A 143,698-nucleotide genomic window follows, 5' to 3' on the forward strand; every position below is an offset into this window, starting at 1 on the left:
TGGAGATTGCTAGATAATATATGGTATTCTGGTGAGATAATAACCTGAAATGGAGTGAGTATTTCTCCCTGCAGCGTTTACATCAGATACTTAAGGTAGCCCTTTGTGGACAGAGAAAAGTCAGAGGTGGTTATCAACTGACTAGAGAACAGAAAACACTTGAAAAGGGGGGAAAAAAAGAGCTAGTCGTTGAAATGTTTTTATTTTCTTGAGCTTGCAAGGCTGGGAGGCTGTGGGATGAAAGGAGATGGAGGGAATAATTGGAGTTATAAAGTGTGGGCAGCAAGGTCGCTGCTGGGTGAGTTAATGAACCATATGAAAATTAAATACCTGGCCCAAAACCCTGTATGAAGATGCTCTCTCTTGTGTTTCTTCTTGCCGGACGTCAGCAGGCGCTAGAAATCGGGATGGACGGTGGCACGGGTTCCACCGTAGGTGATGCCAGGCCAACCCGCTATCATCTGATTTCTTTCTTTCAAAGTGAGCAGACTTTCTAGGCAAGGAAAATACGGCGGCTGTGGTCTGCCGGCCTTCCCTGAAGCACCGGCCGTGTGCCGCGAGGAGCTTACAGCAGGAGTTTAAGGGTCAGTGTTGTTACTGTGGGCTGGGACACAGAGGTGATATAAAATAGGGCAAAATGCCATATTGCAAGGGGTGAGGTTGTGAATTTGGGGGATGAGACAGATTTTTTGTTAAACTGAGGGCTCAGGAATGCGAATTGCAAGGAGGAGAAAGACCTTGGTGCGTTTGCTGTGTGTAACTTACATGCGATGCCGCTGGGGAAAAGGAAAATGTGACTCTAAAGCATAATAAGCAAAATACAGGTGAGGAAATATTTAAGCACCCCGCAAAATGCTGGGGAAACCTCTTTGGGAATGTGCCAGGGAGTTCTGTCTTTGCCCGAAAAAGGCTGAGTTTAAATGGCAGCGGGTGCAGCAAAGGGTCGCTGGGAAGGGCAGGGGAAAAGGGGCCTATTTTAGGTGACAAGATGAAAAATATCCGCTATGTTTGGCCAAGGAGGTTGGGAGAAGGCGTGATGCCTGTCTATAAATACAGCGGGAATGTAAACACCAGGGAGGGAAGCAAACTGATTTAACTCAAAGGGCGATGTCAGCAGAAAAACAAATCGCTCTGAACTGGGCAGGAATAAATCTGAGATCAGCGCACAGTTAGAGGATCTTGGGACGACGGGGGCTAATAGGATTGTTGGGGCTGAAAGACCTCAAAACTAATTTTGAGGCAGAGCTTGTTAAATTGATGAAAGATCTGACAGGGCTGCTTCTGCCGGCAGCAAACTGGGGGCTGAGCTGGGAAATCCCTTTTGGTGTGTGTTACCGTGAGCTCCCTGATTTGCATCCACAGTGTCCCGGTGACCCTGAGCTTATGGTGATATTAGTAGTGACTATTAATAGCGCCACGTGATTATGATTTTTAAATTTTTTTCTCCATACCTATCCCATGCTATTTGCAAAAATAAATTTGGAATATCTGAAAGTGCTTCTTTGCACCCGGCTGGATGGATATCGGGTTTAGCACGGGGGCTGCCCGGCAAGGTCCCTGCTACAAACCCAAGGGAGGGGCAGCAATGCAAAGCCACCCGTAAATGAGCTCGCACGAGTCCTGTGCTGGTGAGCAGAGCGATAGCAGAAATGCTGTTATTAGTCCCCGAGTGCTCAGCAAAGTTAATGAGCCTGTGCACGGGTTGGGTGGTTTTTACAGAGCTCGGCTCTTTTCAGCCGGGCCGGGTAGCTGAGCCGTGCCCCAGCGATGCCGGGAGGTCCCCGGGCTGGTTTTTGGTGCATGCATAGGGTGATAAAACCAGCACGACTTCAGTGGGCGAGGCAGGCAAGGACTGGAGGATTTGGTGGGGTCTGGACATCGCAAAAGTGGGGCAAGCCGTGCTGCAGGCTGCGTGGTGTCGTACCCTGGGGACGGGGGAGGCAGCGGGAGCTTGGAGGGGCTGGGATGAAGGATGCTTGTGGTAGGGGATGCCTGAGAGGAGGATGTGGGGGGGGAGTGTGGGCACAGCAAAACAGCTCGCAGCTGCTGTGTACTGTCCCTGTTACGGGAACCACGACACTGCAGTAGCGCTTTATAAAACAGCAGCCCAGAAATGGGCAAAACTGACTTTTTCCCCCCACCCCACCCCTCAGTTAGTCTGAATATTTCCTGCAAGCTGAGAGCCTCCAGACAGATGAATCCCAAAGTCCTCTTGGTGCTTTTTGGGATAGGCCCTCGCAGGGACGTTTGTGGGCTGCCAGCCACGCCTGGGATTTTGGAGAGGGTCATGCGAGGGGAGCGGGAGAGGCTTCCCTGGGGGAAAAGGGTGTTTGTTCTGCAGCAGGAACAGACCTAGGAATGATTTCCCTATTTTTTTCCCTAGGCATTTCAGTTTTGTTAATCAGACGAAGCTTTCAGATCTGTTAATTCGTTGGACTGGAATATGCTTAACCTCGTGATGAGGGTGTTTGGATAAAGCATTTAGGAGGCTGCGCTGTTTGGATACAGAGGGGTTTGCTGAAGCTTATGTGGGGTCACAGTGACCTAATTAAAATTTAAGGGAAACGCTGTTTTTGTAAATGGGCTGGGTTTCAGATAAAGGAAGAAGTTACCTGGAAAGTGCTGTCAGATGTAGGATATAGCGTTAAATGAGCATGTAAATTAGATGGCTCTCATTATAAAAGGGCAAGTTTGATGAACAGTTCCTGAGAGCTTTCCCCAGAATGATGCCTTTGACTTCTGCCGCTCATCTTATTACGGCAGGACAAGGAGGCCGGGTGGGCAGGCGGGATAATGAACTGCTGATAACGCTGTGCTTTGGAAGAGTGCGGCTTTGATGCTGGCAATAAAGAGCGATCATTTTGCCTCTGAGCTCAGCGCCAGTAAATCTGTGCATCATCACAGAGTTTAGTGCAGCTGCTCGGGAACATGGCAAAACCACCATCAGGCCCTGGGGGGCTGAGGTTCATTTGAAAGTCAAGGTCAATGTTGGTGGAAGTTTTGGGCAGGTCTCATCTCCAGTGTCCTGCTGGGGCTGGCATAGGCAGGTGAGTCTCTCCTGGGTGTATTTACGGCCAAACCCAAGGTTGCGTGGGAAGTTCCTCCCAGCACCTCCCAGAATTCTCCCCAGGAGCACCCCAGGGCTGCCACCAGCCATGGTGGAGAACAAGTCAAGAGTCATCTCCCCATACTTGGCAAAGTCCTTGGGATGAAGCAGTGCTGTTTTTTCCCTGCCTCCAATAACCTTGACTACTAAACCTCAAGCCTTAGACCTTCTCAGACTGATGATATCACTTCAGAGGCATGAGATGATTCCCCTTCAGCTTTCTACTTGCTGGAACAACCTGTGTTTCAGCTCAGCCTGTGCGTGCCGGCTGTGTGCTCTTTTCTGAACACCAACAGTTGGACGATCAGAGATGTCCATCACATCTAGAAGCAGGTTACAGTAATTTTCACATGCAGGAGATGATAGATTTTGCTGAGTAAGATGGTTTTTGTTACCAGTCCTGTAATTGAAGATGAAAAGTCTGCTTTTCATCAGCCGCGCTCCTGGCTTTGATGGTCACCTCCTTTGGTTTATCGGAGATATGCTAACAGACACAGGGAGAGCCTTGGGGGTTAATGGAGTGGACCTGTCTTTATGGGATTTGTCCTGGATCTCCCAAATGAGGCTGCAAAGGGTTTCCTGAACTCCTCTGCTCTCCTGGAAGAGGTATTAGGCTCTGAGACACATCTCCAGCCAAATGTCTCCAGGCGATGTAGATGCTCATGGTTCTCCTGGGACAAGGAGACTGATGTCCTGAGCATCTGTGAGTATATCAGACCCAAAGTATTTTCCTTTCGGACTCATATTCTTCCAGACCAGCAACGGAAAGCTGTCCCGTGCACTCTCCATGTTGATTTCCTCATCTCTTCTGCACCCTTCATCTTTAGCTGCAGGTTTTACAAGGCCAGGACTACCCCTCACATTGTGCCCGTGCACGCTTAAGCAATGAGGTCCTGGTGTTGGTTACATTCCTCAGCAGGAATTGAAATTCCCTTAAGCTGGAAACTACATGAATAAACCCTTAAATTGCAGCGGACCTTTCCCGACTGCCGACTGCAGCAGTTAGCAGCCCTGTAATTGTCACCGTAATTGTAGGGGACTCGGAAACCCTGAGCCCTGCCAGAAACATAACTTAATCTTTTCTGAGATGTTGCGTTTGGGGGCTGAGCACGGGGATTTGCTGTTCTCGTGGTGGCAGGGGACCAACCCAGAGCCCAGCACCCGTGGGGAGGCTCCGGGGGCTGCTGCTCCCGGCACGTGAGGAAGAGCCCAGGTAAGGGCAACACGTAAGCTTGTTACGGGGGCTTATTCACCAGATGGATGAGCCGCTCCCAGGTAGATCTTATTTTTCATTAATATGCCATTAGCCTTATTTGTGTGCCCAGCTCACCTCCCCAGATCTTGTTCCCGTCTGGCGGAGAGATTGTGTTTCCAGCTCAGCCTGTCCTTGGCATCGCGTTGCTGTCGCTCGTCACCTCCCCAGCCGAAAACAAGCAGCGAGGGAGCTCGGGCCGCCTGGCTATGTCCGTGCCAGCCTGCCTGGGGCTTGAGAGCAGTCCCAAATGTGTCACTGGGTCACGGTCCCAAGGCTAAGGGGAAAGGCACTGGTCCCAGTGCGAGGGCATGGCTCTGCCAGCACCTCTCCACGTGCGGGCATGAGCAGCCCCGGGTGATGTGCCATGGGCTGAGAGGGACTCTCACACAGGCTCCAGGACAAGCATCTCCTCCTCGCTTCCCCCAACAGCCAAAACTGGGAGATGACAAGCAGAGAGCATAAAACCATCATTAAAAGCGAATTAACAATGTTGCCCAGAGAGGTGGTAGATGCCCCATCCCTGGAAACAGCCAAAGTCAGGTTGGACGGGGCTCAGAGCAACCAGATCTCCTTGAAGATGTCCCTGCTCATTGCTGGGGGTTTGGACTAGACGGCCTTTAGAGGTCCCTTCCAACCCCGACGGCTCTATGATTCTATGATTTGACTGCAAGAGATGCCAAAGGTTTCTATGTCCTCTCCAGGTGCACTCTCCTAGCATTCCAAAACAACCTGGGAGCTCGGAGCTCCTGGAATGATATTTGTGAGCTTTGCAGCGGGTCGGTGTGAGGACAGGCGGGTTACACAAAACACCTCGACCTGCGGCGCGGGGAGAGTGATTCGGGGCCGGGAACCTGCTGGGTTCATCTGTAGCATCTATCAAACTCCTCTGAAAAACTGAAGCCTGGCAAAATCCCTCCTCCTGTGTCATTCTTTCTTAAATGTTTTCTGTCAGTACATTTTGTTCTCCATTTTCCTCGGTACGTACTGAAGTGGGAGATTTTATAATGATTCACAGTGTTCTGCCGAGCAGCTTCAAGCAGCAACCGGGGAGTCTGTTAAATAGGCATCCAGCCCGGAATATTTTGTACACTATCTAAATGCAGCGCTGTAATTAAAAGACATGCTTGAAATAAATGACAGAGGGCTTGGGGTTTGGGGGTTTTTTTTCCCCTCCTTTTTTTAATCCCCAAGGGAGATGGAAAGGGGGGTTGAAGTTGCACTGAGGTATCAAAAGGCACAACAAGCATATTTGAACAAATAGTATCCAACAATGCGGGCCGATGCAATTACTTTAAAATGCTAGATGTTCGGTTATCACCCAGGGAACTTTCTGTCTGATTAAAAATAATTATTGCTGGCGTTAAATCTGTTTAGAATTACTCGGCGCAATTCATCTCCTATCGCATGCCGCTACCATATGTCTGGTTTGTTGAGTGGAAAAATGTCTCTTTCGTTCGGATAAATAATGCTTTGTAAATATTTAGAGATGAATGTTCTGGATCAGTGAGCGGCTATTTTTTTTATGACGATAAATATGTGCAAATGAGCTTGGTTTTGGCGGCGGCTCAGTTTGAGACAGGCACTATATGGGGCCAGATTAATCCCTCTGTAACGGCACAGGGGCTGTGCCAAGATGACTTACCATGGGGACAGCAGAAGTGACATTTCTGCTGCCGAGCAAATGGGGTGAAAGCAACTCTTTTAAGATTTTTAAGTCTATTAAGAGCAGTATCTGCACTGCCTTCCAGCCAGTTGTGGTTGCAGGTACCTGGATGTTTGGCAAATGCCCTGAATTTCCCTCGTTCCCGCTGCCGAAGTCCCAGAAGGACCCACGGGGCACAGGGAAGGGCACAAGAGCTGGATCCCACACCATGTCCGGATCTGACCCTGCTCCACAGTGCCTGGAAGAAGGGTCTGCTCGAGGAGGGGGATGCACAAACCTCTCTGCGCGCTCCAGGCTCCAGCAAGCCTGCCTGCTGCCGTTGCAGGCTCGTGGGGCTGGACAGGATCACGGGGTGTTGCTTCTGAAACCGTGTGATGGAAAGGGAGCTGACGTTTTGCATCTTTCCCCTTTTGCACATCAAAAGTGCTGCGAAGAAACCGCTCAGCTCGGTGCCAAAGAACATATTTGCTGAACACATATAACCACCAGTACAGCTGCTCTGGCTGGGGCTTGGTGATTCATGGAAAGGGAATACAGCGAGGGCTGTCAGAGGGTGCACAGAGTATTTAAAGAAATATGGTTTTCACGTGTAATGCTTTGTCCCGAGGCTTTAAACGGGATGAAATCTCTCCCACCGGTAAGACAATGGGTTTTGTGAGGGGTGGGAGTTCAGCCAGACACATCCCTCTGCTCCTGCGACACCTCCCAAGGAGCGGGGGTCTCAAATAGCGCATCCAAAAGATGAATTTCTTTCCTTTGGGATATGCACAGGAGAGGAGATGCAAGTCCCAAGCTTGTCGGTCATCTTCACCAAGGTCCTGCCACCTCTTTGTCTCCGTCTCCTCTTTTCTTCCAGGCAAATTAAAACCGGCAGGAGATCTCAGTCCTGCCTGACTCGGGCTGACTGTCTCGGCAAATGCTCTTTGGATGTATTTGCTTTGCATTCGATTAAAACATGAAGGCAAACAACGGGCATTAATGAATTCATTCGTTTATGATGACAATACGTTTTTGAGTCCTCCAATTGATTTGCCGAGCAAGCTGATAAAAAGAGCAAAGCTTGCATTATTTACCACCCCGAGTCTAAATGTAATGTCTGAATCAACAGAGCTTGTTTGCTTTTTAAAATTCAAATGAGGACAACAATAATCTCCTTTCCAGGGGTCTGGCAGTCCCCTGTAGGAGGGGTTTTACACACCTCTCTCAAAAAGATATCACAGCTTGAGGCCAGCCTAAAGGACCTGCTGCAACTCGTATTCCCCCGAGCTTCAAGGTCTGCACTAACGCGTACAGGGGCAGACGCAGGGTCAAGTTGCGAAAACTCAAAACCAGAGCAAAAAGGCTTTTGACAGTCAGCTGAGTCACCAAGTCTGCATGGTTAATTAGACATAGTTCCTAATTAAAGTCATTATTTACCTTGGAAAGCAGGGAGACTGGGCTGCTCCAGCCCTCGTTGGGTGCAGGGCTTGGATTTGCTGTGTCTCCTGGGGATGCCGAGAAGGAGGACGGGTGGGAAACGGAGGCATGCGGCTCCTCCAGGTGCCTGGAGGGAAAGGGAAAAAAAGAAATTAAGAAATAGGAGCTGCTGGGAGGGTTGGTGTCACCTCTGGTGCTCCAGGGTTTCCTCAACACTGTCCCACGTGCAGCGGCAGCTGCGGGATGGAGGAGGATGAGCGGTGGGAGCTCGGCTGATTGTAGGCTGGATTGAAATCACCCCTGTGCAGGTTAATTAAAAAAAAAAAAATTAAAAAAAAAGGAGGGGTAAAGAAATTCCTTTTTCTCTCCGGAGTACTGGAGACCACAGGCCGTGCCTCTGCTTCTGTGCTCACTCCGGGAGCAGATGGAGCAAACCCATCCTCTGCTATCTGCTCCAAAATGCAACAGCACGTTCAAGCCTTGACCAAAGAGGCCATTACAAAAGCAAGTCGAAGCCCTGATTTAAACCAGCTTGTTTAAATATTTTCGCGCTCCCTGTGGTTAGATTCCAGGCTTTTTATTCCCTGATTACTTTAGCCTAGAAAAAAACGCAATACGTCGGAGGGTGAAAAGAAAGGCCTGATTCACTGATGAAGGCACGGCACTGCTGAACACAGGGCGCTTCAGTTTCCCCAGGAATGATTTCGGGTCTTAAAATGCCCTGTAGTAAATAAAAACAACCAAGGATCGCCGAGGAGAGGGGCAGATAATTTTGCCCGACCTAACGAGTTACAGGATGCTGCTTGGGTGAGCGGTGTTCGGGTGATGCTCCCTGGCTGCAATTAGCAATCAGCGGTGGCTGCTAGTAAACAGCCTTTTTGAATTATTTTTGTTCAGGACCCTTCCCATCTTGTTTCTCCCTCTGAAGTGGTGGCTGTGCGGGCAAGGGGGGTCTGGGTTTGTGCTGGCTCTGTGGCCAGCTCTAGCTTCACCCACAAATTATTTACAGTCATTGCTGGCTTCCCGCTGCAGCCAGCTCCTGGGGGCTTTGGGACATCTGGTGCCACGGAGATGCTCAGCGAGAAAAACCTCCCAGCAGGCTTGCCTTGATGTCCAGATCTTCTTGTCTTTTCCTGCAGCCAAGGATGTGCTGGCAGGAACCCCTTCAAAAGCCACAAAGTCTGATGTCCAGGGAAGAGAGTGGGGAGATCTCCCCCATACCCTACATCTGATAGGCACTTGTGTCCTTCTCCCCTTTTGTTGGTGACATCAGGCCTGGATGAAAGCCCATCATGACCTCTAGCATCTCTCCAGGGCCATGGATCAAACACATCCGTGTTTTTCACAGCAGATGATTTTTAGGAGGAAAGAGGCAGCTGACGGTGGTGTGCGCTCTTTCCAAAGATAAACAAGGGTGCCCCAAATAACTCCGTTCTTGCTGGCAAGGGGTATTTTTAACTAGCAACACGACACAAACATATCACAGACGGTTGGAAAAAAAAGGAACGGCTGCTTTTCTGGGAGAGGGGTTTGCTGCGTTTCATGGGGAAAGCAAGAAGCATCTTTTCTGCAGCACTCTCCCAGAGCCACGCCATTCCCAGGAGGTGCTGCCCATGGTGTTTGCATGAACGTAGTGGATGTTTTTAAATGGCTGCTATAAAACAATCAAGATTGAAAGGTCAGGCTTGGGTAAAAGCAGATCCCAGGAGCTTGCTCTTACACCCTGGCCAAGTCCTAAACCAAGAAAGAAGCGGTCAATTTGATGGTCCAGAGATACCTTGGACATCTGGATGCTCTGGCTAATGCTGTCAGAGGGCATGAAATACAGCTCTAACTCAGTGCCATGCCAAGAAATCACCTTTTTGCAATATGCCTGCCTGCAGCCTGCCTTCCCCATCATGCAGCAGAGCTGGGGATCCCCTGGGCCATGCCAAGAAATCACCTTTTTGCAATATGCCTGCCTGCAGCCTGCCTTCCCCATCATGCAGCAGAGCTGGGGATCCCCTGGACCATGCCAGGAGCGGGGCCGAGCCTGCCCATGGCAGGGAGAAGGCTCTGGCACGTCCTTTGGGGTGACCAGGGGTTTCTAGCTGTGATAAGAGCCTTCATGGCTTCGGGGTAATTTATGTACATGCCTGTCAGCTGGCTTTTCCCTTAGTAAAGAGCAGGAAATGAGCTGGGGTGAGGATGGGATGTGCAGCGTGTGTGGGAAGTTTTGGAAAGAGGCTTAGACCCCTAGGCTACCCGAGGCATTCAGAGGCTGCCAGAGATGTTATAAATTCAGGTGGAAAAGCAGGCGTATCCCCATGCAGGTACATGCACACACACGCATAGGGGAAATTAAGCCTCTCTCGTGCTTGCCAGAGTTTCATTTGGGGAGAGCAGTCAGGAAAAAGAGCAGTTATGGAGGAAAATCATGACCCGTGCTCAGACAGCAGCCCTGTGTCGGGGGAAAATCAGGGCTCCGGTCTCGCCAGTCTCTCTCTGTGTTGCCATGATGTGAGTCAGCTGCTTCCCTCCGCCTTCCCCTCCAGGATGAGTAATTCAGCCGTGATAACCTTTACCGTTCCAGGGACTGTCACAGCTTCATATTTAAAAGCAGCCTTGTGTTTTATTAGCAGAGCCCAGGATGGAGACAAAGTGTAGGTGTCTGCTGGGGGTTCAAAGGAGACCCTCCAAGAAATGCATTCTGTTCCTACAGCAGCGTCTGCATTCGGCGGGGAGGGAGCCCTGTAACTCAGCCTTGCTGAAATTGCAACAACTTCCAGTAAATCTTATTTGTGTTTTAATGTTTAAAAGCTCCAGCAGCTCCGAGAGCCCTTGCCGCAGCGTTGCAGCACCTGGAGCGAGCCTTTGCCGAGCTGATCCTTGCAGTGCCGCGGCCGTGCCTGGAAGGGGATGTCTAGCTGCAGCCTGTCCCCGGAGCAACCCGGTGGCAGCAGCAATTCGGTCAGAAAGCATGCACCAAAATGCACGTTTCTGACTCAAAACCGGTCCCTCAGTTTGCTTAGGCTGTGGAGTCTTTGCAGCACAGGTTGTTTTCTGACTCTTTTTATTTGGAGAGGTGAGTCCTGGTCTGTGAGTGGGATATTTTGTGTTTCTGGGGTGCAAATAATGACCCCAAGCACCATGGGCTGAGCCTGGTGGGTGCTGAGATTTCCCTGAGCAGGTCCTGCACTGCAGGCAAGGATAGTGAAACTTTTACAAAGCCCTCTCCCTTTTTCACTTGCACACGAAATATCTGTACCAAATAACTGATGTGCCTTAATTGCACTCAGGTTGGTGAATCAGAGAAGCAAGCAATTTATGTCAAAACGATTCCCCCCCTTGCAAATTACAATGTACTATATTGTCATTATAGGATTATGATTATGTCTAATAAGTAGGAATTTTGGGTGCTGGCAGCTTTTTAACCTTTACTGCGGTGATTTCTCTGCCTGTCCAGTGGCGAAGGCGGGTGGCAAAGTCATGTGGAAAGAGAGGGCCATGTGGCCACCTGAAAGGAGGTGGTTTTTGGAGGTCAGGATGAAAGGAGCTGTTGTACGTGCACGTCTGCTGCCCGGCATGGGAAGGGCTTGGTGGTCAGCAGGGCGCATCATGTGTCAGCTCTGAGCACAGTCGCTGCCCTTTGATTTTGGGACTGAGGGGGTTGTTTGGTCCCCTGGGGTAATGATCAGCCCATTGTTGGCCATCATGTAGACCAGAGATGCTTTGGGCTTTGAAGTCATGGGGTTTTGAAGAAATATGTGGTCATTCAAGGCAGTGCAAGACCTTCATTGTGGTCCTCTCTCTAGAAAGATGCTGGTGGTGATACAGATGGTGAACAAGCATATGCAAAAAGAGCAGGATAAGACGTTAGCCACACGTGAGCTGTTTTAAAACCACTCCTGCTCCTACCTGGCTTGCACGTGCCGGCCGTGTTGTGCCTCTCTCATATGTTATAGGTGCCATGCTGCAAGGGACTGTCCCCAAAACCGATGGGCGCACATGAGCCGTGTTGCTTGAGTGACGCCTCGGCTCCTCTTGCTGTCCACGAGCTCTCCTGGTTAGGGAGAACAATGCAGGTACTATCCGATACATTAAAATATAAAAAGCTCTTTGGGTACCTGGGCAATAGGTTGCCCAGAGCTTCTTACCTAACTCATTTCCTCCACTACCTGCAAAACAGCCCTGCGTGGGTTATTTAAACGTAAAGTTCATTTTGTGTGGGTACTGAGCAGTTTCAAAATATGAAAGCTCAAAACCAGAATGTCAAATTAAAAAAAAAAAAAGGAGTGCTTTCTGTAATCTGCTGATTTTTTCAGTGACAGTCTCAAGATTTTGGGGTGCTTGGTCTATACTTGAACAATTGCAGTTGGTAAGACTGGATTTGAAGGACTATTTTCTGTATATTAAATCTCTGGTATTCAGAGATGTGTCATTTGTATGAAAATTAAAGCCACCTTCTCCCTCAGATCTCCTGCTAATAGCGTTGTTTTAATTTGGGCTTGTTAATGGGCTGTGTAATTTAAGGACAAACCCCTGTGTTTGAAGCATTCCCAATCACTTCAAGTCACTCATCAGTGCTAAGGACTGTCCTTTGCGGAAGGAGGCGGGTGGAAAAAACCCAGGAGTCTCCAGAGCCAAACTGGATGGCTGTCTCCATCTCAAAGAAGGGCTAGGTACGTGTACGTGTGAGTGGCCAAGAAATCAGGGGTTTGTACATGCTTGTGAAGGTGCAGCATGTCTCCCTGCTGGAACAACCCTCAAAACCCAGGGTTTTGGGATAAAGAGTTGGGACAAAAGGCATCAAGTTAGTCATGTCCAGTTTGGCAGATGATGCTCCAGCTAGGATTTCTTCTCTGGAAATTTTGTCTCCTGGGCTTTTCCTCCCACTACTTCCCTGGTCTGCTGGGCTCCTTGAGAAGAAAGAAAAGGAGGAGAAGGAGGTGAAGTGCTGTCACACAGTGCTTGCTCTTCTGGGGATGTTACAGCACCCATGCCTGCTCCCTGAGCTTCCTACTACACCCTTCTCCTCTGCAGCAGGATCTCACTCTCCGTGCTGCTGTCTGGTCTCTCTCTTCCCCCACGGCTCCTGCCTCACTCTTGGGTCGTACATCTCCTACAGCTTTAATTCATCCATCTCTCACCTCTCACAAGAGCAATATGTTAAGCACATGCACATGTCTCTGCTAATTTACGGTCCAGCTTGGGAACTCCATGGCTTCTGGAAGTTACCAAGAGGTTTTGCAAGCAAAATAAATACCACCTCTTCAGGATTCGGGCTGACAGCTTTATTTTAGGCATTTTTTTCCCAAGGGAGAAATACTGAATCTACCCTTTTAATTCTTTGCTGATATGTGTTCCTTCTGAAAAATGTTGCTCAGCTGAGTCATGGGGAGAAGAAATACATCTAGTTGCAGAGTTAGTTCCCACCGCTTGGGATTTATGTCACGGACAACGTCATTCCATCAGGACATAGCTTCTGTGGGCACCTCGCCAGCAAGACGGAAGTTGCATTTATCCTGCCGTGTGCATGCAGAACAGGTACCTTTTGCGATAAATCCAGTGCCAGTGCCTCACTGGAGGATTTCATTTCTGTGGTAGGAGGAATCTCATTAACACGAACTTCAGAGGAATCCAGCGCTGCCAGCCAGAAGACAAATGCAGCAGTGCTGTCGTCATCCATCAAATGGAGAACGACCTTTGCTATCCATTAGGATGAAATGAAAAGCTTTGGGCTTTAACTTTGTTAAAATGCACATGACTGTCTTTTTAGATCTTGGAGTCGGCGCATTGCTGAGATTAATCAAATTGTGCATTTTGCTAGTGCTTAAACAGTATTGTTATATAATTCAATCTCTGCGTGATTTCAAGGCAGCAGGCAGAAGAATTACACTGAGCCCAGCTGCAAAACCATCCTGCTGTGGTCAAGGACTGAGGAGGCAGAAGGGGTTTGGAGCCAAGTGCCAACCTAATGTTTTTAAATCGCATCGCTTGGATTCAAGTTACTTTTGTTCAGAATTAAATATGTGTGTCTATAAAGCTGTGTGTGTATGCTTGGGAGAGAGCACGTCTGGAAAATCCTCTTTCTACCAGCTATTTGAGCAAGAGGCCTCAGGACCTGGGTCCCTCCTCTTTGCTCACACCTTGTCTCCAACAGTCATCTATCAACACAAATTTGGCTGTTCCCTAGGAGAAGGAATTGGCTAGATGACCGTGTCCAATGTGTTGCAGTCAATGGCTCAGTGTCCAATTAGAGATCACTTGGTGGCGTTGCTCAAGGGACAGTACTGGGACCAGTGCTGGTCAATATCTTTATTGATGACATAGAGAGTGGGATTGAGTGTATCCTCAGCAAGTTTGTGGATGATACCAAGCTGACTGGTGCAGCTGATACACTTGAGGCTTAAGGACTGGGCCCCCCCAAATCTCATGAAGTTCAACAAGACCAAGTGCAAGGTCCTGCGCATGGGTTGGGGCAATCCCAAGCACAACTACAGGCTGGGTGGAGAATGGATTGAGAGCAGCCCTGAGGAGAAGGACTTGGGGGTGTCGGTGGATGAAAAGCTCAACATGACCCAGCAACGTGCACTCGCAGCCCAGAAAGCCAACCATGTCCTGGGCTGCATCAAAAGCAGCGTGACCAGCAGGTCGAGGGAGGGGATTCTGCCCCTCTGCTCTGTTCTTGTGAGATCCCCCCTGCAGTACTGCGTCCAGCTCTGGGGGGCCCCAGTACAGGAGAGACATGGAGCTGTTGGAGCAGGTCCAGAAGAGGGCCACAGAAATGGTCAGAGGGCTGGAACAACTCTCTTATGAGGACAGGCTGAGAGACTTGGGATTGTTTAGCCTGGAGAAGAGAAGGCTCTGGGAAGACCTTATTGAGGACTTTCTATACATAAAGAGGGCTTATAAGAAAGGTGGAGAGAAACTTTTTACGAAGGCCTGTACTGATAGGACTGGGGTAGTGGTTTTAAACTAAAAGAGGTTAAACTCAGGTTAGATAAAAGGAGGAAATTTTTTATGACCAGGGTGGTGAGATACTGGAACAGGTTGCCTATAGAAGTTGTGGATGCCCCGTCACTGGAAGTGTTGAAGGTCAGGTTGCTTTGAACAACCTGATCTAGTGAAAGATGTCCCTGCCTATGGCAGGGGGGTTGGAACTAGATGATCTTTAAAGGTCCCTTCCTACACAAACTTTTCTATGATTCTAAAACCTCATAAATCCTCCTGAGTTCCTTGGTCACCATCGCATGTAGCCTGCACCCAACAGCTTCTTGTGTGTGTCTGGCAGCACTTCCCCTCCCTTTCTCCCCACAAGCTCTCCCCTGCTTTCTTCTGGTCACAGTGAAGCCCACCTCCACCCTGGTGGTTGTGTGGGCTAATAATTTGGGACCATCTGTGGCCTGGACAACTCTTGGTGTTCTCACACCAAAGATGGATCTGTTTTTCTGCATAACCCCTCCAGTATGTCTATTTTCCTGGCAATTCATGGGGTGAGGACACTTATGCCAAGCAATGCAGGCAAGGCAGTAAGATGGTGTCTGAAACCTTCTTGTCTTCAGCCAGGAGCTGCACCCAACTCTGCATCCCTGGGTTTTCAGCCATTGCTGCTCCCCAGGAAGTCGGTTCCTGCCATACAGCCAAGTCCCATTCCCAGCTGACCTGAGCAAAAGCAGAACAGGCTTGGAGCAACGAAAACAAACCCAAAAAGTCCATGCAGATGTGCGAATTAGGTCTAGTGATATCACTTTGAGGTCTCAGCTTACAGGCTTCTCCATGTGGTGGAATTGAAAAACTACAATTGGGTCTCTAGTTAGAAAAAGTGCCTTATTTATAGGTTGTAACCCAACCTGTATTTATATCAGTGTAGGTCTATGCAGATGCTTTATGTAAACCTAAAAAGATCTTCCCCCCCGCTTAATGTATCTGCTTATTTGCAAACATAAATTAAATCTAGTTTAGAGCATATGATGTAACAGGGTCTTCTACTGAAATAACGGCAAGTTTTGTGTCCCAGCTGGTGTAACTCAGCTTGCAGGTAAGACCATAATACTTTTGCAAATAGACAAGCCCAGAAGCAAACATATATATATATGCTTGTAGCTTTAATGCAAAAAGCAAGAAAAAGCAATGAGTGCTAGAGCCTTGTAAATCAACTGAGCGTCATCGGCTGGTGTGACAATAGCTAGACAAAGAGCGGCCGATACCTCAGTGGAAATCAATCCGTTAATAGACAGGTTTCCTTGTCTCTTCCTAGAGTTAATGCAGGTCTCTGCAAGAGAGAGGATCTAAAACAATCAGCTGGGAATACATCCTTGTTTGAGAAGGGTCTTTGGGAAGTGTCTCTTTATCTAAAGTTATGCGGACTTTGAGTCTGCCGGTGACATCAATGCAAATCACCTCTAAATTGGACCTGATCCTGGATTTTTGTTATACCAAATATCACAGATATCAGTATAGAGGATGTGGCATTTATTTCTGGGTGCTTGTAATAAGAAAGTTTGCATCACTCAGTTACAAATCCATATGTAAAAGTCATTCCCAGTGTGGATCATGAATACCTGGAGGAGCTGCGTGGCACCGGATCCACATCTTGCTCAGGCCTGGGTCTCCCCTGGGAATGTCTCTGAGAAACTGAGCGAGGAGCGAGTGACTAAATATTGACTCAGAAAAAACAAAGATCCCATTTAGATGTAAATGGAAAAGGTGGAGGGGGTGGAGAAGGAGGAAGGAAACAGAAATACACAGAATAAGAGTCTCCAAGCAGAATTATCTCGTTGCAGAATCCGTTTTCCAGACTTCCCTTGGTGAGTTATCGGCAACACTCCACATATTTGTGCAGCCGAATAGCTGCGAGGCACAAGTACATTCTCCAGTAGCAAATAATTCCCTTTCCTGATAACATCTTCAGCAGGGCTTGGCTGCAACGTGCCAGCGCAACGGCTCGGATTTTGCTCTGAAGGTGGCGGGGGGGACCCGGCGTGTTGTTTGTCAGGCAGCTCAAATTCAAAGCAAAAGCAATATTTGCTCCTGGGAGGGAAGGCTTTCAAAGGCACTGAAGTTTTTCCCATGGGAGACAGGCACGTCGGTGGCTGGGGGACCTTTAGGCACCTGCCTTCACCCGTTCTACACAGTCTGCATTCAAACAGTGAAGATGATAACCAGGAGGTGATGGGGAGCGTTTCGGTTCTTAGCAGGACGGTGCCTGGGTACCAGCTCCAGACACAGCAAAGGTTTGGGTGTGGAGAGGGCTGGGGAAGAGACACAGGACAGGAAAATACATTTTTTTCATCTTGCTTCCTTGCGGTGCTGTGGATTTGGGCTGCTCATAGGGTCCTCTAACAATACCAGCATTTGGACCTCAGATGTGTCAGGTGTTGGTGCTGCCAGAGCCAGGTCTGGACACTGGCCTTTCCCACCAAGGCCAGCGTCACCCAGCTCACCTCAACCAGGCTTTTCCACCCTCTCCATTGCTTGCTTTGATTATCTGCAAGCAGACTGTAGCCTTACTGACAATTAAACGATCGCAGTCCATTGCAGATCTGAGCATGGACATTGGTGCTGTGCTGCTTCTGAGTTAGAGCAATGGGAAGGTCTATCGGGGAAACCCTGCGAATTTAATGGAGTAGCTTCTTCTTTGCCAATAACACAAGATGCACCTTGGTGTGAAGTGTCAACACTTCAGCATTTGCAAAGCAGGGTCTGTCAGACCTCTCTGCGTGAACGCTAATTGCTTATATGTGCTGAGGCTGCGCAGCCCAACAGACAGACCCAGACGACTCTGGCCCTGGCCCAGCTCCTTTGTGACCATCCTGTTTTTGAAAGACACGTTGTCCATCGGTGCTACCCATCTGCCTTACTTTGGTCGAGGAGTTGTCACCCCCGGGTCTGAAAGTGTGCGGCTCCGGGAAAGGCTACAGCAAGTTGGAGTAGATCAGATCTGGAAAGGGGGAGTTCAGTCGTCTCCCTGGCCAGCAGGATGAGTATTCAGGATGTGTGAAATTAGGTTGAAACAGTGTAATATCCATTGGTTCAGCTTTTTGTTTGTCTTCTGTTGGTGTCACTAACAGTAACTGGCCAAGACAAAGTGGAGTACTTGGAGAGGACAGTAGCTGTGCTTTCAAGGTCAATGGTTTTTCTGAGCTCCAGCGGAATAATAAAACACGAAGGAGCAAAAGTCAAATCTCTGCTACAAAGCCCCGAGCCCATGTCACAAAATCATGCCACTAGCAGGGGTTCCTCTGCTGCCGCTCGCATCAGTCCAAGCGTTTGCCTCAAGGCATCAAACCTTGCAGGGCCATGCTTGCCCACGTTGGCTTGGCTGCAGATGTGAGGGGTTACATGTGTCCTACCCTCGCTAAGCAGAAACGCCCCTTTTTTTCTCTTTTTTATTTTTTCACTTGCTGGGAAAATTGGGGCAAGTGCAAGAGTCTGTCATCTAGGTGCATGGGATTCAGCTGCTGCTCCGCACTGGATGCACCAACACAAGCAAAATCGGTGCAAGAGCTCAGCCAAGGGACTCCGCTCCGTCAGGGCTCCCAGCGAGCGCTGTTTATTCCTGCCTTGAATCTTCCTGCAGATGAAGAGCACGTTATCCTTGGAGACACAACCCAGAGCTGTGCTTGCAAATTGAAAGCTTGAGCCCCGCACGCTTGCTGGGAAGCGGCACATTGACGGTGAACGCTCGCAGCACGCTGTGCTTCACAGGGGCACATCTGCAGGGGCTTTGCTGCTTGCAAGGGTCTCTTGCTCCACAGCGGGGGAAAATGTGATTTTCCTCTGTTCGGTTTTTTTTTTTCTTTTTTTTTTTGTGGAAGGCTTTACAGGCTGGGATTTGGAAACTTTCCCAGTTTTTGCAAATAAAACTGTGAGTCTGTCTGTGGAGCATTGGAAGAGGAATCTCAGGAACGTGGGAGCGTTCTCCCCAGAGCCGCTCTGGAGTTTCTCCTCTTGCTGCCTTGAAATACTCCTAAGGCGGTGGTGGTTCTGCACATCTCCATGTACTGGAAACAAAGGAAAAGTGGGACTCTTTTGCTTGAAACAGGAAAAAAAAAAAAAAAAAAAAGCAGGATTAGGTCCTGCAATTACAGAACAAAAAGAAGGAAATATCAGGCTCATATTGTGCACAGTGAGTGTAGGACAAAATTAATACCAGCAGCAGTCCCTGCTTCAGTCCCTGCAGTTTGTAAAAGATCTCAGTGCATCCTTGCATCCTGTTTTTCATGTCGCCACACAATGGAGGCTGTCTATCGGGGCAGCTAACCAGCTTCCTAGCTCTAATGGGACTTGAGCAAGCCAAGAGATATTCAAGGAGCTGAGATAAAAGGCTATAGCTGTCTCCCAGGCTGTATATGTTAAAACAAGAGACGTCCCTTTCTTGTTATTCCCCATCTACATGAAGGATATGGTGACTAATCGTAAAATTTTACAGAACAAAAGCTTATGTGCATTGTATTCGCTATTTTGTGAGTTAGGAGTTGCAGCCAGTTCAGGAATGTGGTGAACCCCGAAAAGAAGAAGTTTTACCTTTTTAACCAAGGACTAGAGCCACGCAGTACCACTGTCGGGATCATCTATTTCCTCCAGGCTGCCGCCTTAAAAATGTCAAGAAGTTAAAGGGATTTGAGTAAAAATAGAAAACGACATCCTGGAAGACGGGGGAAGGCTTCGTGTCCGGTGGGGAGCCAGGGAAGGCAGGAAGGCACCAGGCAAAGCCCAGCACTGGCGGGGAGCCTGGTTCACATGGGGACCTGTTGGCTGGGATGGGAGGAGGACAAAGAAACCCTGTGGAAAGTCAAAAATCCTCTCTGGACCTTTTTGTGGGGGAAACATGCTGTTATTTCTGCTTGTTCTTGCTACTCTGGCACACACATGGGGCCAAAATGAGATGGGTACCAGGGCTCAGGCCGGCTCTCGGGGCTGGTGGGACGGCGGTGGGGAGCGAAGCACCTTCTGCTTCCCACGGCAGCGCGAGCGTGCACGGCAAACCCCGGGATTCATTGCACGGGGGCCATCTCGGCAAACAGGAGCTCTTGAAATTTCCTTTCAAGTAGCAGTGGACGGGCAATGCCGGCGACCCCGGGATGGAGATGTGAGGACATGGAGAGCTGAGCGGTGGCGTTTTTCCAGGGCTCGGTACTGAAATATCGTCTCGGTATAATTGAGTGAAGAAGACTCAGCCTGTCCTCTAACAGCAAATTAAACACAACTTTGTGGGTTTGGTGGTTTGCTGCCAAGTGCCAATACAGCTCCGTATTAATAGTTTATGACAGGATTATTCTCCCTGTTTTTGGCAGGAAGGAGTTCTTTGGCCTTAATCCTGTTTGTGGCTAAGAAACCCAGCACATCCCCCCGTATTTACCAGCAGCGTAATTCTTCACTCCCAAATATCGCTTAAATCTCAGATTTTCAGAGATGAGCAGAGTAGAGTGACCTTGCATCAATCCAAAAACACCGCTGGGCGATGGAGAGAGGTGAGGACCCATCATACACGTCCCAGCTGCTGAGCTCAGGCTTCCCCATGACCATGGATTCCCCTGTGTGACCGTGGGCACCCATCCTCCCCCCCCCAAAAAAAAATATAAGCTGTCAGGTTGTTAAATCAAGGGCTCTTTAAAAATTTTTTTATACCTGTGGTGAGCTCAGCATTTAAATAGCTGAAAAAAAAGACAAAAAAAAGAAAAAAAAAGAAAAAAGAAAAAAAAGAAAAAAATTATAAGGCTGGAAACAGAAAAGCAAAAGGGATTTGAAGTGGTAGGTTTAGGAGGGCAAAGTACTCAGCACAGAACCAGGTCAAAACCTCTGAGGGGCATCTGGATGAAGGCTCCCACAGCATTAATCCTTTTTAAAAATCACACACTCCAGCCAGGGACCTCAGTGGTCACAGAGAATATATTTAAATGAAAATCTCCAAATTACACATGTAAAGTAGTTTCCTGGGCAGCCCAGCATCCCACCCTTCCCTGCGCTTGCAGCGATGAGGAACCGGCCAGAGAAGCTTCAAGGGCTCAATTTTGGGACAAGCTGAGCTGCCAGCGCTAGCAGCTGAGCTCCACTGAAGTTGTGAACCGGCAGCATCGCTGCAAAGAAAAGCAGAGTTTTTCTCCAAGAAGGGATTTTCAAAATTTGTCCCTAATTGTCAAAGTTTTGACTGAGTATGTCAGAATTTGCTGGTTTCTGTGTGGGCAGCAGGGCTGGGCTGGCACTGGAGGCTTTTGGACCGGCCAACACTGGGGCTGGGGGGGCAGAAAACAAAGATACGTGTGTGCAAACCACCCAAACCTCCAGGAAAAATGAGGACAGCCTTGAATTTTTATAAGGAGGTCAGCACAGCCATCGCTTTGTGCTTCCCACAGACCTGCGGACAATGTCCCTTCTCACTGTTACACATTTGCAAAGAGGAGGAGGGGAAAATACATGTCAAACTTTGTCTCCTTCGGCCTGGCCGTGCCAGCCATGCCCTGTGCTCACAGAGGAGGTGATGGGGTGGCCAGGGTGGAGGTGACACCCCGCAGCGCCGAGCTCCTGTCGGTGCATCCATCAGTGCTGCACGGAGCCGATGTGAAATTTGGGAGGCAGAAGTGTTTATCTCGACTTTGTGCTGGAAAGTGAGTGGAGTAACCAGGAGTCAAAGCATGGAATAATTAACTACAGGGGAAAAAACCCAGAAGCCCGAAGCCTCCAAGACGCTTAAGTCTGCTTTAAAGATCTCACGTGACATGAAACAGAGACATCCGCACTTTTTCTGTGTTCCCTTATCTCACCAAAAACACAGAGGAGCATTTACCCACATGTACGCAAACATTTCTGAGAGGATCCAGGCAGAGACACACTAAAATATTTAAATGTAGGACCACGCTCAGTCAATGACCTTTGCATAATTAGAAACTCTTTCTCTTTCTGATCATGGAAATGACCCGTGGCTTCTGCCTTTGTTTTGCTTGCTATAGTCTCCATATGCTCCATTTGCATCCATCGTCTACGCGTTTCAAATGTAAAGATTTATAAGCAGCGATGGCAGGGTTGGGGGTCCCAGGTGGTGGGTTTGCAGGTCACCGAGGTTTTGGCTGCCGCAGATGGGACAAGCAGAGGGTTTAGCTGTGCAGGGCCTCACTAATGAGTTGCAAGTTGGGCCAGTTCTTGAAGGAGGAGGCTTCCTATGGCTCTGTTCCCATCTGTTCCCAAAAATCAGGCTAACAAAACACAAAATACCTCCCCGCTCTCACACAGGGCTGTCACAGCCTGTTCTTCCTCATAAAGATGTCAGCGTGTTCCTACCGTTGGCTTCATCACGTGCCTGGAAATCAGTGGGTTTAACAGCCCGCGGAGAAGACAGTGGTACGTGTCTCTGTTTCTCAGAGCAGGTTTGGGATGTTCGTCACTCAATCAGGTTAGTAGGGGGCCACGGGGCCACCTTGCATGGCTTTCACCCTTTGGAGAACTGGAGTCGTAAGACCCTGTTCTTCACCTATTAAGTCAATGAGATTTCACCACCAGCTCTATGGTTCCTTACAACCCAGATGCGGATTTATAAGGTTGTTTTTGCTTTCCCGGATGCTTTGATTTGACTAAAACATCTAAACCAAGGAGTCGTCCATTCCAGAAGGCAGATGGAGATTTTTATTAGCAAGTGGTTTCCTGTTCTTTCTATTCCTTCAATACCGTATTTTCTGTTGCTGTAGTTGGATGGATGCTATATATATATGATCACTAACACTTAGCAATGAATTCGTGTTGATTTTCTTTCAGCTCAAAGGCTTTTTTCATTCATCTTCTGTCTCTTAATGGCAACAGCAGGTATATGTGTGCTCTTTTTGTACAAAAAAAAGTCTCACAATCTTTTCATAGCTTCTTCTAGTGTTTCCATACAAAATCTTCCCTAATTTAACATAACTAGTAAATCTCAGCAACACATAACAGTGCCTTTTCCCTGTCTGAAAGGCAATGAGCTCTCAACCTCTCCCAAGATAACTCGGATCCTTTGTTAAGGAAAGGCATTATCTGATGAGGTACGAGGCATCTTCATCTCCTAACGATTCCAGCGAAAGCCAGTAGCAATCAGGGGGCTACCAGAATTGCATTTCTCAGCCATTACCTTCTTCCTGTGCAATACAGTTTCAGCCATCCATCTGTTAAAGAGCCCATAATAATGACAACTCGACCAGCGTCTGGGCTGATCCTAACAATCGTGAGCCTTTCAGTTTACAAAGCTAACGATTTACTAATTACCCATAGTGAGCAGGCCTAGGAGAAGTGACCATCTATACCCATCAACACAGCAAAAGCTCCCACAACCGGGATGAAGGCAGTGCTCGGGGTTTCGGGAGCTGCAGTTGCCCGTTGACTTACCAGGATGTCACAGGACGTTTTTCCTTCTGCTGCATCTTCCTGACATCTGTGCCCGGCCGGTGGTCAGGTTTGGGTGGGTGTTTGGTGGTTTGGGGTTTTTTCCTTTCTTTTTTTTTCTTTTTTTCCTTTTTTTTTTTTTTTGTTTTGTTTTGTTTTTTTTTGTTTTTTTTTGTTTTTTTTTTTTCATGCTCAGATTTCAAGGTTTTGGGGTCAACAAGAGCCTTTTTTCTGAGTTTATCCATCGCCTGGCTGAAGGCAGCCTGGAAGCCTGCCAGGAGCACCTGGCAATGCACTTAGTAAATTATAGTAATGAAACAAATGTCAAATGCTAGGAGGTAGTTATGACTTTACTGATGTATATACTTTGAAGGCCAAATGCTGCTTTTAACATATTCAGATATGACCCAGCCCTCTTTACTCTAACAAGATAGAGAGGAGCAAACTGATTAACTGCTAGGTCTTACTGCCAGTGAAATCTGAACTCCCAAGTCGTTATTAACCGCAGATCCTATAGTTCTCAGCAAAACGGTGGGTTTCTTCTCTTCTAAAATCATATGCACACATCAGTGTTGCAAAGATTGCAACAGGCAGTGCTGAGGAGTTTGGGGAGACGAGGTGATGGGCCCCCACGGGCTCAGCGCTTTTGGCCGCGGAGCTGAATCCTGCTTGGGAACAGCACGGGCTGGATGGTGCTGGAGATGTGGAGGATGCTGCTGTAACCCGCTGATTATCTGCTGGCTGAATGGGAGCCAGGGGACCGTCTCTCGTTTCTAATGTGCAATAATTTCTAAAATGCATTTCATTCTCTGTCGTGGCAATATGTGAAAATGGTGTTTAATTTTAAGTGGCTTTGTGGGTGTTCACGCTTTGCCGGTGGGTGAAATACCTTGGCGTCTGCAAATTGGGAAAGTTTTGGGTCTGAGGTTCATGGTGCTGACATAGCGAAGCTCCCATCATCCCTGCGCTCCTCGAGCATCCCTCGAAAAGCAGATCCCTTGGTTAATAAAAATTGGTGGTGTGATACCAGCAGCTAGATGAGGCTTCCAGCACACGCAGGGATCAGCACAATTAGCTGACGAGCCCTCGCAAACAGGAGCCTTTCACAGCCGGGCTGGTGTGGTGTAAACCAGAGCCAGGCTGAGACAACACACCCGAGCTTTGCCAGAGCTTCAGCACTTGAAAAGCAGAGCTCTTCTCCTACCTTCTATCCTGCAATGATTCGGGTCTTCTCATCACGTTCAATGGGGGAAGCCTTGGTTGATTTATGAGATGGCTGAATATCTCTTTGTGGATGTAGACCCAGCCATCTGCTCTCGAAGCTGCTCTCCGGGGAGCATCATTGCCAGGGATGGTTCCCCATAGTAGGATAATGTGGTCCAAGCCTGGGGAACCGATCTCACCAGCTTTGTCTGCTGGGATGAAGGTCAGAGTAACAGAATTTCCCCTAAATTAGCTATAAATACATTACAGGGAAACTGTCGCCATCGTCTACCTCCCACCACTTGTTAGTGTTAACTTTCCAATGGAGACAAAATTTAAAAAGAAAAATGGGCAACATACAGGAGAGTGAAAGTCCATTCCCAGAGGAGCAACTGGGGCAGGAGAGACCATCCTACAAGGAGGGATGGGGTGATTTGAGGGGGGGCTCAGCTCTGGGCTGCAGATCCTCGGCAGGGGTTGGAGCTGTGGACAGACCCGGCTCCTCCTGGGGAGGGGAGAAGAAAGGCAACACTGAGATTTGGTTTGCCAGTGCTTCTGATTTGGGCAGACACATACAAAAGGTGTTTATTCCCCCTTAGCTATCACGGTCCTTCAGGAAAGAAGCTGCAAGGAGAGTGCACAGTGCCGGTGCTCCAGGGAAGATGGGTGAGCTATGGGGCACAGGGCAGAGCGCTGGCTCTGCCCCGGAGGAAAAGGGGCCTGGACCATCCACCCAAAATAACCCACGTTGCTGGGAAAGACGTACAGAAGCTTCTTGGCCCATTTCATTTGTCTTTTAGACTTAGGTTGATCTCTGAGATGATCTTTCAAGAGAAGGACCTATAGTGACTGTAAAACCTCAGGACGTCTTTCCTGAATGATAATAGCTCAATTAGAGCCAGTCATTAGACAGATATGGCTAAGGTCATCTTCTCTTATGTACTTTACTTGGGCATTTTCTTGCTGGGTCCTTCTATAACTCTTTGCAGTCAGCTTAAAAATTCTGGCTTCTCAGCAAACTTTCCCATTGGAAGCCAGCTGCCTGGCCCCGGCCCCGCACCACCACCACCACCACCATCACCACCAAACCCCAGCAACAGCCTCTCCCCACCGTGAAAATGAGAACCTATTTCTCGCCTTTGGTTTCTCTTGCAGTCAGCCGTTAATCCACGAAGCCCTTTCTTTATCTCCTGCTACTTTTAGTGCTTTGACAGCCCTTATGGTGGCAAAGCTTTCATGAACCCCAGGTATGTGATACACAATCACCTTCTCCATCATATTCATTGACCGCTTCAAAGGATACGAATGCGTTATAAACTTCGACTTCTTTCTGCAAAAGCCCCCCGTTGCCCATTTCCTGGTGTATCAGATCTGCCAAATGCATCCCTATGTATCCATATTTACCTATACTTTACTGTATTTTCTATTTATTTGCCTGTTAAATATTCATATAATTATACTTGACTCTCTTTACAAGTCTTGGCCCAGTGAGCCCTCACCCTGGCAATTTGCTCCTCTCTCGATTTACCTGTTTATTCCAAAACCTCTGTCGAGTACACTTGTATTTAAGCAGCTCATCAGACCCGATCCAGATAAAGAATGTTTTGCCGTGGAGTCTCCAGCCCCCCCCAACCCCATGCAGATGGGGGGGGGCTCATGTACCCAACCCACCAGGGTTTTATTTCACCCAAAACTTCTTTCACATTTCCACTGCTTGCAGCCCCAGTGAGCCCCTGGTAGACTTTCTGTCTCTGCTATGTTTTCACGTGCATTTCTATGCCTCTGGCAAACTGTTCTGCACTATCTCTTTCACTTGCCTTATTGTGGGTTTGTATTTGCCGGTGTTTATGCTATATTCTGTTCTCCTCATTTAGACGTAGCTTTTTGATGGCTATCTTTTTTGTTCCTAATAGCCTTCCTCACTCTGCTACTTAACTCCTCTGCTTTTAAAAAAAATCCTTTAGGGTCTTTATTAAGGAGTATTACATATTAAGCTGGAGCCTGCAACATATCTTTAAGCTGCTGCCACTATACTTGAAAATATTTATCCTTTTAGCTCTTCCATTTATTTTTAACATAGTTCCCCTTTCTAAATTTTAGGTGTCGCTGTGAATCAAGACCATTACATGGCATGGTAGAAAGTTAAGACAATAGCAGGGCTAAAGCATGTAGACAGCTTCCCAAATGTTGTAAAAAACCCCTAAATCTACTTTAGCCCAATCTATGTTAGGCACTGAACCCCTGAAACACAGGACTGAAAGAATCCCCAAAACATGCTAAGCTCAGTACTGCACCATTATGAGCAATCACGTCATATTTTTCCTGTAGTACATTTATCAAACCCGATTTTAAAATATAGCTCTTTCTTCTGCTGCTTCCACTCGGTGGCTGCTCGAGAGCCTCAGTCCCCTGCGAGCTGGGGACATCCCAGCCTGAGAGCTCTGCACCCACCCAGGCGATACCTGACCGATCCCAGCCTGGGAGCTCAGACAGTTTTTTTCCTTTCCTGGGGTTTATTCCCCACCCTGGAGCACCAAAGCCAGGCTGCTGCAACCCCAGAAATCAACTTTCCCAGCTCCAAGCATCGGCACCGATTGAACATAGACCTCATCCCGCTCCTGGAAACTTTTCTATTAACGGCAACAATATAGGGCTGGGAATGGAAACCTTTATCCATATTTATGCGCCGATCCCATGTACCGTGAGCTTCACGTGCAGCACAAGCCGCGGGGCTATTTACATCTTTCAATACTTTCTCTATAGTTCGAGCTCGGTCCCTAAGCCCTGATTCATAAAAGTGCTGAAGTACTTACCCAGAGTCCAGCACATCTGTAAGTACTTTGCTGAATTAGAGCCTTATTAATCTTCCTGCATTTAAAATAACTTTTTATTACATTTTAAAAATAAATGGGCATGTACTATTTCTTCATGTTTGGGATTTTTTTCGAACGTTGGTTTTAATGCTCTTCTGGCTTGGCTGGATATCTCGCCTTCCAGCCAAGCAGCTGCTCGCGCTAAACCTGGGATCAAACTCCCTCTCGGAGTGCCGATGCTGCTGGGAAGGAGCTCCAAGTTATCTACAATTCCCACTTCCAGGGGGAAAACCATCAAACTTCCCCGAGGAACCACACCGAGCCATCCCAAATCCGAGACCACCAAGCATTTTGAGTTCAAAAATAACGGATGGAGCTGTGGGTAAATTTTTCAATTATTTCAATGGATTTGGGGCAAAATGCCAGCCGAGCGTTGCTTGCACCAGTTGCAAAAGGAATTTTTGGAGCTCGAGGAAGTAGCGCTGGGATTCGGGGCTGCGATCTGTGCGGGATGGGGAACAGTGCAATGTACAGCAAAGCTGCTCCCTGCTCCTGGCTCCGCTTCGTTAGTCAAGAATTAAAAACTGTAAAAAATTAAAAGCAGGTTTCCAGTGCTGGGAGCAACAGGTCCTTGGAAATTGCAATGAGAAACCCTGCAATTTGGGAAGAAAGCCCCAGCGACCCTTAAAACACCTCGCGGGGCTGGGGCTGAGCCTCCCTCTTCACTTGCCAGCCTAAAATACCCCCCGGGGAGATGCAGAACGAAGGGACTGCACACGTACAGGTGAAGTAGTGAAGTACAGCTCCAAGGACAAAAAATAAATGCCCGAAGCCAAGGGGCAGAGGTTATCTCACCGTCTCCCCCAAAGGTACGCAGCGGGGTGTGGGGGGGTGTCTCCGAAACCTGGTGCAGCTCATCCGGCTCCTACGAATGCATCAGGTGCAAATATTCTCCCCTCAATCCCTCCGGGATCTTTTTTTTCCAGGCTTGCGGAATTAATTTTTTTTTCAGCAATGCAAACCAGGGCGTTTTCTGTAGTTAATAATTTCTGCATTTCTGTATTTAAATACAGCAAACGAAAAAAAAAAAAAGTGCCCGCTTGGCAAAAGGATGCAGAGCTTTGCACTTAGGAGCTCCGCCGGGCAAGGTTCCGCACAATTTTTTTGCCCGTTCTCCAAAAAAAGCGTGGTGTTAGCAAATGAGAAAGTGGGAAAAAGGGGAAAAATCAGATCTTCAAGGTCGGTCCTCGTCCCTCCACCCCTGTGTGGGGCTGGGGGAGCAGCAGAAGATGCCGTAAATCCAGCCACGTTCACGGGAGGTTTGACTTAGAGGAAACCTGGCTGAGCCGAGCTGTTTGGGAGCGTTTTTTGGAAGAGGATCGAAGTTTGTTTACGGCGTGCAAAAGCCAAACTGCCGCGAAGGTCTTGCTTTCGGGGGGAGAAATGGGAGAAGTTGAAGAGGATGCAGCCAGGAGGTTTGTTTTTCACACTGTTTTCGGGGCTGTATTTGTTTTCTCTGACAGTGACTTACAGCCCGGCTTTCTTTTCTATTTTGTTAGGGCAATAAAGAAGATAAATCTGTAATAATTCAGCTCTCTGTCTTTAATAAAATCTTGTCTTCTTCACACAGCCCCTGGGAAGATCTCCATTTTGCAACCCTGTGAGATTGGCTGGGTTTTTCCATTTCACCTCTTCACCAGAAACGACAGAAAAATAACATTACTGGGAAAATTAATAGCTAAATACAATTTCAGGCGGAGGGAAAGCTTTCGGCAAGAGGAGCAGGACTCAATCCTGAGTCTGATCGCGCCGGCCCGGGGGATGCTTTTCGGCAAAGGCCAAGAGCAGCGTGGCGGCCGCTGCAATTACTTTTGTCTTCGTTAACGGGCTCCCGGGTTGGACACCTCAAATAGCGGCTAATGAGAATTTCCATCCTCGATGCGGATCGATGTCGAGCTAATCTTTGTTGGTTTTGTGCTTGCGTCGGGTACCGAGGAGGAAGGAAATTAAGCTCCGAGCGGAGGGAGTGTTGGGGGAGATGCTGAGGCAGCAGCGGGCTGGCGGTAAGTCCTTGGAAGTTGCTGTGGAAATTTTGGGATTTGGGGGTTTTTTTGCACCCCGCTGCCTTTTTAGCCCGGTTTGGCATTGCACAAGGCCTTGGTGTCAGGGCACATGACCCGGGTGCCTGTCTGCCCGTCAATTTTTTGACTTATCTCACCCAAACTTGTCAGAAATGGAGTGAAAACGTGTTTGTGCTGAGCGCTGCGAGGGGTGGGCTTTCAGGGAGGGGCCGTGGCCTCGGGAACGCTGTGGTCACCTGCTTTCATTCCAGACTTTTTTTTGGTTTTTTTTTTTTGGGGGGGGGAAAGTAAGTTTTTTAAAGGAATAAAGAAGCCCCGTCCCAGCTTTGGAGCAGACCTGCGATGGTGGGGATGGCGTGACGCCTGGAGGGATGAGGCAGAGCATTGAAAAGCGCCGGCTTTGCAAAGCTCTTCATGAAGAACAACGACCGGGGGGGGTGTGTGTGTGTGGAGGGGCATTTCTGCGGGCTCCGAAGACAACAGCGGAGAGGCTGGAAGGTGGGCTCCACAGCTCCTTCCTCATCTAGAGATGAGAGACACCAGAGCAGCCCGAAGCTGATGGCGGCCTCGTCGCTTGAGACCACCGTGCTGGAGACCATGGGGAAGGCGCCGGAGGTGGGTGGTGGTCTGGAGCCCCCCCCGCCCTCTGGGGCAGGAGGTGACCTAGGAGGTCCCCGGAGGGAATCCAGAGCGTCACAGGGAGGGGATCTGCAGCCCCCCCCAGGCAGAAGGTGGTCTGGAGATGATCTAGAACCCCGAGGTGATCTAGAACCCCCAGGGCAGACAGGATCTAGAAGCAGGCCTCCAGGTGTGGGTCTAAAGACACCCACCCACCCCCACACCCCCCCCCCCCCCGCATCGAGACCCCCCGTGGGCAGGAGGTGACCTAGGACCCACGCGGGGATCCAGTTGCCCCCGGGGGATCCGGAACCCAGGAGACACAGTCACACGTCCCCCGGGCAGGGGACCTACAACCCCCCCCACCCTCCCCCGCCCCCCGCGGTCGGGACCCCTCGGTGATTCCGAGCCCCCCTCCCCCGGGCGCGTGCCGCCCGGCCCCGCCCCCTGCCCCCCCCCGCCGGGGCGCGGCCCCTTTAAGAGCGGCCCCGTCCCCTTTACTCTATGTTTACATAACACAGCGGGGCCGTACCATTTGCGGGCGATGGAGGGGGGGGAGAAGGGTGCGAAGAGGGGGGCGGAGCGCAGAGGCACCGAGCCACGCCCCCCCAGGCTCCCCCCCCCCCGTCCGCGGGCGGTAAATGGGGGAGAGGGGGCGGGGCCACGCGTGGCCGGTCACGGGGGGGGAGGGCGCCGCTTCGCTCCTCCCGCCCCCTGCCGCGGCGAGTTGGTACGTCCCCGTCGGCGCTCCTCCCCGCGTTCCCCCCCCCCCCCCCCCCCCCCCCGGGTGTAGTGGCCGTTGTCGGGCGGCCGCCGGCTCAGTGCGGGGCGCAGCGCGGAGCCCGCTCGGGACTCGCGTCCGCGGCGGATGGGACTGTAGCGGCGGGTGATTTCGCGGCGGCCCCATGTTTTCCCCCAGCCAGGAGGAGCACTGCGCGCCTAACAAGGAACCCGTCAAGTACGGGGAGCTGGTGGTGCTGGGGTGAGCGCTGTAGGGGGGCGCCGGGGGGGGTGGTGGAGGTGGTGTGTTGTATGTAGGAGCGCGGCGGGGGTCCGGGCCCGTCCTGGGACGGCGGGGGGCAGCGGCGGGGCCGCCCCCTCCCCTCAGCGCCGGCCGCGTCCCGCGGGGAACGCTTTGTCTCCCCGCTGAGGTAACGCAGGCGCGAGGACCCCCGGCGGGGGCGCGCGCCGCTTCCCGCCTTTCCCCCGCCCGAGCGCGCGGGGCGGCCGTTGGGGTCCCACTCGCGTCTCGTCCCGCTGCGTGGGGGCGGCCGCCCGTCCCCGCCGCCAGCGACTTTCCCCGTTTGGGGGGGGGGGGGGAAGCGCGGCTCGGCCCTTCTCCCGCCCGCGGCTCCGGCTGCCTCAGGGGAGGAGGAGGGAGGGCCGGCGGCGAGCTGTCGGGCACCGCGACCGCGGGACCTGCGGGGACGGCGCGACCGGCTGGGAAGAAACTTTAGGTGGGGGGGGGGGGGGGGGGGGGGGGGGGCGGCGGAGGTGCGGAGTTGGCCCCGTCCTTTCGCAGGTGCTGACGAGGAGCGTTCCTTCGCCGCAGCCGCTTGCTGAGCTCTCCCTGGCGGTTTCTCCCCTGGCTCCGGGAGACGGCGTCCTCCGTGCAGATTGCAGGGGAGATGACTTTGGAATTAGGAGGAGAGGCGGGGGGAGGAGGATGAAGCACTTATAGTCAGATTCGTAGTGGAAATGTTTATTTTCTCAGCTTGATACGGATCCTAAAGTAATCCGCTTGGTACTATGTTCTTGCCCTGCTGTTAAAGCCTGAAGCCTTTCTGCAAACGCTGTAGAAGCAGATGAGGGAGAAGTGTCTAAGCCTTGCTTGCTGAGAGCCCTTGTGAACCTTATAAGAGATGCTTAATTTTGATAGTTTAATATGTAGAAGCATATGGTTAACAGAATAAATTTTAGCAACAAATACAACGGAAAGGTTTTAAGCCAGCCTTGAAACCGAACAGTTACAGCCTTGCCGCCTTATTCAGCCTCCCCCAGAATCTGTTACGTATTTGCTGCAAGGTCGTAGAAAACCTTATTCTGGTTAGGGGTTTTTTTGTTTTGTTTTGGTCAAGTCGTTTCATAAAGAACTGTATTCACCTCTGCAGAATAACTGTTTGAATCTTTGCGAGCAGATAAAAAGAACAGTCGAGTCTGACGACTCATGTGTCTAGTGGTATACCTTTTTACCTTAAGGGATGCTAAATGTTTCTTATCACGAGACTAGGTCAAGATACAGTTACCGTGGAATAAAATACAGCTATTGCCATGAATGTGGTATAGCTGGCACTTGAAAGACTTGAATTTAAAAGTCGAGTAACTTGATTTGGGAGAAATACCCATATCCAACTAAATTTAATAAAGAAACGTTCTTAATAAACGAAAGTTGTGGAAATGGAGGGTATCCTCAGCTGTGCAACACTGTCTCTAACAATAAAGTCATAGTATAATGTTGAATCTTTAATTAAATTAGAGTGCATAAATTGATGTTGTGCTGCAGAGGCTTTTTGTGCACAGCTGGAAGCATTTTCCTTTCTGTTGCTTTACTATTTTTAGCAGCAGTTGAAAGTACACAAGTATGAAATGTTTTGGCTCTGATCTTAACCTAGCAAAGTCTGGTGTATTTTTCCTTTAATATGGAAATGCATTGATCTCAGCTTATCGGTTCTGCCAGAGGTCTTGCTCTTCACTGCTGTGTGTTGAAACATGCCAATAAAATTTAAATAAACTTTATATGACTGAGTTTAGTTTTTATTTGACTATCAACTGTTCTCTAAAACTACTGAGGTTATATTTTTCTGGGTGTTATGTACTAAAAAAGCAAACAAATCCTCTTGTCCTTGTAGTAGGCTCGTGAACAAGAAGTCTGCAGACTGGCAGCAGAACCTCTGGTCAGTGTGTCTCTGTAGGCTACATGGAAACAATAGGGCATTGGCTGTCACGGCTTACTGACACAATGTGCTTGGTGGGTGCGATGTAGACATAGGTAGACGTGATGGAAGCAGTCCAGGAAATGCCATGATTTCAGTAACTACGTTTTACATTTTGGGACTGGAGATTAGGGTTTTAAGACCACTTTACACTTCAGGAGTTGATTATTGCGTTTCCTGTCAGAAGATGTTTTAAATGTTGCATGTAGTGCCATAAATAATACAAACATACCTCTCTTTTGGTGACTCAACGTTTGTGACTAGGAACTCTTGGAACAGCTTAAGCATCTGTTCAGTATTCAAAAAAAAAAAAAATTCTTAATACCTTTTTTGTATTAAAATCTTGTAATCTGGAGTTCCATTTAAATAAGACAATGTAAATCTGCTCTTCTCCCCATACTGAAACTGAGACCTGTGAACCACAGAAGCATAGCATCACAGCTCTTGATACAACTGCTTGATTAAAATTGATAGTGACCTCACAGCTAGATTAAAAAAAAAAGTTGTTTTGAGACACTGCATGGTTTTTTAATAAAATAGTCAAAAAAAGCATTGATTGTGATGTTGATGAATAACTTCTGTCTTGAGCTGTGAGGCTTTTAAATTAGGTGGTGAAAAGCATGATGAACAAAGGAACTGGCATACCTGGCAAACTGCTGAGAGTCCTCTTTTTAAGATGACAAAACTTTCCCTTTATCTTTTGCTCTTACTCTGTCTCAGCAGTCTTAAAGTAGAGTTGTTCGTTAGTTGACCTTTAACTCAAGGGGATGGCGTTCTTTTGGTAGTTCTCCCACCAGAACGTGTTCCTGTATTGTCTTGCAACAGTTGTGACTGCTTGTCTGCGCGTTAATGTGATCAGAGGGTAAAGCCTAAGGCATTTGAAGTCAGTCATTGCAGCAAATACATTTCTAATAACCTTCTTTCAGTAGCATTACGTATTTTCTGTAAGTGATGTGGCAGTGTGTGTTTGGTTAAGATTTTGTTGAGGTTTACGTAATCAATGTTGTAGTGAATAAAAACAGTTTATGTAAATCAAGCCAGACAGGTCAAGATGGCTGGTAAATAAGAGATCATCTGCTGATTGTGAATCTGCTTGTGTACATCTGCTCGTAGCATCATCTGTTCACAAAAGGCTATGGATTTCTTGGTGAAGCAGAAACATACATATACTAATTTAAAAAGAAAAACAAAACAAAACTGTATTTGAAGTCCTGTCAAAGTAATGGCCCATTATATATTTCTTGGGACATGGGGCTGGAGGGAGTGTTGCAGGAGATACTGAATACAGTAATGAGTACCTGAACAGTGTGTCACAGTATTAGTATTTGTCAGTGGCCTTCATTTGACTTGTCTGGTCTCTGGTTAGTGATGCAGAACAACTTCCAGTTAAGAACCGTGCTAGGGAAAGCAAAAATAACCTCCTGAGGTGTATGTCCTGTCCCCCTCCTCCCAGTACCCCTTTTTCCCCCCAAGTTTAATTGCACTCTGAAGAATTTATTCTGGTGTAAAGGCATTCAGGCCAGTATGGCTTTGTCTTGTGTGCTGGGCGGTGGTCCCGGGCTGTGTGGGGCAGCTTTCGCTGCAGGCAGGTGTCAATGGCCTGGTGCCATTAAATCTCTCTTCCTTTGGGACTGCGTGAATTTAAATATGTAACTTAGGCTATAAATATATATATTTTTTAGATTTTTCCAATATTTAATGATGTTGATGGGCAGGTTTAACTTCTCAGAAAAGTCACTTGATTAAAATGGTGTAAGTTGAAGGAGGAATACCAAAGAAGCATAAATTTTAGTCAATGGCTGAGTTCTCCAGCAGTGAAAGGATTTTATACCCAACATTAGATGCTTTCAGTGTGATGTATTGCAACCAGTTCTAAGGGGTTTTGGATGAGGTTTCTAATAGGTGCGTGTGTGTAAGTGTAATACTTCTTTCTAACCAAAGACTTCTGTTACCTACTCGTTAGCAAGGAGGCGCAGCCTGCTGCATTCTCAGCTGAGGAAGACTTTGTCTTATAGACTTAATGGGTTTTGCAATATCCAATACTTTTTTTATCCAGCTAGACAAAACTCTAAGGGCTGTCACTCAGTGTTGTTACAGTGGCCACTTTGAAATCGTTATCAGCGTTTTATGTATAAATTTTCCAGAGTCAACCATTAGAATAAATGAATTGGTCAACTTAGAGGCCGAAACGCCCAAAGGAGCCACTATGAATTGTTGTGAGCTTTGTTTAATGTGGATTGTTGGACGTCCTCAAATAAACAGGCTGTAGATCTGCTTTAAATTTAACCTTTTGAAAAAATAGAATAAAATTCTCGTCTATGTTTACAGTGATAAATTCTACAGTGTCTTTTAGAAAGGTGTTCTAATTGATGGGCCACTCTATACTTGGGCTAAATTTAGGTTTGAAACATGCCTTTTTGTCTTAATCTGAAGGGACCTCCATTTTTAGACTCCAGTTTCTCATTCAGTTTTTTCTGACTGATCAAAGTTGCTCCTTAACCACTACCTCCTTGACGAGCTAAATAAAGTTCTTGAAGTGTTTTCTACTTCTAAGCACATTTCCAGTTTTTAACTTATCTGTTTGGCTTTTCATGGAACTCTTTTGTTAATCTCTTGCTGTACAGTTCAGGAAGAAACTGATGTAGTTTTCCGGTAGTGTTGACAAATGCAGATGCAATATTGTATCTCTGCTTCTCCTTGATATCTGTTTATGGACCAGAGGCAGAGCGAGGGTCATCCTGGTTATGGCATTAAACTGGAGACTTCTGTCGCACTTAATACAGATTTGCTGTTTGATATCAAGCTGAAGCTTTTGTTTTTAATGATTCTGTAATTTTCTGCACTATATGATGTAGATATATTGGTGAAACTGCTCAGATGACACGGGTTCTGCTTTTGAGTCTTATTTAAAAATGTATGTTAGGCTTCATTTAAAGGAGCGTCTATAGCAAGTAATGGTAGCCACCTGTTAAATACGTTCAAGGTCGTGATTCTCTCTGAGAATCATTTGCTTCAGCAGTCATAGCTGGAAGGCTGCTATTCTGGAGAAACATTTATTTTTTTATTTGATATTGACAGTGGCTTCTTGGAGACTTTAATGTCTTGTGCTTATATACTGCATATTGAGAAGATGTGATCAGTGCCAGTTCAGAGCTTGCAAGTAGATTAATCAAATACCAGAAGTATTGTGTCTGAATAGAACATTAACTGCAATGTAGAAAAAAAATAGTAGAAAAGGTTATATTTGAGGAAAGAGTCATGGATTTTTCAGTGAAAGCTTGTGTATGGCTGGATAGAGCAAACGTTTTGCTTCATTTAAACTAAGAGAGAAAACATACCCAAGTTGGTTCTTTGCAACTGTCTTATTCCTTGGAGTACTTTTGACTTTCTCAGAATGCAGATTTTTATCCAGCTGTCGGCTTTATTCACAGCATCTCGATATCATTGTAAAATCAGAGAGCAGAAACTTCAAACTCTAGAAGCTAAAATCTGTATTTGTTGAAGCAAATCGGAGCATCGAACATCTGCATGTTTAATGCTTCTTTTAAAAAAAGAAACTGGGTGCATTCTGGAAGTTAAACTGTAATCCCTTTGGCAGGTACAGGCAGTAGGTCATCCATGTAGAAGTGAAAGACGTTTTTTTTTTCCCTTAAAATATGGCAAAAAGACTGTTTACTCTGAGTAAACAAATCTGAGAAATGTAAGACTTTGTTGCCTTTGAGGCACTTCCCACGTAGAACCAAATAGCTGCTCCTTTGCTATCTTGGCAGAATCAGGGATGCGTAGTTTTCCACTTTCAGCTGAAATTTATAAATGAGTAGATACCATGAAAGTCCACTTGGTTCTACTTTAAAATATGCATCTAAACCTAGAAATTACTTTCTCAGGTATTAAGATTTGGGTTTTTGTTGCTGAAAGCAGCATCTTGCTTAAGCTGTTTCATGCTCCATCTTAACAGCAGGCTGTTTTTCAACTGTGATTACAAGGTTGCTTCAGAACAAATTTTTCCTAAGAAGTCAGGAACTTTTTATTATCCAGTTCAAACTAAATTATGGTGGTCTTACACTCATTTATCAAGGAATTAATGCTGCTCTCTAACTTGCTTAGTCCTTATTCCTCAGTCGTGATAACTCATGTCAACTTGATACTTTGAGAAGATGAAACCTTCTTTTCCTGTACTCTCAGCTAATGAGAAGCTGTGTGAGCATGGTATGGCACTGAGCCTGAGCCAACATGCCTTGCTGAAGGTAGGGTTTATTAGTTCAGACTGCTAGCAGAGGAGTTTTACAACTGTTTGCAAAATGCTATAGACATGCCTGTAGGCAACGGCTGTTTAGGTAGCAGAACTAGCCATTGTCTTGTGTCGTTTTTCTTCTTGGTATTGTCTGCACATGTTTCGGTTCTGAAATTTTCTTGAGTAACTGTGACTAGTATGGGTATGAAACCTTCCAAAGGAGACTCCTGTAGTGCGTTGTGCAGTTGCGGTCTCACTTCATGTTTAGTAGAAGTGCTTCTCGTGATGTCATCTAGAGTTGTGTTTGGTTATTCTACACGGTTATACTTGTGGCGTATTTGTCCTGTGGTCAGCAAGGCAAGTGAAGTAGAGGAGGATTCAGTCTGAGCTCCCAGCTTGAAGCAGAAACTCTGGTTGGTTTCCAGGTGTACTTTGTGCTGTCAAATCCTGTTCCACGTGTACTGTTTGATACCCTAAATCTCACTCGTGTTGAGGATGCTTTTCCTTTTGTCAACAAATATCCTTATGCTTATTCTCACTCTGGTCCAAGGTCACCACTGAAAAGCTTGCATGTGACTTGTCACAAGCTTAAACCTTGAGGGACAAGAATGAGGATGCTGGCACAGAGAGCATGCCCGCTTCCAGAGACTTGTAAGGCAAAGCTCCTCATTTTGTTCGTTTTATATGTACGTCACTCAGTGGTGTCCTCGCATTTTTTACTTTTATTACCTGTGCATGCTAATGCTGCGTTGAAGGGGTCCTGCTTTTCCTTTAGATGACTCGTTTTCCTATTGGCAAGATGCAGTTCAGAATTTTATGCCTCCTTTACCTTTGCCTCATATTTTTTAGATGTTTACTGGTGTAGCTTTATACAGGTTAGTACGGGGTCTGGAGATCATAGCATCATTCACGTACTTCGGAGGACCAATTGGTAACTTCTCTGGCAAACTGTAAGTAACATCTGGGATTAGACTGTTTTAATCTTATTACTCAGTGGCCTAGAACAAGTCTTGGTCCTCATATTAAGCAAATAGTACAGTCAAGAGCAGTAGGGGCTTCCAAAGCAGTAGATCAGTGTGCTGTGGGTGTGTGAGGGGGAATAGCTGGAGCGGTGCTCTTCAGTTGTGGTACACGTGCATCCTCTCTGGATGACCAGATGCGCCCCTTCTGTGAGATGACTCGTACATTTAACCTTGTAACGTGACCTCCCGTGCAAGTATTCTCTCACTGGGTCTCTCTGTACTGTTATTGACTATATAATGGGCGCACTTCTGGCTATGTGATTTCAAACTAAACAAAGACTGGGGGATGGACAAGGGCGGCAGGCAGTAAGCTGTTCTGTGTTTTCTTAACATCTGAGTAGGCATCATGGTGCTGGGAGTCCAGCAGTAAGAGTAACCTGCCTTTGGGTTTGACTCTTCAAATTAAACCTTTCTACTGCCCTTCTCACAAACAGCACTTGTTGCCTAGAGTTCATAGAGCTTAAGATACAAGATGACAGTCCTTGTAGGAAACGTTTGCACAGCAAAGCTTCAACAATTGTAATATAAACATTCAGTCTTTGAAAACTTGTTACTGAGGGGGTTGTGTGGCAGGAGGACATGGCTTTTTAATGTGATTGGGTTATGAATGATACCTGAATAAGGTATCAGTGGACTTGCATTGTCTAGGTGTAGCTTTTACTTGTTCTAATTAGTATAACTTCTGTCCCTAAATATAGGGGGCTTCTGAGCACTATAAGCAAGTATCAGCCGTTTTGCACTGGAGTTTTGTTCAGTTCTTCCAAGGCTAGACTATGAAGTCCTGTCAGGTCAGTCAGAAGTGTGCATGCAGCTTCGTAATAGTGGCAGTTATTAGCTCATGGTGAAGAAAGAATAATTCAGCTAAAAGCTTTCCTCTGTTTCACAACAGAAATGTCAGAGACAAAAAATGTTATAAACAGCAGTTCTGAAAATGGATACAGACAACATCTACAATGCTGAAGAGTTTGTTTTATTAAAAGCAAAGTGGTTTTGAGATGAGCTGAATTTGATTAGGCATGATTTCAAGGTGCCGATTTCTGAAGGACCTATTAGGGATGCTTCTATCAATAGCAATTTGTTTCTCTTGCAGGGAGGGAAAGTAAGCAAGCCCTGTTCTGTGCTTCTGGAAGTGATTTACTTTAGGTGTTGGGGTTTTGTTCCCCATTTTACAATAGCATCTTTAATATTGGACTGAAGCACACTGCATATCCTGACCTCAGTGTAGATAAAAACTAGTATGCTTAAACGAGGATGAACTAGATATGGGACTGTTGCTAATCTAATGTAGCAGAAGGTTTCCTATGCTAGAGAATGGTATGATGGCCACGCGTGCCCTTATGAAGTATTTTGCAATAAAGATCTAATGTTCATCTGTCATTGCTTATATTAACGATGATATATCTACATTACTATGTAGCAACTAATTGTATCAGAGATGAAAGCAGCCTGTTGCACAGTGAGACAAATACTAACTTAAAATGTCAGTTCACTACGCTGCCTCCCCAAAGGAATGGGGACAGGCAAGAAAAGTTGGAGATAGCTGGTGCACAGTGTGGTAAAAAGGAGAAGGCCAAGAAGCATAATGGACTTCTCCTTGAGTATTGTAAACTTTTTTCAAAATTCTTTTTACCCTTTACATCCAAGGATTTAAGGACAAGGGAGAAGTGTTGGTGTTGTGGTTTTGCCCCAGCCAACAGCTGAGCACCACGCAGTCAGTCACTCGCTCCCCTCCAGTGGGATGGGAAGAGAATCAGAAGAGTGGGTTGAGATAAGGACAGCTTAAGTGAAGCAAAAGCTGCGCATGCAAGCAGAGTAAAACAAGGAATTCATTCCCCACTTCCCATTGGCAGGCAGGTGTTCAGCCATCTCCAGGAAAGCAGGGCTCCGTCATGTATAATGGTTACTTGAGAAGACAAGCACCGTCACTCTGAATGTCCTGCTCTACCATCGTCTTCCCCCCAGCTTTATATGCTGAGCATGATGTCATATGGTATGGAATATCCCGTATGTCAGCTGGAGTCAGCTGTCCCAACTGTGTTCCCTCCCAACTCCTTGTGCACCCCCAGCCTCCTCGCTGGTGGGGTGGTGTGAGAAGCAGAAGAGGCCTTGCCTCTGTGTAAGCACTGCTCAGCAATAATAGTATGTCCCTGTGTTATCAATGCTGTTTTCAGCACAAATCCAAAACACAGCACCATATGAGCTACTATGAAGAAAATTAACTCTATCCCAGCCAAAACCAGCACGGTTGACATAGTCTTTCTCTCTAATTGATAAACACTTTTGGAAAACAATCTTCCAGCTGTAGTGATGTGTTTAGTACACTTTCAGATTACTCTTCACCCTGAAATATGTATGCTATCTTTATTTTGGAATCCAGTAAGTTCATAAATTGTTAAATAATTTTATTCTTCAAACTGGATGGCTTTAGTATTGCCTAAGTGAACAGGTAGGCTTCAAACTGATGAGGTGTATCCTCTTAAGGCATGTGAATGTCAAGGATGAAGACAAAGTGATATTGACTGTGAAGATAATTAGTCACTGTATGAAAGTAAACTAAACAAATGGAAGCGTATAAAAACTTAAATCTCCTCTTCTGTGTTACAAATAGACTGGAGACCAAATGTGCAAACTCTCTAGCACGTGCCTCTAGGAAGAGTGAAAGAACTGTTTAGTCTAGACACAGAAGTTAATGGGCTGAAACTTTGATATAAGCACAGCTGTATTTCTTCATGTGCAACAGCATGACTTTATTTTGATCGTTGATGTCTGATATAGTAATGGTGGAGTTGTAGCCTTTGGAACAGGAATAGTGTGTGTATGTCCTTCTTTCATAGGAAGGACAGAGCTGTTGAAAGATACCAGGAGCTGTATGGTTCCAGCTTCCCTGCACATCCTGTGACAGGATTCTGTAGCTCACAGATGATCATGTTTTTTGTGGAGCATTGACTAATAAACCAAAATGTTTCTGTACTTCCATTTTGCTTTCCTGCTAGTCCATATGTGACCTCTCAGAGCAAGCAGCTGTGAAACTCAGTACTTGGGTTCAAAAATCATTTTGGCATTGGAGAGGAATCTTCCAGGCTAAATAGGATTCATTATCTTGTAGTAGTTGTAGTAACATTTCCACTAACAGATGTGCATGACCTACTTTGAATTACTTTCTGAATCTTAAAATTTGCAGGGATAGTTTCCCAGTGCATCAGGGAGTGAGTTTTGAATTCAAAAGTTTAGTGTGTGGCCTTTTGTTGTAGGCTGGGGGCAGAAGTCCTGTTCCAGAACCATGTGTGTGATGGGAGAGCTTACAGTACCTTGCTGCAGGTCTGCACCCCCTGGAGTGGAGACAGAGGATTGCTTTGTGAAAGTGTTCCCTAATCTGGTTCTGCTAGAAGATTTAATTAAATGGGCTGTCAATACCTTGGTGGTTTTTGCCAAAAAGCTACCAGCAAATTTGGCAAATGGAACAAATTGGTATTGGGGCAGATCTATGAGGAGGCAAGCTTTGGTTGACATGGGCAGCTGAGTAACTTCTTCCATCAGGGCTAAATCTGGAGAAGGAAGTTTGGCCATAGCCAAACAGATCAGTCTTGCATGGTTTTTCACTCCTCCTTTGTTTTTGTCTTGTCTTCATTGGACTAATGAAAAGTCTGAAACACAAGAGACGCCTTTTAATGCCACTGGCAAGCTAGCTGCTCTTGGGACCATGCTGGCGTTCCTAGAGGTTGCGGGAATGTGCCTCTATGGGCACTATCTGTGGAAGCTGCGATGCTTCAGTCTGACTGTGGTGAGATTTATTTTTTTTGGTAAGATATCTTCCTGGAGGTGCTGGGTAGAGACTGCAAGCTACTCATTTGTTTATAGGAGTGTGCACTGCAATTTTTTTCCACAATTCCAAAAGCATTTCTTAAATAATCCATTTTGGTAGTGAGCCCCTGTACCCATTTAAAGACTGACAGAGTTTTCCCAAAAGCTCAAAATGTGTTCTTCCTTTTGCCTTTGAAAGAAGCCATTGTTTGCCGTATGTTCAGTCTGCTTGCTGTCAAAGCAAAAATCCCTTAACTTTTGACTTTTGTTTTGTGCCTTACTTTCGGTGCTTGAGCACAAAATACTGCTGTTACATTGCTGGCTCAGCCCTGCCTTATCTTTTTGGTTGAACAATCACACTTCCAGCTGCAATACTTGAGTGCTATATATATCTAGTTTTATTGCAAGTTTTGAGTTTCCAGCATGCAGAGTCTGCTTTAATATAGCAAATACCTTTCCATGTAAGGATGCAGGAAGACTACAAAATACAAAGTACAGTTCCCTCTGTAAGCAAGGCTAGGGTTTAAGTGATTAGCAGGGTCTAAGTCAAGCTCAGCATACCCTCCTAGTTTATTATGTGCAATGTGACTTTAAATTCGATTCAGGAAATGGCCTCTGATCATATATTTCTAGGTTGTACCTTACACTCCTTGGAGGAGACTGGTTTATATTAAGGCTTTGCCTACTGGAAATATCTCAGAATAGAGAGAACAATTGTAAAATAAAACTTTGTTAAAGGGTAAGCAGATCTTTCTGTGGCAAAAGTGATTTGCTCTTTCTCCTCTGGGCATTTTGTGGCCAGTGCAGGGAGGAAGGAAGGAACTGGATTTGGGGTTGGCTAGTTTCCAGTTGCAGACTCTATTCAGACTCAAGCCAGAAAGAGTATGGGCTGATTTGTAAGTGTTGGGCAGAGATGGCAGTTGAGAAAAAACAATAGTCTTATTTTTGTCAACTGATGAAATTTGTTATGAATATGTCAGGTGGTAAAAGTCCGCTGCTTTGTGCTACGTAGTTAGAGAAATGCATTAAAGATCAGTTTGTCATGCGTAAGGCAAGGAAGCAAAACACTTAGTTGAGTTAAACTAAAAAAAAAAAAGTAGATAAGCGTATATGATGCTCTTTAATATCCAGAAAATGAGTGTATTCATTTGTAAAACAACTACTTTTTCATTAAAACCAGATGTCCAAAGTGACCTTCTCCGCTGTGTCCCCCCCCCTTCTTGTGCATGAGCTAAGTGAAGCCCGTGTAAGTGATTCATAGAATCATAAAATAGTTTGGGTTGGAAGAGAACTTTAAAGGTCATCTAGTCCAACCCCCCCCCCCCCGCAATGAACAGGGACATCTTCAACTAGATCAGGTTGCTCAGAGCCCTGTCCAACCTGACCTTGAATGTTTCCAGGGATGGGGCATCCACAACCTCTCTGGGCAACCTGTTCCAGTGTTTCACCACCCTCATCATAAACAATTTCTGCCTTATATCTACTCTAAATCTACCCTCTTTTACTTTAAAATCATTACTCCTTGTCCTATTGGTACAGGCCCTGCTAAAAAGTTTGTCCTCATCTTTCTTATAAGTCCCCTTTAGGTACTAGAAGGTTGCTATAAGGTCTCCCTGGAGCCTTCTCTTCTCCAGGCTGAACAACCCCAACTCTCTCAGCCTGTCCTCATAGGAGAGGTGCTCCAGCCCTCTGACCATCTTCATGACCTCCTCTGGACCTGCTCCAGCAGGTCCACGTCCTTCTTGTGCTGGGGACCCCAGAACTGGATGCAGGACTCCAGGTGGCATCTCACCAGAGGGGAGTAGAAGGGCAGAATTACCTGCTGGTCACGCTTCTTTTGATGCAGCCCAGGATACGGTTGGCTTTCTGGGCTGCAAGTGCACATTGCTGGGTCATGTCCAGCTTTCCATCCACTTGTACCCTCCAGTCCTTCTCTGCAGGCTGCTTTCAATCCCTTCATCCCCCACCTTGTATTGATACAGGGGGTTGCCTAACCCATGTGCAAGACCTTGTACTTGGCTTTGCTGAACCTCATGAAATTCATGTGGGCCCACTTCTTGAGCTTGTCCAGGTCCCTCTGGATGGCATCCCATCCCTCAGGTGTGTCAACTGCACCCTACAGCATGGTGTCATCTGCCAGCTTGCTGAGGGTGCTCTTGATCCTGCTGTCTGTGTCACTGATGAAGATATTAAACAGTACTAGTCTCAATATGGACCCCTGAGGGACACCACTTGTCAGTGATTTCCATCTGGACATTGAGTTGTTAACCACTACCTGCTGGATGTGACCGTCCAACCAATTCCTCATCCACCGAACAGTCCACCCATCAAATCCATATCTCTCTAATTTATAGAGAAGGATGTTGTGGTGGATAGTGTCAAAGGCCTTACAGAAGTCCAGATAGGTGACTCCTATCCTCCTAGGATAGCTGTTCCTTTGTCCAATGATGTAGTTACTCCATCACAGAAGGCCACTAGGTTGGTTAGACAGTCTTTTGCTTACTTAGATGAAGGTAACTTCCCACCTATATTCATGGCTAAGTCTAAGGAATGGTCTGGTTAGAGATAATCTAAACTCTTCGTTTTCTTCCTTCTTCCACTCCTAGGTTTTTACATATGCTGTTGCCTGTTTTTGGAGAAAGAGCAGTTTCATTTGATGTACAGACCTATGCACAGTGTGACAACTGTTGTCAAAATTAAAAAAATAAGTGGTATAGCAAGTAGTATTTGACAGGACCTTTTAGCTTCCTATTATTTGTTGCTTGTTTTATCTTTCATTGCTTTTGAAGAACTAAAGTCCAGATAATGACTGTTCAGATGTGCAATTTGTCTTGGCATAAATTAAGCCTAGTTAAAATCTAGGGAAGTTCTGAACAGGTGCCTGTTTTAAAATGATCGTGGTAACTGCTCGTAGTCTCTAGAGCTGCTCGTATTTGAATGGGATAAACTGTTTAAGGATCTGATGCCTCCGAGACTGTAAAGGGCAGATGTTGGGTAGGGGCAGAACAAGGTAGTCAGTTTTGGGGTGGTGACCCAAACTGATGGACTGAAGTGAGGTATCTGAGGTTGTTACTGCTCCCCGGCTGTCTTGGTGGTCTTCTTGTGGGAGGACACTGCATCCTTCACTCTGCTGGCACGATTAGCTCCCTATTCCAGTCATCATCTGCCTCTGATGAATACTGTGTGATATACTGAAAGATGTAGTGACAGGTGAGGTTGTAGTCTGTAACTGGAAATGAAGTATGTCATTGAGCTGATTTTATTCCAAAGCCTCCCAGTGCTGTTTGATCTCTCAGACTCTCCTCAATAGAGCTGAATGAGCCCCCCACACCCCTGCCTCATTAGACATCAGGGAATCCATGTGACTGTGATCCTCACCTCTGAGGAAAAGCTTCAATTGGAGCTGTCGCCTTAGTAGACAAAGAAGGGATCCAACCGCAAGACATGCACCCAGAGGAAATCATGCTTTGCTGGTTCTCTGGCTTCCGAAACTCCTTGGATTTTGATTGCTCACTTTGTCACTACTATTGCTTCACCTCTGCTGCCTGCAATAATGGTGGGATGTCAACTTTGAGTGAATGGGAATGGGCACAAATGTTCTGGCACTGCACCTAACTATGGTGAAGAGGTTTGGATAGAGTAGAGTGTTGTAATCCCTAGCGGCAGCCTGAGCCACGCCATAAGGTCTGTCACAGGTGTTTGCGAAGAAAACTTCAGTATAGTTAATGGTCATTGTGTTGTATGTACAAGTCAGCACAGTGCCTTGGGGTGAAAAACTTTCTGGTGGTTTCTGGGGTACTAGAAAAGCCTTAAGTGTGCTTCAGGAAGGCACTCGGTATAGAACACAGGTATTGTGGTGATCTGTACTTTTGCTTTGGATCAGTTCATCTCTGCTTTTTCAGTGAAAAAAGATGTCTCTGAAGAATAACTGAGTGTCTGCTTTCCTTAGAAAACCAGCTTTTTCGAGGCATTTTGAACACAACCTGAAACTTTGCTTTGAGAATTGCAAATAATGTCCCATGTAGTTCAGCAGCCTCATGCTTTTGCCTCTCACGTATGAGCTCAGTTCAGAACTAAGATTAGTATTCTCTGTTACTCAACATAAACATTACATTTTCTGGATGTAAAACATCTCCCTTTTCAAGTGGTTGTAAAATAGCCTAGTTGAGGATTTTTGTCCTTGGCCAAAACTCTGAAAGGAGAAGTTTGGGATTTGTCCAGATGTGAATGCCTTTCTAGTGGACTTCAGGCTTGTTCTGTTACATTGGGCAGTTCCAGAAGATTTACTTTTGAGTTTTACAGACAAAGATATTGAAACAGGCTGATAGGGCGTGTTTCTGTACCTCATCCTTATCTTCTGCTGCGCCTCCAAGGTGGCAGAGCAATGGCATCTCTCACCTGAGAGATTTCTACATAACAGAAGCAAATGCTATACCTCTTTCCTCTGCTTTTCGTAGGGCTGTAGGAAGAAAGTAAAACAGCTGTGGGAGACCCTCACAGATATTCTTATGGGTATAATGCCAAAGTATTGACAGAGTAGCAAGGGAATGTGCTCTTCATTTTCTAAAATGTATCTTTAGCTGTGTGAGAACTTCGGTATCTGCAAAACCCACGTGAAAAGGAGATAGATTATGTACGTACTTGTGCATCCTCATGCACTGGCAGGGTAATGGGATGCAGAATTTCTTAGCATCGTACTACTCCCTCATTCAGTTGAAAACAGCGTATCATGGCCAAGGTGCCCTTATGGAGAGGGATGTTGGGTATAAAAATTTGAGGGCAAAAGGGAATCTCTTGAGCCAGCCAGCTGTAATAGAATTCTTGAATTCTGTGTCTCTAAACTAGCTCTTCTCAGACATACTTTGCTAGGGAATCAACTTCCAATTTCAGTCTTGGGCTTATGAACTTTATTTCTACAGCTAAATTTCCATTTGGCTTGGAAATGCTACTTCTAAGTCCTGTATTGCTGTTTGGAATTATGGCCTGTACTTTGGGGAACATTGCTTTAAACAGATCCTCTGTTTTCTTGGTCTGATTTGCCCCAAAGGGCATGCTTGCTTTTAAAATCAAATAAATCCAGATAAAAAGAGAGAAACATATGGAGTGGCTTGGTTTTTTGAAAGCTGGTGAACAAAAATAGTAATAGTATGCTGACTGTGGGTTTTGGCTAAGAAAAAGAGCTGGATTTCCAAAGGAAAAAAATTTGAGGGAGAACTCTATGTGGTTTTAAACTTGTTTTCTATTCTACAAACCATTGTGCCACTTGCGTGCATTACTTAATATCTGTTGGAATGCAAATTTTATGAACTTCATAGTGTATGTAACCAGAAACAGGTAGGCTGGGTTAGCACTGCAAATAAACTAAGTGAATGTTTTGGTCCTCCCAGAAACTTAGCCACTATAGAACCTTCAGCGTGGCGTTGGGGTTTCAATGGTTGCAGCTGTATATAAACACAGTCTTGTGTAGTTACCTTGCATAAAACCATGTCTTACTGCATCACTGAGAATGACATGCCTTCCCATCTGGAGACAACGACAGTGCAAAGTCTTGTGTTCAAGCAGTTGCTGCTAGAAGCTATATAGTGAGATTCTTCCAGAGATCTGAATCTCTGAGCATTTAGAAATAAAAAACTTTAGGAATACATCACTTCTATGACAGTGATTAATTCTTAGTAAGTGTGTGCACATACCTCATAATTCTTAAACATTTGTGATGGTGTTCTGAGACCTGTAAAGGGTCAGTGTTTATTTGATGTGTCATTTTGGGAAGCCCTCTTAAGAGAAGAAAAATCTCAGAATTCTGTTGGTAAGTGTGAAATGGAAACACTTTGCTGTCATAAAGGTATGTAGATCAGAATGAGTTTTGCTGATCAGCAGTAAACATTCAGCAGCCTTGCAAAATCTTTTCCTGGCTGGAGGAGACTGATTAACTTTGTTATAGATTGTGATAAAAGCAAACACCCAAGGTTGCTGTGAATTTGTAAGTTGTCAGGGTGTTTTAAGTGTGAAGAAGATACATTGAAGTCTAGTTCTCTACATTGCTGCACTGTTAATTTCTGGTTTATTAAGACTTTTTAAAAAAACAAACCCACAGCTTCAGCTGTGCTGTGATGCTTGTGGTTATGGTATGCACACTGATCTGGTAGGTTTCAGGTAGTTCTTTAAAACTGAGTATGAAGAATAATTTATCCTGTATGTTTTTTGGGGCGTGTAACACACTTGTTACCAAAGAATAGGTAGTGCTTAGCTTCCTTGCTAGCTGTTCTAGGTGTAACGCTTGTTGCTTCATGGTGCTCTCCAGACTTCTAGTACTGTGCAGTTCTTCCAGCCTCCTGTGTGTTCATGTCTCACTGGTTTTACTTCTACATCTATCTCCTAGAATGCTCAATCTTTTCGTATTGTTTGGAGAATAAGAAAAGCAGAAACCTCTGACAATATCTTGCACTGAATAATACATGCTAAATGCAACCACAGAATGATTCTCAGCTAGGTTGGTACATCCCTAGCCCTCTAAAATAACCTCCATCTGGAAACATTCCACCTCTAGATCTTGCTGGGTGCTAGAAGGTGGAAAGGTAACTCTTTTTGTTTTTTTTCTCTTTACTTACTGTTCTAAATTTGCTTGGAGGAGGCCGTGCAGTAGATTATCTTGCCTTTGACTGCCTGTGTTGCTGTAGCAGTCAATGATAATGCAGCACCAGTGGTGTTAAGGAAGCTGCTGTGTTCTGAGAGGCAATAACACTTGCAAGTGCTACAAAGAAGGAAACCCAATTCTTTATTTTCTGTTTTCGAGGCAAATGTTTGCAGTTCAGGGTTGAACAGAAAACTGCATTTGTAAGTCTGTCTTTTCCCTGGGAAACCAGAAGGGATGTTAAAATTGATAGGATTTGACACAGATGTTGCAGGTCAGGATACAGTAGTTGAGTGCTTCACTTTCTATTCAGTACACTGCCTGTGAGATCATCTATATTCACAAAATGGATGCAAATTTTATCTCTTCCTCTGTGCTAAATGATACTGGAATGAACCTAAGAAGATTCTTGTCATGCTTGAGTGTTTGAAACAGTTGTTCCAGGATGTCTGTTACTTACCTACTTCTCTGTGGAATCACAAAAATGATATTACAACTGCTCGTATTTGGAGGATAACTGAAGTTATAAGACAGCTATCACTGTTTCTTATGAAAATGTGAACTGTCAGATAGTCCTTGATAGTGTTTTAGGGGAAGCATTTGATTGCTTAGGAAATGAATTGTCTGAATTGTGCTTTTTTTAATGGCCCAAACAGTCCTTTGAATCAAATGTAGTTTCTCCATAGTGTTTAATGTAGTGAAATTTCAGATGTAATATCTTATTACTATTCATTCCTCAGACTAAAATTTGAACAGCTTGCTTTCGCACCTTCAAACATTTATGAAGCACAAATAACTAGGTTGGGAGTGTGTTTGGTATGTCAGGGCAGGTGTGTTTTGAGGTCTCTTGTCCTGTTGTGTTACATGGGGTCTAATTTGTCTTAATTTTGAAACTTTCAGCCTTTTTTTCTGATCTGATATTTAAGAGAAGATTATAAATTGTTTCCATACAAAAGCGTGTGGATCCTAAGCCTCTGGTGTTTTGGATAAACAGTCTTCTTCCTTCACTTCTTTCTCTTTGCATCAAAACCCAGCTGTGCATAGTGCTTTCCTTTTGAAAGGGATTTTGTGTTATCTGACTTGTTTTGAATGCAGTAAAAGCTAGATCTCACTTTCTATCGTATCTATCTGTATTTAGTTTAACAAAATGCCATATCAAACAATTTCAGTGGCATTTGGCTAGATTATAGATAGTTCTCAGATGAATAACACTTCCCCTATAGCATGAGAGGTTTAGGGTTGGAAAGAGGATTCTCTAAACATGATGCTTTGCCCACCTCTTATGCTCTTTTAGCTCGAATAAAAAGCATGCTTTGAAATGAACTTGATTAGTTTATACCCTGTATTTTGCTGTGCGCTAGCATTGTTGGATTTATGCAGTGGTGAATGGTTTTAGTTGACAGCTTTGGAGATGGGCTTGAAGCACTGAATAAAATTGCCTCCTTGTTAAATGAATGCTGGGGGGGAGCAGTAAAATGTTGGAAATAAGGATTGTTAAGGAAGTCATTATGTGAAAGAACAGATTCCCTTACCCTTTGCTTTCTAAAAGGAAAAAACCCCTTGCATTCTAATGTTCTTCTGGCATATTACTTATATTGGTATAATGGTATCTTAAATGTGGGGTTTTTCCTGTTAAAGGTAGCTGCTCTTTTTCCCTACTAGTGACATGATCGTGGATGGTGTCATCATTTAACCCTGCAGGCAGCTAAAACAACCACACAGCCATTCACTCACTCCCCCTCATCCAGTGGGATGGGGGAGAGAATCAAAAAGAAAAAAAAGGTAAAACTTGTGCGTTGAGATAAAAGACAGTTTAATAGGACAGAAAAGGAAAAGAATAATAATAATAATGAAAGAATACACAAAAGTGATGCACAGCACAGTTGCTCACCACCCAAAGCTGATGCTCAGCTTGTTCCTGAGCCGTGCCACCTCCCGGCCAACTCCCTACTTATGAGCGGAACATGACATCATATGGTGTGGAATATCCCTTTGGCCAGTTTGGGTCAGCTGTCCTGGCCGTGTCCCCTCCCAGCTTCTTGGATGCCCCCCGCCTTCTTGTTGGCGGGGCAGTTGAGAAGCTGAGAAGTCCTTGACTGCTTGGCAACAGCTAAAAACATCAGTGTGTTATCAACATTATTCTCATCCTATATCCAAACCACAGCAGTATACCTGCTGCTAGGAAGAGAGTTAACTCTATCCCAGCCAAAACCAGGACAGGTGGCTTCTAAGATATCTATGTTGTAGATGAGACTATAATCATTCCTTTCTCTGGCTGTAGGGCTTAACTGGGCTGCCTATATAGGTTTTCAGCTATTAAGTTGTTTGGAACTGTCAGGTTATTTGACTGTTTTAATTGAAACTTATCCTGATGCTCTAGCAGTCTGCATTAGCATGCTCCTTTAGGCTCTTCTAGAGTATTAGCTTTTAATCAAAGTCTTGTGCTGCTTATATAGTTGTCTTGCAGAAGCCTACACAGCAAATATCCTCCATTATTGCCTCTTGAAACACCTATTTCCACCTTGTCATTAACACATGCAATTGAAGATGTTGAACTTCTTTAATTAAACTAAGGTTGCAATGCCAATTGAAACTTTTACAGAAACTTAACATCTTTCAGAAGCGGTGGCAAGGGTCTGCTGGCTTTGATTTCACAAAAGCAGAAGTAACAAATTATTTTCCAGAATAAAAATCTAGGACAAGTAACAAACCACTTGCTAAGAAAAATATGGTCAAAGAGAATTGTAAGAATTTTCTACAGTAAGTTCCTCCCACCCCAAAAGAAATACCGGCTGGTTTACATGAGCCTCAATCTATGCTCATGACTGGATCTCAGTTGCCTTATGTTACAAGTGGTTCGAGTAATAGAGCCCCAACTCCTGTGCCCCTCGCTTTGAGACTGGTTGCTTTTGCTACTTTGCTTCTGTATTTTTTTACTTTATTTTCCCACATCAGTGAGGGGGAGAGTATCAAAATAGCAGAGAGGTTTGGGAATTTGAAGGAAACTGGATGCCTAGTGTAAATAAAGCTGACTGATTAAAAGCAGTTCTTACACAATTGATTTAGTATTTGCAAGCCAATAGCATCCTTTAACTTCTTGTATAGGTTGAGGTTAATATAGATTGGATGTATATTCTCTTGAATTGCCCATATTACATAAGCTAATCATGCATGAGGATTAGTCAGCTGTATTTTCTATATATATATTCTCCTTAAACCAAACTTGATTAATTTTTTTTAACTATTATATTACAGTTGTTACAATAGCAGAGTAGTCCTGCTGACAGTGGAGGGAATGTGTGGAGTGGAAGAGTTAAAGCAGCCTATGAATTAATCTGAACTGCAGATCCTTTCATCATTGAGGGGCTGGGGGGGGGGGGAAGGAGCAGGGGGGAACAGGAGGCGGCCATAGTGGCCAGAAATAAGCTTTTTTCCCCTGAGAAATAGGCTTTTTCCCTGTGAACCAGAAGAGCAACCAGTTCTGTTCCAGAACGCCAAGGGAGAAGTGAGGTCACCTTGGAGAACCTCAGCTACTTCACATGTGATTTCTTGCACTGTTTTCAGTAGATAAGGTTCTACTTAATTTGTATACCTCGTGAAGGAGGGAAGTAGGTTCTAGCTTATCTGATCTGTTACAGATCCCTCTGAAAGACTTTTTTATTATTTTTTTTTTTTTTTATGGTGTGCGTAACCTTTTAGCCATGTTGTTCGGCTAATCCACACTTCTGATTCTGATCTGCAAGAGGCTGGAAGTATTTGAACATAAAAATGCCATAAGTGTAGTACACAGCTTTTGGTCAAGCTGACTGTTAGGTTCCTAATGGTAGCAGGAGCAATTAGGAGCAACTTTTGAAGGGTAGCTAAAAAAAAAAAAAAAAAAAAAAATAACCCCTAATCACTAGCCAGTGATGCAAATCAGCCTTCTCTCTGAAAAATCTGCCTCATAACTATAGGGGTTATCAGGTCAGACTGCATTTCACTGAACCACTGCAACCTCTTTGGAGGCTCTAGGGCTGTACAGGTAGCAGTAAACTAGGCAGGTACTGCTACAACTTGGTGCTGGGGAAGAGAAGTCTTCTGGTGAACACAGAAGATTAATCACTATGCCAACAAGTGTTCCAAAAGGACTGGAGAAGGGAATGCTTCTTAAAGTGTTTTATGAGATTAAAACGACTTCACAGATGCAAGTTGTAAGAATAAACACTTGTCTCAACAAAACAAAAAAAAAAAGTGCTGATTATAGCCACAATTAACTGCTCCACCATACCTTTCTCAGGGATAATCAAGTTCACAGATGTAAAAACATTGCTTTTAATTGGGGAAAGAGATGAGATTATTTGGGACTTTGGAACTCACTGGTTTGGATTTTCTTGCTCTGTAGGAAGACTGCTTTATTAATCTGTTCTACTGGTAGTGATTAGGAAACATTTACGCCTATAGAGAGGTCTTAGCCAGGAGAGTCTGACGTGGGACTGTCTTTCATTCAGGACTTCCTCCAAAGTTTCATAAACCAAAGGTCTTGGATCAGTGGCTCTCGTTACTCAAAGGATGGAAGCCCTTTGCTTACCCATGAGTTACTCATTGCTGTAGTTATTATAGTAACAAAAACTCTATTAAGGCTACTTTAGTAGTTTGCTGCTGTAACTTCTTGAAATGTTTTCCTTCAGAAAGAAAGAAAAATCAGATGGGAATCAAATCTTCTAGCATGTGAGCCTGCTGCGAAAAGAAAAAAAAGAACAGGTTGCTTAGGTTCTTTGGTGGATTTGGCAGGAAGTGCAGGAGACTTGCTTTGATCTGAATCTCCATTGCTGTGTGCATGGGGAGAGTTTTAACTCTAAAGATTTTGAAACGAGGTGGGGAGGCCTAGATTTTCCAGAGTAACTGAAATGGAGATGTTGTGGATGGACTGGATCAAGCCTTTGAGTTGGGGATGGGCTAGGTGACTCCTTGAAGTTCCATCTTGCTCTGTTTTCTGTCATTCTGTGATCAGGAAGCAGCTGTACACTGTCAAAGGACCATCTGATGGGGAAGGTGCATCTTTGGAAGACAAAAGGGAACCTTCTGGTCAGTCTACGCTTGTTGAGCTATATCTGAAGAATGAGTTTTTAGTGCCAGAGGATGATTATAATGATAACAGTATCTGCCTTCCACCCTCCAAAAAACTTCAACATTAAAGGTTTTTCTTTTAATCTGTTGTAGTCATCTGTGAAGCGCTACAGTGTTCAAGAAGCAGCCTTGGGTTCACTGCCAAAATTTCACCACAGGAACAGGCTGAGGATTAACAATGCCTGTGGTGGTGGAGGCTGCTTCTGAGACAGAAATTGATGCATGTAATAATCAGCTGGAGACAAGCTTAGACTTAAATTCATATTGAGTTAATATGTGGTACAGTATTAAAAAAATAGAAAATAACCCAGTGTATCCTGTCAGTACAGAAGTACTACTTATCTTTGCTTTTCCTACTTGGCAACACTTCCTAATGAGATTAAGTATGAGAATAACTTCACTGTCCTACTTCACTGAAATTCTCAGATAGTTGGCAGACAGCAATGGCTTGTTTTATGAAGGTCTGATACAGAAAAATATATCTGGAATAAATATTGTCTTAAAAAAAAGTAAAAAAAAAAAAAAAAAATCGCAAACCATTCAAGTTATTTTGCTGAAGTAGTACATCAATTCTCCTAGACACAAAATTAATTGTTCAGTATGATACAAGGGAGGTGCTGTAAAGAGTATGAAATGTTGGCAGTGATATTACATAAGAGACACAAGTTCACTTATTTTGTTGTCAGTGTTGCATATGTTGAAGCTTTCTGTTTGTGTTTTGATATAAACTAGCATGTGGTGCTTTTCCTTTTAATCTGTTCAAGGGAGTGCATGTTGGATGCTTCAGCAGAAGAGGGCTTTCCAGTTAGGCAGGACTTCAGTATACAGCCATGTAAAACTCTGGGGCTGGATATTGTGAAGGTGAATAATGTGTCTTTAGACTTCTAATGCTGTAGATGTCATGCTGACTGTAGACTTTCAAGACTTCCAAAGGAATCTCTCCTGCCCTCTGCGCCATTTTTGCCTGGTTGCTGATATAAGTGTTTCTGTGGCTTTGCAGTGGACAGGAGAGTGAGGAATTGATGTGGTTCAAAACTAAATTTAAAGCACAAATCTGGTTTTGCTTCCCCTTCACGTGAACCGGGGAGAGAAGTAGCAGGAAGAAAATAGCAAAAGGAAGGTGGGATTGCTGCTTTTGGCAGCAGTGTTGGCCCACACTAGTTCAGTGATGGTAAAAATATGGTCTAAGCACAAACTAAATTTTTGATATGTGCTGAGTATATACTACTGTATGATACCAAACATGGAATCAGAATGTACTTAAAAGGAAAAATTCTCTCAAGTTTGACTTCACAGTGAAAGCTGTTGCTAATACTTCTGCAGTTTTGTTGTTCAGTACAGCAAAGATAGGCTTTCTCTCACGCATTAGTGCTATGGTAACAACTGAACTGTAGCATGTCATCTGTTCAAAGCTGAGCCTGTGAAACAGGGTAGTTTGCATCTAAAAATGATGAGATGTGCAGTAGAACTGTTAGTAGTAGGTGAGAAAAGCGAAGTGAAGTTACTCTTTTTTGTCAGTAGAAATGCTACCTGTGAAAGTTTGACTTACTTGGTTTTTAGTCTTTTAGGGGGTAGGTTGCATAAGTATGGAGAAGTATTTAAGTTCTATGATAGCTTGTATTTTCATAGCATTGTTTGAAAAAAAAAAAAAAATAAAAATCAGCTACATGGAGCATCTTCTGTGTCTGGTAGCTAGTAGATATTCCCCTTAATTTTGGGAATGACTTCCTTGAGTTGAAGTCTAATCTTTTGAGGTGCAGGTCAAGATTTTTAGAGTTCTTGTCCTAAGTAATAGAGCTCTTGTTTACTCTTTGCCACTGGGTAAGCCTGATTCCTTTAACAAAACAAAAAAGCTTGTGTAACAAGCTATCCCACTAATGGTTCAAAACTTGTTGATGATCTCTGAAGTAGTCAAGTAGGTTCCTTCAAGACTTGTAGAAAATAGGAACTTAGCACTGTGTTCCGACTGTGGGAGAGAGCATGTGTGGTCTTGCTCTCCAGACAGTCGTGAATTGATGCAGAGGGGAGGCTTTCATTGCGTATCCCAACTATGGGAAAAACTTAATTGGAGTTTGCATTTCATTATATACCAAAGTCCTCAACTGTTTGATGTAAATCTGTAGGAAACTGGCTTTGGTAATTATGGTGCCCATAGCCTATGCCAGCACCACTCCCTTATTTGCAAGGAATAGTGCTATCAACAGAGATAATTATCCCACGAGGTTTCATAACGCTAGTTGTCCCAGTATTGCTGTCACTGAGAAGCATTTGGAAAAAGTATAGGACTGCTCTTACCACATGTGCTGATCTGATGTTTTGGAAATCTGGAGAACTTTAGAAGTACCCCATAGATCTGCATGTGAGCAGGATGGTCTCGGAAATGGTTGTCCTGCCTCTGTGAAACATTTTTTTTTTCCTAGTTTGTTTTATTAGTTGGAAGCAACATTTGTTCTAGGCTTTTTGGTGGTGTGAAAGAAGAGTTCCAGCTGCAGGTTGTCTTTTGGTAGTGCTGGCCATCTTGTGAAGCAAGGAGTTGGCAGCTAATATGCTGGTCCCTAAGCTACAGCAGGCCTCTGGAGCTATTGGAATGGTGCAGGGAGAAGGGCAATGGGCTGATGCTTGTGGAGAGGGCTTGAGAGAGGATTGAGCAAGGAGCTTCTGTTTTGTTTATGAAGCTCCTGATGGCTATGGGGAAGCTCAGAGTCTCCCAGGGTTCAGGGGAATTTGTGGCCTTAGCCCTTGTCCTTCCTCTTCCTTTGCAGTTCCATCCTTCTGCTGCCTGGGAGGCGGCAGTTGTTGCTCACCCAGGCGCTGCTCAGTTGAACAGTTGAGGAAAACAGGAGAGGGCTGCTTCTCTTGCTGTGGCTACTTATGCCTGTGCTTAGAAAAGCTGATTTGGCAAGGTGTGGATGGACATGCCTGTATTCCTTGTCCTGAATGCTGAAGCCCGCTGCGTCCTGTGGGACGGCTCAGTTTAGAAAGGCAGGGGCTTGCCAAGAAGTGAACGTGGGTTTGCTGCCTCAAGAGCAGTCTTAGTTGCATGTTTACCAGGACAGAGATGCTGCGTGAGTGGGTGGGTGCAGGTCCTGTTGTGGCTACAAGATCCCATGGTATTAATATCGGTTCGTTTGGTATGTAGATTGTTCAGGTAGTGCCAAGGAAAGGTGTGGCCCAAGTGCCATGGGCAGGGTTGATTTGTGGTGAACAAGTTGAGAGTCCTGGCCTAGAAAAAATGAAGGCATCTGCTACCTGTGGAAAGAGGCAAGTTCTCTGACACTTTTTTTTCCTCCCCTATAAAACACATACGTATGCCTAGTAATTGTCCTAGCTCTTTTTACCAGTGTCAGATCAAGATAAAATTTGCAGGTCTATAATTAAAGCATAGCAAATAGTAAAACTACCACTCAAATCCTCCTGCCCTTTTCTGCAAATGAAATGTAGACACTGGCACAAGGAAAGCCTTCATGAAAACTCGTTGGTGCTAATCAGGATGAATGAATTAAACTTTTACTTTGCTTGTATTTCCTTCCTATTTAAAGTTTCCAAAAGGCCTTTTAACCTTGAGTGGTTTCTTTCTTTCTGTTTTAAAAAAAAGATAATTAAATCCCACAGAGACCTGAAATGAAATAAAGTAGCCTTTCCCAGTTATAATTGTTTTGTGAACATGAGAAAACCCAAACAAAATAACCCTACTGGGCTGGCTTTAACTTTCAGTGGAACTACTTAAATTCAGTGCTGCTTAACAGTTACACAAATACAAAAATTTTAATTACAGAATATAAAATTAGTGATGCTGCTGCTTATATATATTTCTGAAGGAGTTGTTGCTTTCTCAGGTTTTTGGATAAAAATACTTGTAGAAAGAATGTTGTGTTCAGGCAAGTTAAAACTTGCTGGCATATTCATGGTAATATAGTGTCTTTGAAAGAAAGCTTGTGTATATATCTAGGAAGATTCAAGCCGTAGAATCAAACTATTCCGATTTTGAGGGCTGGTATTTAAGTTGCCTGTGGATTGTATTGATACATCTTTCTAGGAAATGGTCTCTTGTGATGAGCATCTGCTGTGCTAACTGAGTGCTACTCTTCTCTTGTGTAGGGTTAATAATGAGTTTCCAGATACGAGTGGGCCTGGCATGAAATAATAGTGATTTATTCCTGTTGTTTTTCTGCTATGTTGGAGAATGTCTCTTAATATTCTAGAAAAATACAGTAGGCTTTGCTATGAAAATGGAAGTGGGAGAACAAGTTCAATTGTAGCCCAACTGAAAAGCTCTTAACTTATTATGTGTCTCTAGCATAATGTATTAAATGTGTTAAATTTGAAATTATTTAAATCTTAAATCTGTTCTTGTTTCTGCTCACAACCATTCAGCAGTCTTGCAGTTCAGCTCACTGGTGTTAAAATACTGTGCATGTGAAGTTTAAACTCTTTTCCTGTGTGACACCAGATGATCCTTGCCTGCAGTAAGCCTTCTACAGGGCACTGCTCTGGAGCCTGGACAATGAGACCGCTTGCTTTCATCACTACCCATTTCTCCTTTGTTTGCAAAAGGATATAGGGCTCTCCAGGTGCATTCTCTTGCAGACTACAGAATGTAATGATAAGGGGGGGTGGTGGTGGTGGGGAAATTCTGGGTAACTGCGTAACTTTTCCTGATCTGCAATTGTCATAGAACTGCTCTTACAGCCCGAGCAGTGACTATTAGCCTTCTGTAGGGCTACAAACAAATTATTATAATCTGCAGATAGTGCGGTGGATGTAGAGCTGAACCACTTCTAAGCGTATGTCTAAACAGATAATGAGTTCTCGTAACTTTTTTTTAACCTCTTGTGCTTTACAGGGAGCTAGTCACCTTTAAATCTTCCTCTTTCTTCTTCACTTCAGATTCTTTTCCTGACTGCGATGTTAGCTTTTAATTGTAAAGACTGTAGGAGAGGGATGTATGTGATCAGTGTAGAATAGACATCACCAGTAAGACAAATGAGATTTATAAGTGGAATAACATCTGTAGTTCTTCAGGCAAAAGTCTGAAATCTCTGAGGATCAGGAATGGAAGAGGCTTCTATGCAGTAAAGCCCTGAAAGGTCTTCACAGACCAGCTGAGAGTTATCAAGAATGTTAGAGGTGACAGTGCTGTGATGAGAAGCATCTACTTGTCCTACATCTTCGGGGTGGGGTGAAAGAAATTTCCAGTTGATTCCTTCCCTGGGGAAGGAGCTGTGTCCCCTGGAGGCTTAAGACTGCCGAATAATTAATCGGTTGGGTCTCTGTCCTCAGAGAGAGATGAAAGAACTGTCGAAGGCTACTCTGTTACACCTGATAAAGGAAGTCATTAGCAAGTCTTCAGAAACATTCACATAAATTAAAAACACTTGCATCCTTTTTCCTTAATAATAGATGAGCCTTTAGGATTAGAGTTAAAAAAAAAGGAAAAAATCAACTAAAAAAACCCTTATGTGCCTAGAGTAAAATTCCCTTTCACTTAGTTTGACTTGCCCCTAAATTACTTTGTTTTCCCTGTTTTTCCTCTTCTCTTCTCCATTCTTGCATGAGATGTGGGGAGGGGATGGTAGGGTAAAAACATCTTAAAAACTCTCGTGTTCTGAAACTACAGAGAAGATTTAGGATTTGTTCTTCCAAATTCCTTTGATTCTAGAGATGAAGTATTTCTGTGGCTCAGCAACTCCAGTATTTCACTTGTAGTTGATTACCTTGTTAATGATGAATAAAATTTCAAGTATTGGTAGGTAAAGAATGTTTGAATGCTCATAATTTAGGAAACAAAGCTTACCATGGTTGTTAATTTTTTTGTTTGCCCATGCATTTGATGACATCAGGATATTGTGACCAAATTGCTGCTCTCCTTTTCTGTATTCCAAATTGGTAGTGGTTTATGCCAAACCTGTTTTTGTTATTTCTAGGTATAATGGATCCCTCCCTAATGGTGACAGAGGACGCAGGAAAAGCAGATTTGCCCTTTATAAGCGACCTAAGGCAAATGGAGTTAAGCCCAGCACCGTTCACGTGATTTCTACTCCCCAGGCATCGAAGGTATGTGACAGTGGGGCAAATCTTGTTTTTCTGATGATCCTGGGTGGAGAACAACTCACATACTACTGCTGGTTCATTCTGTGGTAGTCCAGATATATTTGCTTTAATGAAAAGTCTGCAGTGGATTTTCTTTTTGGGGGTATATATCTTCAATTTTAATCCAGTTACCTGTTGAATACATTCTTTAACCTCAGATATGAGATAATCTGACCTTTCTGCCCCTGTTCAGAAAGCTGACTCTGTCATTGCTGTTTTATCTGAGCTGTAGAGTGATCAGGTGAGGCACATGCAAAAAGTATTTTAATTTCTTTCTCACTGGAGTATAAGATTGATATGTCTCTCTCCTCTTCAGGAAGATAATTGACATAGTATAAAAAACATTGTGATCCTTCTGGGCCTTTCATTTTTGTGGCTGATAATGCTATTTTGTATGTTGTCACCTGAAGTTTAGTGTAGGTGAAGGAGCAAAAGCAGTAAAGTAAATATGTTAACATAGTAATGTATTAACCTATAGAACGGTCCAGGTTAGAGTTGCGGTGGTGGAACATATGTCAAGTGGCAAAAAGTCATGCTATATCTTCTCTCAAAGCCTTTTTCCTAGAAGCAAAAAGTGACTAGAATTAGGGCCAAACTGGAGGGGGAGTTCTGTGGCGACGCTCACAAAAGTGGATGGTTTCTAAGAGTTGTACACGCCTTTTACCAAAATACATCTCCGAGAGGGAGAGAACATACACCATTCTTTAGACCAAGAGAAGAATACTGTTGAATACATAGTATAGGATTATGTTTTCTTTTATAATACATACCATACACAGTATGCACCTGAACTTATTCAAAATATACGATGTCAAAGCTTGGGGTTTTTTAAAGGTTGTATAGGGCCTGCCTGGAGCAGATAAATACATAGTCTTTTGGATTAAAACTTCCTGTAAACATTTTTCAGTGTTTGTATTCTCAAAATGAAAGCATTTGAGAGTTAAATCTTCTGATGAAATCAACCTTCAAAATAGAAAGCTTGTAGTATATGTTTGTATGTTGGTAACTCTGGTCTGTTGCTTAAAATGTAACAAATGAAAAAAAATCTGGTTTACTTAGCTGATGGAAATATACACATGTTCTCACTGGGTAATCTTAAGCATTTGGACTGCAGATAGTATTTCGGCATTTGAGTTGCAAAATATTTAAACACCTGGCAGACACCACAAGGTATCTGGTTAATGTTCATCTGTGTTGTTATTGTAGCACGGATAAAATATGTGTGTTGTACAAATTAGTGCCCTTATAAAGATAGCAGAGGGTCTGAGACATTAAAGCCCCTCCTTTGAGGACTTGGATTCAGGTAGTTATGTCAGATTGAATGTATTCCCTTTCTCTGAACCCTTATAAAAGGGCTTTTGTGTATTTATACTGTTGTCTGGGGCAAGGCTGGTGGACGTGTGCCAGAACAGTGATGCAGTGGATTTCAGCTAGTGCTCTTTTCAATGCACAGAAAGGACGTTTACGTTTTAAGATGCTTTTGTAGGTTTTTTTGACATCTTAAACACCAGAGCCTAAATGTGTTTTACTGGGAATGGCTTCTACATACAACTTTTGTAAATGATTGCAGAAGCACAGGCTAAGAGAAAAGAGTGATCTGCTTTGTTCTGAGAAAATAATGGGCAACTTGACCTCAAAAGTTTTGTTCTGCTCTCAGTCTAACTCTTATTTAAGGAAGATAAACCAGTGGGAACTTGTGCTGCACAGGATATTAACAAGTTTCCTCCCTTTACATCCTTCCTTCTGACTTTTCAGATGGCAGTTCTGTTTTGCTTTGCTTGCCTGTCACTATATTAACTGAATCTTTGAATAGAAAGAAACATGTTCTTTTCAGAGTACTGATGCTTTTAGGGTGGTGGGTTTAGCAGAGGGGGATAAAGCACTGGCTGTCTCCATTTGGTTTTTGTTTTGTCACTGCTGTGGCATGGATAAGCTTGAATAAGATGCGTAGGTGGTTTTGTGTTAAGGCCGTTAATGAAGCAGCTCAAGAACTGTAACTGTCACCAATTTTAAGTTAGTGTGTCAGCCTGAAAACTGCAATAGATCGTACGAGGATGCTTGTCATGTTCCATTGTCCCTGCTATGCAGGTGTCAAGGACAGCTGGAGTAGCAGTGGTTTCAGTAGTAAATTTAGCTGAGCTAATTGCACATGAATCAGTGCCCTTTGTTTTTTCCACTGGAGTGCTTGTTTTTTGCCACTCTGCCTTCTGGAGGTGCTGAATAAAATTTAGAATTGTTTGGCCTTCTGAGGGTATATGGGTATATTTGGGAGGAAAGCACTGCATGGGATAATAAGTCTCAAGATTTTTCAGAGCATTGTTAAAACATGCATGCATCTCTTCAGCGTTATGCACTTGACTTTAAAACCTGTTTTATTAACTCTATGCTTAGGCACTATTCAGGGAATTTTCTAGTGTCCCATATTTTACAAAACTCAGACTGTTTGTTTGAGGCAGGCTTTTTCCAGCATTATCAAAATTTATATTAGTGTAAGAAAGGAAGCTTAAAACTCTTATGCTGTCTCTTGTTTGTCTGTGTGTACATGTCTGTGCTGGGGGAGGGGGGAAGAGTGAGACTTTTCATTAACTGTGTATGAACCTTATTCAAGATTTTAATAATCCCCTTTGCTAGATGGGAGAGTTTGTTTCAAAATCACAAGTCACAGGAGAGGCCGTTCCCTGCATGGACTTGGGTCTCGTGATGAAAAGGAAGACTGTCATCAGTCATAATCATATGATCTGTGAAAACTTTCCTTTGATTACCAAACTCAGTGTAAGTTTGCTACTAGCTCATCATGACATAACTTGAAAACAAAAATCAGCAATCCTAGCTATTAGAGCTATTTAACAAAATCAAAAGTTAGTTGTAATGTTTATTTTGTTTGGTTGAGTTGTCTGAACTGTTGCTTTCACACGCGATAGTTAATGCTGTGGAACTCTAGGCAAAGTCTAAGTCTGCTGCTGTCTGAGATGATTACGAGGTTTACTTGTGCAGAAATTGTCCAGTGAGTGCTGAACTTCAAGTGAGAGGGGGTTGTAAGTTTTCGCAGTAATCACCTGGGAATGATGGGATGCTAAACTGGAGTTTACTAGGTTTTGGGGGGGGGGGCGGCATATGAGAGGTTTTTTAAGGGTTTTTTGTATTTGAGGGTTTGTGGGGTTTTTTGTTTGGGGAATATATGTTTGACAGAAAGATGTGTCTGTAACTGAAAACAAAAGCAGCTTAATATCTCTATAAATACTTGAGGACTATATCTGTCTTACAGATCTTAAGTAGGTGAATAAATAAAACTGTATGATCCCAATATCTGCCAAGCAAAGATACTCATCTTCTTGTACAAATCAATCTATTGGTTCAGTGGGCTGTTAACACTTTCCCCGGTGCAAACGCAGGTAGATCTTCATTCCTGATTTTTCCTCTTCATAGCCATCACTAATTCCTTGTTGGAGGAGGAGTTCTTGTAGAATTGTGGGAGAAAACTCCCCAGTTCCATGTGAGGTGGGTGCTGGCAGCTGGCATTAACAGTGAAGTTACTGGTGATTCTGAACACTCAAGTCATGTAGTCCGCCATGACTCTAGGTATGGATGCATTGAGATGGCTTTATTGGTTTCTAATGCTTTGGAATTACTTCCATGGGTGTAAAGGTTAGGAAAATGAAGAAGGAGCTTCATGTGCATTTGAGTTACTTGAAGTATGGCATTAGGAAGCATGAACCGTTGACATTAGCCCTCCAGGATTCCCTAGGATTACTCTGAAAGTATGAATGAATTCTGTGGTAACAGCCTGTATGGTACTTGAGTCCTTCCGAAGTATTGAGTCAGTGGGCAAGAGCATATAACTAGCAAGCACTAGAAGTACTCATTTCTAACAAATGAATGTTGTACTTTGATACCTAAGCACTTGCATTCTTAATACTGACTTGATAGAAGATTACAAATGTCCTTTTGAATTGCTGCAGAGTACAAAAAGCCCCATCTTTAATACCTTTTTACGGTGGTATGTCTTGGTATTTATTATGTCTGTCTGTCTTGGGATCCAAGTTTTCCTTTGGTAACCTGTGGTAGATAAAGACAACCTATTTTCTCCCCTATGAAATTACTATTTCAAGCTGACTGGGGAAGATCTTTCCGACTTCAAGTCCAATTACCTGCCGAGTTGGCTTCTGCTTTGTGCTATCACAACAGCAGCTTCTGTAGTCACTGGCTGGGTTCCTGCAGCTCAAACCAAGTTTCATGCTGCTATTGGAGAAGAGCAAAATGCAGCCATATGAATAATTATTAGGTCCGTGAGAGAGCTGCAATTTGTGCTTTGAGTGACAAGAGAAAATGAAAGTATAGGATTCTTGTGATTAGTTATCTCGTGTAGATATTGCATCTGCTCTGACGTACTTTGTGAATTTTGAGTAAAAAGACCAGAAATCCTTTTGACACTGACAGCTTTTTGGTGTTCATTCTGGATGAGAGTTGTAGAGCTCAGCTGCTGTGAGGAGGGTACTGTGTCTGTCAGTGGCTTCTCTCTTTTGTATTGGGCTTATTTGTGGTGTAATCAGTTCATGGAGCACTAATTTGTTCTGAAGTAACTTAATCACATAGGTATCTTGAGAGTCCTGAGTTGTGCAGAGGCAGCTTTTTCTTGGCTCATCAGACTGAGTCTGCTTGAATAATAGTTTCCTCGGTGTAATGTCCTTTTCTTCTATTAAATGAATTATTATTAGCATCGTCTTAACATGCTAAGTCCCTATCCCTTTGCCCTTGCAAACAGTAGGGAATGGTTAGACAGAAGAAAATGGTTAGGCCAGTTTTGTTAGTAGGGCTTAATAAATAACAACTGTTACTTGGTTTGAAGCTCTTCCTGAGCTTTTGGGACCTATTGAGCTGAATGCATGTCAAAGGTTTTGGAAAATCATTTTACAATGTTTTCTAACAAAAACCAGATGTTTAGTGACGGAAGGGGAATTAAAATTGCTGAGGACTACAACAATTATTTTTTTATGATTTAATGTTGCTTTTTGTTTTCATGCTGTCCCTTCAGAGAGTAGACAAAAGATCAAAAAACACTTTCCTTGTAAACTCTTTTTAAACTACATCTGCTGTAAATCAATATTTAGTGCAGATTCTACTTGAATTTGGGTGCCCTTTGGAAGCAGATGAAGGTGCAGTGATCACCAGGGCTAGTGTTAAGAAACTCAGGAGCATTGCATTTCCACATAGGCTTCCACTTCCCTTCCCGCAGGGAGCCAGACTGTGTAACCCACCACTGCGCAATATCTCTCAGTTTGCAACTTCCTTTACCCTGTCAGAAATAACCTGAATGAGTTACATCTTGTGGAAGTGGAGAGCTAGGTAAAGTACAGACTGTATCTCAGCTGAGTTTTGAATGCTGTAGTGTAAGGTCAGATGCTGCAAAGTTTTGCCGCCCATCAGGGAATCTCCTCAACTGTTTGGAAAAGCTGGAAAAGCTACAAGTAGGATTTGTACTGCAAGCAGCAGAGCTAGTTGTTTCACTGAAAGATAACAATTTCACTCCTTCGTCTTCATGTAATGCAACTTGTTTAAATCTACCTTGTTCCAATTTGAATTATTTCTGCATGCTTCCCCACCATTCCTCAGGATTTAGAGTGGAAATTTTGGACCACCTACTGCAGTGGTGAAGCTCTGTCCTGTTACACGTTTATTCTGTTCAGACTCTTAGTTGGTTGGAATGGATCTGGTCTTAGAAGTGCATGTCTCCTGAGAGCTGGGCAGGTCTGAGTTTACTAAAAGTTAGGAGAAAACCCAAAACTGATTTCAGATCAAATGAAGCTGCATGGACTGAGCATAGTATTTCTGCCTGCGTGGTACTCCTGCCTTTTGAACGTGCTGTCGGGGGTAACACATCATTGCAAGCTGGTGTTCCTAGGTGAGAATCTCCATAGAATATTAAAAAGTGATGACAATCTGCTGTTGTGTTCCAGGTGTTCGGGTGGGCTGTGCTACAGCACAACTATAAACAGCCTGAGAACTACAAGGACTTGTATACAACTGATAGAAGAGTCTGGGACTGTTAGCATCTATAATACAGGAATTCCTAGCTACTGTTTTGGAAACGTACTTCTTCACCTTTGTCATGAAAGGACTTTACAGGAGTCTGAAGTGTGACTTTCATGTTAGCTTTGAACTGCAAAGCCCTTGTAGAGAGAGACACGGTTGGATTCTAGGCTGTATAGAATGTACTTTTATAGCACACATGACACAGAGAGCCTGTCCTTGACTGAGACTTGTACCACAGAACTGAAGATAGATGTTCTGGCACTATGAAGAGGTGTAAGGCAGTGTGCATCTTATTCTTGTGTTACCCTCTTTCAATGAAATTGAAAGTTCTTGGAGTATTTGTTGCTAATGATAGTATATAGGTTGTTTCATGCTCAAAACAAAATGTGGTGACAAGAAGAACGTGCAATTAATGATTATGTGCTTTTCCTGTTATCTCAAACTGTAATGTCCAAACAAAATTGTCTTAAATGGAAGGAATGTTGTATTTTGGAAAAATCAGGTAGCATATACTCAGTCACAGCAGTATGGAACAGCTTTCCTGGAACAGAGGAGTTGGAACTGCATCAAAGAGTAGATGAGACTCCTATGCTCTAAGGCTTTGTTGAGAGGGGCAATTATTTTGAAAACACAGAAAGCAATTCAAGCTTCGTGGGCCAACAGTAACTTTTCAAAGAAAGAAACAGCTGCTATTCCTGTTTTACAAATTAGAAAATACTTATTTTTCCAGAGTGCTTTGAGATTATGTTGATGGAAAGAACAAAATCTAAATATTTCTCTTTTGGGGGCGTCTTTTATGACCACATCTGTAAAATGAGTTATTTTATCTGTTCACTAAGTGAAGCTGTAGAGGGGTGACTGACTTGTGAAACTACAGGATTCCTCTTTCCACTGTTTGTAGGTCTCTTGTCTGAGACATGTTTATGCTTTCTTTTAGATGCAGGGCTACTTTATTTTGGGATCATGCTGGTTTGCTCCTGCTCAGCACCAAAGACCTCACAAAGCTTTTAGGAGAAAATGGGGAGTACTTTATCAGGATACATCCATTCAAAAGAGATTATCCCCGGCAAAGTGCTTATGGTGATGCTTCAATCATGCAGAAATTCTGTTATCTGTGTGTGGCGGTCATAAGAGAAATTCAGAAGTCTTTAGCACTATGAGTTTTGCTTCCGCAAGACAATTATCTCTTTCTTGTCATCTCATGAGCTGTCCTTCCATGAAAACAAGCTTGTCTAGCCATTGGGTCTGCGTCAGAGCTTGTACTTACACGACCTCCTTGCAAGACTGTGTGCTGTGTACAGACTTGTCTTTATATTCTGCATATGTCTCTTGTCCATAGCGATTCTGCCAGTACTTCAGGAAATTCTGGACTTTGCAGATGTCTGGTGTAAGATAATGTGTGTGGTAATGTATACTTCAGCCTTCTAATTTCAGTAACAGCCGATGCCTATCGCATTGACTTGTGGAAGCTCATTAAAGGCCCAGCACTGCCAACTTGCTTGGTGGTACAGTACACTCAGTTCTCCTCCATCTCCGTATCAGTGTGAGTTCAGAGTGACCTCACCTATACTGAGTTCACTGTCAGGGAATGATGGATGCTTTCTGCTCTGTTTTTTGATATCTGCAAGTAAGGAGGGGTATTGGTCCCTGCCAAGCTGAAGAATGGTGGATTTAGTGCACCGAAGTCAGATTCGCATATTTCCCCTGGAACTCTCACTCCAGTGACTACTGGCCTGACATTTAACTGGTTGCTCATGAGAATGAGACTAGTGTCTTAACAGTCTTGGACTTGGATTATATGGAAGTGTTGTGCTCTCAGCCTTGGACGTTGACAATTACTGCTTTTGTGGTTCCACAGGTTTCCCTGGGAACCGTTCCTGTTTTCTAGGTTTAAGATACTGAGACCTACTTTTATTTCTCTATTGCCCTAACCCAGGGTAAAGAAAGGGGAAGCAATCATAGGTTTGATTTTTTTTTTTTTCTTTCATGGCTCCCATGTGACCAAAGAAACTTTGGTTCCAGGGCCTGTTGTGTAGTTACCTGTAGCTGCACAATTCTGTTTCTCCTCCCAGACTTCTTAACTGGGTGGAGACTTAGATGACAAAACATTCCTGGTTTGCAGCTTGGATAGCTCTTGTGTCTAAAACACTACTGCTCAGCTTCAATGAGAGATGTTGTTCTCGAGCAGGGGAATCTGTAAAGAGCCTAGAACTTTCCTGGTGATACAAACCACATTTTATGTTTGCTCTGCAGCAAGGCAAACTTCTGGTTTTTTTATTGCTAATTAATCTCAAATCTCAGTTAAGTTTAATTGAAGAGATACTTTCTTCTGTAGGATCACACTTCTTCCAGGAATCAAGACTTTGGGACCAGGGCATACACATTTGCATCCCTCATGATCAGGTTGTTTCTGAACCTGTAGCAAATTGCTTGTGCTCCAGCTCTTTGGGGAATTCTCTGTCGAAGCTGTTCTTTGGGTAGGGCTTACAGCCTCTGGGGTTAGAGCTTCCCCAGACCTGCCCTTCCTAAGCAGGTGCTATTGCTGAGGCTTAATTTCAGCTGAATTAGATTATTATACCTTTTCTCTCCTTGACTTTATAAGTTGTGTCCATTCTTGAATGAGTTGTGCTGTCTTCTCATATTGACAGGACTAAATTCATAGGACCAGCAACTCTGCATCTCTGTCACAAACGGCCAGAGTCTTGGTGATGATCTCAGAGCTGTGTTAAGACCCGTTGTGGTGTCTGTTGTGTTGAGATGATTGAACCACTCCTAAAGAATAGTTCAGTTCCTGAGATTGGCCTTAGTTACACGTCACCAGTATAACACAGCACTATGGCTGCAATAGTAGATGCTGTAATAGGAAAAAAACCCATCCTTGAGTCCTTTGCTGAAGTATGGACTCTGGGAGACTTTTTCTCCCACAACTTGGTCTTCTGGTAGTGCTGCTTGGAGTCCCTCACGGTATGGGTGGACGTAAGCTGATCACACAGATAACCAGCCAACCTCTCTCTTTGATGCTCTTCCCTTCACAGGATTTTCACTGTGTATCTGTTTAACATGCAGTCTCCTCCTGAGTCTGGAATTCCAGAAGAGGTAATTAAGGAGATCATGTGGTTGAGAGAAGGTGAGGGAGAGGTGTGTTTTTTGTGCTTGAGGCTTTAGAGTGCTTGGTGAATGTTTTTAAAGCAAAACTTTAGCTGTACTGCATGAATGCAAAAGTGCATGAATGGTCAAAAAATCTTCAACAATTATGGGTTGATTTTTCTAGCTTGCACATTTGATGGCACTGTACTTTATCCATCTTACTAGTTTCGAATTTTCTACAAAGCAGATTTGGAGGAAATTGAATAGAATATTGAAATATTAAATAGAAACTGTTGAATATTGTCCCTGGCTCCCTGACAGTGTTCAAGGCCAGGTTGGATGGGGCTTTGGGCAACCTGGTCTAGTGGAGGGTGTCCCTGCCCATGGCAGGGGGTTGGGACTAGATGATCTTTAAGGTTCCTTATAACGATAGCCTGGTTTGGGTTGAATGACAGTGACTGCAAACCAACAAAAACTGGAAGGAGGACTGAAGGGAACTTTAGGGGGGGCTTTGTGGATTACTTGAACTGTAAGCCTTCAAATAATGACACTTACTATTATAAACTTCAGACAATAGACTACTGTGTAAGACAGGCAGAAATTTTTCCTCCTCCCTGTTAGCATTTGGTTTTCCATGCCATTTTCTCTCTGCTTCAGCCCACCAAAGAATCCTTCACTGCTGAAGGTCAGCAGTAAGAGGCAGTGCCTTGGTGGTCCAGGTGGGAGGTAGGCAGGAACAAAGCTGACCTTGCTTCAGCATGGGCAGCTGCTCTTATTTTGTTCCAAATAAAAAGCTGGCCTTGGAAAGCTGGATTGTGAAACTTTTAATAGCTCATAAAGTGTTCTTCCTAACTCATCCCTCCCCCTCAAAGCTTTCTCAAATTTTACTGTTTAGTGTTCTGTAACAAAAATTGACTCTACTGCTGCTTGAGTGTAATAAATAAACTGTAAGTCAAAACAAAATGTTTGCAGTTTTGTGCAAGAGACAACCCATGTTAAATATCTTAAAAAATCACTCTTATCTTGACTGTTACTGGGAAGGTCTAAGTCTAGTTTTCTTGGTTAAAAATATCCTGGTTATTTAACGTTGTATCTTAGTATCTTTGTACTATAGTAGCAGATACTGCTAGAGTTCAGAGTATTACTGTGTCATTATGTGATGCATATAAAAAACCAGGACTTTTCCTGAGGAACTTTTTTTTTTCCTGGAAATAAATAGAAAAGGATTTCATCAAGGAAAAAAGTTGCATATGCATTAAATTCCTTTGGATGCGTGAATTTATACAAGGTCTCAAGCAGATTGTGAACAGATCAGGCTATCGAGTTACGGTAGCCCCATTCATTACACTAATTCAAAACTTTTCAAAAAGTGTTTTTGTCAAATACTTATGTAATATATATATTTAGATGATGCAATGTATATTTTACAGATATTTTTCTAAACTTCTTGGCTTTTGCAATGGAAATATTTTAGGGATTAGGAAAAAAAGAAAGCATTCCAATCGTTATTTAAAGAATACTGGAATTTTTTTGAGAGAAAGAATTTGTTGCTTTAGATCAGTGGATGTAAAACTTGTTACAGTAAAATTTGGGTACAGAGTTCATTCGTTAAGTCTAAACGGGAGTATATGTTTTATACCTTGTGCTTTGTTCCAATATTGGATGTCGGAGAACAACTACTTCTTTACAATCTATTATTAAAACCCTTTGGCAAAATGCTTTTCTTCTTGCTTGCTGTAGGGTTTAATTCTAGGCCTTCAAGTTCAGAAGACTTTTTCCTGGGAAGCGGGTGTGAGGAACATCTCCAAATCCTGACAGATCAGCCTGTACACCTCTGTAACATCCAAATTTATTTCTAATCCTTAGTGCTCTAGGATTAATCTCCCTCTATACCAGTATCTGCATACTTCCTGCTGTCCTGCATGGTATTGTTTTAGTTCCATTTTGTCCTCATTTTGTAAACTTTTGATGTGGAATGCTGTCTAATGCTGTGGGAAGTTGACATTTGTGTGACAGGGGTGGTGAAGCAGTGGCATTGCATCACTCGATTCCATCGCATTGAGGGATTTCCCTTCCTGTAATGTCTTTCTCCAGATGAAGGTGTACTTGCTAAGATGAAAAAGTAGGGCCCTGATTTTTCTCTGTGACTGCGTGAGTAAACACTCAGGAATTGTGTAGAAAATATTCTGATAAAACTTTAGCTATAGTGATAAATAAAAATACATATATGCATACCAAATACAGATGACAAGAGGGAACACCATCATATAGTGTGGCAGTATGAATGTGCTGAGGTTTTTTCAGACTGAAGTAGTAATTTTACTTGATGGCAGTGAAGGTAACCACATTTGGCCTTAAAAGCACTAAACTACCTTGAAACAGAAGTGTAGAGGCACCCTCCTAGGTCAAAGGGTTGGATGGTTTCAAACAAATCTCTAAAAAGGAGAAGATTTTGGAATGTAACCACCAGTACCTCTGCCTCAGGTAGGATTGCGGGCTATGCAAATGCTGAGAGATGATAGTTCTGCCTCAACAAGCAAACGTTGCAGCTTTCATGAAGCAGTAATCCTTTCTGTTCTGGTGTTTGCCACATAATGATTAGCTGCAGTGTTGATGGCAGAGCATTAATGTGAATTACAGACTCAGAATGGTTTGGGTTGGAAGGGACCTCAAAGCCCATCCAGTCCCAACCCCCCTGCCATGGGCAGGGACACCCTCCACTAGCCCAGGTTGCCCAAAGCCCCATCCAACCTGGCCTTGAACACTGCCAGGGAGCCAGGGGCAGCCACAGCTTCTCGGGGCAACCTCTGCCAGGGCCTCAGCACCCTCACAGGGAAGGATTTCTGCCTCACATCCCATCTCCATCTCCCCTCCTGCAGCTTCAGGCCATTCCCCCTTGGCCTGTCACTCCCTGCCCTTGTCACCAGTCCCTCTCCAGCTTTCCTGGAGCCCCTGCAGGGACTGGAAGGGGCTCTAAGGTCTCCCCGCAGCCTTCTCTTCTCCAGGCTGAACAACCCCACCTCTCTCAGCCTGTCTCCATAGCAGAGGTGCTCCAGCCCTCGGATCATCTCTGTGGCCTCCTCTGGACTCTCTCCAACAGCTCCATGTCCTTCTTGTCCTGGGGCCCCTTGAGCTGGACGCAGCACTGCAGGGGGGGTCTCACCAGAGCAGAGCAGAGGGGCAGAATCCCCTCCCTCGACCTGCTGGTCACGCTGCTTTTGGTGCAGCCCAGGACACGGTTGGCTTTCCGGGCTGGCAGCGCACATTGCTGAGTCATGCTGAGCTTCTTGTCCCCTAACATCCTCAAGTCCTTCTCCTCAGGGCTGCTCTCAATCCATTCCCTGCCCAGCCTGTAGTTGTGCTTGGGACTGGCCTGACTCACGTGCAGGACCTTGCACTTGGCCTTGTTGAACTTCATGTGGTTTGCACAGGCCCCCCTCTCAAGCCTGTCCAGGTCCCTCTGGATGGCATCCCTTCCCTCCAACGTGTTGACTGCACCACACAGCTTGGTGTCGTCGTCATACCGAATTAGGTATCTTAATCACTGATTCAACCTCAGCTGGAAGGAACTGAGTTCCTCAGAAGGTAGCCTAGCAAATTTGGGTACAGTGGAGGTTTGACATTTTGGGAGCCTCATGTAGTCTATTGTCCTTCAGTAATTTTTCTGCCAAACACTCAAGGAGTGTCAGCAGAACAATTTTTTTTTTTGTACTCCTGCCAAGGTTTAGATACTCCTTGTTTTGAAGTCAAGGAGGTCTTCTGCAAGGAAATATCATATCCACAATCATTGGTGAATTGTTAATAGCTCTGCTAATATTTAGTTATTAGTACTAGTAAAACTTCATAAATCACAGACACCTCGATTCTGTCTAGTCAGCCTGTTCAGTGTTTCAGGATTGTCTCAGTCTCATGTTTCTCAGGTTTAATTAACAGGAAGGAGACAGCACTTAAAATACTTGTTACAGGTACATAATCTCTCTTCTGTATCATTCGTATAACTTTTTCGGTTGTGTATCAAGATGTGTTTGAAGGCCAGTGAAGATAAAAAAAATAGGTTTTCTTTAAAGCCTCCTCATTCAACTATTAAAGATTTGCAGTCTCATTTCAATGACTGCCAAAGTCTTCACATTAATTTGACACAATGTTTTGTTGCTTATGCACTTTCTCTATTTTGGGTTTTTTGGTTATGCATTAGTCAAATACTATACTCCTCTTATTACTAAAACAGATAACTAGCGTTAAAGAAAACCTGCAGCTCTTCCATGAAGCATCTCAGATGCATTTAAATCTATTTAGTGCCTGCTGACTGTAGCCAGTATGGTGTTTGAATGTTCTTTTATGCAGGCTAGTGGAAAACTTGGGGTGGAATAAAATTCATCATTGATGGAATCAGCCAATGTACCTTTGTCAACAGCAAACAATCGCATGTGGAGTGGAAAGGCCAAAAATGTACTAAATGTCTTGGCCTTGTCAGTGCTGTATTACTGTAATTTATGTTTGTGCCTTGCTGTACAAATTCTATTAATAGTTTGTTACGCTGAGTGTATGTTTCGCTTCGCACTAGGGGGAAAACACCTTGCCTTTAAAATAGGGAATGTGGTTATATTAAAGTGCTTTTGGCAGAAACTAAGATTGATACCTGACTGGGGCAGGTTGTCTTCTCGTCAAGCATGCAGTTTGGTTGTATGTGTAAACAGAGACTCGCTTACTAATATGGTGTTCCAGGTGAATTTCTGCAAAGTTGCTAGGTTGGGAGTTAGAAACTAACTTAGCCAAGATTTTAAAGGATATTACATTGGAGGTGTTTTGCGTTAAACTGTTAAATAATTGACATACAGGGACCTGGCTGTGACATATTTTAGAAACAAAGTATTCTAATAACTTTTTATGAGAAGATGACATATAATGTGGAAGCTGATAAAGAAGCTTACAGTTGTATTTTTTACCTTATGCATAACCTCCTGCACATCTTATGAAAATAGATATCATACATAGCTTAAAGAGAGCCTTTGATTTAATGAACTGGTTTGAAAGGATGGGTTAAAGCCCTTCTGCAGTTATGCTCCTTCCCAACACACCTCCCCTCTTCCATCCCCTGCCAATTACCCACCTTGTGCTGCTCCTCCACTCAGTGCTCTCTTGTCACTGGGAAATAAGGGACACTAGGAGTCTTGAGGCTGTTTTGGTGGTGATTGTTTTTCTAGGTGGCCTATGATAGGTGTCAGTGAGATAACGTTGCTGAGCTTTTTAGAAAAACATTGCTGAACATTTTCTTTTTGGAAAGAAAAGTGTTAAAATTGTACTCCTGGGTTTTTTAAAGAGAGTTTTCCTTCTCATTTTGCATTTAATATATAAAACATATGCACTGTGCTTAGCACTCACTACTGTTGTAGAGCCTTGCTCCTTCTGGAATACATAGGGTAAAAATAGTCCAGTGTGTTCAGGAATTGTGACACTTGATGTGTCCCAGTTTTCATTTGTACCACTAACACTTGCACCAAAAGCAGCGTGACCGCAGGTCGAGGGAGGGGATTCTGCCCCTCTACTCTGCTCTGGGGAGACCCCCCTGCAGTGCTGCGTCCAGCTCGGGGGGTCCCCAGGACAAGAAGGACATGGAGCTGTTGGAGAGAGTCCAGAGGAGGCCACAGAGATGATCCGAGGGCTGGAGCACCTCTGCTATGGAGACAGGCTGAGAGAGGTGGGGTTGTTCAGCCTGGAGAAGAGAAGGCTCCAGGGAGACCTTAGAGCCCCTTCCAGTCCCTGCAGGGGCTCCAGGAAAGCTGGAGAGGGACTGGTGACAAGGGCAGGGAGTGACAGGCCAAGGGGAATGGCCTGAAGCTGCAGGAGGGGAGATGGAGATGGGATGTGAGGCAGAAATCCTTCCCTGTGAGGGTGCTGAGGCCCTGGCAGAGGTTGCCCCGAGAAGCTGTGGCTGCCCCTGGCTCCCTGGCAGTGTTCAAGGCCAGGTTGGATGGGGCTTTGGGCAACCTGGGCTAGTGGAGGGTGTCCCTGCCCATGGCAGGGGGGTTGGAACTGGATGGGCTTTGAGGTCCCCGCCAACCCAAACCATTCTGAGTCTGTCAATCTGTTGCTCCATGTTGGTAGCATTTGATTGTTACATTTTTTCTCTTGAGCTGGCAAAACGAGAAACTTGGTTTTGCCATCACAAGTTTCTTTCCTTGTCTCTTAACACAAATTATGGCAATGTAGTAACAGAAAGGGGGTGGATGTGTTGACAGAATATTCACATGTATCATTAGATCTAGAAAATATATTTTAATAATCTAAAATGTAGAACTACAAATTGTTCCCTTAATAATTTGTTTTCAACACCTGTGTTCATGGAAGTAGTTCAGAATACTGTTGGTTCTGGCTTAAATCCTAAAAATCTTCATTGAATCCTGGTTTTCAATCTTCGTGAATCAATATGTCTTAAGTTTGTAAAGCAGGAAATTGTAGGATTTTATGATGTTGCTGTTTGTTCATGTTTCTGTGAAGGGAGAAGGGGAATCTTAGAATAGTAAACATACTTCCATAATTAGAATATTAGTTACACTAGGTTATCTCTTCATTTTACTATTTTGTACTGCAAATCAGTACTTTATATGCTTTGCTAAGTGAGATGCACAGAGGCAAGCATTAAAAATTACATGTTACAGTTGGCTTCAGACTCTTCTGCTGTTTTTCTATTTTCCTTGGTACTGAGGCCTTTTGCTTCTGAAGGGAAAAATGTAGGATACATGCTGTTCTTTCATAGCTATCGTTTCCTCAAAACTATTATTTTGCTTGGAAGCTAGTCTGAGCAGAAATTGTCAGTCATCTATCTGCGTGTCTAGCAGCAGAACAGTGATTTGTGATCTCCTAGTGTCACAAATAAAATGAGTCTTTCCAGATCTGGACAGAATTTCAGCTTGTTTTTCCTGTAGCACTTGCACTGGAGAAGCTTCATAGTAACAATTTGGCTTTTTTCCTCTAGGAGGAAAGTCTGTCATCTTGTTCTTACGACTTAAGCGCATTGTTCTTCTATGAATGCTTTTTCCATAAGTGCTGTGTGGGTTTTTGTTTTTAACTAAAAAAAAAAAAAAAAGAAGAAATAAAATAAAAATCTTGCATTAATATGTGAAATTGTGTTTGAACTTCCTAACAGAAGTTAATCAAGTTGATGTGCAGTGATACAAAGCTGCAATTATCTCTATCTTTGTACTCCCGTGGGGCTTCATTAAAGTGGCTCCTCTTTAGCTGCTTCTGTTTCCCAGCACCGTGAAGTTCAGGATTCAACAGATACAACAAATATTTTTGTGTGTGTGTAGAGTTTCATACCTGCAGATGGAACATTTAATGGCCCTTTTTTGCTGTTCTTGTAGCAACAGGAGAATCTGTGTGAGTTCTGACAAACCTTCTTGTATGTAAACATAATTGTTTGATAGCAAAAGTATCGGCTGTTTTGCTGCATCAGCTCATTCACTGCTATCAGCTAAAGACAGGGACAATTGCATCTCTGAAATGGCTTTAAACTAGCATGTTTCTAATATTGTTTAATACAATTTGACAGCCACTTAATACTTTAACACTTAAAACATTATGCTATAACAACAATTTCATGATGGATAGTGTGTAGTTAAGCAGGCTGTCCTGGTGTTTTAGATTTGATAATCAACCCTGAGGGCAAGTATTTAATACTTCAGACCTTCCAGGCTGTTAGTTATGCACTGTAGTAACATCGTCCTCTTCAGGTAGTGCTTTGTCTTTTCATAACACTTAAACCTTCTTTCATTTGACAATTTTAGCTGTGAAATCAAAGCTTGAGCCTCAGCACAAGACTGTAATAAATATACATTGGGTTATGGACACAAAAACTATCTGATGCTTATACTTTCCGCTGTGTAAGAATGTGTGTCAGTTGGGCACCTGGTATTTTGTGATCCTTTAAATGATTAAACTCCATATAATTAATATTAGAATTTTTAATTTACCATTAAATGCTCTTTTTTTGCTTCTGTATTTTAGTGGGGTGTAGTTCTTTCTCCATATTGTATATGGTGATACCTCTGCCAGCATTTAATTGTTGAGTGCAAGTCAGGGGAAACAAAATAGTTTTTACGTGCATTTGTAGCTCCTTGTTAAGGGAATGTCTACAATCGTTTGAAAAGAATGTGCTTAAGTTGCTATCTGCAATTCACAGTACTCTGTGCCTGGAAAATGAATTTGAACTGTTGTTCAATATTTATTTTTAGAAATAGAGGTGATTTGGGGCAGTCTATCCAAAATATTTTTCTAAAAAGAGTATGTCAATATGTAGATTTGGCACCATACAAATCCTGGCTTTCTCAGACTCTCTCAGCAGGAGAAGGGGGAAAAATGTACCATGACCAGTGAGAATTAAATGTTCTGGTGCTGTGCATTATTTTCTTCCATTTCAATGGAAGACAGGACTATATAAAGGATGACTCTAATTTTTTTGCAAGTGGGATTGTCATCTAGGCTGAAGACAATTTAGAGCACCCAGGAGAACTATGGTAAGTGTGTTAAGCAGTGTATGTGAGAAACTCATTCAGCAGGTTCTAGTCCAAAGAAATTCCTTGCTTGCCCTCATAATAATGCAAGGAATCTCTGTAAGTCATCACGTGAGAAGAAACTTTCTTTGGCATTTCTGTAACTTGCTGATAATTTGCGTGAATGAAATGTTGATATAGTAAAGGACACTTTCAGAAAATCTACGGAGAAGTAGAAAAGGGGAATGTGGTATTCTAAACCACTTACCCTCCTGCTCGTTGAGGAGGGGGGCAGGAGCATAGCATGAATGCCATGATCTAGTTCTCATCTATTTCAGTTAGATTTGAGCCCCTTACAGATATTTTCTGTAGTTACAGTAATGAGGCATTCTGTAAGTTTGTTAGGAATGTGAGAGAGCCTGGCTGTGTTTCCTTCCCAAAAGTAGGTGGGCATGAAAAAGCTTGCACAGCACCTCTTCAGTGCCTCTTCATCCCTGCTTACACATATTCACTCTAGTGGAGGGTGTCCCTGCCCATGGCAGGGAGGTTGGAACTAGATGATCTTTGAGGTCCCTTCAATCCCCAACCATTCTGTGATTCTATGATTGTTGCCTGTGTTTGGGGAGAAGAGCAGAACAGTGTGTGTCTGTTCACTGGACGGTTATAAAGTGAGTCCTGGTCTATTGAGTAAGTACTAGAAAAAACATTTTTAAATGGGTATGTTTCCAAGAATCCTAAGTGGCCAAAGAGAGCGAGAGCACACATGGCTTGGTAATTGATTGCTGGTATTAGAGCAGTGGGGGAATTCCTGGACAGTTTTAATGGTCCGCTAAGAGTGTGAAAAGGTAAACTGGATGATTAGGGACCAGAGTTGAATTTCTTATAACTCCATGTACTGGACAGGAGTACAGTGCTAGTGAAGGCAGTTATGTGGATAATGTGCTTTTGTCCTGTATAAATCAAATTATTGACCTTGGCATGTGAACTTGTCGGGTTAACTGTATTGATACCCTATTGCATATAATCCTAAACATCTTATTGTTGCTTCAACTGCCTGGTGATAACAGTCTAACTGTGCTGTTACTATGGTGAACGTGAGGAAGCTTACTTGATTTTAACTGAGAGGGATAAAATAACTGCAGTGAGTTGTGTACGAGGATGGTACAACAGTTGATTGATAACTTGTATATTGCCTTTTCCTTATTCTTTAAGATTTTTTTTTTTTCATTAATGATATTCTGGTATGAAGAGTCAAGAAGAGAGTTGGAAGGAGCACTATGTAGTATTATCGTAACCATTATCAGCTGGCTATTCATTTAAATCCCAATAAATTATTTGAGAAATTTAAATTCCTGAGCTGATTACTTATGGGATTCCATAGAGGTAAGCAATTTGCATTAAATACATCATATGAAAGAAAATTTTTTAAAAAGCAACAACAACCCCCCAAAAAACCAAAAACCCCTCAAACACAAACCCCACAAACTTCATTGGATAAAATTCATATCAGTTCAACTGTCAGAAGTTAAATAAAATAAAGGTGGCTGCATAGAGTTGTCTAGATGGCTTGGTGATATGGGCTTTTAAAAAAGGCATGTTAGCTGTAATCCAACCATAACCAAAATACTAATAAAACTAAATATTTGGAAGGTTTCAGTAGGCTCTATAGCTATTGCATCAGGGACTGTATCTTGGAAAGCAGAGTTTTCTACGATCACTAAAAAGGAGTAATAGAATTCTTGGCTCGGATGAAAAGGGAAGTAGTAGGAGTAAGGGAATGGTAGCATCGTATAGCCTATGTTGATGAGGCTGCTTAATGAAATACTGTGTGCAGTTCTGCTGTCAAGTTTTCAGAAGGATTTTGGAAAAACTGTAGAGGATGCAAACAGGAGTAGCAAAAATGATTTGAAGGAGGGAATAGAGAGACTCTGACTTGTATAGCATCAAATGAAAACTGGCAGCTTAAACTAGCTATTCTACAAGTTACTCACCACAGCTACTCAAGAAACTGCCATTTCCATGGCAGAAAGTGGCTCACAAATTTCCTTCTGAACTGCAGCAACTGCCTAGCAATTTTAACTTGCTGCTGCAGGAAAGCTGAAGCTCCTTGAAGAACAGTCTGTTTAGCTTTTCAAAGACTATTGAGCTCTGTTAGTGTGCATCCTGCAGCCATGAAAATACGGGTTACTAAAAGGCATTCTGTTCTAGCAGGAGAATCAATAAGGAGATGTAGAAGCTGAAGCCAAACCAACTCAAATGGGAAGCTTTTTGGGAGAATAGTTAACTCTTGGAGCAAGCTAGTAAGAAAGATGACTTAATATCTTGATGAAATTGAATTAGCATGGAGCAGACTGGAAGATCTTAGCCAAACACCGTGTACTTAAAAACCAATATGGGGACAACTGGATGAAATTGGAAGACATCTGGTATGGGGAAAATTTGAACTGATGAAGTAATTCAGAGTTTAAAAATCTTAATTATCTTTAAGTGCTCTTTCAGAGAAATTAATATTAAGTGCACAAAGTTATTTGGTTATTCTGAATCAGGTGTTTACTGTTTTCTTTAAAGTCTGAGTGGAGGCTCAGGTAAGTTGTGTCGCAGTAACTATAGTGTTTTAAGAATGATGCAAAATGTTCTTGTATGTTATAGTAGCCACTGTTTGCAATGAAATTGGATGTGGAGGGTAATGGATCTTGTAAAAACAAATCAGGGCTGTTTGTGAGTAAATGCTAAAGTCAGGACTATTTTTTAAGTATAGGAAATGGTAGTGCTTAGAGAGACTGAGTAATATCTGTGTATACAATGTGGATAGAAAACCTGGGAAGCATTAGTCTTGGAAGGTTAAAAGAAGATACCAGCTTTATTGCCCATAGGTGATTTGTAGCTTCAACTCTGTCTGCAGAGGCATCATTTTGGAGGGAAGGAGGTAAAAGCCCATGTCTTCTTGGATGTAGAGAAACCCTCTCAGCTGTCAGGGCTTTTTGTTTCTGGTGCTTCATTAGACCAAGCAGATGCTGTCCACCTTCAACAGAGCAGAGATTTTGAGAGATTACTTGCTACTCTTATAGAGGTTCAATACCAAAATCCAATACCAAAAAAAATCCTCAAACTGAAGTTTGTATTTAATTTGCAGAATGGTAAATTTGGAATGATACTGTAGATAAACTGGTTTATAATGAACCATAAATTTTGATTTATAGCCTCCACCATCACTTTAAATCCCAGTGTTATCCATACTCACTGACCTAACTTAACAATCAGAGAGTGAATCTCTTGAGTGAAAATAATTTAAATTAGTTGCTGTGTACAGAAACTGAAAGGCCAAAATGAGATACTTTGATAAAAGTTGTTCTAAATTACTCATTATATATAATAGCTATAATAATAGAGGTTGATATAGCAGAATAGATTAATGTAGCTAAAAAACCCTCTTTTAGTTTTGAAATGTTTTCTACATATTACCTCACTAGGCTTTCTGTTAATGAATAAATGCCATTATCCTGGAGATTTAATAAAGCATGGGAGAGTAAATGCAAAAATTAATGTTTCGATAGGACAAGACATGCCGAGACAGTAAGTTGTTCAAAGTCATGTTGCAGGTGGGGAGCGCATTCAGTTACTGAGACTCAAACCCTTCTTTACATGTTTATAGAAGAACTGAATAAGGGTTCTGCTACAGTCTTATGAAAGTAATTCTTGAAGTAACGCTAACTATTTGTGTACAGTCTGTACATAAAAAGAATTTTTGTGTTGGCATTGCACTCTGTGTGGTCTGCGTTTCTCCAACAATACTATGTTATTTAGTTCTTGTTTTTAAGGATCAGTGAACCTGTACTAGCTTCTTGGGTGGTTGTTAAAACTGATAAGCTTTTTTCAGTTATAATTATATTAAATGTGTATTTGAATACATTCTTCAGTTATACTGACTTTGAAGAGATTTTTTTTTTCTTGATTTCCATTTATTTGCTCTAAAATATGCAAGTTCTTAATTATTTTTTTATCTGACATTTGATCTGGATTGCCATTTTCAGCTGTTGTCATTAATTAGGCTTCCTGCTGGTTTTTGTAGCTTTACAGTTTATACTTTGTGAAAGAATCAATTGGTTTCACTGCGGATTCCCACAGTAACTATGCTTAAATTACTTTTTTTAGCTCAGCAGAGTGTTGGCTGATCGGTTCTTGCAACTTCATCGTCATGTTCACTGCTGTTTGGTTTATTTTTTTTAAAAAAAGCCTATTAATGATTTTTCTACTGCTGCCTATGTTGGATAATCTGATCATTTATTTGTAGATAGCGTTGGCTCCAAGGAGTTGCTGTAGCTGGTTCCTAATTCACTCATGCGCAGATGACTTCACTTGCCATTTGCACACTCAGTGTCCTGACGATTCCTTTGGATACCATCCAGATATTCCAAGTGTACTGGAATTTGGCTAACATTTGACCCAAAGCCATGTGATTTCAATGTTTTAAATTATATACTCTCTCTATATAATGTGATACATATATATATTTTGCAAGTCATGCAACAACAATCATTAGGTATTTGGTCAAGAGAACATAAAGGGCAGATAAGTCTGGAGGTGAAGGTGGATGCAGAAGAAAGGGACAGTGCAAATGATTTAGACGATTCCAGGAATGCTTTTATGTGGCAGCTCTCTGGAAAGTGGTAGTGGGGCTTTTTGGCAGAGGACTTGCAGAAGGGAATCTTTTGTTCTTATCTGCAGCGTAATTTTTATGCTGCAGTCATCAAAGCTCAAACTTTGATGCATGTTGGTCTGTAATACACAGCAGTTAGTATGTATTTATTTCATGTGCCAAATAAGCTTAAAAACCTGTGTAATGTGAATAGTCAACAAACTAAGCTTCAAACTCAGTTGTGTGGATGAAAGAGGCTGTCCTTCAAACTGCTTAGTTTGTCCAAAATGCATTAAATGGTGGGTAGCGGCTAGCTCGGCTCATGGAGCCAGACAGGTTCTGAAATTCCTGCACAAGCTGTTCCACTGGCAACAGTTGTGGTCATGGGCTGCAAAGAGTGAGTAAGCAGTAATCTCTTCAGCTGTATGCAGAATGTGTAGGTGTCTGTACCAACACTCTTCAACTGGCAATCTCCAGCTCGTGTGCTGCCTACAAAGGAAAACAAGGAATGTCTTGCCGGCAGTCAAAAATGTCAAACTCGAGGCAAAGTCTCTTTTGGAAGTTCACAGAGGTGTAACTTGAACGCAGTGTGCTGGTGTACAGGAGAGACTTGGAGGCTCCTCATGCTGCATATGTGTTGTGCTGCAGTATAAAAGAGGTTAAGAAATTAAATACTGTGTGTGTGTTTGGGGTTTTTTTTAATCTATTTCTATGTAAACTTGTAAAATTGTGGGTGACGAGGTGGTTTGACTCTGAAACATGTCAAATACTGCTATTAAAACCCTCAAAACATATATGTAAATTTATGAATTCTTAAGTGTAAGCAATAGTCTTGAACTCATTTATCTTAATTATGGGCAGCCTAATAGTACCGGGTGCTAAACACTCTTAAATATCACAAGACTGAGATTCAAAGCTCTATCAGGAGAAGAGTTCAACACAGCAAAGATCTTAACTTGTTAAAATGTGGTTTAAACAATAGATTTAAGAAATCAAGTAGTTTCAGACACCAAATTAAAAACGTGATTTAAATCAGCTAATACTGGGAAACATGATTAATTTTTATGTAAAGAACTTGTACCCAGGCATGCTGGGGGAAAAGAAAAGGTACTTGAAGTGCTTTTTGCTGTATGTAATTTCATAAGCCTTCTGTATTCTCCACATAAATGTAGGCTGCTTTACCCTCAGAAGCACTTGGTATGCTGTAGCCTAAATTAAAACTATGCCTTATTTACGTTGCGGGCCTGCTAAGTGCATTGTGTCATTGTTTAATATTGTTTCTCAGCATTTATTTCATTCAATAAAAAAACCCCAAATCCCATACATCACCGGGTACTAGTCTCTATTTTTCATAGAAATAGTGACATAGACCATAATTTTGCTACTGCAGCTCTGGTCTTGTGCTGTACCTTTTGAAAAATAAAAAAAAGTCTTTTTGACAATATGTTCAGATAACTTGGGCCTTATTACAAAAGGTACATACGGGGAAGAAATGTTAATGCATGACAGAGTTCTGCCTTGTTTATTTCTGAGAGAGCCTGTATGCGTGTTTGTGGGAGGGAGGGAAATGGGTCATATCAGTGGTAAAATCATGATGTATGAAGTGCATGGCTTCTGATGAGCCGCACTCTTATCTAATATTACATATGAATATAAAGCAAGTTGCCTGTAAAGCTTGCTTTAAATTTTAATAAAGTGCAGAAGAGATAAGTGGTAACTTCTGGATGTGAGTGCAACTAGCACAGCCTGCTAAAACCAAATTCCAGTATTATAAATGTTAAAACAAATCTTTGTGGCTTGAATTTTTAAGCTGGCATGATAGATTTAAATTTTAGGGACATAAATTTTCCTTCCTCCCCTCTGTCTGAATCAATCTTAGTGAAAAAATGACAGAAGATTTGAATTTGAGAACACAATGAAAATAACAGGAACTGAGACCAATAGAAGCGACTAATCCTCTAATTACTTTCTCTGAACACTGGGAATTGTGCTGCAGAATTTCCTTCGGTACAATCTAGAGTAAGCTAAATTTATTCCATTCCAAAGCTATAGAGGGAGGGATTTTGCTGCCAACCCAGAATAGTAATGGGCTGTGGTGGTCTTTATCTGATAGAAGTGAAACAGATGTGGCTACTCTGTCCAATGTCTGTCTACAGGCTTGAATTTTCCTGGGTGTTAATTGCCCTGTGCTCAACCTTTCACTCCCTGGGTTTTGAAATTTAACTAAATGATCTGCTCGGGGGGGGGGGGGGGGGGGGGGGGGGGGCTGAGGATGTGGCATGTTACAGCAGTGACTGTGTTGGACTGGCATGTAAAAGTTCTATACGGCTCCACTCGTGCTATCAAAGCTATTTAGCAGTGGACATGACCCATATTTTGGCTTAAGTGCTCTCAGACAGTTCTTTTGTACTTGCTTTACTCTGTAGTGTTCTGTTAATATTGAAATTTTCCCTAAGCTGGTATTTCACACTGAAGTTAGTAAATAGACAAAGATGCTGAAGTTAAATACCTGGCTTTCAGTTGAACCTCCTTGTACTAGTATTGAATGTATTTGTGAACCTAGCTGTTAGCTTAGACTGTAAATTTTTTTGGAGTGACAGACAGCCAGGGAGAAAACATTCTGATAAATGAATCCTGAGTTTAGTTGTTCACCCTTTGTCATAGTTTAGGCGAGTGACTGAGAATGGGATATGTACTCGTTGCTTTCTGACTGTGCTCCTCAATTTGCCAGATGGAGAGGCAGTGCTAGTTACTGCATTCTCCCAGAGCCATGCCATCTCCTGCGTGAAGAAATGGTCTGTCTTTTTTCCCCTGGATAACTTAAAAACCAAACCAAAACAAACCCCAAACCAAAAACCAACCAAACAAATCTGGGAATCAGGGCCAGACCTGTTTTCAGTTCTGTACAGATTCAGTGCAGCACTGAAGGGGCTTACAGTCAGTTATGTTTTGAAATGAGCTTGGCAACTGCATATATAGTGAAGAAAGCTCTTTGCTTCCCACTTGTTAGCAAGCTGATTTTTCAACTCCTGTGCAGCAGCATAAATCAGGATTGCATTTTGACTGCTGTTTAGTGTGTTACTTGTTGACTTAAATTGCTTAAGTAGCTCAGTCAAACAGAGTTCAAAGTGTGTGTGTGTATTTTTAAATATACTAATTTATGTGTAAGGAATGTAAGTTCTGAACTTTACACAGGAGGATGCTTGATGGTATATATAAATGATAACTGCAAAGATTAGAAATATTTGTGTTTACTGTAGACTCACAGGACTTGAAAAAATCAGAAGTGATAATAGCACGCATCTCCTGTAGGAAATTAACTTGCATGCTGTTTCTTCTACTTGAGTATTAGCGTACTGAGAGCCTGCTGGTCAAACCTACAGGAGACAGATACTACAGATGTACCCATCTGTGCCTTCTGCCCCCAGAATGTCTTGCAGTAAGGATGCTCTGTTTCAAAGGTGGGCTTAACTTGCTTTTCCGGAGAGCTACTCTCAGTAGTGTTTTTCTGCACGAATTGTTGGAAGCCTCCATGAAGGAAAATGCTTCAAAGTCCAGTTTGTTGCGATGACTCGTTGCAATTTCTGTAGGAATCTCAGACCAATAGAAAAGAATCCAATTGCTTTTGGGCTTGTTCTGTCGAAAAGTGCTTTCTATCAGGACAATATTCTAGCTATAGTGTGAAGTCTAGAAAGCAGCTTCTGTCCCTTGTTGGGCTTTATAAAGTCTAACTGCTTTCTATAAGCATTAAATGCCTTTTTGGCAAGAGGAAGTTCACTTTTTCTTTCCTCCTGAGAGATTTTTGTGCAACTGCTTAACAGGTCTGTTAAGGTAACTGTCTGGAGAGTCTTTGGCTGTCTTAATGTAAAATTGATTTGTGTCAGATTGAATTTATGGTTTCTGGAAGGTACAGAATGATATGCAGCTTCTCATCTTGTTATTATGTGCTCTCCTTTGGCAGGCAGGCTTAGATTGGTGCTCATGGGTGCTTTGATTCACAGAAGCATTCACCGCTGATGCGCCGAGTGTACAAATCTTTCAGTCTATGTATTGATGGAAGCCCTTGAGGGGACTTTATCACTGTATTTTTTGTCTGGCTTTTAGTTAAGGATTCTAATTTGTGGCTATTTTGTGTGCTTGGCATATCCAAATAAGTAAGTGTAGCCAGGCATCTGCTGCTTTTGTTCCTGATGTATATAAATGAATTGTAGACTGTTGGCACGAGAATGTCAGCTAGAAACACTGTTACATCCTTCTCTAATTACTGATTTTTTTTTGTGGGTGTATCAAGAGTTTGGGGGGATGTGCTCCAGCTGCAGTGGCAAAATCATGTTTGTGCCTTTATGTTTAAATGTATAGGCTTGTAGGCTTCCAGAAGAAATCGTACCCTTAGTGAACTAATGCCAGGAGTTTTGGGGTCACAAGTTTTGCTTTCAGAAGGTCACACATCAGGGAAGGTCTTACTGGTCTTCAGTGTGCGATCTTAGTATAGTTAACGTCATACTCAACACAGCTCTCGGTGTAGCAGGCTTTTTTCCAGTCAACTATTTAGTTGCTTTCTCCCTAAAGTGTCTGCAGGCAAACTGTGTTGTGCAGAGTCTCTTGTGCTAGACTGCTAGTCTCTTCAGCTTCTCTTTTAAACAAGAAGGTTTCTTAGGCTTTACAGTGGAGATGAGAATGAGTTCCATTATACAAAGGTAGTAAGCTTTAGTACTACCAAAGTCCTATCAGCAAGACCAGGAACAGTAGCTCTCAGCAGAGCTCAGCTGCTCGTCTCTTTCTTCCCTGGTGTGGGAAACTTTTTGGTCCTACTTTTCTGGACTGTTTTGCTTCCTTTTCACAAACGGCAATAAAATACTCTGCAAAACCACTTTGCGAATTCATGTCCATATGCATTTTTCTTTTAAGTAGTGAGATGACTGTGTGGTGGGTTGGAGCTGAAATGGGAACAGATGTGTCTTCCAAAAAGTATCTTAATCGTTCAGTTGTAATCTATATTGGCAGGTACATGGAAACATAATGTGTAATACAGTGGGGGGGTCTCTATGTTTTCTATAGTGATCAGCTGAGATAATGAAAAGAGGATACCTGGTGGAGTAAATGAAAAGTTGTAGTACGACATTTTTTTAAGTTTGAATAAATGATTATTGGCTACCACTATATGAATGAGAGGAATTATGAATTAGTGCACGTACTGACGGTCTGAAACAATTGTTCAAAAACCTGTTAAGGTCACATATCAAGTAGATGAAACTCAGTACAGGACAGTGATAAATATATAGATCTTCTGGGTTTCCATAGCAGGTGAAATGTGTCCTCAACACAGGACTACAGCAGGCAACTCCAGAGCAGTTGTGATAGAAAGTATAGCAGCAATGTGCAGGCAGTAGTTTGCCCAGAGGAGCATTCTGGAGTTTGGGGTAAATGACTTATGCTATGAGTAGTTGATGTATCTGACACTGCCGCAGGTTTGTGTTCTGCCTCTGAGCTGTCTCTAGCTCTAGTCTGTTTGGGGGAGGAAATTTAGCAAGCTGACTAAAGGAGGAAAACTACAGACTATTTCAGAGATGGATGAAAGATCACTTACAATATAATGTTACTGAACACAGATGGAAGAAAATGGAAGGGGAAAAGAAAGGTTTTAAGGGTTAGAAAAGCTAAAGGTGAGATTGGGAGGAAAATGATTCACAGGTTGGTTAAGTAAAGTGGTGATTCACAACAACCAAAAGTGTTTGATTTACAAAACAATTCCTGAGCCACTGTATCATATAGTGTGCCTGCTAGGATAAACTGGCACCTATTTCAAGCTGCTTTTAATACTTTGAATTATTAAATGGAACAACTTGGGTTGCTTCATCAGAGCTGGTCAGGAGTCTGAGGTATGAGGTAGGACTTGGGTCTAGTAAGTGGCTGCAATGATGCTTTTGGCCAGCTAACTTAAATCTGTGCAACTTAAATGTGTGTCAACACCCACTATGCGTTCTGAATGCTCACTTTTGTCTGAGGAGCAGCCTAGGCTACATTATTCCCTGGAATAACAGTGTGCAGTCTGTCAACGCCTACCTAGCTTTACAGGAGCTTATCTAGAAATACTCTTAGGTTGTTGCCTCCTTACTTGTTGCAGTATCTAAAATAGAGAATTATGAGAATGGCGTAGTTTGATGCCTTTTCTCGAGAAAGGGCAGCGTATACTGTATTGGCTGGTTATCTAAAACTGCACACCAACACAAATTCAGCAAATGGAGAAAATGGTTTAACATCTGCCTATTGAGTTGATAAATGGTAAATCACTTGAGTAGTAGCACACAACCTCACATGTGCACTTGTAGCAGATGGCTTTGATGTATGCAAGAGACAAATGTGTTGTCCCTTCTGCCCCCTCCCCCTCAAATCTCCAAACTCAGCATGAAAGGGTACATCAGAGCAAACTTGTGAATGCTTTGAAAGCCATAAAAGCTTGAAGTGTAAATAAACAAGATTATTTGCTGAAATTGTTTCTGCATAGGCACTGAGCTTGTGTACCATCAGGGTTTTTTGGGGGATGATTTGCAGTCAGCGGATTGAAGAGAGATGGTCTGCAAGTTACATGCAGCAACTTGTCTATTATGACTGGGATTGCAGACAGTTCCACGCATACGGAGTTTTAAACTGTTTCTTTAAATGTCAAGTATCTGTTGTCCAATTACTTGTTGCATGGGCATTTTTAACTTTCCCTGAGTCTGTTCATTTAAGAAATGAACAAAACTAGCTGAAACCAATAAGGAATTTGTAATGTTTTTATAGTTAAATGGTGTTTTTCAGAAGGCAAGCGTTGCTCTATTCAGTTTACCATGTACTGAACTAAAAGAAATAATTTGCCTCTAGGCAGTTGCAACATCAGTAGACGTATTACATTTTTTTGTCAGAAATGCTAAGTGCTGTGTACAAAAGTTAATTTCTTTCTTTATGTTGATATATTTTTACTTTACCTGCATTTGCTGACTCTTGGTCTTTTTTTAACCATTTCCTAATGGTTAAAAGAGAATATCGACAGCTGAAATATTAGAGACAGACAAGGTCTTAGCATTGATATTTAAAAAAAATGTGTGCATAGATGTTGTTGCAGTTCTAATGTAGATCCTCCTTTATAAAGAAAGGAAGGAAGAAGGTTGAAGGATGGGCTTGTATGGAGCTGTGCAGGAAGCAGATGCAGACTTGTTCAACAGCTGGGCCTGGAATTCTGGTTGGAACAGTCATTTCAGGCCCTCCTGTAGGCACATGAAGTCTGTAAAGTTTCCGTGATCATGTCTCTTATTCTCTTTGCAAAAGGCTAAAGGAAAATTGTATATAATAGCTGTATCAGTAGCCAGAGGTCAGCGTAAATTTGCAGTGTTACTGAAATCTGGTGTTAAAGAAGCAGCAATTCTGGTCAATTACTGTTGGGTTTAAGTTGAGACAGAGTAAAATTGCAAACAGTCTTTGGTTAATGTTATATAAATTGACATTTGTTATAATCGGCTGGGAAACTTCCTAAGTGTACACACTTTTCTGATGGTGGGCAAAATGTCAGTGTGTCATGATCATGGGCTTTTGGTGTATTTTCTTATGGTAGCCTAATGCCTGCTGGCTCTGGCAGTCAGTCTGTCCAAAACTCCAGTGGAAATGTGATGTGTTCTTCACTTTAAAAGGATTCCTTCCTTGCTAGCTAAAGCTTCCTTTTTCTCTTAAGTTGCAAGGTCTTTTGTCTGACGTCCCTGAGTGTTGCTTGTGTTCTCTTTCTATAAAAGAAATTGAAGGCCGGCAGCCAAGTAAGAAAGTATTTAACTCGTGAAGGCACTGCTGTCATTAATTTTAAACACGTCAGTGTGGTGTCGGTCAGCTTGACTACCAACAAAGAAAACTAAAGTGTTCCCATAAATCATTTTATTGTCCTAATCCAACCTAATTAACTAAAACTCCTATTCTAATGGAGCAGCCCTTCCTGTGAGACATCTGCCTCTTTTCTTAATGGATTTTAGCCTTCGCTTCTGCTATAGTGCAGAAGAGTTGGTAACCACAATAACGCCAAGTCCCTCATGATCTTTGGGGAGCTAGCTAGGCACAAGTGAACTGTGAAGTTTAAATTTCCAAATGCAGAGTGCTTTTTTTTCTTGGAAACATTGTTTGCAGTCTAGAAGAAAGTGGTAAAATCTCCATTTCTAGAAGTGGATAGATCTGCTCCCTGCAAGCCTTGTAAGCAGCAGCCTGTGAGAATTTTGGGATCTGCTTCTCTAGTTCATTGACACAGCCCTTATACAGGTTTGATGTAATAGCGTTAAGTTAATGTAGTCATGCTGTGAGCTCCTGACCTGTTCTTGAACTCTTGGTCTGAAGATGACTTAAGAGAAATGAGCAACTTTATCAGTGTCAGTGTGCGGGAGAGCGCTGCGGTGCACCAGAAGATGCTCCTAGATAGGGAACGTTTGTCTGAGGGTAGGTACAAAGTCTATGTAGTAGATAAATGTAGAATCTCTTACTAAAACAATTAGTATAATTGCGGGGGGAGGGAATACGTGTGTACTTTGCAAGCCTTTCTTCAGGTTTGATCCTGTATACCCTGTGTACTCCATATCGTCTGTTGTTGGTCAAAACAATGGCATGCTTATTACAGAAGACAAACTTTAAGAATATTCACGAGGTCATCACAATGTGCAAAGAAGAAACTTTCAGAGCTCACAAAGAACAGCCCATTAAAAAGGAGTGCAAGGAAAATGCAGGTTTTCTTCTTGCACTTGGATAAATCCAAACACGGGTGTAGTTACTGTCTTGAAAAAGAATTCCATCTGAGGTCAGGCCTTTTGTGTGCTCTTGCAGAAGGGTTGGTCTGCTGCCGTGTTGCCTCCTTGTGGCTTGCTGGTTGATAAAGGCATTTCTGGAGATGTTTGACACTAATCTGTCATTGTGCAGCAGGAAACGGTTAAAGTTTTTCAGATGTACTGACCTTTCTGCTCATTTCCAGGGCAGTAGCCACTTATGCTGTCTGGCTCAGAGCGGTGGCACTTGCAGTGGAGTGGCGTCAGTGCAGTGTGTGCTCCTGAGTAATGCTGTGTGTTTGCAAATGTGGTGGTGTGCATCGCTGCCAGTCGCTTGGGCCTACATCCAATCCGCTGAAGACTTTTTTTTGGTTGTTTTGCGTTCCCTCCCTTTTTTCTGTATCTCTGCTAAAAAAGCAGAGTGCTAAGAAATACTGTTTTTTTAAAAAGGTTTTTTTTTATTCCCTTTACCTGCAAGGTGGTTTTATATGTGGGGTGAGGGAATTGTACTTTCTCACTTCTCAAAATGGTGGTAAAACTGATAGCAGCTACCTTTCCAGAGAAAGGAGTAGTGAGCAAAGAACTCAGGTGGGCTGGGATGTTCCCGGGGCTGGCTGAGTTGCAGCGTTGCTGCTGGGAGAGCAGTCTCTGTTTGATCTTAGCTCCTCTGAGACCTGACAGATTTGTAAGCCATAGCCTTTAGCTGCTGCTTTGATTGTGAGTGCAGAGTGCTGGAACGAGGTTTTGTTCTCAAAACAGAGAGAAAGGAGTAAGAATGAAAAGTGTGTGTAAGGAGGCAGGGGAAAAACCACGGCCAAGTGTAATTCCAGCCAGCAGGAAGGATATAACTGAAAACTTGAGCTACTAGCAAAGTTTAAAAATAATAAATTGCTTAGGCCAAGTTAGCGTGGGAGTGAGATAGTGGGCCTTTTCAGATGCAGCTCCTTTCAGTCTTTAATAATGCATGGCAGTTTTGATGATCCTAAATCACTGGAGCACAAATCTCAAGGCAGTGGGCGTAGCTGTGGGGCTTACTTTGTGTGATGGGGAGGAGAGGAGCCTTCCTGTTACGGTGAACTGGCTCAAAATAGTGAGGCTTGGAGCTGCTGCACGCCATCCTCCAACCTGTAAGCCCTGTGGAGATAGATGGATTACTGTGCAAACACGAGCTCTGTCTTGGAAAGACACTGGGGAAATCTGTCCTTTCATGCCAAGCGGAATATGGCACCTCAGGTTTCCCTTGTTGCTTTCATTTGAACTTTATTTAAAGTCCCTCAGCACCAGTGTGGATGTAGAGTCACTAGCAGTGGAATTATTCTAGAAAAATCTCTTGTTGCTGTTATTTGTTCCCTCTTTTCCTCCACAGGGTTTTTGTCAATTAGTCTCCACTTTGCTATCTGTTTCCTCCAAAGGGAATTACTTGAATTCAGCAGCTTGAGACAGTTAACGATATAAAACAAACTGGTGTGTAGGTGGCTGAATTAATCTAGCCTGTATCTCTCTACCAGCATTCCTGCTGGACAAGAGATGGCATATTCTATGGCTAGTCTGGAGCCACAGGTTTCTGATTTGTTTGGCAGGCTCAGGCTATATATGTTAGCAAGATTTTTCCAGCACTTGTTTCTGCTGGGAACTAATTTTAGGTGGGTTTTTCCTCCTATGCTCAATTGCTGATTTTCATTAAACTTTTAATAGCCTAAAAGCTGTGAGAGAACTGCTCTCAAATTAAGGTGATGTTGGCCCACACACTCAAAAGTTTGAGTACAAGCTTTGAAAATATGCATTATTGCTCTGGTTGATCTTGGCAGCACTGGGGTGGAGGTGAAGAGATAGAGGTAAGGTTTAGTGCCTGGTTTTTGTTCTTTTGTGTTTTAGTTCTGGCCTGGAAGGTGGACGTGATGATGTGCAGCCTGAAACTCTGACATCATCTGCTAGAACTTGTGATGCTGCTGTATGGCTTGTGAGAATCACGGCTTTTCTCACAACTTCGCAGTAGTGCAATTATGTGACAATATCAAGGTTGTTTTTTTGGGGGGAAATCCTACTGGCAGAAAAAAGTCTAGAAATTTGAATGCTAAAAGCAGTAAAAAGGCAACCTCACTATTTTGGTTGCTACAAACCACTTGTAAAGGGGTTGGGGCAATCAGTCTCCAGACTTTTTTGGGACTTAAAATAGTGTGGTTCTGTAGTTCCTCAAGCTGTCAAAATCCTTCATGATTTTGCCTGTGGCTGCATTCCACTTCAATACTGTTTTATTAAGATACTTACCTTTCACTTGTCATAGCCATTGTGAATAGTTCATGGTTTTGTGTAGTTCCTGAAATACTGTTACTTTTTTTTTTTAAACTTGGAAGTGGCTGATTGCTTTGAGACCAGCAATTAATATGCCTGTAAAATGTCTGAATTGGAGCAACTGTTGGCACTGACCAGTCTGTGAAAGCACACAAGTTGAAACATTTCTCATGATGTTCTTAGCTTTTTGAAAAATGATTACACAATTTCAGGAAATAAAATGAAACGAAGCATTTCACCCTGAAAAGAAGTGGATTTAAATACTGGAAAACAAAGAGGAAGGGAAATAATATGAGGAAGAAAAGTTGGGAAAAGAAAAGAAAAGAAAAAGGTTATGTCTTACTCTAGTTCAGAGGAGATACTGACCCTGGTCAACCTAATGGGAATTACTAACATACCTAAGCCCTAATTCTGTAGGCGTAGGACATGACCTTACTAAGTAATTCTGGAAGTTCTTACCTTTCCCTCCTCCTTGGTTTTTCCATCAGACTGTGAAACTTTCAGTTTTGGGTCTCAACAAAGCTTCCATTTGATCCAGTATCTTGTTTGACAATAGCATAAGCTTAGGGCACGCATCCGTGCCTGGGAATTTTACCTGGTTGCTGGTGGTCCGTGCTGCACACCTAAAGCCAGGACCATCACGTTAACAGTTGCTGATGAGCCTGTCCTCCGTTGCATCCTCAGCTGCAACACAGTTTTGTGGAAATGAAGGAAATTTTTGTGTGTGAAAGCTACTACTTTCTAATTGAAATGATGATATCTGATGATATGAATATAAATTGATTATTGCCATATTGTGTTCAAAATGCAAGGTGTAAGGGTCTCCTGTACATCACTTTGTTTCACTTATATTCTAGGCACACCTGAGACTGCTCAGGACTTGAGATCCCCTTGTTAGTGGTCAAACGCATAGAGCAAGAGCTCATGATACATGCTTCAGACCTACAGTTCACTGTCCTAGCAGGTCACAAAGTGTTAGTGACTTCATTTGAATTGCATCTTGAGATGCTAATTGTTCTCGCAACATACTGTGTGCCTGTGTAGTGGTTATTACAAAACACTATAAATTTAAAATGGGAAATTTAGAATCTGCGTACAGCTGATGTATGCTTAGCTCACTTTTCAGCTGTTAGAACTGTTGGAACAAAATCAGGGAAACTGGACTTTATGACTTGAAGTTTTGTTAAAAGCTTCATTGCAGGAAAGAAAGTACTGGAAGGGACAGGGAAAGGTCATCTTGCCCACTCCTTTGCCTCCAGGTATTATCACCTAAGCCTAAAACTTTAGCAGGTGTCGGAGCTGCTAAGAGCTTTCAGCAAGAGGCATGTTGTAAATCTAATCTCTAATCTGTTGCTGTAAATGCCCGCAGTTTACAAAAAAATTAATTATTTCATATGTTGTTTCAGTAATTCTATGTCAAATATTTTTGCTAATCCTTAGTAGGTTTTTAGTATGCACGTAGGTGTTTTTAGTACCTCCAACATTAGTAAGACTTTTAATGATTTGTTTAATAATTGATCTGTAGCTTTGGGATCATTTAGACTTTTGTGAGAGATGACAGACAGATGAGGAGAATATATTTAGCTGCTTAGTTTAATCATCTCTATCTGTGAATTTTGCAGGTGAAGAGCAGCATCAGAGAATGGAGCTAGTGAAGGAACCTCTTCTAGAAAATTACCCCCTGTAGCAGAAAACTGAAGAAAGCTTTAATTAACCTATTAATTCAATACTTAAGAGTCTGCAAAGTGTTTTCTGAGCAGTAACGGTCATTACCTTTCATAATTGTGTGCAGTTATATGGACCTTATATTTACATACATTTCCCTGTTAGCCAAAGAATTAGTTTCTCAGCTTGTTTCCCTGTCCTGAAGCTTTTACTGGTGCATTTACATTGTACAGCTAGTGCAATTGCAGTTTGACATCGCTTAATCATTTGAAGTGAGTGTTAATCTTTAAGCTTGAGAAATGATCATCAGTGCCACAAAGATTTTTTTTGTACGCTGAGTCTCGGAGGTTCTGAAAGGATCGCAGTACCCCTTCTTACCGCTGTCTGCTGTCACAACTGTGCTGTGTATTCATTTATCAAGGAAAACTGGTTCGTACTGTTTATTTCCGAGTTTGGACCGCTCTTGTGTTGGGGTGATGTCTGTTGTGTTTTCTGAAGTAGTTTCTGGACTAGGAAAAAGATAACTGGACTTCTTGAAAAAGACAACCTAGAGAAGTAAACCTGGGAAGTCTTAAGAAATGAAGAATTCAGTCTTAGATACAGCAGAATAACAGTTGTCCTCTTCTAGTCTTGTTTTGAATACTATTTAGTCTTTGATGCCATATCTATAGAGATCAGTTTCCTTTGACAGGAAGTAAGAAGTACCCTTTAATGAGGAAAAACAGGGTGAAAGTGCTCGCTCCTAATCACAATTTACATAAAATTGCGAGGCTCTTCTTGATATAACTAGAAATCTACTTAATTGCAATGATATCCCTGAAATCGTGGCACTCTTAACTGGAAATCAATTGTATTGCTCACTTGCTTAAAAACAAAACAAAGCAAACACGCGCCCCCACCCCCACACACACCCCTCCAAAAAAAACACCCCAAAAACCAAATCCCAGATAAACCAAGGAACCTTAAACCCCAAGTCTTTGCTGGGGTATAAGTTCTGTGACGGTTAGGAACTTACTATAATTTCAGAGAGGAAACCATGTCTTTGGAGTCTAAACTATGAAAATGGTAGGTACTGGGTACCTCTGAACTAGAAACAAACAAGTGCAGCTTGGGGTTTACCATTAAAAATGAAACAAAAAATCCTACTGTATGTGTTTACCCAGCCTTGTAATACAATGTTACAATACACTGCTTTTCCTGATCATAGTAAAGGTGTTTATGTAGTGAAATGAACTTGATTATAATATTTATGTGGAAGCTGTGTATAATAGACTTTTTTTTTTTATTCAACAGGCGATCAGCTGTAAAGGTCAGCACAGTATCTCTTACACACTATCCAGAAACCAGACTGTAGTAGTGGAGTATACTCATGATAAAGATACAGACATGTTTCAGGTAAGACTCTATGCAATACATGCATTGGTTTTTAAAAGCAATTATATTCTTCTGGGTGTTCTTTGTGATCTGTGGAATTTTCATGGTTGAACCGAGTTGCATTAATATGGGAGCACTTGAAATTTTGCATTGTCTGCTCTTCTCAAACCAGTGTCAGCATCCATTAATATCCTTACTGCTTATACTGTACTCTGTTTTTTTTCTGCAAGGACTGTACAAATAGTGCTAGAAAGCAATGTGTGCTCTGTTTGAATTCATGAACAAGCACAAGAATGCACCCCCCCACACACCCTGCAGTTAATCAAGTCGCTGGAATAAAAAGGAAATGGATAGGAGTAGGACATGGGATGAGGAAGGTAAAAGAAAAGGTAGAGGGGGAAATATGGGAGCTGTGCACTAAAGGAGACAAAGTGGTGGTAGAATGATAAAAAAACCACTTCCTGAAGGGTGTGTAGATATATCAAATGGTGTAAGGGACTGTGCTGTGTTTCTCTAAGCTATCTTATATTCAACATGTTCTTACTCTCCTGTGTATACGTTTGTGTTTTTCTGCATCATCTAGCATTCTGGTAACCTAAGTTATTTTATTGGGCAATACTTATTTTTATATATAATAAGAGAGCACAAATTCTGTACAAACTTAAACCTCAAGCTGAGGGAACAACACAAACTTTTCCAATCAAGACTAATTGAGTCTGTCTTGTCAGTGACCTCTGTAATTAGAGCATCTTCTTATGAATTGTTATCCCTCCTCATGCAGTCTTTCATATTTAGAAGGATCAGCAATTGAATGCTGTTGACAGAAGAGGAAATGGCTCTATCAAGATGAAAATGCGTTTGCTTTATGTGGCTTCTTTTTTTTTGTTCTATATAAAATTTTTACTAGTGTGACTTTGGAACGATTAGGTTCAAATAGATTGATAAAAACCAGTCATGTTCATGTGGTGCTGCATGAATAGGTAGTTAGAAAAGGATCACACAGCTAGAGTGAACTGAAATAGGTTTTTCTATGTTAACTAGTAAAAGGAAAATGTAACCCATCCTTTTGGGTTACTGTCTGATACTTGTTTATCTCTGCAAGGTGCTTTTGTGCCTTGAGTAGCTCCAGTGAAACTTTTTCTGTATGTAAATTTTGAAAAAAACATTTTTGAAAGGTGGAATTTTTCTACTTGTATACACTAAAAAATGAATAAAGAGTTGCAGCTGTTTTTCTGGTCATATTTTATAGACAGTGCTTTTCTCGATTGCATAATATCCTAGTGGTAGTTACATCTTTTACTTGGGGGTAGATGTTGATAAAAAATTAGGTCAGTTGAGGTGCTTAGCTGTCACTCGAATGAAATCTGGCAGCCTGAGGTGAGGAGATCCAGCACAGGCAAAGCAGTGCTCCACAGACCGCACTTCAGGTGACCCCTAAGGCAGTAGGTTAAGGGAGCTAATTAAGGATGCTTTGAATCTAAAGCAGAGCTTTGGCTCAGTGGGGAATGGACTGGCTAAGCATAGCATAGCCCAGCTAACAACGGATCTTCTCCTGCTCCCCTTCAGGATCCGTTGATGCTCAGTAGAGGAGGAATTTGCACAGGGTAGTACACTTGAGCCTGGACTGCGCTGCCTGACCCAGAGACCTACTGCACTTCCATGGCTGGCACATCTCTTACTGCCACAAGCATAGATCATGCTTTCTCCTTCTGGCAGCTCTCAGGTGCCTGGTGAAATGTCACAAAAGCCCTAATTTTGGCCCATGTACTAAATCACCTGTGAGAGGCTGCCTATGGTTCAGGCAATTATCTACCATACATTTGTAGTTACATGACTGGTTTGGCTTGTAACGGGTCAAGCCATCCCATCTTAATAACAGTAAAAAGTTTTGAGCTGAATTTTGTGTTGGTAGAGTGTCTCCGCCCTTCTGGTGCCCCCTCAAATGGCTAATGTATTGGGGTTGAAGCTTCCATGTTGTTAAAATTCCTCTTTTCAGTGCAGTCTGTTTATTCTGTCTTGAGATGTGCAGACTGTCGTGCTGTGACTTGATCTCAGCTTCACCTCAAGCACTGTGTCCTGGTTCATGTTTCCACTCTCTGTAGCTGTCTTCTGAAAATCACACTGCAAGTGTTGGCCTGATAGCTGTGAGAATGGGAAGAGAAATAGTCTGGTAGAGTGTGGCAATATTTTGCTGCTCAAGTGATGCCAGACAGCAACTGAAAAGATTTCCATTATTGAGATAAGCTATTAGGTTTTAATTCTCAGTAATCTGATTGTAAGCAGTCAGAGAAGAGTTACTTGAGGGCTGTTTTGTGCTGCCCTGTGGTATGTGATGGCAAATTCCACATTGTCTTTATTGATCCACAGAGTAAAACCTGACTGTTGATCAAGTGTTGCTTGAATAGACAGTCCTTGGAGTTTGCTGTTTTCTTTTCAAATGTGTTTTCCTGGCTTTTGCAGAACACTGGCAAGGATGTGGAAGCTGAAAAGGGAAGGATAATGCCTGGACCACAGGATTATCTTGAGGCCTCTTCTTGGCTGCTGATAACATGTATTATGTTAGGCAAATCACTTAGCTCTTCTTTTTTTTTTTTTTTTTTTTTAAATCTCAATCTTCCCCTCTGTAAGATGGGATAGTAGCACTGCATAACTTCACTAAGATAACCATAGTAAGGAATGTGAGAAGCTTGGAATGGCGGTTGTTAGTAACACCTTAGTCAGTGAGACCTGAAATAGGAAAAAGGGATGGCAGAGGTCTTTGTTTTCTTGGTCAGGGTACCATTTATAACCTGTGAGGACTGAATCCATTTGGTTAGAGCTGATTTCCTGTGAAAATGAGAGAGATTCACAGTTTGAAAAAAGCTGCCACCTTTTTCCTGCTTCTACTTTGAGAGTGTGTTGTCAGCCTTCCTCTTTGAAGGAAAACATGAGAAATGTATTGCTTACTTGTATTCTGCAATTTTTCCACAAACAAACTGGAAAATTTTGAAGATTGCAAACCCAGAATAGCTTTTTCTTTTATGCTTTCCAAGCTTGTAACCAAACAGAAGCATGAGTAGACACTTATCGGAAGTGAGACACATATGGAAAATATGGGGAGACTATATAAGGGGCAGTAAAGAAATTCAGAAGGCATTGAAGAGCAGTGTTCAGACTGTCTAAATGCCAATTTTCTTGACATTTTCCATAATAAAATGAAAATGACCATAGTTTCATGCGTATAACTTAGCAGTTAATGAGTGGTTTAAATCACCATACACGTACTCTACCTGCTTCCCCTGTGCAGACACACATCATGTGTTAACCATGCAGGTTATATGCATATTCAGTGGATGCAGCATGATGAAGTTTTATATAGGAGTCATCCTACCGCCTGTTCTACTAGCTCTTTTCTGAAGATAACATGAAGAGTTATTTACAAGTAAGCATACTCTTTTGAGTGTTTGAAAATACTAAAGTGCTAACCAGGAATGTTCTTCTTTCTTGAAAGCTGGAAACAATGTAGAAATGGGTGGTCTTGTCTTCCCAGCTTACTTGTATCCTTGTGTCACTTGACAAACATCTGCTGCTGTGGATCCCTTTAACAAAAGTGGCTTCACAACCTCCTGCAACAGGGATTTGAAACTTGGAGGTGTTCAGCTGCTTTGGGAGGTTGTCCTGGACATCTGATAGGATTCTGTTCTTTTGTTCTGTACTTGGTTTTGGGAATAGGCTTTTTTGGTTTTCTTTTTTTTTTTTTTTTCCCTTCACTGTACTTCTTCTGCCGTGTTGTGTGTGCGGGTTTTCTTCCTTAACATAACTCAATAGTGAAATTTCTGTACAAAAGCTATTGTACAGCTTTGTCTTAGTGACATACAGATCAGATGTCTTCATGTAATAACAAAAAGAATGTAGTAATATGTTCAATCTGGCATCTCCCAAAGTCTATATGCTGCAGCATCTATATGCTGTTAAAAATGAAGATTTTTCTTCAGAGTTTAGTAACCATTCTGTTGATGATGCATCAGTTGGAGTAGAACCTGTTCCTTCATGTTTTGATTGGATGAGAATGGGTCAATTATACCTGTTCATACCACTACAAGGAACCACAATGTGTAGCCAGTACCTTAAATAACTACAAGTTTATACAAGGACCAGGTACATTCATTAAGAATTGGATTATTTTTTTCTGAAGAACAGGCCTTCAGAAGATGTATGGTCCAATTCTCCCTATCATTGGAGGGAAATTCTCTTGAAGACCAAGAATCTGCAGCTGTTAAATTATCTGCTGGCAGGTTGTCTGGTTTTGTGTTGTCTCAGGAGTGAGCATTTTTAATAGCACTTCTTTGATTGACGGTAGACACTAGCAAATTGATTGACTGCCTGGCTTTTACACAGCTTTTAACAATAACCTGTAGTGTAGACAACAGAAACTGTCTTATGCATCAGTTGGAAGATTTATGATTTGTTATAGGAAGTAACTTAGTGAAATAATATAGAATATGATACAGTTAACAAGAAGAGTCCCAAAATATAGCCTGAAATTACTAAAAGGAATAAAGTCTTCTGTGCTACAGAGGAAAATGGAAGAAAAATGAGTAATAAAGTCTGAAGAGTAGCTTTGAATAATGGAAGTAGGTCTGTAGTCTGACTGCAACATCAGATAAGTTAAAATTTTTGGTGGGTAAATGTTGGTAGCATCAAATTCTTCATTTGTTCTTGAGGGGCTTTCTTTTCCGATGATCTCCAACACAAAATTTTGAGTTTATACAGAGCATAGAGAAATTGCCATGTTTTGAAGGGAGCTTCAAATAATTTCTAGTGTTGAAATGTAGCGCAATACATGGGACTGACCCTCTAGAAGGCTTTTGCAAGAGGAAAAAACAAACAAAAGAAAACCAAATACTTAAAATATTTGACATAGACATACTTGTGACACAAATGAGATATATAAATAAATGTTTGCTTAAAATATTAAATGTAACTTCAGAAATTTTAAAAACCACATGAAAGCTTTGTATATAGATTTTAATGCTTATATCCAAACATATTCGGATTTCATGTTGACTGATAGTATTGTATGGAAGACTGGGAGCAAACGCTGGCGTGTTTTGTCATCCTTTAAGGGAAAATAAGGCAGATTTTTCTCTAATTGCATCTAAAAGCATTGCGTGATCTATTTGAGAGACTGTAACAGGCAAAAATTTGTTTTGAACAAATTTATTTCATGTTCATTATTGATTAACTTAAAGGACTTCACATACAGAGAGAGAATAATCAAAAGTTTATGAATAAGCTTCCTGCTGCTGGTCGGTGCTGAGTCTTAGCAGGAATTCCATTGGATAGGAAATAGAAGCCTGTTAGAAATAATAATGTAAAAGGAAGAAGAATATACCTTTAAGTTTTAGCTTCAACACATCAAGTTATATAAATCAGAAATGTCCTGTGTTAAACAGTTTCTAAATTCTGTCTTGGATTTTCTTGTAGTCACTTGAAAAATTGAAAAATTGTAGTCACTGTGAAAAATAGAAGTGCATACTTTTGTTTAGGCCTATTTTAGTATTTCCTTGGCGCTTCTGCAGTAAGCTCATCACATTTTATACTTGGGTTGAGACCCATGATATGGAGAAAGTAACTGGATGTGTCACTTGAACACGTCGAAATTCATGTCTTGAGTTTAACGCTGCAAAGTAGAACTGAAAGCAGAAAAGTACGGGAGAGATCCCTGTACTGTTGCTGTCATGTCAGTTGTGATGAGGGTTAAGTATTAATAATATCACTTTCCCTGACTCATGAATAATGTTTCTTTACAGTTAATTTAGTTTGCAGAGCTGTTTGTTTATGATGGAACCATACATGTCTTCCCATAGTTGGCTTTGAAGAACAAGAAGCTAAGCAGAATGTCACTTCTTGGGGGACCATAAGATCATGTTTAGTGAGGAGGTTATTTTATATAAATGTAGATGCCTGATATTGAAGGTAGTTTAATGTGAAGAATATTCTTAATTTTTTACTGTTTGATCACAAGGTGCCTATAAAATGGATATTCCACTCCTTGTTCCTCAGCTCCACTTTCCCGGTTGGTGTAACACTAATTTGCCTATAGAAGTATTGATAAAGTCTCACTGTATGTTTGATTGGGAATCAGAGCCCTCTGTCCACTTTGTAATGAAGTTTTCTGTTCCAGATGCCTAGATGTTTCCAGTGTTAGAATTAAACTTTATAGATGTCAAGACAGAAAAATAGTCTTGTCTGCTGATCAGCTGTGTTTTATTTCTGCTGAAGAAAGTTTTTTAAATTTAGTTTTTTAAATCTCTTTAGTCATGCACATGCATGATTAGCAATAAATTTAATCATATTGTGGGTTTTACCTGAAAACTCTTCTATTCTGAAAACGTGAAGGTAGGTAGCTTTTTGTTATGATGTATCAAAATAACCAAGTTCTGGATCTAAAAAAGTCCTTTATTTTCATGGCAAATTAACTTGGAACTAGAAATATGAATAAAACTTGTCATTTCAAGCTAGCATTTTCTCAGTTGACAGAATTTTGTGGTAAGTAATTTGCTGTGGTTGGCTTATGAAATACCAAGGTGATAATACTTTCATGCTGTTGACAATACTCAATCAAACAATTCATTCCAGCTGTGCTGGCAAGCATGTACGTCAGTTGTAGTAAGAGAAGATTTGTCATGCCATGTCAGTGATGTATTTGTGCCTAGGACCAATGTGAAAATACAGATTAGTCTCTGGTTGGATCTTGCCATCCAAAAAATCAGTAGTTTACTGATGTCATCAACATTATGTTGGCCAAGCTGTGTCTTTAATGCTTGATATTTTTATGGCTCTTTCTAATTATACCATTATCTTTTTTTTTTTTTTTTTTTTTTTTTTTTTTTTGCACAGGTTGGGAGGTCAACAGAAAGCCCCATAGACTTTGTAGTAACAGATACTATTTCTGGAAGTCAAAATAATGATGAAACCCAGATTACACAGAGCACCATATCGCGTTTTGCATGCAGGATTGTTTGTGACAGGAGCCCACCGTATACAGCAAGGATTTTTGCAGCTGGATTTGACTCATCTAAAAATATATTTCTTGGTGTAAGTACTACTAAATATTATGTACAAACAAACTGGGTTTTATTCTCTTATTTTCAAGCCCCCAAATTTCCTTGTACTAGTTGATAACTTACGCGGTTGTTACACTTTTATTACTCCAGTGTACTAGCTGCAGTGTTAAGTACAAACTGCAGTTTTATGTGCCTGATTTATTACCAGCATGGACTCATGGTCATAATTGTCTTTAACAATGAAGCTCTACTTTAGTAACTGTTAGTGGATTTTCTTTAGGCTTGTTTGATGTTCACAATGAGTATCAAAAATATAAGCCGCTGTTGCAGTTCCGAGCACTGAAGACCAAGGAGCCACATCAGCTGCGTTATGGAAAAAGATGTGCCTGTTGCAATGGTATTCCATTAGTTAGGAGTATGCTACTGACCCTTGAGGCCTTAACTCTTAACCTGACCTGTGGTCAGAGGCACTCAACTGAGTTAAAAATAATAATATTTAAGATAGAGTAGTAATTGAAGATGTATAAGCAAAAGATGGTACGAGTCTGGCACAAGGTATTCTTAAAAATGCTTCTCTTGTATATCTATGTCTAAGCGCTACCAGCCAGTGAGGAAATGTTGTGTTTTAGATAGTACTAGTAAAACTTTAGTCCATAACCTTTTAGACAAACACTTTCTTTTCTGGGGTGGTTGTCACATGCAGGAAAAAGCAGCAAAGTGGAAAAATCCTGATGGCCACATGGATGGATTGACAACTAATGGAGTGCTGGTCATGCATCCAAAAGGAGGGTTCACTGAGGAGTCCAAACCTGGAGTGTGGCGGGAAATCTCTGTCTGTGGTGATGTGTACACTCTTCGGGAAACCAGATCTGCTCAACAAAGGGGGAAACTGGTAAGTTGAAAGTAACTGGTAATTAAAACAAAACAAGGGATACTTGTTTTCCTGGCATTGAATGAAGTCAGTTGTCAGGTGACTGCAGAGTAATGACGTCCCTGGGTAGTGAGCACTGAAATCATGTGAGTCCATGTGTGTTACAGTAGATTCTGTAAAGCTATTCTGTTTCTGCTTATGCAGGAGAGTACTCTTTTTAAGTTTTCTGCTCATGTCACTTTTCCAACTGAAAGAGCACAGAGTGTAAAACCTAAATAAACTTTACTCTTGAATCTCCAGCTCTGAAAGGTTCTCCTGGGACATGGGGACATCTGGAAGTTACTGCATAGGGAGCTGTCTTTTGTAGTACTATCTTAAAAGTCCAGTTGCATGCAAAACAAGTTTGGATAACACAGCTTCTGTTTAATTTACCTGCCACTAGGAAGATGAGAAGCCCTGCTAAGTATATTCCTGTTCTACCCTGCGAAGCAGGATGGGCTTTGCCTTTACCAAAATTGAGATATTTCAGCTGCCACAGAGACCATACATAACCAGGAGAGGTTCCCCTGAAAGAATGTGTCCACTTCTCCATAGAAGATGGAAGGGAATTCCCTCAGTGGTCTGGTTCTTTCCCCTTCCCAAGGTTTGTGGAGCCTAGGAGGAAGAATGCTGTCATCGCCTTCCTTCTTCGCCCTGCCCTCAAAGAAAGTCAAACAACAACACACATAAGTAGCCCAGCGAAGTATGCAGACAGCCGTATTCCCACTTGGGCAGATGAGCTTTCCCAGAAGTCCTCCTTGTCTCTGGGTAGGTTAGAATGCTGTGCTGCCTGCAGACCTGGAAAAGCCTTCGTGGTTCACCCCTTCTGCTCTTTGTTAGGATTCAGGAAGTCAGAGGATGTTCTTTTGCAACTTTATCACTCAGCTGCTACAGTTTGAAGGCAAGAAAGGGTTCATGGTGTGGGAGAATATCCTTGTCATCTTCATGTCAGAGTTGTTTTTGTGCTGCTGCCTTGAGTTCCCGTGAGCTTGATGGTGGTGTGTTAGAGGTATCCCACATACGTGCCCTGAACTGACTTGCCAGCTTTGCCATTGGCCGTGCAGAATACTGACTGCTTAAAGGAGTTAGGAAAATGGAGTTTGAATATTTGGTTGCGCTTTCAGTAGACAGCCTGCAGTACATAAACTGCTTTGTCACTTTAATGGTGGCAGGCAAACATTGCCTCGGGGACTAGGACAGATGATGTTGCAATTGTGCCCTTTGTATGTGGTTAGCAAACCACCTTTTAGTGCTGCTAAAGAAAAGCAGTACTAAAACAAATACATTCCCTTCCCTGCATCCAAAATGATTTGAATTCTCATTTGAATAAAATTACATGGCACACTGGTATTGATGTGATCGGTATTTGTTGATTGGGTTCATAAAACCAAAAGCACACTGTGTAATGAATTGAACACATTGCATATGAGAAAGCTTTTTGCTTTGCTGTTTGTGAAGGAATTATCTGAAAAGTGCATCATAGCAAGGCTTCTCTCATTTCTATGTGAACCACTGAATTTTTCTGCTGAAAGTACTTTACACTGGTGACCTCTTGTCTGTATTGTGCCAGCTAGGTGTTTTGTGCAAGGATGATCCACAGTTAATCTGTGAATTTAAACTGGATTAAAATGTAAATGCCAAATTGGTTGTCACTCATAGTATTCTTAGGCAGATGTGATGATTTCATGTGACCTACTTAATGTATTTGTTTGTATTTGGGTACTTGTTTCACCTTAGTGCTATTTTCTACCTACTTTCTATGTATAAAGCCAGGCAGTAGGTCTGTTTTCCTCTTTAATGTCATAAAGAACCCTTTTAATATATATTCATCATTACTGAGCTGGTAGCAATAGCACAAGTTGCTTATATGTTTGTGACATTAAAATAAATTAAAGAGTATTTCAGCAAAGTACAACATGTGTTTGGCATAATCTCTTGAAAATGTTTTAAGTACCTGCTTTTAGTCGGATGAGAGAAGCCTTTAGGCAGTGCACATTGGGGCTGTATTTGCACGGAATACCTCATTAAATGAAGGGCCTAACTAGTTGGGGTGGTTAATTGTTCAGAAGTTGAGCCTGTGCGGCTTCAGTTGAAGAACTCATCACTTGAGAAATTGAACTGGTAATTCATTCTGCTGTAACAATAATCTATATAAGTATCTGTGTGCGTAGCTAGTATGCCATTTGCCATTTATCCCTAATGTATCTGTGGAAGAGTTTCACTGTTGATGAGGTAGTCTGTGGGAGTTCACGCTTCTGCAAAACGTTTTACGCTTGCCGCAAGCCAAAAAAAAAAAAGGTGTCTAAGTGTCAGGACAGCTGGTCTGTCCTGGGTAGCAGTTTTTAGTCCAAAAAGGATCTTTTGCTGCCTGAGCAGCCTTTGCCAGTCTACGTGGGTAAAGAATTCCAGGGCAGCAATCTGTTAATACAGCCCTTAGGGAATGGCAAGTTTCTTCTTCAGTCTATCATGACTTATCTTAAACATGACAAAGGCATGTGAAAAATCACTATTAGAGAGAAAAAGTATCATGCTTAGAGATAGGGGGTATTTGTGAAGAAGCTGGTGATTACTAATGTAATATCTTTCCCAAAGTATTACAGGCAGGAAGACTGTGTCTAATAATTAGTATTGTCATGGCACGTAACAGTTGCAAATTTAGGACCTCCTGTACAAGCACAGAATAAGAGACATTATAACCTTAAATATAGGATAAGAGGCAAGAGATGGATTCAGGCAAATGGGGGGCCACAAGGAAACAATAAGACAAAACTAGGTAGCATGCTAAGGAAGGTAATGATTTGGTGAGAAAGAGGACACATTTACAGAACACAGTGGTCTGTAAAAGCTCTTGGGCTTAACTACTTATCCTTGTGTTCTACCACTAGGTAGAAAATGAGACCAACGTCCTGCAAGATGGCTCTCTCATTGACCTGTGTGGAGCCACCCTTCTGTGGAGAACAGCAGATGGACTGTTTCACACTCCAACTCAGAAACACATTGAAGCTCTGCGACAAGAGATAAATGCTGCCAGACCACAGTGTCCGGTTGGGTTAAACACTTTAGCGTTTCCCAGCATCAACCGCAAAGATGTGGTAGAAGAGAAGCAGCCTTGGGCGTACCTCAGCTGTGGTCATGTTCATGGCTATCACAACTGGGGACATCGCAGTGACACAGAAGCCAATGAGCGGGAATGTCCTATGTGCAGAACCGTTGGCCCCTACGTGCCTCTTTGGCTTGGTTGCGAAGCAGGCTTCTATGTGGATGCTGGTCCTCCAACTCATGCTTTCACCCCTTGTGGACACGTGTGCTCTGAGAAGTCTGCAAAATACTGGTCTCAAATCCCACTGCCTCACGGTACTCATGCATTTCATGCCGCCTGCCCTTTCTGTGCAACACAACTGTCTGGGGAACACAACTGCATCAAGCTGATTTTTCAGGGTCCGATTGACTGATATCACTTTGCAATGACCACAATAACATTTTTCTTTAACAATTTACTGTGAAGATTTTGCCACTAATTCTAGATTTTACCTTTTTTTATAATGTTATTGATAGGGTGGTAGGGTGGGGATGGGGGAACTGACAAGGAAATTGTGAGGGACTGTGGTGGAATTGGGATACATTGATACCTGGAACTTGACAGATATCAGTGGTGTTGCATGCTCAAAAGCAGCATATTCATGAAGTCTTCTTGGTCAAATGTAGTATATTTGTAATCTTTTTATTAGTACCCTGGATCAGAAAAAGGTGTCTTAATGATTTTTTTAAGCTAAGATTTTTTTAATGGAAAGGTTTTTTCTTCTAAACTTTGACAAGCCTTTAAAACCTATTTTTCAAATCTAGAAGGAACGTACAGAATGTAACTGTCTTTAATTTGAAATATGATTCAACTTGAATAGTTTCTGAAGGAGCTAATACAGAATGTGTGGACAACCATAGGTGAATGTTCACTAGAGATAATTGGATATGTAAGAGAAAAATTAGCTGCCTAAATTGTAGAGTATAAAAGCTATTAAAATATCTATTATGGTATAATGCAGCTGGCCAAAAAGGCATCAAGGATTACTTGAAACTGAGGAAATCCTGTTTGCATTGATTTCCTTTCAGTGAAATAGATATCCACTGTTCATTATGTATGGTATACGGCTGATTTTTTTTTTCTTTCTTTTTTTTCCACCCCTGTTCAACCTGCATCTGGTGAAACTGCTTTACTTTTTTACATACTTAATTCTGGGTTTTTTAAGCCAATGTTCTGTATATGTGTAGTCTGGCCTTTTTATTTTTGCTTAATTTAGCTTACCCTAACTGCTCCTTGCATGCCCAGGATCATTGGGTTAATTGAGAGGTAGCGAGCCTTTAAAAACTGCATTAATGAAGGGGTAGTGCTGCAGCAAGGCAGAAGGTTTAGGTACAACTTATACAGAACTTATTTACATAGACCTGAATTCAGGAAAGCACTTAGTTCGTGTTTAAATATAAACCCACGGACGGGACTGTTTAGATTCTCAAGTGCTTCAATGGATTGTGGTTATATGCTGTTATGTTTTGAAATAAAAAAGCAGTTAAAAATAAGGTATTTTTTAAGCTCGCTTACTAGCCAAAATGCTGTAAGGAGAGCATCGTTTCTGGTTCAGCTGAGTGTTTTTGTTCAGTTTTCAACTTGCTGCCATCTGTCACCTTTTTTTTTGCAGATTGAGATGTGTTTGTATCCTTTTTTTTTTTTTTTCAAATGTTTGCAAATCAAACAACATTCAAATGTAATCAAATATATGCACCAGGGTGGTACATCTGAAGTGGATCACTTGAAATTCCTGACTTTTTAAGAGAGCTGATAAATGTTTACTATGGAAATAATTAAATCAGAATTTCATATGAGATGTACCCCGCCCACTGTTAGTTTCATTTCATACAGAGTGATAACTCTTTGATTTGTGGTGGGTTTTTTTTTTTTTCCTTTTGCTTTCTGTACTTTTGGTATCTGAGGTATCAATCTATCCAGGTTTAAAAAAAAAAAATTGGGGAAAAAATTATGACATCTCTAGATGAAATTGATCATTCAAGCTCAGTTCTGTTTAATCAACTATAGCTTCTTGCTATATTTGTGCCCTTTGTATAAATATATAATTTATATGATTTTAATATATTCTGTATATAGATACTTGAATTGGCCTGTTCATATTTTGGTTGTAAAATTGTTTTATAGTTAACCTTATAAACATTTTACATGTCCCTTGCCAATGGTAAAGGGACGTACTTTGTCTGCTGCTGTTTTAATATGATTTTGCTGTATAAATGTTCAGCATTTTAATAATTTGGAAATAGCTTTACTTTTCATTTTATGCTTTTGCTGTTAAAAAAAAAAAAAAAAAGAAAATTCTGCAGCATTGTCTCTAAAAATCCCAAACTGTACAGTTTTTGTCCCGCTCGGTGATTGGAAATAGGATGAATCTTGTTAACCTAAAACTATATGCTTCTTCCTAGTGCCTTTTCAATGAGATCCTCTTACGATTCTGTATTCCGAGTCCCTACTCCCACAAGACAACCTTGTGGCTCATCTTCATCAAGAATGGCAGCCCAACCAGAGTGGGAAGAAACGCCTTTGGCCTTCGATTCCTTGTCATGGTTTCTGCCCTGAACGTGAAGGTGCCTCTTCCTTGTTTATATTCAGTACAAGTTCCTCAGGTCCCGTATGCATACTGCAGCAGTATCTCTATTTAGCATATACCTCATCTGCGAGAGGCAGTCTCACCTCCACCTCGTTCTCACTGGGCTCTGTGAAATATGTAACTTTATTTCCCACAAGAGATGCTATGAAAACACACCGAGCCGCGTGCTAATGCTGGTGGCCAGAGGTCTTGAGCTCCGTGTACAACAGCTTCATGGGTCTGGGGTGGCAACTGTATTGCTGAGCTGATCAGGACTTGCGTGCGTAGTCTCCCTCTGAGCGTAAATTGATTTAAACACGCAGGTTCCCAGGCATCTCTGTTACTGAGCTGCTTTACTTCCTTCGCTGTAGCGCTTCAATTGCTGCTTCAGGGCTTCATATAGCTGTACCGTGTGGAGCAGGAATGTAGTGTTAGAGGAATCCTCACTGGAAAGACTGGCACACCATCTGGTTGTGGTGTGTTTGGCTTGCGTGAGGTGGAAGACTGGCTGATGGTTTGTATCCGAGGGAAGTGTCCGTTTGAAAAGACTGTGTTTTAAGCAAGATTTTTGTTTCGCTGTCGGCAATTCTGTGTAACACAAGAACTACCGCAGGAAGGAAAACTCCCCTCTTATCTGGGAAACAAACATCCACAGTTCCTTTGCATGAATCCAGGTACTTTGCTGTTAACCAGTATTCAAATCTAGGGCGAGTCCCGCAGAGCTGGATTTACTGGGAAGGCAGAAGAGTTTGTAGCATTATTTTTCTCAAATGCTGCTGCCACATATGCTGCTCTGATCAAGTGGCAGACTGTTTGGCTGCTTGGCCCTTTTCTCCTTCCCCTGTCTCAGTAAACACACACCTTCACTGGTAACTCAGTAGGACAAAGTCGTTTCTGGATAAATAAGAACAGTTCTGTTTGGAGTGAGTAAACTTGCGAATGACACTCAAACTTTGTTTTGAAAGTTTATTTCATGATTTTAGTGTTATATTTCTTGCATCCCATTTCAAATGCTGGCAATGTATTCTGTAAGGATTTTTTCCACCTGTTACTGTTGCTTCTGTTTGAATGCTTCAAACCCAGCTTTGATGGCATAACTTATAGCTAAAACTATTTTTCTAGTCTGATCTTCAGAAAAAATCTGTCATCCGTGCACACTGGAGCTGTAACACTTTCCTTTTTCCCGACAGCTTTTTGATAGAGTGCTGAAGTCTAAATAGACAACTGAGTGGTAAGCGTTGTTCTTATTTTGAATCGTGGTCCAACTTGTGCAAAAGAGTTAGCATGATACTGCATTTTAATCACGATTATTTTTTTCAAGTGTGGTCACTTTGTGCCTCAGGGTACAGTAATAGTACTGTACTGGTGGAGTTATTAGGGAATTTTTTTCTTTATGAGGGTGGGAATGGGGCTCAGAAGAGATAAAAGCCGTTGTCGAGCTGGTTCAGGTAGGGACAATTCCCCCTTGAAGCAAAGGCACGCCAGGAACCCATCAGAAATGTTATTGTAGCTGTTCCTGCTTTCAGACCTGGTTCATGCTCTAAAAAAGATTCTCCTCAGTTTGTTAAGAAGCTCTAGGATGAAATGGAAAGGCTGTGATCTTCCCAGCAAAACACTCCTGTATGTTTTCATGACAGCTCCTGGAATTTGAGGGTTCTGCTTCGGAGCCTGAGCGAGGAGCAGAGGTTCTGAGTGTATCATAGTGAGAAACTGCAATGGTCTCTGGATAGAACTTTGTTATTTTTTAACTCCGCGCACCACCCAGGAGAAACTGTTGGTTTCAACTGTGGCGACACTCCTTTTAGTGCTGTTGCAGTAGCTGATGGCTGTGCTCACCATTTTTTTTCGCTCTTCAAGAAGTGGAAGGAAGCTTCTCCAGGACAATCATGTTTCTGTTCATCCAGCCCATAGTCTTGATGCTTTTCTGGCGTCAGAGACCTGTTGGTAGTGATCTGGCCGTGGTGAGAACTGCGAAGAGGCACTTAAATGCTTTAGTGTGTTAAGAAAACTGATCTAACTTGACTCCTGGTCTTGCTTAAAGTTGAGTTGCAAAATACGCTTTTGAAATGAGCTGTGCTTGTCCGTTCTTTGTAAAGGAACGCTGTGTCACGGGTGAGGTCTGTTTTTCCCTAAGACTGTTGTTAACATGCTGTGTTGGATGCAATGTGGAATCGGCAGGTAGAGGGTGTGGACATCCCAGCTATCCTGCAGTGTTCTGGCCAAGCATCCCTCCTCCTCCTTGTTTGCTCAGTTTTCAGCCTGTCGTGAGTTCTTGGCTCCTCTCATTTTCTATTTATCCATGTAGTTGTGGGTAAACAAATAAATATAGCTTGGAAGGAAAACAAACAAGGAAGAGAATTAAAAAGATACCTTCGGGCTTGCTTATCTCTTCAAGGAAAATATAAATTGAGTTGCAAATGTCTTTTATTTTCTTATTATTCTGATTTTTTGTAAGCACTCTTCACAAGTCTTCACACTTGGTGTTGTGAATTAAAAGGAAAAATTTGGAAGGTAAGGCTGGTTTTGGGGGGGGGCAGGGGTGGGGAAGGGGCACTTTCTAGGATGAAGTCACTAGTTCTGCAGGCCCTGTGCAAACTGTGTCCTGTTGACTGCAGCAGACGGTTTGGTCTTGAAAGAACAAAGTATTCAGCCTCGACAGGTCGCAAAGATAGAACTTCACTGTCTGTCTTGATCAGAGTTCTCACTTACTGGCAGCAGAACAAAACTAGGAGTTGCTCGGACAACCAAGCTACAGACGAAACTGGTGGCTGTCAAGATTTCCTTTTAACGCGGCGTCTCTATGTTTTTCTGGTGGGCAAACCAGTCTTCAAGTCACCTGGAAGTCCCTTCTGTTTGTGTCACGGTGATTAGGGATGGGTGGCACTTTCCTTGGATCAAATACATGACGGGGAGCCCCTGGAAGGCTCCTTCTGGTGGCACAACTGTAGGAAAAGTCTTGTTCACACAGCAAGCCCCATACAACGAAGAAGTGATGTTTACCTTTAAAAAGCTGTTAAAACTTCTGGGTATATTTGTAAAATTGGTCTTTTATACACCATGTGAAATGGACTGAAATAACTTCTTTGCTGTTGTACCTGTGGAAGTACAAGCCATTTTACAGGGGGAAAAACAAAACAAAACAAAAACTTAAAAAAAATTAAAATATTGTATCAGTATTGTCACTGACTCCTTCAGTTTTTTTCCCCTGCTGGTTGGTTGTCAGGGTTTAACTTTGATTTGCAAAATAAACAGTTTCTCTTACCCTTTTATCCCCTTTCTTCTTCTCCTCGACAAACAAAAACCTAAGCCTGTGATTGAGGATTCTTAAGTACTGAAGGTAGTGGAGTGTATTCAGGTGTGAGTGCCCTGAAATTTCAGTCAATTCACTTCCCTGATTTTTAAATTGAACTGTTTGTTTTCAATGCCAACTGCCTTTTTGCGGTGTTAACATAATTGCTAAATAAAAGCAATTTCCAGGAATAATATGCTTTGTGACTCTTAAAATTAATTTCCATAATGGTAATTCAGTGTTTTGTTTGTGTATTCGTCCCTTTTTGTATGCAGTCCCTGTGAGTACATAAGCTTCTTTTTTATTTATTTTTTTTTTTTTTTAAATGAGCTAAAATGAATTGTCAGCCTTTTTTGGTAAGTAGAAAAAACCCGTTGGCGTGAGCATAGGAAATGGAAATAAGGATATCTGCAACTTTCTCTAGATGTGGTTGTCTGCCAGCTGGCTATCGGGCTTCCTTGTAATTGCAGAGTGTTAAATACTTTCCAGGGAGGATGCTCCCAGGAGAAGTTTTGGATTATTTGTATGTAGCTGTGTCCACCTACCAATACAACAGTAAAACCTCTTTCCTCTGGGACCATCGCTGTCTGCGCAGGGACCACCTTCTTCATTTCAAGACATTTTAAATGTGCTCACCTAAGAGAAGTAGTTCTGGGGACGTGGGGGGAGAGTGGAGCTGTCGGTCTGTGCTCTGCTGCTGGGGGAGAGGAGGATTCTGCTGATCAGGCAGGAACGGGGAGGGAAGTGTCACTGCTCGGATCCTAAAGCAACCCTGTAGTACCCCTCAGTAGTAAACTTCTGTGGGCTTTTTACACAAATGGTGGATTTTGTATCTGCTTATCAGGTTTTATTATTTTATTATTGTTTACCACAAGCTGCTTCTTTAAATGTACAGCTTTCAGCCTGTTCTGTTTATTTTATGGGAGACAACAGGACCAAACATCGTCCCAATGATCCGATTTCCCTTGCTACTGTTCTCATTCTTCCAACTACCTGCTTAAAGATGCTGTGGTCTTTTTTTCACTCCCTGCTGAAGAGAATGTGTGTTCTGCCTCTTGTGTTACCTGGCTGTAAAACTTCATTTCGTACTGCAGCTCGTGCTGCTGGGAAACAATCTTTGTGAGCAGTTTCCAGAGCATTTGTGATTCCTGCTTTTCTTTCCCTTTCAAGGTATTGCTGTATGGATGCATATTTTTAGGAGGAACTTAAGAAATCTCTTTCATGTAAAACTAAGGCAGACAGAAGTTTGACATAGGAGTCTGAGCCTGATTATTCTTTTCTTTTTAACTCGTTGAAAACTCATGTCTGAAGACAGGCTCAAGATGAGGGAATACTTAACAGCAGAAAGGAATTCAGTAGAACCCCAATTACATCAGTGCTTAAAGTTATATACATGCATGTATATAATTATATAGGTAAAGAAATACATTTTGTGACTTGCCTTAAATGCTGTATTCTCTAAAACTCTAGCAGAGGCGGAGGCCCCGGCCTTTGAACTGAGTCGGAATTTGCTACTTCTGGTAGAAATTGTCCCCTGCAAGAGCAGCAGAGGGAAGGCGGCCGTACTTAAATCTAAACCCAACCTCAGGCTCCCTTGCTCTACGGTGAGGCGTTGGGGGCTGTTGCTGCCCCTTCCAGAGGAGCGACTCGGACTCCCCTCATCAGTCTGGGGTTAAATTGCCGAGTGTGGATGGAGCTGTGCTGGCCGTGGGGCAGGCTGAGCCCGCAGAAAAGGGACACTGCTGCCGGGTTTCAGCACGGATGGTTTCTCTGTGGTCCTTTTTCCACGCATCACCTTGGGAAGGCGGGGGAGGTGTGCTGCTGAAATCCAGCTGTGGTTCTGCGGAGCAGCTGCACAGCCAGCTGTGTCGGACACGAGAGGAGCCGGGGCTTGGCCTCGGCCTCGAGGGCGATGTGGGGTTTGGGCCAAATTGCCTGTCACGCTGAGACCACAAAGGCAGCTCAGCAGGCTGGGGAGAGCAACGAGTAACATCTGGCTGATCTCGGGTCTGTGGCGCATCCCCTCCCATCTTTATTTCTCTCTGATTGAATGGAAGTGAGGAGCCAGGGAAGGGGTGGAGGAAGGGAGAACGGGGCCAGAGTAATTCTCCTGATGCGAGGGTCCAGATGAGGACTGGGCCAAGCTTTGTCCGAGCAGTGTCTGTACAAAGTGGCCTCTTCTCGCGTTCGATGTGATTCAGCAAACCCTGCCCATGCGCGTACCAGGCGTACCTGAGCTCACCTCTGTCCTGCTTCGTGCTCCTGGGAAAGCTGCTTTGCTTTTCCTCTCCCGTGTACGCACGCGTTGTCGTCCTGTGTGGAAACCTTGACCTCCACTGAAATCTTCATGTCCACGCAGAAGGCAGAGTGCTGCCAGAGCCACGCGCTATGGGCGCTGCGTGGGCACCTGAAGCCAAAAAACTTAACGGAGCTTGGGGAAGGCAGCAAGTCCACGGGGAGGGCAGGTCTGACGCCTGGCTCTCCCCTGCTCTGCCCTGGGGTTGGAGGATTTTCATTTCCCCTTTCCTACCTGAAGAATAGGAACTACAGGGATACCCAGCCCTGCTTGGAAGGTTGAAACAACCATTTGAGGGTTCTGTGAAAGAAATCTGGCTTTTGGCTAAAGGCTTTTATCACTCCCGCCTCCCTGCAAGCAGAAAATAAATGTTTTCCTTTTTTTTAAATGGGAATGTTCCCTGCAGAAACCTGTGTCTTCCTTCACTTGTTTCTTCTTCCTTCACTTGTTTCTTCTTCCTTCACCCTCTGTGGGCTTCCAGGAGTGCCGTCCCTTCGGTAAGGTTTGTTTTCTCCCTCCCCTCCCTTCCCATCAGGATAAACCACCGCTGGCTGGGCCCTTCGTATCAAGATCCTCTTGCCTTTCCCTTGGCCGGGGAGAGTCTTGTTGGCGGGGAGAGTCAGCCCCTCCTTGGGAGGAGAGCCAGGAGGGTCACTTCAAGCCAGATCAGGAGTGGCTGGGGATTTCAGTGCATGTAACTGAACATGTCTAGACAGCCAGGAGCCTCCAGCGGAGAGAACAGCGGGTTTTACAGGCAGTCCCTGACGTACCAGGAGAAATCTTTCCTCCCCAACACACGTGTGGGCCAGATGTTCTGCCTCGCCTTTGCTGCGGAGATCCGCACGCTCCTGAGCTGTGTGGACAGCAAACGGCGAAGGTGGGCTCCTGCTCTCCTACCCAGGGTGAGGTTCCCCGGGCAGGGACATGCACATGGGCAGTGAATGCAGAAAGGACTTGGATGTGTCAGGACAGACAAGGAACGTGCAGGGAATCCGAGAAACTTCAGGTTTGGTCTGTCCGTGCATGGTTCAACAGTAGGTCTGATGTGTCCTGCATAGGGTGGACTTGCTGCAAGCCATCAGGTCAGAAAGCGCATGCCAAGCAGAGATTTATATTAAAATATAAATAATTCATAGCCCTCCTGTCCAGAGGAGGTATCTATAGCCTCAGTGGAAGCACGTTGTCTTTAAGGCAAAGGAGCAACTTGCTTGTCTTCATCCTAAGCATTGTCTCATCCCATTTCCAGGAAAGGTGATTTTTTTGTTTGTCTTTGCTCACAAATGTGAAGCTCCGCTGCAGTAGATTATTGAAATCAGATGCTATTCTATTTAAAACAAAGTTTTCTCCGCTCGGAAAACTTCAACCAGTTTGGTCTGAGTAAACTCCAAATGAGCATTGTCACTCCTCCATCAACGTTTCCAAACACAAACGTTGGGAACGGTTTGTTCTGCAGAAACTTTCAGCATTTTAAACTTTACCTCATACAACCAAATCAATTAAAATACTGAAAACATCTTTAAGATGACATTTCCAGAAAGATTCAGAGGTTCAAGGTAACGACTCCACAGCGGTTCCGTTTACTGGAAACATCACGCGTGCCAGCAAACACACCAGCAATTTCCTCGAAAGCCCAAAGTCTTTTCAAATGATTCACGATGCCTGGCTGGGAAGAGAACCCAGACGTTGTTTGCAGATTTGAAGGACTTGGCATATTTTATATTCAAGGTCTGCAAATAATAAACACGGAGCCTGCTAGGAAATAGGGCCCTGGCCCCTCGTCTCAGCAAATGCAGGCCAATGCCCTTCTGCAGAGGCTGGTGAAACTACTGCGCTAGGCTTCTCTGGATCTGGATTTTCTTAAGGGAAATTTTTGGAAACAGTTCTGGGAGGAGTTCTCCGAAGCGTGGCTGTGTTTAGCCTGGGAGGATAAAGCGCCATTAATGTCACTCTGCGTCCAGCAGCCCTGTCTGTGTCTCGATCTCCTGTGCTCTACAAGCAAGGATCAAAAGCAGGCTGGTCCTGCCCTTCTGAACTGAAGACATGCTCACACTGATGGATTTCTCTGAAAAAACCCATGAATATATTGCTTTTGAAGCAAAGAATAAATTCATAACGGGAAACTAGAGTAGCTGATGGATGCTGTAGCCCAGGGTTTGCTCCGGCAGCCCTGCCTGATGCGCAGGTTTCCTTTGGTACCTTGATCTGCAGAGCATCACGCAGCACTAACTAATAGCTTCCAGCCCCAGGGCTGGTATAAACTCTTCTTTCAAGAGGAATCAAGAGGGATGTGATGAGGGTTGAACTCTCACGTCTTCACCTGCTGGTGAAGCTGTACGGGGGTGTAACGGGTGGCTCGTGCATCTCAAAGGTTGAGGTTTAAGTGGGTTTTTTTACTAGAATCAGCGGTTTCCACTGTGTTTTTGTTCCTGTTGACCGAGTATCACTGTAGAGTTATGCACCGATGTTGGGTTGCCTCCTGCTTTCCTCGTGAGATGTCCCGAGCCCCTGCAGGGTAAAAACCCAAAGCACCGTCACCCTCCAGCAATTGCTCTATTTGTTTCTGTAATCAAGTGCTTTCCCAAAAAGACAGCCTGCGGGCTGCATTGAAGGGACGTATGGAAAGGAAAGGGCGGTAACTGTCCCAGTGCCGGTGGCCGAGCACAGCGGGATGCTGCGGGCAGAGGAAATGAGGGGACATGGACACCGGGGTGGGAACTCAGGAGGGATGAGTCGCCATCATCAGGTTTTTGCCAGGGTTTTGGTGGCTCTAGAGGCTTGTGGGGTAGAGCATATTGACACGCGTGTACGAAAGCAGACGGATGAGGAGATGGCCGCTGAGAGCCTGTGCCACTTATGATGGTGCCCGCTCCTGCTGCAGTGGTGCTCCCCAAACCTCCCTCCTGAGGAGCTCAGCACAGGAGGGCACGGGGCTTGGGGGCCACCTTTGATCCACAGATCCGAGACATGAGGGATCAAAAACCCAGCCCAGGCTGCTGGATGCCAGCCTGGTTTGAGCTTGCGTCCAACCAACCCATCTCTCCCAAGATCATGTCCCGTCTTCATTTCTGAGGCATTTGGAGAGGAGTATCTTTGAACTTCCTGCTGTTACCCACCCTCCCCATGAATGATGCGTACCTCCTTATTTTGTCGAGTCTGGCCCTGCTTTTCAACCGTGCTCTTTCAAAACAGGCTACAAGCCCTTTAGCTCTCGGGTTTTTCTCCTTGTTCAGGTGCACAGACGCAGTCAAGCTGCTGTCAGTCGTCTCTCCCATAAGCTTAACCAGGATGAGATCCTTATGAGCCTTTCTAGCTGATATTTTCTCTGGCTTGAAAACCACTTTTGTGCTTTTCTGTGCTTTTTTAAGTTTCTCTACTAGATCTGTGCATGCGCGTTCCTGCTGAGCTCCTCAGTGGGATGCAGAGAGGTAAGATCATACCCCATCCTTGCAACCGCCCTGTTCGTACCTGCAAGGATCCGGGCACTTGGTAATGGGAGTAACTGATTTTGCTGAGCTGAAATGGGTGGGATTGGGGCTCCCCTGGCAGCAGACCCCCACCCTGTGGGACTGGCAGCCTCCTCCCACCCCGAACCCCACCCGTGCTGCCATGAACCCCATTCCCGGGGCTGTGCTCAGCCTGCCAAACGAGCCCGTTTGCTCTAATAACCGTCCTGCCTTCCTCGTTACTCGCCGCTCTGCATGCACTCAGCAGAGATGTTCAGATGGATTTGCAGCTCATTAACAGCAAGGTCCCCAGGCAGCGGCTCAGCGCAGATCCCTGCTGCGCCCCAGGGAGCTCCCCCAAGCCAGAGCCTGGTATTGACCGCTCGGTAAGCCACTTCACCTGTGTTTATTGATATTTTGCGGTCTTCCTTTCAAATGTCAGGGTGTTTGAAGTCAAAAGCCTCCTGGAAGTCTTCTGCATTCCTTGCAGCGTGCTGGGCTGTTAGTAAACCTGAGCATTAGCTCATTAAGAATGAGAGCATGTTTGTCTGATGCTTATTTCCTACACAATCACCCAGTGAAATTAGTTGGTTTTGCATTTCTTTATTCTTGGAGTTGAATCCTGCACAAACGCATGTGGTTTTCCATCTGGGACAGACGTCTGGTGGGAAGCAGCCTGGGTTACCCCCGCACACACACTTGCCTTGTTTGATCCTACATCCACACTAAACCATCTTCCCATTTTTCTAGAATTTCCCTGCTATCCACAATTAATTAGATATTATTAACAGCACAGTGTCGGCTGCTGCTTGGCTCCATGAGGTTTCTTGCCTCTGTTTTTTTACAGGAGCGGAGCCGTGATGTGCGGGGATGACTGACTGCTACTTCCACTAGTACCAGTAAGAAACGCCCTTCTTCACCCAGCTGTTAATGCACAAGCACTCCGCACCCAGGCGTTTGCTTTTTACTTCCCTATTTTTCTCTTTTCTTTTTCCCCAACGATAACATCAAACTATGTACTCCAGGAATTACAAAGTAAAGCTGCTCCTCAGAGAATACTACAGCAGTGATCAAAGTCCCGGTAGTTTTTATTCCCCGGTGATTAGCTGGCTGCTCCCACTGGGCCTGTGCTGTGCCAAGCAACACATCGGTTTTATTTAATCGGATTATGCAAAGCATTTTCCTGTGCAATAGCAGGACGAGGCAGACACCTGGCACGGTGGCCGGGATTATCTCCATCGTCGCTCAGATTTGGGGAGCGCCGCAAAGCGCTGGTCAGGGATGGAGAAGCTCGTGGGCAGGGCTGGGTGCTGCAGGGGGGCACTGGTACACGCTCCAGGGATGCTCATCAGGTCACTGCAGGGGGGTTTCCTTTAATCCCCTCAGCAGGAGCAGGAACCAGAGCGGTTTCTTCCTTCTGTCTGGTCCTGGGAGCAGGATGCAGCCTTGGGAATTGAGGATTCACCCTGTCCCCACATCCAGCTCCTGGGAGCAGTGCTGACTTGTTCAACAGACATCCCTGTCACCTAAAAGAGCTTTTTTCCTAGGATTTTACCTGCAGGTTTATGGCCGTCTCCTGCTTTTCTAGCAAATCCAGATGCAAATCCAGCAGAACAATAAGGTACCCGACACACACCCCATCTCGGTCCCTGCCATCGCTCTTGAGCAAGGACGGGGACCTCTGAGGCACCCCGGGTACCAGACGGGGCTTCAGGTGTGGATGCAGATTCCTGGAGCTTCCCACCAACTATTGTGGCTCCATCATGATTATTTTTTTCCCTATCTGCTTTGTTTTAAGGATTAACATCTGGAGCTGTGTGAATGTATTAGAATTGCAGCTATCTTTTCTTCTTTTTCTTTTTTAAGGCCCATATGATTGCAGGGAGAAACACAAACCTAAAGAGAAGATACATCAAAAGAAAGTCAAATATAGAACATTAAAAAAAAAAAGAAATTAAGACAATTTTGAATAATTGCAACGTACGGGTGAGTTTCTAAAAAATCTGCCGACTTTGAAGCCAGTCTCATGACTTATGAATATTTAGAGCTGACAGTCCTGGATACAGGCTTTTCCTTGAGCTTATTTGGAAAAGTGGAGCTAAACTCAAATGCAAAGCTGAGAGTGTGATGAGCTTAAAGTAACCTGGCCCGGCGGGGCACGCTGGAGTTACGTGAACACGGTTTCTTCAGTTTTGGGGGTTTAGCAGGCGGGTGATGTTTCTCCCAGATGCGCTGGGGTTTTGGGAAGCAGCCCACCCTATTAAACCTGTTCTGTCAGTCCTTTGAGCACTTCTGGGTGATAGTCCTGAGCCTGGAAAGGGGCCGTTGGGGCCGTTTTACTCTTGGCCGCATCCTTACCTGCCTCAGGAGACCTATGTGGTCTTCCTAGAAAAGATGTCGGAAAAGAGCAACCTTGGGGTCTATTTCCCCTTCGGAGCAGGGGGGGAAGGATGCTGCGGCTTTCAAAGGGTTTGGTCCTTTGGAGACCCAAGACTGCAGGCATGTCTGAATAAAAAGGAAGGGCTGGAGAACCTGCAGATGAACAGGCTGGATTTCCCTGTTTCCCCACATATCTCCAGCTTTTGGGTCTGGCACGTGTCCTGGGGGCGGTGTGGGATGCTGTCGTGGGTACCATCCCTGCGTACGATGTTTGTCGTGTAAACTCCACCAGAATCAAACTGGTTGGGATGCAGCTAAAGCCCAGGTGCTTTTAAAATGATTTTTTTTCTTTTTAAGGCTGAACTTCTACCGTGGGTGTACAAACATACAGTGTGTGCAGAGGCCAGGTGCTGGGGCCACGGGTGGGCGTAAGGGTGCAGGAGGGCTCATGGTTGTTCAAGTCTATGGGGACTCGTTGGCTTATGCACCGGATACTCAGTGATTTTGTGCTTCTCCCCTCTCGGTACGCTGTGCTGGTTTGCAAAGCTTGTACCGGGGCATCTTTGAGTGGCTCGGTGAGCTACGGGGGGACACAGCACGGCTGAGTCACCGGGGGGGGACCAGCCCTTACGTCGTGTGGCTGCTGCACCCGCTGCGCACCCTTGGACCCACGCTCGTGGGTGCCCTCCGACGCACCCTGCCGTAACCCCGTTACCAAGTGCAGGTGATGCTCTTGCTGTCTAGCACCAGTCAACGCACTGAAAAATTGACACCACCCCCCCAAAAAAAAAAAAAAAAATCCAGAGTGTTTTTCTCCGTGACTTTGGCAGGAGGAAAAGTGGAGCTCAACACATAATGGAACGAGGGTGCAGCTCAAGGTCTTGCTGGAGGCTGTTGTGATAAAGGTCCCGGGGTGCTGTGAGAGGGCTGGATTTGCAAGGAAATACTTGCTGTAATAAATAAAGTGATTATATATTTTTCCAGATGTATTTAGGGCTAGGAGGCTAAGAGGAAATTCCTAGCTGAATGCCTGTCTGTGGGATAACGCTCTTTCCATGATCTTCCCTGCCAAGAATCACTTAATTATGAGTAATTAAAAAAAAAAAACACAAACAATCCCAAAACAGGGTTTTGATTTGGCTTAAAAATGCTGAGGGATATGGAGACAGGAAAATGGAATAAGGGAATAAACAGAAAAGAATGAACCGAGTGACCTCCCGTGCGGGCGGCACTCAGCAAACAGGGGGATGCTGGGGGGAAAGGGGATGCTGCTTATCAGGGCAGGGATTTTGGCCACAGCAGGACCACGATCCTGCAGCCACGCTGGAGCCAGGGATGCTTTTCAGTTCCTTAAATGAGCACGGTTCCTTTTTGTCAGAAGACTCCTTAACTGTGTCATTTCCCTCTTTATTCTCTCTGGCAGGCAAAATCTGTTTGGGGTTGCTGTGAAGGACCGGGGGCTGCTGGCTTGCCGGTCCATGGAAAGACGCGGCTTTCCCAGGAAAACCTGATGCGTTTGGATCGGGGCTGGTTCTCAGATGAGGTGAAAAACCTGAGTCCTGGAGCGTTTGCGGTCAAAACTTTTGGGGATTCATTTAATTTTCCCTTCTCTCCCATGGATTTGAGTATGGACCCTCTGAAATGCAACGCTTAAAGCAGCAAAGTGATACCAACATGTAACTTTCCCCCCGAGAAATTAAAGGTTTTGCTCAACCCTCGTCTTCTAGAAAACGAGGGACTCCAGTTTTGAGATTTCCAGCCCCCAGCTATGAGCCACTGAGGAAAGCTCAGTTAGTTGGAAAAGTTGGGTTGAAAATGCCTTTTGCTGACTGTTTGCCCCGGAGATGGGCTGTTCCTCTGCGCCATCTTGGCATAAAGCAGTTTTATCTTGAGAGTACTTAAAAACCACAAACCATCTAGGGCTGTTAAACTGGGTTTTGGGGAGCGATTTGCTTGGGGCAGCCCTGTGCTGCCTGCAGACCCTGCCTGCTGCTGCCTGTGCTTATTCAGAGATGCTTTAGCAAAGAATAAGCGCAAGCGCGTGGATTTTTTGTGTGGTCCATCCGTGTTACCCCTGTTCCTGTAACTCGGAGACCCGCAGCGCCAGCGGGATAGAGACACGTGTACATTTAACCCTGCCAGGGCTGTGGGGTTTAGGTCCTGGCAATAACTTCTCCTGTTCCACGTTGGCGTGGCTGCCCTGAACCCAGGACACGGGTGGGTTTGCGCTCGCAGGGGATGCACGCGTTGCAATGAGGGGATACACGCGTTGCAATGAGATACTCATCGATACCACGCACGTCAAAGCCCGTCGGGGGCAACCTCCCAGGCTGATGGCTTTGGAAACGCTCCTGGTTCCGTGGGAGAAGGGAAGAGAGATGGAAGTGATGGAGGGAAAACATGATGTTGAGGGAAATGGGTGGGGGAGGATGGAAAAGGAGGGGCAGGCTGACCCTTTTGCGTGTTTAGGTTATGATAGCCACAAAGGCAATAAAACAAGCGTGAGGCTGGGATGGAGCCCGTGTCTGTAATCTCTTCCCCCAGGGGCTGGTCCAACCGTTTCGGTGTTTGACCCGGCTCCTGTCCAGCCGAGGGGAAAGGTGGGGAGGGGGTGATGAGAAGTGCTTGCACTGATCGCTCCTCTCCAAATTCACTCGTGGCCGCATAAATCACCCCCAGCTCCCAGCAATAGCGTTGCTATTTTGCTTTGGCTGTTGAGAGATTCGGGGCGGGGAGCGTGGAAAAAGCCATTAGCGCAGAGCTGGAGCGGTGAGCGGGGCTGGAGCAGCCGCCAGGCTCAGGTCACGGAGGGACCAGGGATGCTGAGTGAAGGTGTCCCTGTGCCTCCGTGTCCCTGTCCTGGCCCGACACACGAGTTCATCGACCAGAGACAGCAACTGAGAGGTGATGGGTGTCACCCACCGGCCCCTGCAATACAGACCCACAGATGTCTGTCTCCAGATGGGTGTTTGGGTGTCTTATACGGAGGGCATGTGATAACGTAACATTTATCAATCGAGAAGATGCAGCATGTGTCTACCCTGGGTTCCTCAGTAGCTGCCCAGATGCAGCCGCCGGGCTGGAGAGGAGCCAGCGGCAGCGGGGAGCCCCACGGCAAGGGCTGGGGGCTGCTCAAAAGCAAGTTTTATAGCAAATACTGAGCTTTACCTTATCTGGTTGTGCTAAAGTTGCAATCTTTTTCAAAAGAGACCGAAATCCAGCGTAACCAGGATTTTTGTGGTTGAGGCAAGGTACTTAATGTTCCCATTTAATTAAAATTTGGGCAGAGCTGGGATTGCAAGCAGCCGGGCTGGGATGTGCTGGGCTTGCTGGGTGGGGGCAGATGAGCCCGTGTGCCATGCGCCGGGGGGACGGGATGCCCACGCACCCACAAAACACTTCCCTAGCAAACGCGCTGGGGGGATTCGTGTAGGATGCCCAAATCCTGGCGATCGGGGGCAGACAGCCGAATGCCTCCTATTTGCTCAGACCAGGTGCCAAGGCAGAGAAATTTGGGGAAAGCCAAATGTTTGGTGGCCTGATGGGACACATTGGTTGAAGTCTGCACTCTGCTTTTGTTCAAACAGCTGCGAGCATCATCTCGGAGACTGATCCAGTATCTGCCCATCGTCTCTCTCGGATCACCGGGAATAACAGCTTATATCTGTACTCCCTGGCTGTAAGATTCTTTTAAACCCTTTGCAAAAAGCCTGTAGGTTTTGACAACATGCTCCTTATGAAAAAAGTCCCAGCGACTGTCTCAAGCAGCCCTGGCTGTGATCTTTAGCTGCCTGGGAGAGAGCCATCGGCACGGACGCAGGCTGAATAATAAGGACTCCCGCGGTTGCAGAGGACAGGACAATATATTTTTGCAGGGCAGTAAAACCTGCTCGATGTCAGCTCTGAGCCGGGCTCTGATCCGCTCCCTCCCCGCTGCCAGGTACGGCATTTCGTGGTTTCGGCCCCGTGCACGTTCCCCACATCCCATCCTCGCGGCGGTTCTCGAGGTGCGAGTGCTGCAGAGGAGGGGCTCGCTGCACCCCGTAGTTTTTGGGCAGCTGTTGGAATGGGCTCTATCGCAGAACGCTCCGCTTGTGTTTAATTCCCCCCCCCCCCCCCATCTAAGGGGGAGGGTTTTATACAGGGCTCTGACAGCGGCGAACAGCTCTGCCGGAGAGGGATGAGAATTTATCGCTCACCGACTGCTGCCGGTTAACATGCAGGCGAGGCTGTGAGCGGTGAAGGATTTCTGGGTTTATCGGGAGTACAAACGTGAGGCAGGAGCTGGCTGGGGACCTTCCCAGCTCAGGCGGTTTAACCTGCGGGACTGGAGGCTTTTAGGGCTGATGTGGGGGGTGCGGGGATGGCTGGGCACCCCGTCCTCTCCTGGGGCCCAAGGAGGGCATGTCTGTGGCAGGGGATGGACAAATTGCTGCTGCTGCTGCATCAGGAAGGAGGTGGGAGATGAGCTGGGTTTTGGGGGGTGGGATTTGCTGCCCAGCACCTCAAGAGCTGCATCCCAACCCTGGGCAAAGCTGGATGAAGGTGCAGGACAGGAGGGAGGGCACCCCCATCTCCCTTTTGCCCTCCCAGGCTCTTCCACACCCTGGGTGCCACGATCCATCACCATAAACCAAAAAAGCAGCTCATTTTCGACCCCAGCTGGGTTTTTGCAGGTGGAAGGAAAGGCTGAGCTTGCCCTGGGCTCAGCAGAGGCTGTTCTCTCCCCGGACCGACCCTTCCCTGACCACGCTGAAATGCCGGCACGCTGCTTCGGTTGGTGCTGGTGGGGACTTTGCTGCAGCACCCCTGCTCTGCGCCTCGTCCCCAAACTCTGCCCATGAGCCCTGTGCCCAGATATCGCCTTCGTGTCTGCTTTTCCATTTTAATCTCTTGTGCTCGCGCTATCTTCAAGACTTCATTGGCTTGGAGACGTCTTGGTTTTTTTCCTCTCTCTCTCTTACCCTTCACGCTACCATCAGCTTTCTGACATGGGAGTTTTATTGGAATAAAAGTAGATTTTTATCTCCCAAGCCTGTTTATTAAACTCTCTCCCTTCTTTCACAGTAAGCTACCACCCACCCTCCCAGACGTTTGTCGATTCAAATCAGGTTTAATCAACTCACAATATTGGACACAGTAAAATTGGATTTCTGAAAGCCCAATAAAGTTGTGCCACTGCGCTGTACCGTAGCTCGAGGAGCTCAGATTTCATCACGTCATGTCGGCAGCCGCAAGAAACAGCCCATAAGAAACTCATCTGCTGTGCTCCGGCAAGCTGCTAAAAATGGATGAAGCCTCTCCCGAAGAAATATTGACTATTAGTATTCTTATTAACATTCTGCTGTCAGAAATGACCAGTGGTAATAAATACGGCTGTATCTTTTCATCGTCCTGCCCATTCATCACTGTCTGGCTGAGCTTCCCTCGGTGCCGGGCGCGCTCCCCCGCCGCCGCACGTGACCCCTCTCTTCGCCCCGGCTCCTTGCCCAAAAAGAGCCGTTTGCCCTCATGCTGTGGCCTTGATTCCTTTATTATTATCATTATTATTATTTTCTTTTTTTCTTTTTTGATGGGGCAAACAGCAGAGCAAGACGGAGCCCCTGAGAACAGCTCGCTCCGTGTCTCCCCCGGCAGAAGGTCCCACGGAGAAGGGAAAGGGCAGGATGCGGTTCAGGCACCCGCGATGCTCCTGCTCGCCTGTAATTAGATTTCCATAGTTATAACCAGAGATTTTGGTGCGCTTGGATTATCCTCACGTCTTATTTCTTGGGCAAGCTTTAGCGCTAGGGTAATTCAAGCTGTATTTTTGCGATTGCTTTGAACTAAGCCTAGCAGAGCTGGCTTTGCCCTGTGCCGCTGCCCGGCATCCGCCTCCTCGTGCCAGCGCAAACCTTCCCGGGACGCCAGATCTGGGAACCCATCTGAAGTAAACCACCATCTTTCTCTTTTCTTTGCAGGTTGGTTTTAATCCTGACAAGCTCCCTGAGCTGGCTGCATGTGTCTGCAGGATGGCACCCGTCGTGTACGAGAGGGGAACAAGCGGTGGTGGGAGCAGAGGGAGGAAAACTGCTTTTTTGGGGTATTAAAAGGACCAAAATGATGGTGTGAGACAGCAGGTCTGCGCTTGTCTCCTTGCCCAGAAGCATTACCTGGATGAGAGCAAATGCCAGCAAAATCCCTGTTTACAAACTCATTTCCAGGTGGGCGACGGCACCGTGTCTCGTTTAATTCTGGCAAGGATGCGACTTCCCTCGCTCGCTGCAAAACCAGCCGCCGAGGAGCTGCGCAATAGATAACACCCTAATTAACGCCGAGGGGGAGCCAGTTCACGTATTAACTGACGGTGTTTCCCAACGCGGGGCAAAGGGAGGGTGAATTTACTGCCGCAGACCTGGCAATTTCCTTCCTTCTTCTCGGTGCTCGGTTTCACCGCTCCTTTTCGCAGAGATCACGGTGTTGAGCTTTGCCCAAGCAGGAGGGATTGCGGGAGCCTGGACCGCTCCTGCCTGCGCGAGAAGGTGAATCCCGAGGAATGATTTATGTATTGAGCACCAATTGATCACGAAGCGGCTGCTGCTCCACGGAGAGACGGCTCTTGGAGGCGAGCAGCTCAGGGCACGCTCTGCTTTTGGTGCAATCGATGACGTAAGCCCTGGATGCCTTTTGGTGCAGTTGGTTTGATGGAGGTGGAGGCAGCTCTGAGGGTGAGACGTGGTCCCCGGCTGTGGCACGGCTCTGCTTGTCCACGGGATCGGTGTGCAGAAGGGGTCCCTTGGCCGCGTCTTCCTGTGGGGTCTCCACAAATCCCCCCCCCCACCCCCCGCAAAAGCGGGGCTCAGCCACCAGCCCCACCGTGGCCACCGTCGCCTTGTCCCCACGCGCGTGGGCAGTGGCAGGAGGGTGGCCGTGCCCTGATGGCAACGCACTTGTGTCAGCGTCGCCTCTGCAGCCCGACGTGCTCCCCCCATCCCCGCGGCAGCACCGTGGGTCCCTGGGGAGGGGACACGAGGACACGAGGGCTTCTTCCCACGCGTGGCCCCGGGGGGAGGCAGCCGTGCCCCCTCCGCCTTCTGCCGGCCTGGGAACGGAGGCTGCGGAGCCAAATATTTGCCTGTGGATATCAAGACAAGTGCTTTTGGAGGTCTCTGCACCGCTCGTGCGTGTAGGCGTGGGGCGATGGCATCCCTGTCCCGACACGCCACCGGAGCTGCGGCCGCAGGACCCGCTCAGACGGGGATTTGCTGCTCTGGGGGAATTAAATATTCACTGAGCAGCGAGCGAGCTGTCTCTGCTGCTGAAAAGCAGCGGTTTAATGCTGAGAACCAACGCTCACCGGCCAGCTTGGGGTAAAAAAAATGCTGTTAAGGCAAAGCAGTTTGCTTTGGTGGCCGGCTTAAAGCCAAGCACGGGGTTTAGAGCGGGTTTTCCCCCAAGGCATCAGTGGCCATTAATTATCCAGAGGCAGAAACACAGGGATGCGGTTGGGGTCTCGATTTCCCCCTCGTGGTCTGTCTGGGTGGGGGCCATGGAGCTATTCCTGCTGGACATCTCCGGCAAACCCCCCCGGGTCTCCTCCAGGGTCTGGAAATTAAACCTGAGCCAATTTCCAGGTGTCCCGACCCAGCCGGCGCAGAAACCGGCCGCTCCGAAATAAATCAGGCGCGGTGCAGAGGCAAGGTGGTACGAGCGGGGAGATTGGATTAGGGAGCGAAGGTGGACAAGACAGATGGTGGGGTGGGGAGGGATGAAATGGGCCGGTGGAAATCGAAAGGGAAAAGATGACAAGGACGCCGGGCTCACTAAAAAAGACAAAGCGTTGGGATTTTCCTGCGGGGAGCTGGGAGAAAAAGAAACCGCTGAGGAACATGTTACGCTGCCGCTGATGTTGGTTTTGGGATGTGATGGGCTTTGCTGGGCAGAGAACAGCGGGACCTGGCCCCACTGTGGTCCCAGCCCAGCAGGAATGGTTTTAATTTTTAATTAAGTACTATAACCCATGTATTAAATATGTTTTGAATGGCTCCATCGTGAATTAAGGTCCAAATACAATTTTTAAATTCTCAAGCTATGATGTAGGATTAGCGTTACTGATCTCTGCATGACTTGTAGGAGGCCACGTCATTATTTTGACAGTTTTATCATACAGTAATGGACTTCCTTTTAGATAACTACAGCTACTACGTTCAATTTCAATCTTCTGTAGGACTTTTCCTTAGATAATCACACTTAGACCATGTTTCTTTCTGCAGTCGTGCACATGCCATAAACTTTGGATAACAGCACTAATTATTAACACTGTAATTTTAAGGCTTACCCAAACAAGTTCAAGGGTTAATTACACAAGAAAAACCTTCCTTTTTAAAATCTGTTGCAAAACTCACTTCAGAAGTAATGAACATCTACTTTAGGGGAACAAAAAGCCAGGTAGGTAATGTTAATACATAAGGAGAGTTATTTAAAGCTGCTGAGCTGTACGTGTCTCGTTGCAGTTTATACCCGTTTCTCATCCCAGCGCATCCCCGGCGGGTCACGGAGGGGTCCCCAGGGGCTGCCAGGGAAGGTGCTGCCGCCTCCTTCACCCGTCCAAGCTCCGTGGGTGGTTGAGACCGCTAATTAGGCTTGGCCATCCATAACGAAGACAGATTCCCACTCAGGAGAGAGCGCGGGCAGGTGCTTATAGCCGACGCTGCGGCCACCTCCGGGGTCAGAAATATCTTTGTGTCTCCCGGATCGGAGTGATCTCTCCCTCCGGTCCCCGGTCATTAAAAGGAAATTAATTTCACCGGGCACTGAAGTAAGTAAACTCTCTGATTTCTGCTCTGTTATGACTGTTAACCAGCTGGATCTTACTTTAATAGCTTATTTAAAGCACTGGGCCTCTGACAGCCCGGGTGATGGATGGAGCTGTCAGCGTCTGCTTCGTTTGGAGAGGAGAGGAACATCTCTTAAACTAGAAGCTCTATAAATCAAAAGGATGAAAATCAGCGAGTGCATTTTTCTGGACAGGGGCATCCTTCTCCCTGCGGAGTGTAACAGGCACTAAATTGAGGTTGGATTTATCAGGTCTGAAACCCCTTTGGACAGGCGCTTTCGCAGCTGGAATGGAGGAGAGCGGGCACGAAGCGGCAGAGCCGGGCGGCAGCCAGACCAAGCGCCGTCTCCTTCGCAGACCCTAACCTCGGCGATTCCCACCCCTCCCACCTCCCATTTCCCCACATTTTCATCAACGCTCCCAAAATCCCGTGTGCTCCCCGGGACACGGGGGGTTCATCCTGCCTGGAGGTTTGGCAGCGCTGGACCCGTCGCGCTTGTGTTAATGGGAAAGCGGCAGCACGAAGGTTCGCACAAAGAGCTGGCTCTGCGCCTTCCCTCGCCGGGGAAAAACACAGACCCCCTCGTTCAACCCGTGGAGCTCAAGCAGAAAGCAAACTCTTGGGTTTTTGCAGTGTTGACACAAACCCACCATCACACGGCACGAGGTTGAGCCGTACATCTCGCGAGCGCCTTCAAATATCAGCAGGGCAGATCGTTCTTGCTTCGGGCTCCGCCAGATTCACGACCCAGGGAGCACCGGCACCTTTTATCTGTGCTTTTTCAAGGCTGCCTTTCCCACAAAGCTGATGGACAGGAGCAGCTCCCCCCCAACCACCGCCCCCCAGATGTGTTATTCGCAGCATCTTAGTTTTGTTTAATATTGAAAGACGTTTAAAGCGCGGCTCTGACCTAGATTGGGAGCTCTTTGGGGGAAGGCTGCTGCTGGCACAGGCGGGTTGGGGAGCGGCCGGCGGAGGCAGGGCCCGCGTCTCGCTGAGTGCTGCTGCGATAAAATAATCATTTAGGGGTGGGAATTAACCCACTTAATCAGCGGCGTTCTGGGTTTGCTCCTCGGCGAGTGCTCAGAGGTGACCTGAGGTGTGCTGCTCCTGCCTGGCCCCAGCAAGCCCTGGTGCTGCTCCCATCCTCGCCTTGTTTCCAGGATTGCAAAACATTTGGACCTTTTCCTCTCCTTTTCTCCTTTTTTTTTTTTTCCTCCCCTTTCTCCTTTTCCCCTCTTCTCCTTTTTTCCCCCTTTCTTCTTTTCTCCTTTTTTTCCCTTTCCCTTTCCCTTGCTCCACTTCAGCAGCCCCCCGCCCCGCCGTGAGCACCCTGCGCTGCCGCGCCGGGCAGAGCAGAGAGGGGTCTTTTCGATTCGAAGGATGAACGGTTTTTTGAAAGCACACCCAAGGTGCTCTTTTTAGGTCAAAATTTGCATTTTTAAACACTCTCCAACATGAAAGTGCACCTTTAAAAATTCAGAAGTGCAGCCACATCGCCCTGGGCTGGGTGTCTGTAATGACCTTTAAAAAAAAAATGAACTTTACTTTTTCTCCCCCAAAAACGTACGTGTGCGCCCGGCTGCCAGGGCTGTTGCCTTGGGGTACGTATAAGCTGAACCCCCTTCGATTTGTGCAGAGGAGCATGGAGGATGGTTCAGGGGGTGCCCCTAAGGGGAGCCAGCGGTGCAGAAGGGGCGCAGGGGTCAGTCGGGGTCCTCCCCCCAACCCCCTTCTCGCAGCCCCGATGTCTCACACCAACGTGGGGCTTCACCTTGGAGGCTCGTGATGTGCAAACCGCGCTCGGCTCCGGGCGCAGATCTCCCGGTGGGTCACAGCTGGGGTTTGGGTTTGACGTACAAACCCCGTGATGCTCCCGCAGCTCTTCCAGGCTCGGCTTAAATCACTCGGACCGTCCCTTTTTTGGAAGGAGGGGGCATTTTGTGCCATCGCGATGGCAGAGCGCAGCTCCCTGCCCATCAGGTCCCCGGGGTTTCACGGCAGAGCTGTCGAAGGGAAAGGGAAAAACTAGTGAACCACATAATTAGTTTTTGCTTCAGTGATTAATATCACTTGCAAACAGGTAATCGCAGCCCGAGCAGGCTCCTTCGCGATGCTTTTCGTAATGAATGAACGTCGCTGGCTGGTCTTTCGCCTTTTAGTATGAACACAAACGGAGGCAGCTGCCACCGGAATAAATAGAGCATCTCGCAGCGAGAGCAGACCTCTTCATTCAGGATCAGAAACTCCCTGATATTCCCCAGCAGCTCTTCTCTGCCACCTGATCTTAAACCATCCCCTTGCAAACCCCCGGCCCAGCATCCTCCCATCGCCACCGACATGCGGCAGCGATACTGGCCCTTCCAGCCTTCCCTGCACATTGATAATTCCAGTTTGCTTTCAACACACAGCAATCAGCTCGGAGAATCGTATTTGCTGGTAGGAGCAGGGGTAGCAACCGAGCGCGGGAGTGAGCGGGCTGGCTCGCTCGGCATGCGGGAGAGGCATTTCTGCTTAAGTAATTGGATAGCGGCGGCGTATAAAATTGTAATGGCTCTGTAATCTTGTCGTACAATAATCCCGCGCGCGGCTGCGGAGCCTGGCTCCCCCCCCGACCTCCGAGCGGAGCGCTGCCCTCGTTTAAATGTGATTTAACGAGGCTGGAAGAGCAAGCTCTGATTGCTCCGGTTTTTACAGGCAGGCGGCGTGACCGCCGCTGCGGAATAATAATCATTTTGGGGTACGCTGCTCTGGGGCTGAGCGCAGGATGAGACCCAGGGTAGCCCTGGCATGTTCTCAAACGGGATGGAGGGTGATGCAGCTCGGTGGTCCATGCCGTAGTCCCCATGCCAGGAGCCTGGGCCTTCTCTTTTTCTCTTTTCCCCTTTTATTTTTAACAGCCTGGGTGGTAGTTGTCCTCAGGGGCTGAAGAACTGCCTCTTCCCATCGATATTTTGGGTGCCAAATTTCCATATATACGCTGTGCCTCTCTTTCCACACCCTGGTTGTTGGTAATGGGGGTCACGACTCAGTGAAGCCGGGGACACAGATGACCCTATTGCTATAATATCCAGGCACTTCTCGTGTATTTAAAAATAGAAACACCAATAACGATCTGTCTCTCTATCAAGCCCGGAGGGAAAGCAGCTTGATTAGCTTATAGATCTCCTCGTTTACGTGCGAGTGACCACGGTGTCCAGGAAAGGGGATGGAGGAGGTGGGGATGCGCAGGGTGAAATTGGGGAGCAGATGGGAGGGGAGACCCCCTGGCCGCATCCATGGGTCGTGGTGTGGGTGTCCAGACGGTGCTGGTGTCTCCAGGTTTGTGTCCCCAAAACGCCCTCAAAGGCTGGTTTTCGGTGCGGCGGCTGGTGCGGAGCTGATGGATGAACGGGAACCTTTGGGGTGCCGGGCTGCGTCACCGTGCTCGCTAGCGGGGAGACGGGGCAACACGAATAGGGAGAAGGGTGAAAACTGCGGGAGTTGGTGAGCTGTGGCTGTTCAGCGTCAGCTCGTGACGTGCGATACGTGGCGCGGGTCCACCTGCAGCACTGACCCTCGTGTCCCTGCACCCACACCCGAGGTCCCCAGGGAACCCCTGGGGTTAATGCTGGGGCTGCTCCCCGCTCTCTGCTGGTTTATGGGACCAGGGAAAAGTCGCTTCGTCTTCCTTCCTTCCCAAAATCCGAGCAGATAACACGGAGCAGATTATTTTGCAGCCTGCGGTCGCTGCCCTCTTCAATCCAAATAAAACCCAAAATTGGTGCAAGTGGGCAAAGGAGAGGGGAAGGCACTTGGGTCCTGTCCGGCCGGCGAGCGGGTCGGTGTGGAGGTCGCAGGCATTCACTGGCGTGGACTTAACGTATGGATTAGCCGCGGCTCGGTGCCTTCAGCTGGTGGGAGTCAGCAACCCTACAGAAACCGGGAGCAGACCGGAGCAGCAGCGTTGCCCGTTGCCCCAGCCGGCAGCTGCTGGGAACGCGTAGGATACAGCAAATATGTCTCCCGATGGTCGGGGAGGGACCTGCTATGTTTTAAAAAAGTGATTTATGCTCTAATCGGTCTTGAAGCTTCATTATTCCAAGCATTAGTGTGTCTGAGCCAGTGGCCTTATTTGTTAATGCACTGAAAGCGGCAGCAGATGTGCTATTTTTCATCTGTGACCCGATCAGCTCGCTGATTCATCTACTTCCATTTTCATTTCCCTGTCATTGATTTATTAATGATGTCTTACTTATCTGGGGCTCCGTCAGAGGGCTCCTATGGCTCAGGCCCTGGAGAGATGCTGGAGGAGCCCCCTCCTCTCCCCAAATATCCCGTTTTCCAAACCATATTCACCCTCATCGCTCCAGAGATCAGATCCTTTCATCATTTAGTAACTGAAACAACCTCTGCGGCTTGTACAATTTGTGGGTAATTTGTCTGCTGAGAGAGCAACCTCCCTCTTTGCCACCGCAGGCGGGGTACCCCATCCTCCAGGATGCATGGGGGAACACGGGGGCTCCATCCAGGAGCTCCACGGGATACAGGGGAGAATGTCCAGGCTAAGAAAATTGACTGGTTGTCTTGCTTTTCTATTGTCTCTGGGTTGGTCCAGCCTGGAAAAATCCCAGGGGCAGAATTTGTGCAAGAAGCTCAATTTCCCCTTTACATTTAAAAGCTGGTAAGGAGTTTGATCAAACTGTGTGGAGCTTATATGGATGTTCTTGGACAAGCTAGTCCTTTCTACACTGCCTATTTGACCTGCGTTGTGCTGGATCCACGAGAAATTATTTATTTTCTGCCTCTTATTCTGAAAAATGTCTTTATTCCCACACTCTTAACAGCGAGCCTGGAGCAGTTTATTGGTTTGCCTTTGCCATGTGAAGGGATTTTCATAGACTCACAGAATGGTTTGGGTTGGAAGGAACCTTAAAGCCCATCCAGTCCCACCCCCCTGCCATGGGCAGGGACACCCTCCACTAGCCCAGGTTGCCCAAAGCCCCATCCAACCTGGCCTTGAACACTGCCAGGGAGCCAGGGGCAGCCACAGCTTCTCGGGGCACCCTGTGCCAGGGCCTCAGCACCCTCACAGGGAAGGATTTCTGCCTCACATCCCATCTCCATCTCCCCTCCTGCAGCTTCAGGCCATTCCCCTTGTCCTGTCACTCCCTGCCCTTGTCACCAGCCCCTCTCCAGCTTTCCTGGAGCCCCCTCAGGGACTGGAAGGGGCTCTAAGGTCTCCCCGCAGCCTTCTCTTCTCCAGGCTGAACCACCCCAACTCTCTCAGCCTGTCTCCATAGCAGAGGTGCTCCAGCCCTCGGATCATCTCTGTGGCCTCCTCTGGACTCTCTCCAACAGCTCTGTGTCATTTTCCTCCTGCCCCTGTCCCACTGGTGAATCCCTTCTGGACAAGCCGCCAAGCTGGGGAGATGCAGTGACCTGGGAAAAAGCCATGGCCAGTCCTGTCCCGTGGTGTCCCCAGGGATGTCTGCCCATGGCTGTTGCCAGCCCCTTGGCATCCAGCATCTCTCAGCCTTTTTCCTCCTGAAACCCTTTTTCAGTCGGCATCGCACGTTGCCAAGCCGCGCAGAGCAAACCTCTGCCTAAAAAGCCCTTCTTACTGAAAAGTGTCTCTTTGCCGAGTAACTCCGACCTAACGCCTTGGGGCTTTTCAGAAACCAAATTCTGCCCTTAAACACAGACATAAACCCCCTAGATTTGGGGAAAGTTGTCCCAGATTTATTCATCCATGCTCTGCACTCCTATTCAGGCAGCCCTAAAGCATCATCCATTGCACAATACCACAATGCCCCTATAAATTGCTCCTTGCTCCCACCGTTCCTGCTGGGAATGCCTGGGAAATATTATCTGTTTCCAGCTGCTCGGCTGAATCCCCGGAGGATCCGTCTGTTGCTTCTGGGGATTTTTAGAGGGATTTACGGTGTTGTTCAAGTAACTGATCCCTGAGCCTCAGATGTGCCAGTGATCTCGCCGCCCCATCCAATCTCCGCTTTGATTTCCAGCCTAGTTAACTCCTTGCAAAGGCAGGGTAGTTGGCTCGTTACACACTATCTTGGCCTTTCCTGGAAACACGGCTTAGCCTCCTTTTTTTTTTTTTTTTTTCTTTTTTTTTTCAGGAAAAAGAAAGTTTCCTGAGTTTTTTCCCTTTGCGTCTTTCTCACATGATGAATTTTACGTGCTGATAAGGGACTTGAAGGATTAGAGCCAGTAGATCTGTGTTACGTTATTGGCACTATAGACAAGCCCTTGCTGCTTTTATAAATGTAAGTACCTTTCCAAATCAATAAATCAACATTAACATCACTTTAAATTGGTACAACACGTCGAGGGAGTTTGCTGGGTAATTCCTTTTCTTCCTGATTAATTTATTTTCTCCGGGTAAAATTCAGACACTTCAGGGGCAGATGCTCATCTCGATGGCCTGGACTTTCACCAACGCCGTCTCTGAACACTCACTTGGATGTAGCCCAGCTTCAGCTGGGCACTGTGGCGGGGGGGGGGGAAGAAGTGATTTTTGTGGTTTTGTTCTCTTTCAGAAAAGGAAAATATTCAGTGCCACAAACAGGGATAAAACCCTTCCCCAAATCCTCGGGGAGCAATAGCTTGGGAGATGCTATTCTCTTCCCCTGAGCCACACATGCCCACTTTCTAAGACTGCCCAAATCTGCATTGAAATGGAAGAAAGGAGCTCAGTGTTTCGGTTGGGGCTGGGAATAATACACATTTTGAATCGCCTGGGGAGTGCGATGCACCCCACCTGCTTCTCCCCCACAATTAGGGCCGCTGAGCTAAAGCCGCTTGCTTGGAAATGCCCCGGAGCCACGTTTGCACATTGACACAGTCCATTACCCTATCTCCACCGGTTTTATTGTCACTATTTATTAAAGACTCTGGAAATGTGCAAAGCCCCCTCTTTCTGCAAAGAACGGGTCTTCTATGGGCTGGGGGCAGGGGAGACCGAAACCTCACCCACCCACGTGAAAAATCACTGCCCCTCTCTGAGAGGTGAGTAGCCGAGACCTGCCCCCATGAACCTGATAAATGCTCTGAGTAGGAAACTTTCCCAGCTTCTTTTTTTCCCCAAACATTTTGAAAACGAAGCATCCAAACACCTCCATGGCCCTCAGCTCATCTTCCCTCGCACGGGGCGAGACGCAGCTGCTGCATCGGGACACCCGGATTCTGCTCATGCCCAACGCGTGGTCCCTTATTACTGGGGACAGATTAACCTCACAGATTTTAAAATTTTCTTGCCCACGAGCAGTTTGCATCCTTATGGCTTCAGCCCCTCCATCCCTCCAAAGTTGGGGGTTTCCTTCTTGCTTTCCCCTATATTTTCTCTCCCAGCATTTTTGCGTCTGGGATTTGGGCTGTAAATGCCTTTTTTTCTCTTCCTTCCTTTTTTTTTTTTTTTTTCCTCCTGCTTGCTCACAGCATCCTAATAGCTCGGTGCACAGATTTGGGAAAAGCCAGGTGGTGATGTGGCGGCTTGGGCTGCCCTCTCTTGGCATTGCTGCATGTTGCACAGAGCAAAATCCCCAGCCAGAAAAATCTTTCGGTAGCATCTTCCCCACTACGACGGGTCCCTCGCAACGCCTGATGAGAAAGGCTACTTTAAAACTCTTCCATCCTCCGCTTTCATTACATGGTGGTCAGGTTCCCAACTCCCTGTTTTAAGGTCAGGGACTATATTGCGACTCGGTGATTCAGGCACATCTGTCTGCCAACTTCCTTAATGAACCTTTTCAATCTCGCTTTTGGCCCTACAGTAGCTCCGAAACAGCCCTTGGGGGAGTAATTAAGGATTTTTTTCACAACATTTGTGAATGTGACCTCCTGCTTTCCCCCCTCCGACGGTGGAAATCACTGCAGTGCACATGTGATAAGGCACGAAATCCCCCTGAGTCATGAGGGCACGCTGCTCGATAGCGCTTGGCAAGTCCTGCGACTCCTTCTTGGCAGGCAGACTGCTGAATCTCATCAGTGAGGAAGGTTACAGCCGAAGGTTATAGCCAATCTTTTTTTTTTAAATATAAATTTGGATAATATTGATCTGCTTAACTTGCTTACCTGCAGCTTGCGGGTTTTTTTTTTGCTCTGCAAGGCGTAGCATGGATCCTGCAGGAATATTTGGGTGGGGGCACATGATGCCAGACCCCAACCTGGCCCAGAAAAGGAGGTTTGGAGACCGTGATCCCAGGTTTGGAGACCGTGGTCAGCTCATCTGTGGTTTTCTCTGTAGCATCTCCAGTCTGTGGTGGGTTTTTTTGCTATGAGGGCTTTGCATTTGCAGAGAAGAGGTATGGGGCAGGGGGATGCTGCTCGCAGGAAGCACCTGGGTCGCTCCATGTGCTGCTGTGCTGGTAATACGGTAGGCAGTTGGGGATCAGCATCTTTCCTTGGGCTATGGAGCAAAACCAGCTGAGGGTTCAGCCAAAAAAAAAAAAAAAAAAAAAAAAAAAGCAGCCTATTTTTGCCGAAGCAAAGACTTTCTAGAGTCACGCCATGGTCAAGCATCTCTGGTTACCAGCACTTGAACCTGCTGCTCCCTGCAGGGTGTGGGTATGGGCACACCAAGCGTTTGCAGAAGTGGTACCGGGGGGGGAAAAAAAACCCCAGGCCATGTCATCTCTGTGACCTGTTTTGTAAAACAGCCCTTTGGTTTCCAGGCACCCCTATCTCCAAGGGGCCAAAGGGAATGCTGCTCTCTGTCCCCGTGTTTGTCACACAGACCTGATAAAATAGCTCCTGATTGCTAATTTCTCTGCTGGGTTTTTCTCTAGGGCTCTTATCAGGATGGTAGATAAGACAATGTGAGACTGAGCGAGTGGATATGTCAGATAAAAAAATAAATACTGTGCCTTACACGTCCCCTTATGCATTCATGGATTTGCTGCAGCAACAGCAAAGAAATCTTTTTCCCCTTCTCCAATTTTTTTTTATTTTTTTACAAAATAACAGCCTGTTCCTGATGGGAACAAAAAATCAGAAAGCTGGTGCTGAAGACATGGTTGTTTATGAAAATACCCATTAAACGGCTGCTCTCCAACTCCTGCCCAGCGGGGCTGGGCACGGGGCTGAAGGTGTTTCTTAGCAGAGGACTGCATTGCAGTTTGCAGCCGGCTCCCAGCAGTGGGGCCATGCTCCAGTGCTTCGGACGGAGCAGCGGCTGCACATCACCCCGGTGCTGCCCCGGGCTGGCGGCCACGTCCCCTCTGCCGCAGGCTGCGCAGCCGGCTCCGGGGAAAAGGACCCCCCGGCATCTCCTGAACATCATCCATGAAGCCAAAAAGCCGTGGGGATTTCTTAACTCACACCTCAGACTAAGCCAGGCGGTGTAAGGGAATTACCCCCGCTGCCATCGCGTCTCTGGGGATGAGGGGACGCGTGGTGTGTCGGTGCTGGTGACCACAGAATGCTGTGGGAGCCAGATCGGTTCGCCCAAAATCATGTCTGGAGGTGGAGCATCGCTTTCCTCCTGCAAATTGCTTCCAAAAGTCAGGCGGGGTATCCCAAGGCCTCTCCTGCACCCCACCACCCCAAACTGAACGTTGGCCCTAATCTGTATTATCAAAAGTGACTTTTTTGCTACCTTTTTTTTTTTTTTTTTCCCCAGCAGATGACTTCCCTGGGTGGAGCGAGGAGGTAACCTTGCATCTCTTTATGGATCAATGGAGTCAAACCTGTGGGAACCGTCCATGGCTCTCTGCCCGCCCCACCCCTGTGCTCAGCACCATCACCCACCCCGGCGCTCCTGGGGTAGCTCCTTCTCCTCCAGCCTCAGCCTGGGACAGGGGCAGAGCTGCTTTGGGATCAATCCCGAAGATGCTCTGGAGGCCACGGTCTTCAACGCATCCAGGATACCGCTGACTTTCCAAACTACCTTCATATTCGCCAATGTCCAACATTCGCTGCCGCCTTGTGATGCACAACACGAGCAAACCCCTCTGGCCTGCAGAAATCCCCCAAATCCGGTACCCGGGTCCTTGGCCGGTGCAGGGGAACGGGGAGGGCGGGGGGGGGGGGGGGGGGGGGGGCTGCGGCTGCCCCTCCATCCCTGAGCGCTGCTGCCATCTAATGCCCAAGCCCGGACGGTGCAGGGAGGCTCGGGCACGGTACGGCCAGATCCTGCCGCCCGGGAGAGACAGCATCACCCTGGGAAAAGAAACAAGACACCTTTGGGGAGCTGAGAGAGAAAAGGAATAACCCCCTTTCTTTAAGAGGTATTGTTTCTGCAGATAAATGGTGCTCCTTTCCGAAGAACCAGCTCAAAGTACCCTTAGGGATAACGGCAGGAGCATCTGAGCAGGACCACGGCGTAGCCCAGGATGATTTCTAGTTACAGGTTGGTCCTTTTGGCTGAGCACACCCAAAACTCGCAGGAAAATCACCCTCCAGCTCGCCATGGCCAGGACTCTGGTCCTACCGAAACTGCTTCCCCTCGGACTTTTTGTGCCACGGAGGTAGAGGAGTTGATTTCTTGGGTAGCTGGGACGGTGGGTTAGCCAGGAGGCTTGCAGAAGGACAGGGTCTTCAAGTCAAGTCTTACAGGTTCATTAATCTCTTATTTTAGTGGTGTTTCTGCCTGTAATGACTTTTTATTTATTTAATGCTCATCAAAGTACTCAGCGGCAGGTTCCTTATTTTGCATCACTCTGCAGAGGGTTATTTTTTCCATATGGCTTTATAGTGACAATTATCACTTGCCCAAAGGAGTGTGAGTGCATGTGAAATGAATTAAAAACCAGCTCTTGTCCTGCCCAAAGAGTAAACTCCAGTTCTGGGAACAGGAGGAATGGCAAGACCCATCTATGTAATCTCCTGAGGATCTTCCAAGGGATTTTGATGATGTGTTTCCATCCTGCCTGTTAGTAAAGGATGCAGAGGGCAGGAGGTCTACGTGGCTGAACACAAGTAAACACAGCGTTTGGAGGTCACAACATTTGGGGTTGCCACTGGCTTTTGGAAAGGTGCAGCTCAGCGCTGGGGTAGGGGTCGTGGGGGGTGAGGAGGGCAGAGACAAAGGGTGCCGGTGCATCCGAAGCTGATGGCCCAAGTGTTCACGGGACCCAACCAAGGAGCTTCATAATGACTACGCCAAAAATCAAAGCTTGATTTTATTTCGTTACCACAAAGTTTACCTCTGTGCAGGTCACGATGCTCCTGATGGGAGCTCCTAGGCCTCCTGCCAGCCAGCACGACCCCAGTTTGATGGCGAAGCTCATGCAATTGGACATGGAACTGGCGTGTGGCCTCCAGGCTCGCTGTCAGGTAGGAGAAAAGCTTTTTTCCTTTATTTTTCCTTTACCACTGGAAAGTCTGCACATATCTGCACATAAGTTTGGTGGTCACAGGGCAACCATCCACTGTCTCTGGCATTTCTTTTGCAGCAGTTACCTCCTGCAAGGAAACCACTTCTTGCTGTTTTGTAGCCTTGCCCTCTGCTTTGGAACAGCCCAACATTAGAGATTTTCTCCAAAGCTTGAAGAGCAGATGCTTATCATTTTGGGTGAAGGCTCATTGCAAAGGCACGGTGAACTGGAGATCCCTGTCCACTGCAAGGACATGGTCACACTGTAGTCTCCAGCAAAAGGGACCTTTGAGAGGGGGCGGCTGTGTTTGCAAAGAGCACTATGGATAAAATTGGGAAACTCTCTGTCCTGGTACTCAACGGGGTCTGGCCAAGGCTCCCTGGTGCCCTGTCCTCTCCCACCGTGCAGGCAGGTACCTGGCTGAAGCCATTGCTGTGTGCAGAGAGATTAGGTAATACCAGCTCTGTGTTTGGGGTCTGAGTGCTGCTTTCAATTTAGCTTAACTCGGTGAGGAATTGACTTAAACTAGATTGATATAAGCCACTCTTAAAAGATTTAAGCCCCATCGTAAGAGGATGTGCTCATGGCTTTACACTGTATTAACCCAAGCATTTGAATAACAGCTCCAGGCTAGGTCTATACTTGGTTTTTATACCAAATTATTGCAGTTCAGGCCTGCCTGGGTTTTTAATTAAATCAGAGAAAACTGTTAATGTGGATTCACCTAAACTGATGGGAAATTATCTTACAGTGGGTAACTTTGGGAATCATCTAGCTTTCCCAAGAGCGGGGATGAGGAGAGGTGCAGGCTTGAAGGGATGAAGGTTTGTAACCCAGGCAGCACTTAATGTATTTTAATCAGCAGGGAGAAGAGAGGAACCAAAATTTCAATTTAAAAAAAAAAATAATCAACCCCTTCACATCGTCCTGTGGCCAGCAGCCTCTGAAGAGGAGGGAGGGCAGAGATGTCCCCGTTTGCGGGGGGGAACACTTGGCTGGGCTGGAGCAGTAAATCCCAGGGTGGTGGTTTTCCTCGCAGTTTCCCACTCTAAACCCAGTGATTTTGGCCAACATGTTGTTTTTTATGACGTGCCCATCGCTGTGCCAGCACCTGGCCCAGCTCACAGCTCTGGCTGACGGGAGATGTTGGTCCCACGTTGGGCTGGACACCCGCGAAAGCAGCGCTCAGCTGCAAAACAGCAAGTTTTGGCAAATCCCTCTCCTAGCACAGTATATCCCTCGCACGTATATGCTGCTGCTCTCTAATAGTATTAATAATTCTCCCTTTATTTCTCACTCAAACACTCTTGGAAGGATCATCCAATTTAAATCACAGCTTCTCTAGTTAGCATGTGTCACCACGAGAGGGCAATAAATCATCTAATTACAATGACGGAGCCGGTGTCTTTTCACAAAGCCACCCATGATGAACTTAAATGGATTTTAAACATTAATATAATAGGCATTTAGTAAAGAATGGGAAGGGAAAAGAACATTTTATACAAGCCAGCAGGTTCCCCTGAATGTATTTGGGATGCGGGGCTTGGATTGGCCACCGAAACCATCCTGATGTGCAGCGAGACGCTGGAATTAAAACCAGGGAAGGGAGTCCTGCCTCTTTGAGATGCTAATTCAGGTAAAAGCTCGTTTTGAGGAGCGCAGACATACTGACCCTAATGATTCAGAGCTATTTGGAGAGCTAATGGAGGGTTACTAATTTCAAAGCATATCCATCTCATAACAAGTGAAAGAAGATGGTTCCTTACTTGACTGTCCTGAAGGACGTCTGGGGTCTACCTGGCCCCTTCTCAAGCCAGCCGCTGGCTCCACGTGCCAAAATGCTCTGCCACCTCCATCGCTAAGGCTTCGCCCTACAAAAGCCAAGTAAAAGCCACTTTATCCCCCCAGGCTGATGCTGTCAGCAACAGGGATGGGTGGGCTCTAAGGTCTCCCCAGAGCCTTCTCCTCTCCAGGCTGAACAACCCCAACTTCATAGCAGAGGTGCTCCAGCCCTCGGATCATCTCCGTGGCCTCCTCTGGACTCTCTCCAACAGCTCCATGTCCTTCTTGTCCTGGGGACCCCAGAGCTGGATGCAGTACTGCAGGGGGGGGTCTCATGAGAGTGGAGTAGAGGGTTGCATTGGGTCTGGCTGAGATGGAGTTAATTTTCCCCACAGCAGCCCTCATAGCGCTGTGCTGTGTATCTGTAGCCAGCAAGGTGTTGGTAACACACCGGTGTTTTGGCTGCTGCTGAGCAGTGCTGGCACACATCAAGGCTGTCTCTCCAACATTTCCCCCCTCACTAGTAGGCTGAGCGTTGGCAAGACCTTGGGAGGGGACACAGCCAGGACAGCTGACCCCAACTGACCAAAGGGACATTCCATACCATATGGCATCTGCTCAGCAATAAAAAGCTGAGAAAAAGGAGGAGGAAGTGGGGGCATTCATTATTTGTGACGTTTGTCTTCTGGAGCAACTGCTACATGCACTAAAGCTCTACTTCCTGGGAAGTCACCAGACATCACCTGCTGATGGGAAGTGGAAAATAAATCTTTTGGGTTTTTTTCCTTGCTTCCATGTGCAGACTTTTGCTTTTGCTTTATTAAACTGCCTTTATCCTGACCCATGAGGGGTTTTTTTCCATCTTATTTTTCTCCCCTCTGTGTCCTGCTGAGGAAGGGAAAGATAGAGCGTCTTGGTGGCACCTGGTGTCCAGCCAGGGTCAACCCACCACAACGGGAAGAATCCCCTCCCTCGACCTGCTGGTCACGCTGCTTTTGATGCAGCCCAGGACACGGTTGGCTTTCTGGGCTGGCAGCGCACATTGCTGGGTCATGTTGAGCTTCTCATCCACCAAAACCCCCAAGTCCTTCTCCTCAGGGCTGCTCTCAATCCATTCCCTGCCCAGCC

The 143,698-nt window shown here is 44.7% G+C and overlaps 1 protein-coding gene across 2 annotated transcripts; it reads left to right on the forward strand.

Moving 5' to 3' along the window:
* Window positions 1-30,282: 30,282 nt before the first annotated feature.
* PELI2 (pellino E3 ubiquitin protein ligase family member 2) lies at window positions 30,283-108,477 on the forward strand. Of its 2 annotated transcripts, none has more exons than XM_075753258.1 (6): window positions 30,283-30,464; window positions 59,134-59,263; window positions 95,566-95,667; window positions 102,529-102,726; window positions 103,399-103,587; window positions 106,491-108,477. In XM_075753258.1, the coding sequence occupies exons 1-6, from the start codon at window positions 30,388-30,390 to the stop codon at window positions 107,055-107,057; spliced, it is 1,263 nt and encodes a 420-aa protein (XP_075609373.1). In that variant the 5' UTR covers window positions 30,283-30,387; the 3' UTR covers window positions 107,058-108,477. The 2 variants fall into 2 exon arrangements, with proteins under 2 accessions (XP_075609373.1, XP_075609374.1); XM_075753259.1 differs by having other exon boundaries at window positions 30,283-30,440.
* Window positions 108,478-143,698: the final 35,221 nt, after the last annotated feature.

Source organism: Balearica regulorum, chromosome 5 (genome assembly GCF_011004875.1).
Source record: "Balearica regulorum gibbericeps isolate bBalReg1 chromosome 5, bBalReg1.pri, whole genome shotgun sequence".
In the NCBI taxonomy this organism is placed as follows: domain Eukaryota; kingdom Metazoa; phylum Chordata; class Aves; order Gruiformes; family Gruidae; genus Balearica; species Balearica regulorum.

Coding starts and splice junctions, on each gene's coding strand:
- PELI2 (XM_075753258.1), top strand. CDS start 30,388: ATGTTTTCCCCCAGCCAGGAGGAGCACTGCGCGCCTAACAAGGAACCC. Junction 30,465..59,133: donor GGGGAGCTGGTGGTGCTGGG/GTGAGCGCTGTA, acceptor TGTTATTTCTAG/GTATAATGGATCCCTCCCTA. Junction 59,264..95,565: donor CTACTCCCCAGGCATCGAAG/GTATGTGACAGT, acceptor TTTATTCAACAG/GCGATCAGCTGTAAAGGTCA.